At 37.3% G+C, this 144,179-nt stretch overlaps 1 protein-coding gene across 2 annotated transcripts in view; it reads right to left on the minus strand.

Moving 5' to 3' along the window:
• Nucleotides 1-140,411: 140,411 nt before the first annotated feature.
• Nucleotides 140,412-144,179, minus strand: part of Trhde (thyrotropin releasing hormone degrading enzyme) — a 415,327-nt gene continuing 411,559 nt past the window's right edge. For both annotated transcript variants that reach the window (XM_085843166.1, XM_021175200.3), the window contains exon 19: nucleotides 140,412-142,835. In XM_085843166.1, coding sequence (XP_085699292.1) covers nucleotides 142,692-142,835 — 144 coding nt within the window. In that variant the 3' untranslated portion in view covers nucleotides 140,412-142,691. The remainder of the gene's footprint in view (nucleotides 142,836-144,179) is intronic.

Genomic DNA, 144,179 nt, shown 5'->3' on the forward strand with positions numbered 1-144,179 from the left:
GTGCTGTAACTATGCGGGAAGTTCTCAAAGGAAGAAAGACAAATGACTGAGGGGTATAGTTTTTAAAAAATATTCAACATCTTTAGCAATCACAGTAATGAAAATTAAAACTACTTTGATAGTCCAACTTATCCCAGTCAGAATGGTTATGATGGAAAAAATCAAATGGCAACAAGTCCACATATACATTTGTCATATAATTCATCTATACCACTCCTCAGCATATTCTCAAAAGATTGTATCTTCTCCTACAGAGATACTGCTAATCCATGGTCATTGGTGCTCTATTCACAGTATCCAGAAAATGGAAAAAGAAATAAATGCCATCTAGTGGTTATCTGGTTGATATACTGATTAATGAATAACTAAAATGTGGTACATAACAAGAAAAGAATATCGTGCAGCTGTATAGAAAACTAGAGTAATAAAATTCACAGGAAAATGGTTGGACCTGAAAACAATCATCCTGAGTGAGGTAACTTGTAACCAGACAGAAAACTGCTGCATGTTCTCTTTCATATCCGGCTGCTAGATTTGAATATTTAGATATTCATATGTAAATTAGAGCACCTAAATAATCCAGGAAACTAGTAGGCGTTCAGGAGGAGAAGATTTCAAGGTAATCAAAATGGAACACGGGTGCTAAGAAGGCAATAAGGGGAACAATAGAGAAGAAAGGTCAAAATGAAGTGGAGGATGGGAGGACAGCATAGAGAAGGAAATATGTAGAGGGATAGCTAACACGAAAGACCATTGAAAAAGCCATATGAAAATCTATTATACTAAGAGCATCCTAGAATATACATATACATATCTAAAAGGAATTTAAGTTGATTTACCCCAGAGTGTTGATGCATCACCATAAGCTACCAAATAAAAAGTTCCAGGTCTGGCTTACTTCTTTTACAGTTGGTCAATTGGGTTCCATAGACATCCCTTTAACATTATAGATGTTTGCCATTTCTCTTGGTTACTCTCGAAACCTGATGCTAAGACCCTATTTTTGAAGACACCCACGTACAGGAGTCATAGAAACTAGAGAAATTAAAATGATGCTGACCTGGAAGCTAAAAACCAAGGTCCAGCCTGTGCTTGCTCCTTGGCTGGTAGTTCAGTCTCTAGTAGCTGCCAAGTGTCCAGGTTAGTTGACACTCTTGCTCTTCCTGTGGACTCCCTGTTCTCTTTAGGTCCCCCAATCTTTTCTCCCAAGTCTTCCATAAGACTCCTCAAGTTCCATCTGCATGGGACATCTGCATTGAATTGTTATTTTCTGTGCTTGACAGAGCCATTTCATACAAGAACTCATAATGGGTATGAACTTAAAATACACAAACTTTACAACATCAAGCCATACAGAGCATACAAGGATGATTTGGTATTCAATAGCAGAGAATCTACTGTCAATTGTAGGTTGCTTAAGTAGGGAGGGTAAATTTTCTTCAGGGACTCAGCCTATGGAGCATAAATATTACTTATGCTCCAATAGATGGTTTTACACCAGTGTACATACAGGTAATACTAACTGGCCTCTGTGGGTTTAAAGTTAGAAGAGAGTGAACACATGATATGTGTAGGGAAAAATGGAGGTGGAATAAAGTAGGGACTGGAAAAGAGGGAATGGTGGGTAGATTTGATCAAAACCACATAAGTAGGTATGAAATTCTCATACAATAAAACAGTGAGGGAAAGGAAAGCAAGGTTAGACTTACTCAGAGAGATCTTTGGTTTTCAAATAGTAGGAATCCATTTTATTTATCTTAAAATCATGCTGGGAACTTTTGATAAACGTGAAGTATTTCAATGTACTCCTAGACACAAGCAAAACTTAACACCTCTAAGAAGGAAGTAGTACCAAGTCTTCATGTTAGCCACTGATGATGCCCATCTCTCAGAGTGCATGGTCTTTATAATCCTCTCCCTGTGTATATGCACGATGGATTTTGTGACTCAGTTTTGATAAATTAAAAAAATAACTAAGTGATAGAATTTCATTTCCAATATTAGATTTTAAAATGATGCCTATCTTGATATGTATTTCTTGTCTTCCCACCCCCACCCCTTTTCTCGTCTTTTACTTAGGGGGATAGAAGCTAGCATCTCATATGTGGCCATAAGTATGAGGGGAATAAATAGAACGCTGTTCTCTCTTCAGCTAAGCCAGTATACAGATTTACAGATACAAGAAAAATCCAAGGAGCTAAACTTACAAAACTGTATTTCAAAATCTTGCTCTCCACCTCAGTCGGATTTACATAGAGAGCTTAAGAGTGATATTAGTAAATAATGAGACTTCATAAGACCTCAAGAGGGGGCTCTATGTGCCTTTTGAATATAATAAAGTCATGAGTCATTGGTAGGTAGAACACAGGCTATAGTACCATCCACTAAAATAGCACTTATTGGTGTCTTCATCCTTGTACTCATGGGCATTGGAAAACCTCCTATTCACAAGGTCAAGTTGACTATAATGAATAAAATAGAGCAGCAGTCATCTGACAAAAGTTTATAAGATAAGGTTGAAAGAAGACTGAATTTTACCTTGTTTTGCCCACATCCTGGTATCTTAAAACCCTTGAGCAAGGGTCTGCAGGAAGTAAGTGCTCCTGTGGACAGACCTATATTACAAGAAAGTGAAATCTTGGCTTAATATCAAAAGAAGATTTAGGATTTACACCACCTAGCAAGTGACATTAGAAACAGCTCTGGCCATCAAACCATGTGATAACTACAATTGGAATCAATCTCCTGAATGTAGCACAGAAAGACCCTGAAGGACTCCCAAGTCCTTATTTGGATTCTCGTTCTACAAAACAACAGGATATACTCTATATCATTTTAGTATGCCATCATGTTTTTGAATGATTTGGTATAATAATAAATTAAAGCAAGTAGGAGCAAAGGAGTATAGCCAAGCTTGTTCTCTGGCTTCTGTACTCTTCTGCAGTCTTTGCACTGAATATCATGGGAGAAAGACAAATACAACAGGCCTCAAATTCTTTGAGAACTCCATGGTTACATACCAGTTGTCTACCTTGGTAATATCATAAGTGATTAATAGAAAAGAACCACTTGATTCAGCCACAACTGTTGTAGTAAATATTTAACCTCATTTGGGGATTTTAACCCTGCCTTTGATTACTCAGTTTCAGATGAAAAACATAAAACATAGATAGATAGATAGATAGATAGATAGATAGATAGATAGATAGATAGATAGATAGATAGATAGATAGATACACAGACAGACAGATAGAGATAGAGATAGAGATAGGCCTTAATTAGGCCTAGAGATGGGCAGATATCTACCCTAGGCTATTATGTCTAATTCCCTGCCAATAACCCTGAGTTATAACTTGCCATGCTCCATCTGGGAAGCCCTTAGCTTTAATTGGTTAGCACTCATAGCCATGTTTTTAAGATTTCTACCCCATGGAGTCAACCAATAGTTTTAAATTAAGGAGCAAGGTCACATAGCAACACTTTGTATATGTGCAGATTCTCTTGTCCCTTGGGAGCCAGTATTTAGGATTACAATACATAGGGAAAGACCAAACCTCAACAAACTACAGTTACTGTTCCTAATAGAACAGTAGACAGGCAGTTACAGGAGGTCATTAAAAGTTAAACACATAGGATATGACCATAAATATTTTTAAAATTAATTTATTTGTGAATGTATGTGTATGTGTGTGTGTGCCTGTGTGTGTGTGTGTGTGTGTGTGAGAGAGAGAGAGAGAGAGAGAGAGAGAGAGAGAGAGAGAGAGAGAGAGAGAGAAAGTGTGAATATATTCTACAAAATTTATAGATGTCAGAGGACAACTTGTGGAAGCCAGTTTCCTTTCTGCCCTATGTGGGCTCCAAGAAAGTGTATTGTATGGCCTTATCTGCTAAATCATCTCACCAACACTAGTGATCATAGAATTTTTTAAAGGATGTTGTATCAGGATTGCCTTATAAGCTTGTTTTTACAATTTATGTTGCCAGTATTTACAAATACACATTAGGTTGAAATTTCTATATTTCCCAAGAATACAGCTTTCACTGTGAAATCTAAGCAGTGTTAGATCATTCAACTATGAGGTTTTTAATTGCTTTTTACATGCCTGGGGAAACACTTGAAATCAGAGATTATTGTCATTTTCTAAAAATATCTGACACAACGGTATACTAAACATTCATGATACAAGTTTCAGAGCCAAAGGTACTCCCTCCAAAGATTACGTGGAAATTATAGTAAAATTAAGCAGGAAATGGGGCTTTTTCATCCCACAGGCAAGAGGTAGAAAAGTTTCATATTGAATGTCTGAAGGCAACAACTGAGGAACTAGTACATCTCTCATTCCATCTATTTATAGTCATTCAAATAACAAATGAAAAATTAAGCATTTCTATACAACGAAACCAACACGCATATCTATTCCAAGTTATAAATGTATCCAGTGTCCTAATTGAAACTTGATACTTTTAAAGGACTAACAGGTACAGAAAACTGAATTATAACCACATAAAGATATGGATAGAGGCACAAAAGGGAGTATTTGAATGAAGTATAACCTTCTTGCTTCACTAATTTGAAAGAGAGAGAATAATAAAACCCTAGGTGAAATAAAAGTAAAAATATATGATTAAAACAAAGGGGGAGATAGGATGTATCACAATGTTGAAAATGGTTGTTTTAACTTTAAATTGACATTTTATTCTGCTTCATGGTATACACATACTCATTTATTTATTAGATATGCATTAAAGCTTCCTTTATGTCAGTCCTCCAGATAAATTATGAAAAAGCAAGATGCTATCCCTGCCCTACTGGTGTATTCTGAATTTCCCCCTTAAAACAAATATCTTTATTCTGAAAATTCATCAGCCCTGAGCAAAAGAAGGAAAATGGAATTGCAGGCAATACATTTTGTAAATGTTGAAACATGTCTGGGAGTAAAGTATTTTCTCTTGCTGTATCATTGATGGCACAATATCATGCACATACAAGATTAGAGAGTGCAAATACTGTGGGTATTACTGAGTTATTCTTAGGAATTAAGCATTCAGGAAACGGTGCAGTTTATATTTAGATACCTTGGGGAGGCTCCTCTGTTTGAAAACCTAATTGCACTAAATCCTGTTTACAGAGAGCAGACAAGCATGATACACACCATCACATTCCCAACCTGTTTTTTTTTTTCTAAAGAGATTTCATATTTATTTTTAACAGGCTGGTATGCTGTTTTCTCAGAGAATCACACATACATGCACAAAGGAAATAAAATGGGATTTGGGCAGTGTTGGTTGACTTTATTTTTGGTAAGTTATGCTATTCTGCTGCCTTCCTACTTGTGGTTCCTTCTTAATATTGTAGATATCAAATAGAACATAGAAGAAAAGTAATTTCCAGGTATATATTAACCAACCTTTGGAAAGAAAATAAAAGTAAGGGGTATGTAGACATAAATTTTTTATAGCCTACTTTTAATAAGGGCTCAACCTCTCCTCTAGCCCACCACCCAGCAGAGGTTGTGGAAGAGAAACGTTATTAGAATTGGGGGAAGTGGATCTGTCCAGCAGTAGTTATCTAGGAATGAGCTTGGTCTTCTTTGGCAGCAGTTTAGTCCTGTAGCAAACACCAAATACGATCCAGCAGCTACTGACTAGTCCTCTAGGCAGACAGACACCAGGCATGAACCAGGAGCTACAGTCCAGTCCTTTCAGCAAACAGACACCAGGCAGCTGTACTTCAATCCTGAAGAAACTGCAAGGATCACCCACCAGTCTATCCACCACAGGAACTTCACTAGTAGTTCTTGGGTGAGTTTCTTGCAATGGCAGCATTACCACAAGTTGAACTCAACAACACAATGAAGGCAAATAAATCCATGTGTGTCGTTAGTAAAGAATAGCAAGGGGAAGCAAATCAAACCAATGCTCAGTGCTTGTCTCCGACTGTGAGGTTATACTCCTTCATCAAGAATGCTTTCATGTGCTTGCTATATCCAAACATCCTTTCCACGGGTGAAAACCTGGGTCTGTTTCAGGACAACAGCCTTTCACATGCTCGATTTAGCAAGACATCCTTTCACCTGTGTCCCAGCGAAACACCATTTGACATAACTAACTTTTCAAAGAAACCAGAAGTTTCTACTTCAGGGATAAATAAAACCCACTGAAGACATTAGCACTAAATTATGAAGAGGTTACTAAATACTAATGCTATTCCATTTATTTCATTTATTCTTTCCAGAGTTGTTTGGAACCTGGAATACATTCAGCACTAGAAGTATATATTGGTATGTGTCCTTAGTGATGTCACAGCAAATATCCCCTTCTTACACAATTCAGAGTAATAAGGAAAGGACAGACACACATGCCCACACTGACATAGGTGAGCATTGTCCAGTTAGTGTAAACACTTTGAAGACAAACACTTGTAAATTGATAGTAATGGTATGAGAGAGTTGTGTATGGAAGACCTGTGTTAGATGATGAAATGCTCTTTGAGGAAAACATTAAAAGATCTAACTCTCAAGAAAAGAGCCTTCTAAAAATAAAATTCAGTTTTCACAGACTGTGATGGTTTGTATATCCTTGGACCAGGGAGTGGCACCATCTGAAGGTGTGGCCTTGTTGGAATAGGTGTGGCCTGGTTGGAATGGGTGTGTCACTATGGGTGTGGGTATAAGACCCTACCCTAGTTGCCTAGAAGTCAGTCTTCCACTAGCAGCCTTTGAATGAAGACGTAGAACTCTCAGCTCTGCCTGGATACTGCCATTCTCCCACCTTGAAGATAATGGACTGAACTTCTGAAGCTGTAAGCCAGCTCCAATTAAATGTTGTTTTTTATAAGACTTGCCTTGGTCATGGTGTCTGTTCACAGCAGTAAAACCCTAACTAAGACACAGACTAAACAAATATAGGGATGGCATAGCCATCAAACTGCAAGAAAGGAATGGAGAGCAAAGAGGAAAAGCTGATCAGAGAAGGAAACTATGATACAACAGGAATATCTACAACAGATAACACAACACAAGGTTTCCTTGGCCATCTGAAGGAGCTTTAGAATTTATCATATGAGCAGTGAAGTGCTGTTGAGCATGATATGGCTGTCCGTCATTACCATGTAGCAAAACTAACATTTCAACTTTCTCTAAGTTAGACTCATTTTTGATTCCCACCTCCCAAATCTAAAACTTTTGTTCCTCCAAATCTCTTTATGGGATCTGAAAAAATCAAGATAACATTCTCCTTGAAGGAGGAAATACTGTGTTTTGTGTCTGTAAACGTAACTTTTATTTCACTGATGTAATTGTCATCTCAGATTCTTACTGCTCAATAAACTCACCCTTTCTAGTTCTTAATGGACTCTGGTTAGTTGGTTCAACCCAGCTGTTCAGGCACAAACTCCTCTCGAAGCTGACTGATTCAAACTGGCTTCTTTCAGCTTCTGACTGAATTGCTTTGCTTGGCCTCAAACTATCTCTGGCAATTTGTCTAATCTTATAGTTCCTTTAAATTCTCTGACTTCAACTGCCTCTTCTGACCTGCACTGCACAAACTGTACAAACTGAATGGGACCCAGGACCAAACTCAACTGAACTCAACTGCACTGCATTAAATGCATGGACTGAACAGATTCAACTCTACTGCAGTGAACTCAGCTGACCCTCTATTTTAGTACTGCTCTCAAATAGCCTTTCTTTCCTGTCTGTTCTCATGAGTGTTGGACATATCCTATCAAATATTTCTGTCAAATCTTTCTCTGATTTGTCATTTTTGTCTGCCGCTTGAGGCTTGGGGTTCAAATCTTAACTTCTCAAATGGCATTGTTTGGGATGAAAGTTGAGTGCTAAGGGTATGTCTGTGTTCCAGCCAGAAGGATTAAAAGTTCATGGCATATCTGAATTTCTGATGGATCACATAGAGCTAGAAGGTCTTTGATATGATCAGAACAGCCATGTTGCCAGATTAAAATTCCTCTATAGCTTTCTTCTTCTTACTTCCACACAGAAAGCTAAGTAGGTCTTGTGCTGGTAACCATGGCTGCTATGGTTTATGAGCTCAACATCCCTGTCATTTCCAGAGAATATTATTTTACCGTAGCCTTTCCAGACTTTGGCATTTCAAATCTCCCCACCTCCTTTTCTCTGATATTCCAAGAGCCTTGAGGGGTGGAGTGTATGATATAGGCATGCTAATTAGGGCTGAACTCTTTGAAGACTCTTTTTTTCTTCACTTTTGCCAGTTGTGGGTTTCTCTAGTAATTGCCAACCACTTATTACATTCATGTATGGGACAAATAAAGAATAAAGTTTTCTAAATTGAAAACTAAAACTAGAAATTTTTGTACTTGAATTTTAACTTTTGTGTCTATCACCAATCTGTTCATATACATGTAAAAATAAAAGAATATCAATATTCTTTAGATCTGTTATGGAATATTTATTTTATATGATGTTCCTCACAAACAACCCATTCATAGACACGGAAGTTGAGATACAGAGGAAGAATTTGTCCTAAATGAGGTGTCAGGAAAAGTCAGTGTCTGTAATTCAATATCAGTTTGGAACATACACTAAGAATATCATCTTGTCTTTAAAATTAAGTTGTACACAATGGTGTGTTTTGACATTATAGGTATATTTTCTGTTAAATGTTTGACATTTTATCATACTTCCCTTGTCACTTACTCCAACTTATACAAGGGATAAAGACACTTACTCTATGCTTGAAGTAATGTCAAAGGTTTATAAAAATGTTTACATTATCTTCCAAAAGCCTTATTTCAGTGATGTGTGGAAGGAACAAGGATGTTTTACATATAAGTTGTTATGTGAGTGAAGCTGGGAAGGAGAGTCTACCCTAAAGGTCACACTTGAGATTTTGGCTCCAGTGCTACAGGGTCACCTTGGCTCATATCCTTTTCCATTCAAGAAAAAGTAAACTACAGAGAAAACTTGGTATTGTGATATTTTGTGACTTTTGCTGAAAAGACATTAAAAACAATTCATCCCAGGAAGGATATTGATGACAGACAAAAGAAACCATAAAACCAAGTGTAGCTTAGTTAATTCATGAGTTTATTATAGTAGTTTACAGGAATATTGGTGACTCAAACAGAGCTACTTTTCTGAAGAATCTATAAAAATAAGGGTGATAACTTAAAAAAACTGAATCCCTAGAGATTCCTCCATAACTTGTAGAGAGATGACTGACTAGTCTCTTCTCTCCTAGGAATTGTTTCTGGTCATATAACCTTAAAGGAGGCCATGTGAATTTTGTAAAATTCAAGAGCTTCATCTGCCTTGTAAATTTTCTTTACTTATAAGGCCTTACATGTGTCGTTTATTTCCTGAGTTTTACAGGTCTCACTACAGAATGGAATTTATCAATCTGGAAGAAGTTAAATAAAAACATGAACTGGATTTTTCATGAAGGGGATTACTTAGACATGCAGGGATTTGTATATATAAGAACTTTGGGGAGAATTAGTGATAGTGATAAATAAATTCACTTTTTGAAAAGTTGACTTTATCCCAAATGATATCTTAATGCTAATATAATAAATATTATTTGGAATTGGAGATTGGGGGGATGGAATCACACTATCAGAGTATGACTGGAATTAGTACCTTGACAGAAAGAAAAAAAATAAACATATTTTCTGTATGTCTCTTGAAAACTTCATGAGATCAAAACCAGGAGAAAAATCTGTTTCTCAGCAATTTGCACAACAAATTCTTCACTCATTTTCATAGCTTTTAGTGTCTGTCTTGAGCATTAAGAACTGCAAGCGTGTTGCTTAATGCTAGTCCATGATATTCTGTCATAGCAGCCTAAAGTGACTACGGTATTTAAGAAGCATTTTATTTTATTTATTTATTTATTTATTTATTTATTTATTGCCTTGGAATAAACTGGTCCCTTCAATGACTAATTTTTTTTTCTTTTTTTGGTTTTTCGAGACAGGGTTTCTCTGTATATCCCTGGCTGTCCTGGCACTCACTTTGTAGACCAGGCTGGCCTCGAACTCAGAAATCCGCCTGCCTCTGCCTCCCGAGTGCTGGGATTAAAGGCGTGCGCCACCACGCCCGGCTCAATGACTAATTTTTAAAAGATGGTCTTTAAATGGTATAGTACAGTCATGCTCTGGCAATTTCTATTTTTTCCATTTTCAATTATGAAAAAAATAGCCTTATTTCATTACAATTTATTATTGTATTTTCTACCATATTACCATGACTGGTGATTCCTCAAAAGATACAAAAGTATGTCCAGGCATATGTGAATGTTGTCTTATCTGGAATAAAAAGAGTTATTCTTTGAAACTATAATTCAACTGAGGCTTTGTGGAGGATATCACCTTTGGATAATATGATGGGTTTAAACCATTGGGAAAGATGTTAAGATGTCCAGAGAAGATAAAATATCTTATTAAGAAGGAGAGTGGGTTGCAGCTTGTCAACAGAAATCCAAAGAACATCTGACATCAAGCAAGAAGAGACTCTCCCTGTCAGCTTCTTGAGGGACTGTACCCTTGAGAGTGTCAGATTTGTGTCCCCCAATGTGAGACAGTGTGCATTCCCACTGTTTCAAGCAAACTAATTTTAATAAGTTACCATAGGACACCCCCTCCCCGATTTATAAACCTCTTTATGCTACTTGTCAAAATAGGAAGAAATCCTGCCTTTTACTTAAACCATCTCTGTAATTATCAGAGATCAAAGGCAGGAAAGGAAAATGGAAAAGAAAGGGATACAATGGCCATGTGGATTCTCTTGAAACCCTTCATTGAGGGATCAGTGTGGCATTAAAATGCTTTTGGGAAAGAAGCTTTCTAGGCCAATCTGTCATTTTCTTCTCTGCTAAAGGCTAAACCCCTGACCTCTCATTAGTTGAAACAGCCAAAGACTTTGGAAGACTGTTACATAGAAAGTTTGAGTGACCACTTGTGTTTTTGCAACTCTATAGTATTCGTTGGGTTCCCTTTTGTTGTCAATTAGAGTATATTTAACCAGTAACCCAGCAATTCAACTGGAAAGGGGTATAATTATACTCTAAGTTGAGGGTTTTACAGGTGTTTTCTCCCAAAGTTAAAACTTTCCATTGTTTACAAAAAGGAAAGATTTATAAAGCCATGTTTCAGAATCCAATATTTTTAATCCGTATTTTATTTTATTCCTTTAGGAAAGTTGTTGATAAAATGCCTAACCCCCTCCATTGACAATTGAGTCAGTACATATATATTTGGTTATATGTATCACTACACAAAAATTTAAGTACTAAAATATAAGCCCTTGATTTTATAGAGTAGCTGTTCAGCCAACAGAACAGATTGATAATAGCATAAACTTAAAACGATTCATTGCTTATTAGATATGCTTATGATCTGTCTCTTGATTCCTCCCACAGTCCACTATGACTGTCTCAGACCATCTTACCTTTTATGCAGTTGGGTTTTTATGGATGATTTGATGTAATATCACTGACTGCTGTCTCTAACCAAATCACAGGCCACATCAATGACATATTACAAAATATGTCTGCCACTGAACCACAGATTGCAATTCCTACCAGAGAAATAATCTATGGGGAAAAAAAGGCTGAAAAGAACCACTGGATCTTATTTTAAGATTGAAACATTTATTTATTATCTCAGATATTGTCCTTTTAAAACACATTCATTGCCATGCAACACAAACTCTTAAAGTAATGAAAATCATAAACATGTCACAGAGAAGCCATTCCATAGGTTCTTCAGAGATTCTGGATTAAACCAGTCTATACTGCTTTAACCTCCTCATTAATGGTCTGTAAAAGGATGGGAGTCAACAGCACATTAATTACATCCACAGCTGTCTCATAATTGAAAGGTGTATTACAAATCAGCAAAGGATATAAACACTGAGGTTAAATATGATAGTAAAATAAAACAGATATCCAATTGGGACAATAATCTAAAAGTAGAACTCCCTAAGCTGTTATTCTTGAGTTGATGGCCACAATTCCATGACTCATCAATGGAAGGCAGCACAGTATGTTAATACTGTGATGAATTTGAGAAGGCCAGAGATCCAGCTTAGAAGGAAGTGTTTACAGAAAGACAGAATACTTGCGTGATTGAAAGTATTATTTATGTGCCCATCTCTAGTTAATATAAAAGTAGTAGAGAATCAGCTTTCAAATGTATCAAGGAAGAATGACGGAGAGCACTAACTTATAAGAATAGGAAGTTTTTATATGCTCCATAATTAATCTAAACTGACAAGAAATCAACATCAAATCACATGATCTTAAAGGATTGAAGCAATTTGTTGATAAGATGAAAGATTCCAAGAAAAATTAAACTTTAGGATTTACAGTAATTTCACTTCAAGTCTTAAAGTAATAGCCTATTGTCCCTGAGAAAATGTATCAAAGAACCTAGACTGGAGTCCCTGTCTACTAATTTCTTTGCTGGAATCTTTTAAGACTGCCAAGTTCACTTAAACATTAGCACCATACTTCTAAAAATACACTTTTTTTTTAAATTAATATATATTCTATGTGTTTGGATGTGTTTGTGTGCATATATATATTTATATGTACATGTTTATATGTATATTACATTTTTATGTATATTACATTTTTATGTATATTACATGTATACATTTGTATGCACACATATTGATTGTGGAAGCCAAATGTCAAATGTTTTCCTCATTAACTCTCCATCTTAGTTTCTGGAGACAGTGTCTCTCACTGAATGTGGAGCTTTCAAATTTGACTAGAAATACTTACCAGTGAGCATTAATGATTCACCAATAACACACACACACACACACACACACACACACACACACACTTTTGTCTGCACCCAGTACTGGTTCACACATGTGGGCTGCAATGCTCAGCTTTTATCACAGGTTCTACAGACTGAATCCATGCAGAAATGGAAAGCATTTGCCAATGGATCCATATCACCAGGCCAATCTTGTTTCTTCTTTCGACATGGCTAGTGTATGAATTTCTATAACCAATATTAACATTCTATACTATTCATTTGGAGAAGCTACAGAGGAAATAGAAGCTCTTTCCAGGAAGGTAAGTTGCAAAAACATTCATTCTCATCAAGTCATTAAGGGATGTGTTTCAAGCTGATTTGTAGAAACCATCAGAGCACCATAGTATATATGAATGGGACTGAGGATGTAGCTTACTGATAAAGCACTCCCTTAGCATGCACCAGGTCCTGGGTTTAATCCACACAGTAATAGAGAAAACTAAAACAGTCAGAAGAATCATGCCTGAAACCTTGACCAATTGTTTCAAAATCTAATGCAGCAAAAAGGCCAACAAATGCATTGATATCTACAGAAGGCAACATACCACACTTGTGCATGATTTATAATAGGAATTTTATGACAGTGAACATTGGTACAAATCAAGATATAACGTTGCCAGAAACCTAACATTTTGGCATGCTTTTATTTCCAAGTAGAGACCATTTAAATTGAGGTCATGTGATTGTAGAAAATTCCATCCAGCAAAGGGGCAAGGATGCAAGGTTAGATGCAGTGTTAAAGACATGACTTCCACCGAGATAGGCTAGGAAATGGAGCTTGATACACGAGTTCTACAGTCAACACAATAGTGAAAAGCTTTTCAAATAGTGATAGAACCAGACAGAAGAAACAAGACCGAACTTCACAGTATCTAGCCATTGAAGAGGATGTGGCGCAAACTTGAAAATCAGAGCAACCTGGTTCTGAATTCCAGCTTCACTCTGTATGAGAAGCAAGACTTGAGATAGTCATTTAGCTTGAGCTGTTTAACCTATGAAGTGTAAAGATTAGAGGATACTATGTAAATCCTCTAATACAACTCGAATTAACACAAAAAACATTTTTCTAGCTATTGATTCATTGGTAGTCTACATCAAGAGACATGCTTACAGACCTCATGGAAGTCAGCTTCTAGGATATGGGATTAAAAAGAACTTGGGGTGTATACTGCATTGTCAGTATTCCAATAAACAAAGGCAAATCCTACTGTGAGTAAACTAACTGTGCTCCTATCAGATGATATTATTTTAGATGACTTAATAAACACTTCTGGTTTCCAATTTACTTGGCTGTGATTTCCTGTTAAAGGGATGATTCAAACCTATGTTGAAACAGTCAGACAAAAGATTGTTCAGGTAATCTTTCCCTTGGTTATTATCAGGTCCGTGACACCTAATTTATTAAATACAAGTAGGTCAAGTCCAGGCAATGGTGACAATTGGAAATTATGTGCCAGAACATTTAGGCATTCTGCACCATTACAAAATCACAGTTGTGAGTTTCCCAGAGCTAACAGCTCATTTGCACCCTCACACTTATGAATCATTATGTTATTGTTTTCCTTTTAATGTCTGCTATGCATCAATGCTTGTAATGGATGGAGACTGATGGGGAATAGAGACTGAGCAGCAACTTAGCAATTAAAATGCTCAACTGGTCTTTGTTCTGCTGTTCCCTGATGGATATGGACCTGTTCATTAATCTGCATGCTGATTAAAGCCACTCTGTGCTATTGATCAGTATTCCAAGCCCTGTGATTGTAAGAGTATTAAGTTGCCATGGGCATCTACAAGAACTCATACCTCTCAATTTAATGCAACTGACAATTTTTCAGTAAAAAAAATATAATCACCTTTTCTTCTGATTTGAAGATAGTTGAGAAACATTTCTCTGTGTATCTTAAATTATTTTGATAAGGAAACCGGACAGTATATTTTATCTTGTATCAAAAATATAGGTTAAAAATTCTTCAGGTATTCACATATTTCCTCACTGATATAGTTTATAAATTTTAGGCGAACACTTTTTTTATATTCAACTATTAGTCAATCTATAAAATTATTCTAAATTTCTTTGTTCCCAATGCTGCCTTCTCTGTAAATTACTAGAGTAGGTAAATAAGCACTTAGGTATGCTGAGAATGCCAGTTATTCTGAAGAATGTGGACATGGGTTTGTTTATAAGACAGCATACTAAAATGAGAACAATTATCCTAAGACATATGTTTTTACATGAATTTTCTGAAATCAGAATAAACTTGAAAATAACTGACAGAGAATTAAACAATTTTGATTGGCAGAAAAGGAAGTCCTGTTGATCATAGCCATTGGAAAATGAATTTTATAAGACATACTCACAATACCTCAGTTAATTTCACAGACATTAAACAGTGATATCTGAAGTATTGTTACACTCATCAACAGAGCCTGTAAATACTTCCACTGAGATGCTTGCTTTAATCACTGGTGCATTTTAACAATATCATTAATTTCTGTGTCCTGTTTTAACATTAATATTGGCATCTACTCACTCTTACGAATTTAAATGACCTGCAGAGGTAACCTGGTTTTTTATATGTTAACTCCTTTTAGAACAATAAGAGAGTATTTAATTATCTCATCAAAGTAACAGTAAATTCTGTTTGAAGTCAAAATGATAAATCCATTCTAACAAGAGTTTTATGCATATATGAGCAACTACACTGTAAATTGTGTTCGTTGTCTTAACAGGGGACTTACTGTCAAAGCATCAGGTCTACTAGCACAGAACAGAAAGTACATGAGGAATTAATGTATTTTTAACTTACTGCAAACTAGAAAAGAAACTATTTCCATCCAAGAACAGTATTTTGAATACTGCCTATAAAATATTACTAGAACACCTTATTTAATAGAAAATTATTGAGAAAGACACTAGCTATTACTGCTGGCATCCACATGATTATAGAAATATATGCACATGTACCAACATGTACAGGTACACACACACACATGCACACACACACACACACACACACACACACACACACAAAACACATGGAAGAAGTAGGTGCCAGAATGAGAGTAGAGAATGAAATATACATACATACATACATACATACATACATACACACACATACATATGCACAAACACACATGCACACACATGTAGATTATTAATATATATATATATATATATATATATTACAACGAATGTTTTATACTTTTAAAGAATATGTTCAGGATATATCAAGAAATATATAAAAAGATACATATTTATGTATATATGTGAATTTATTTATCTTAATATGTGCATATACTCCAGCTAGCATATCATACACACACACACACACACAGGATTTATGAACAAAATAATCACCAAATGAAGGATTGTGAAATAGACTTAGGCTAGAAAGGACATTATAATGAAGCCCATACATCAAAACTGACTGATTAGTGGCCTTCTGCTTCTGAACTGTGGTACCTCCCTGTGTGATCACTGCATTATTCTTTATGGATTGTATGCCTTATCTTTAGCTAAAAACTATGCTCCCCTAAGCCAACCTATTCTCTTGGATCCTAACTCATCACAGACTGTATTCCAAACTAATAGATGCTACTTTAGGCACTTGACTGGTCTAATTCATCCTGTTGATTCACTGCAATCCTTCCCAAATGCTACATTCATCCTTGGTCTAGTTTTGAATTAGTTATTGAGGTTTTAAAATAGATCTGGGTATGCACTAATTTTTGTTATTATCATGCCCATAAATTACCTGCTATTGTATAGAGACAAGCTCAATAAGAGACAGTAAGGCATAAAAATATTTAAATAAAATATTTTTGAAAAATGAAAATATATTTTAAATAAAAGGAGCAGTGCTGATCTAGAAGAAAAGCACAGTAATTGCTACAATGCAGTATAGTTCTAGAGGCATCTTAAGGTTTCACATTTTAACAGCAATAAGAAATAATAGCACACACACACACACACACACACACACACACACACATATATATATATATATATATATATATATATATATATATAAATGACTCTGCCTGGAGTTCCTCTTTCTTATTCACCTACTTGTACGTGAGTGTGAAGAAATTTTCCCATTAAAAGAATCTTGCTTCCATCCCCAGGATTCATTCATTTTTCAGGCCATGTGTTTTTCTTTATCCCTGTCTCTCCACACATCTTATTCAACACCTCTTGCTTCCTTCTTATGTTTTTATATTTAGTCTCACATCCTATTCAGACTCTCACACCCATTTATATGTATACACACGCACACTCTCTATCTATCTATCTATCTATCTATCTATCTATCTATCTATCTATCTCTATATCGATATCGATATAGAGAGAGGGAGAGGGAGAGAGACAGAGAGAGACAGAGAGACAGAGATGGATAACTGTAGATATGTGCAAGATAGTATATGGAAATTTTGTTTGAATTTGGGTCATTTAACTTATTATAATTTTTTCCAGATCCATATATTCTCAGGTATTTTTTCTTTATTGTTAAATAAAACTCCTTGGGGTAGAAAAGGGAAAAGACAGGAGTGATCAGAATCATTAAGAAATTTTTTCCTAAAATACCAATGAAACTTCCTACTTTGTATGTAACTAAAAAGCATAAGGTTATGTAAATGTATGAAAAAGAAAAGATTCTTGCTGGTTAAAAATTACTCCTTAGACAGAGTAAGGAGATAAAAAGGAAGGAGAATGGAGATAGAAAAGAAGTCAGAGGTAAGAAAAGCAGGTACTGAAAAATTGATATCCTATCTAAAATAGTCTAATTTTTTGTACAATTTTTCTACATTCTTTCAAAGTTGTACTACATCGTACTCCACATTTTATCTTAAAAACTCAAGTGGTAGAAATTCTAATTATCATTGAAATCACAGATCACTTCATCTTGTTTTCTGTACTTAGATGTAAATTAATATGACATTAGATTCATTGTACAATTGAAAGAAATAACACTCTAGCCCAGTTCATTTCTTTCAGAGCAATTTTAGTACAGTTTGAGTTAATGCATGATGTTTGAAAGATAATAAAACTCTTTTTGTCCACAAATCAATACTGATCCAAGGCATATTTCTAACTGTGAAGAGAAAAAAAAAAAACAATGAAATCTTTATTTCTCATCATTCTCTCTCTAATTGGAATTTGATTTATTTTCATGACAATAAAGTTATTGATATTGATGCTTATATGTATAAACTTAATTTCCATTCACTACCTCTTGCCTCAGAGTTATTAATATATTCTGTTTAGTGCATGGTTTTCTTTTCACACCTAGCTGCCAGTGAAACACAGGTAGTTTCTGTCAAAAAATATTGTTCAACCCTATTGCTTTCTTTTTTGTTTTGTTTTGGTTTTGAGACAGGGATTCTCTGTGTAGCCCTAGCTGTCCTGGAACTCACTCTGTAGACCAGGCTGGCCTTCAACTCAGAAATCCCTTTGCCTCTGCCTCCCAAGTGCTAGGATTAAAGGCTTGTGCCACCACTGCCTGGCCGTATTGCTTTCTTTTAACAAGTAACTTCATTTATAATACTTTCCTGCATAAAACACTGCATTTGTAAGAGCCAGTCTCACCTGAGTTAAGATTTCCATCCAGAAGCTATCTTCTCTACAGTCCCAAACTTAATCTGCTCTCCATAGCATAAATGAAACACCAACCTGCAAGGTCTTGGTTGATATCCCCATCAGCTAAAATGTATTAGGGTGACTGGCAGTAATTTTTCATCTGGAATCCACACGGTACCCTCCATCATATTGTTCTGGTATTTGAGGGTAGAGTTACCATTTCTTCAGAACACTAATCTCATTGACATAATTCCCTCTATTTCAAAGATGCTGCACTAACAATTATTCACAAGATATCTTAAGTAACAACATACACTGTGAGAGTTTATAGGACATTTGTGTTTATCAGCACCCTTCCACAGTACTGTACAAATTATTCAGTATACAAGTTATCCTCTTAAGTGCTTAATGTCCCAGTACTGTATTGCATGAAGAATAGCTGATGGTACATTTCCATTTTTCTGGATAATATTAAAACAATAACGTGAATTTTCAATGTGTGTTTATGTGTTTAACAAATAGATGCAAGCTGCACAGCATCTAATGCCACTTTCGATGCAGGAAAAGAACAAACAAGGATTGATAGGAAATGACAACATGAACCATGGTTGCCACAAGTATTCTTCCTATTTTTTACTGTATATTATTAATTCTATATAGCTCTTTAAATCTTACAAACCTGACTCTGCATAAGCAAACCTTGAGATATGTAGTATAGTTTCTTTTAGTGATTGAATGTGAGCCTTAATGCAGAGTCATGAAATGGGTTGAGCTAATAAATTCTGAGTTATGTAGCAGCAAGCTAGTTCTTAGATAATACAATTCATGCAAAATTCACAAGAGGAATAATATAGCTAAAAGTTAAAACTCAGATCTTATGTATCATCTAAGAAAAATGTTTTCATTGAAGACATATCTTTAAAGAAACCATAGTAGAATATCATTTTGTCGCTATTCCTTTCTTTTCTCAAGCAGACAAAGTCTGAGAAAATGTTCTAAAATTGGTTGTGATTTTAGGAAAATAGATCAGTAAATGGGAAAGACCAAAAGAATGGAAAAAAATAATTCCCATGGCATTAGTAAAGGAAAATAAACAGAAATAATATATGAAGTAGTCAAAAAAGAAAGATAAGTCAAAACATTAAATATAGTTTAAATTCTAACACAAAGTGTTTAGAAAAGAAAGCCAATGACAGATTTTATAACAGAAAGAAAGTGATGATAGTCAAAGAGGCAGCACATACTTGTCGCAGGCTGACCTCGTGTTGAACTATTATTTCAACATTTGTTAATATGGTGACATGGTATAGCATGGTAATAGGACAATATGAATATAAGCAGAAGATAAAGTGTCCACAAATTCATGCTTTGTAGTAACAAAAAATAAAAATTTAGAAATAGAAAATACTATCAAATCATTCTTAATATTTAAAAAAACTAAATATAGAAAGGGAACATGCTAGGACTTTTGGCATGAACATCAATATGACATATTACTTTTAAGGAGTTTACAGGCTACCTGGATAAACAGCTGTATGAATGATTTAGTTTTCTAACAGACCAAAGAAAAACTGAACGGGAAAAAAAAAACAGAGAAAAAAAAGAAAATACTAGTGTAGCTCAAAAGTGTGCTTTCCACCAAATGAAACCATTTCCTTGGAACAGGAAACTCTGCTCCATTCCTCTACACAACATAGGCCTGCTGCTTTGTCAGCTGCCTGCATCTGCAGGACTACTGCATGGGTTACTGAATTTTAATCCTTGGGTTAGCCAATCCTCCTGAAGACTAAACCAGGTTTATACATGCATATGTACAAGGATTAAGGATTAAGAACAATAGCCTGAAAGCCTTCTGGAACCTAAGCACAGACCTGAAAATTCCACCCTTTCTATGGCTAAGCACAGTACAAGACTATGTTGCATTTCTGGACAGAAGAAATAGATGTTTACTTAACTCTGTGTATGAGTGACTACAGAATCACACGGGGACGGGGAAAGAATAGATGAGCCGTTCATTTTTAGTCATTATAGAGTACATAGAATAGGAACAAACATTAATTTCAAGGTAGCTTGGTTAAATCGCATAGAAAGGTAGAGTTTGTAAGTGGAGAGGAGCAGGCAAAAAGTGTGAGAAGGAGAAATGTAGTTTGAAACTTGAGTGTCCTCCAGAGGTCTATACACTAAGAAGCTGGCCTCTAGGTTGGTGCTATTAGGAGATGTGAGATCATGGAGTCATTGAAATGTAGCAAATATTAGCGGTGGTTCCTTCACTTGGTTATTGCCTTTTGGGGACCCTGATACGTTGCTCCTTTCTTTTTTTAAAACCATTTGGCCAAATAGCAAATGGCATTGCTTACTGTACATTCCTGTCATTTATGTTATCTGCCATGGGCATAAGACAAAAGAACAAATTAGAACTTCGAGGTTCTAAGCCAAAGCTATTCTTTTCTCTACGTTCTTTGTAAGTTCAAAATTGCATACACATATTAATCAGAAAGTTTGGTTGAATAGAGCATAGGACTCTGATAATACAGTTGAATTATAGCATTGAATGTAGATCTGAGGGGCATTCAACAGTAAATGGGTTGGCAAACGAGAGGTTCATTGAACAAGAGGAAATTTCAGGAAAGAGAGTTTTTTTCTCTTTTAAAATATTTTTATTACATATTTTCCACAATTACATTTCCAATGCTATCGCAAAAGTCCCCCATACCCTCCCCCCCTCTCCCCTACCCACCCATTCCCACTTTTTGGCCCTGGCGTTTCCCTGTACTAGGGCATATAAAGTTTGCATGTCCAATGGGCTTCTCTTTCCAGTGATGGCCTACTAGGCCATCTTTAGGTACATATGCAGCTAGAGTCAAGAGCTCCAGGGTACTGGTTAGTTCATAATGTTGTTGCACCTGCAGGGTTGCAGATCCCTTTAGCTCCTTGGGTATTTTTCGCTAGCTCCTCCATTGGGGGCCCTGTGATCCATCCAATAGCTGACTGTGAGTATCCACTTCTGTGTTTGCTAGGCCCCAGCCTAGTCTTAAAAGAGACAGCTATATCAGGGTCCTTTCAGCAAACGCTTGCTAGTGGATGCAATGGTGTCATCGTTTGGAGGCTAATTATGGGATGGATCCATGGATATGGCAGTCTCTAGATGGTCCATGCTTTTGTCTCAGCTCCAAACTTTATCTCTGTAACTCCTTCCATGGGTGATTGTTCCGACTTCTAAGAAGGGGCAAAGTGTCCACACGTTGGTCTTCGTTCTTCATCAGTTTCATGTGTTTTGCAAATTGTATATTATATCTCGGGTATACTAAGTTTCTGGGCTAATATCCACTTATCAGTGAGTACATATCATTTGAGTGCTTTTGTGATTGTGTCACCTCACTCAGGATGATGTCCTCCAGGTCCAACCATTTGCCTAGGAATTGCATAAATTCCTTCTTTTTAATAGCTGAGTAGTACTCTATTGTGTAAATGTACCACATTTTCTGTATCCATTCCTCTGTAGAAGGGCATCTGGGTTCTTTCCAGCTTCTGGCTATTATAAATAAGGCTGCTATGAACATAGTGGAGCATGTGTCCTTCTTACCGGTTGGGACATCTTCTGGATATATGCCCAGGAGAGGTATCAGGTAGTACTATGTCCAATTTTCTGAGGAACCACCAGACTTATTTCCAGAGTGGTTGGACAAGCTTGCAATCCCACCAACAATGGAGGAGTGTTCCTCTTTCTCCACATCCTCGCCAGCATCTGCTGTCACCTGAATATTTGATCTTAGCCATTCTGACTGGTGTGAGGTGGAATCTCAGGGTTGTTTTGATTTGCATTTCCCTGATGATTAAGGATGTTGAACATTTTTTCAGGTGCTTCTCTGCCATTCGGTATTCTTCAGGTGAGAATTCTTTGTTCAATTCTGAGCCCCATTTTTTAATGGGGTTATTTGATTTTCTGGAGTCCACCTTCTTGAGTTCTTGATATATATTGGATATTAGTCCCCTATCTGATTTAGGATAGGTAAAGATCCTTTCCCAATCTGTTGTTGGCCTTTTTTTCTTATTGACGGTGTCTTTTGCCTTGCAGAAGCTTTGCAGTTTCATGTGGTCCTATTTGTCAATTCTCAATCTTATAGCACAAGCCATTGCCTTTCTATTCAGGAATTTTTTCCCTGTGCCCATATTTTTGAGGCTTTTCCCCACTTTCTCCTCTGTAAGTTTCAGTGTCTCTGGTTTTATGTGGACTTCCTTGATCCACTTAGATTTGACCTTAGTACAAGGAGATAGAAATTGATCGATTCGCATTCTTCTACATGATAACCGCCAGTTGTTTCAGCATCATTTGTTGAAAATGTTGTCTTTCTTCCACTGGATGGTTTTAGCTCCCTTGTCGAAGATCAAGTAACCATAGGTGTGTGGGTTCATTTCTGGGTCTTCAATTCTATTCCATTGGTCTATTTGTCTGTCACTATACCAGTACCATGCAGTTTTTATCACAATTGCTCTGTAGTAAAGCTTTAGGTCCGGCATGGTGATTCCACCAGAGGTTCTTTTATCCTTGAGAAGAGTTGTTGCTATCCTAGGTTTTTTATTATTCCAGATGAATTTGAAGATTTCTCTTTCTAACTAGTTGAAGAATTGAGTTGAAATTTTGATGGGGATTGCATTTAATCTGTAGATTGCTTTTGGCAAAATAGCCATTTTTACAATGTTGATCCTGCCAATCCATGAGCATGGGAGATCTTTCCATCTTCTGAGATCTTCTTTAATTTCTTTCTTCAGAGACTTGAAGTTCTTATCATACAGATCTTTCACTTCCTTAGTTAAAGTCACACCAAGATATTTTATATTATATATGACTATTGATAAGGGTGTTGTTACCCTAATTTCATTCTCAGCCTGTTTATTCTTTGTGTAGAGAAAGGCCATTGACTTGTTTGAGTTAATTTTATATCCAGCTACTTCACTGAAACTGTTTATTAGGTTTAGAAGTTCTCTGGTGGAATTTTTAGGGTCACTTATATATACTATCATATCATCTGCAAAAAGTGATATTTTGACTTCATCTTTTCCAATTTGTATCCCCTTGATCTCCTTTTGTTGTCGAATTGCTCTGGCTAGGACTTCAAGTACAATGTTGAATAGGTATGGGGAGAGTGGATAGCTTTCTCTAGTCCCTGATTTTAGTGTGATTGCTTCCAGCTTCTCACCATTTACTTTGATGTTGGCTATTGTTTTGCTATAGATTGCTTTTATCATGTTTAGGTATGGGCCTTGAATTCCTGATCTGTCCAAGACTTTTATCATGAATGGGTGTTGGATCTTATCAAAAGCTTTTTCTGCATCTACGGAGATGATCATGTGGTTTTTGTCTTTGAGTTTGTTTATAAAATGTATTAGGTTGATGAATTTCCATATATTGAACCATCCCTGCATCCTTGGAATAAAACCTACTTGGTCAGGATGGATGATTGTTTTAATGTGTTCTTGGATTCAGTTAGCAAGAATTTTATTGAGTATTTTTGCATCGATATTCATAAGGAAAATTGGTCTGAAGTTCTCTATCTTTGTTGGATCTTTCTGTGGTTTAGGTATCAGTAACTGTAGTTTCATATAATGAGTTGGGTAGAGTTCCTTCTACTACTATTTTGTGGAATAGTTTGTGCAGAACTGGAATTAGATCTTCTTTGAAGGTCTGATAGAAGTCTGCACTAAACCCATCTGGTCCTGGGCTTTTCTTGGCTGGGAGACTATTAATGACTGCTTCTATTTCTTTAGGGGATATGGGACTGTTTAGATCATTAACTTGATCCTGATTTAACTTTGGTACCTGGTATCTGTCCAGAAATTTGTCCATTTCGTCCAGGTTTTCCAGTTTTTTTGAGTATAGCCTTTTGTAGAAGGATCTGATGGTGTTTTGGATTTCTTCAGGATCTGTTGTTATGTCTCCCTTTTCATTTCTGATTTTGTTAATTAGGATGCTGTCCCTGTGCCCTCTAGTGAGTCTATCTAAGGGTTTATCTATCTTGTTGATTTTCTCAAAGAACCAGCTCCTCGTTTGGTTGACTCTTTGAATAGTTCTTGTTTCTACTTGGTTGATTTTGCCCCTGAGTTTGATTATTTCCTGCCGTCTACTCCTCTTGTGTGAATTTTCTTCCTTTTTTTCTAGAGCTTTTAGGGGTGTTGTCAAGCTGCTAGTGTGTGCTCTCTTTAGTTTCCTTTTTTAGGCACTCAGAGCTATGAGTTTCCCTCTTAGAAATGCTTTCATTGTGTCCCATAGGTTTGGGTATGTTGTGGCTTCATTTTCATTAAACTCCGAAAAGTCTTTAATTTTTTTCTTTATTCCTTCCTTGACCAAAATATCATTGAGAAGAGTGTTGTTCAGTTTCCACGTGAATGTTGGCTTTCCATTATTTATGTTGTTATTGAAGATCAGCCTTAGTCCATGGTGGTCTGATAGGATGCATGGGACAATTTCAATATTTTTGTATCTGTTGAGGCCTGTTTTGTGACCAATTATATGGTTAATTTGGAGAAGGTCCCATGAGGTGTGGAGAAGAAGGTATATCCTTTTGTTTTAGGATAAAATGTTCTGTAGATATCTGTTAAGTCCATTTGTTTCATCACTTCTCTTAGTTTCACTGTGACCCTGTTTAGTTTCTGTTTCCATGATCTGTCCATTGATGAAAGTGGTGTGTTGAAGTCTCCCACCAATATTGTGTGAGGTGCAATGTGTGCTTTGAGCTTTACTAAAGTGTCTTTAATGAATGTGGCTGCCCTTGCATTTGGGGCATTGATATTCAGAATTGAGAGTTCCTCTTGGAGGATTTTACCTTTGATGAGTATGAATTGTCTCTCCTTGTCTTTTTGGATAACTTTGGGTTGGAAGTCGATTTTATTCGATATTAGAATGGCTACTCCAGCTTGTTTCTTCAGACCATTTGCTTGCAAAATTGTTTTCCAGCCTTTTAATCTGAGGTAGTGTCTGTCTTTTTCCCTGAGATGGGTTTCCTGTAAGCAGCAGAATGTTGGGTCCTGTTTGTGTAGCCAGTCTGTTAGTCTATGTCTTTTTATTGGGGAATTGAGTCCATTGATATTAAGAGATATTAAGGAAAAGTAATTGTTGCTTCCTTTTATTTTTGTTGTTAGAGTTGGCATTCTGTTCCTGTGGCAGACTTCTTTTAGGTTCATAGAGGGATTATTTTCTTGCTTTTTCTAGGGCGTGATTTCCGTCCTTGTATTGGTTTTTTTCTGTTATTATCCTTTGAAGGGCTGGATTTATGGAAAGATAATGTGTGAATTTTTGTTTTGTCTTGGGATACTTTGGTTTCTGCATCTATGGTAATTGAGAGTTTGGCTGGGTATAGTAGCCTGGGCTGGCATTTGTGTTTTCTTAATGTCTGTATAACATCTGTCTAGGCTCTTCTGGCTTTCATAGTCTCTGGTGAAGAGTCTGGTGTAATTCTGATAGGCCTGCCTTTATATGTTACTTGACCTTTCTCCCTTACTGCTTTTAATATTCTCTCTTTATTTAGTGCATTTGTTGTTCTGATTATTATGTGTAGGGAGGAATTTCTTTTCTGGTCCAGTCTATTTGGAGTTCTGTAGGCTTCTTGTATGTTCATGGGCATCTCTTTCTTTAGGTTTGGGAAGTTTTCTTCTATAATTTTGTTTAAGATATTTGCTGGCCCTTTAAGTTGAAAATCTTCATTCTCATTTACTCCTATTATCCTTAGGTTTGGTCTTCTCATTTTGTTCTGGATTTCCTGAATGTTTTGAGTTAGGATCTTTTTGCATTTTGTATTTTCTTTGATTGTTGTGCCGATGTTCTCTATGGAATCTTCTGTACCTGAGATTCTCTCTTCCATCTCTTGTATTCTGTTGCTGATGCTCACATCTATGGTTCCAGATTTCTTTCCTAGGGTTTCTATCTCCAGAGTTGCCTCACTTTGAGTTTTCTTTATTGTGTCTACTTCCCTTTTTAGGTCTTGGATGGTTTTATTCAATTCCATCTCCTGTTTGGTCGTGTTTTCCTGCAATTCTTTAAGGGATTTTTGTGTTTCCTCCTTAAGGTCTTCTACCTGTTTAGCTGTGTTCTCCTGTATTTCTTTAAGTGAGTTATTAAAGCCCTTCTTGATGTCCTCTACCATACATCATGAGATATGCTTTTAAATCCGGGTCTATCTTTTCAGGTGTGTTGGGGTGCCCAGGAGTAGGTGGGGTGGGAGTGCTGCGTTCTGATGATGGTGTGTGGTCATGATTTCTGTTAGTAGGATTCTTAAGTTTGCCTTTCACCATCTGGTAATCTCTGGAGCTAGTTGTTATAGTTGTCTCTGGTTAGAGCTTGTTCCTCAGGTGATTATGTTAGTCTCTATCAGCAGACCTAGGAGACTAGCTCTCTCCTTAGTTTCAGTGGTCAGAGTACTCTCTGCAGGCAAGCTCTCCTCTTGTGGGGAAGGTACCCAGATATCTGGTGTTCGAGCCTGCCTCCTGGCAGAAGTTGTGTTCCACTCACCAGAGGTCTTAAGATCCAGTGGGGGATCCTTTGGGGGTCCTTGAGGGGTTCCGGAAACTCCACGGGCAAGGAACCCTGGTTCTGGAGTGGACCGGATAGACTTGTGCCCCTGATTTGGCTGGGTTATCTGCTTCCCTAATTAATGCAGTCTCAGGTCCCACGTGATTGGATTGGGGCAGATGCTGTGTTCCACTCACCAGAGGTCTTAAGATCCCATGGGGGATCCTGTGGGGGTCTTTGAGGGGGTCCAGAGACTCCGAGGGCAAGGAACCCCGGTGCTGGAGTGGACTGGAAAGAATGAGAGTTTTGACAGTACTAAATATGTCCTAACTCTGATAATTCACAGTCCTTTCTGTTCCATGACAAGCTATTTATTAATTCTTGACTTTAGTGCCTGAGCCATTGGTGTTGTATTCAGAAAGTTGTCTCCTGCACTAATGAGTTCAAGGCTGTTCCTCACTTTCTATTCTATTAGATTATGTCTGGTTTTATGTTGATGTCTTTGATTCACTTGGACTTCAGCTTTGTGCAAGGTGATGAATATGGATCTAATTGTATTCTTCTACACCTAGACTTCTAGTTACAGAAATTTTGTTGAAAATGCTTTCTATTTTCCATTGTATGATTTTGGCTGTTTTATCAAGGATCAAGTGTCCATAGGTCTGTGGGTTTATTTCTGGATCTTTTATTAGATTCCATTGATCCACCTGTCTGTTTTTTACACCAATACCATGCTCTGTAGTACAGGTTGAAGTCAGAGATGGGATACCTCTAGAAGTACTTTTATTGTTCAGGACTGTTTTAGCTACTCTAGGTCTCTTGTTTTTCCATATGAAGATGAGAATTGTCATTTCAAGAACTGTGATGAATTGTGTTGAGTTTTGATGGGGACTGCATTGAAACTGTAGATTGCTTTTGGTAAGATAGTCATTATCACTATGTTCATACTACTGATCCATGAGCAAGAGAGATCTTTTCACCTTCGGATATCTTTCTCAATTTCTTCCTTTAGAAACTAGAAGTTCTTCTCATACAGGTCTTTCTTTGCTTGGTTAAAGTTAAACCAAGGTATTTTATGCTATCTGTGGCTAGTGTGAAGGGGGTTGTTTCCCTAACTTCTTTCTCAGCATGTTTTTCACATATGTAAAGAAGGACTACTGACATTTTGAGATAATTTTGTAGCTAGCTATTTTGCTGATGGTGTTTATCAGGAATTATCTGGTAGAAATTTTGGGGTCACTTATTTGTACTATCATATTATCTGCAAATAGTGATACTTTGACTTCTTCCTTTCCAATTTTTATCCCTTTGATCTCTTATTGCTTTAGTTAGAACTTCAGGAACTGTAGTGAAGAGATATTGAGATAGTGGGCAGTCTTGTCTTATTCCCGATTTTAGTGGAAATGCTTTAAGTTTTTCTCCATTTAATTTGATGTTAGCTATTGGTTTGCTTTATGTTGCCTTTATTGTGTTTAGATATGCCCCTTACATCCCTGCTCTCTTCAAGACTTTTATCATGAAGGGGTATTGGATTTTGTCAAATGCTTTTACGGCTTCAAGCAAGATGATTGTGTGTTGCTTCTCTTTCAGCTTGTTTATAAGGTGTAATACTTTGATAGATTTTTGTATATTGAACTACTCCTGCATCCCTGGGATGAAGCCTACTTGATCATGGTGGATGATGTTTTTGATGTGTTCTTCGATTTGGTTCAAGAGTAGGAAAAACAGTTTTAAAACACCACGGTTATGCTTTATATGTCAAGATAAGTAGTTGAGAGTCAAATGCCTGACATGCTCTTTTCTCTGAAGAGATCATCTTGGTTAGCAAGGGAGGAGGAATGGGATTAGGAACTGGGAGGAGGGCAGACTAGAAGGGGGTTAATGGGCTATAAAAAAATAAAATAATAAAATAAAAATATATCCAGAAAAAAATAGATTTAGGAAAATGAATAGAACAGTTCCCTTGGGAAATTTGGAGAGACAGGGAGAATGCAGGCAGAAGACATAGAGAAAATCTGCACAAAAAGGTTGAAGATATTCCAAACAGGAGGGACTATATTTGTATTCATAGGAAAGAACTAGGACTTTCCAAAATTATGAATTTCATAAAGTCCCTTTCAGACAAAAAAAAAAAAAAAGTCCCATTAGAGACATGTTAACATGAAATCTCTTGGGAGCTAAGTTACATGATTACCATAACACAGACATTATGGACCAAAGATTTTAACCGAAATCTATTAGACTTCAAAACAGGTCCCCCGCCCCCATATCTACATTGTACTTCTCCCCATGTCAATATTCTATCACGTTCAATGTGAACTTACCCTCAATTGATAATTCATCAAACTCTGTCTCTGAACAGGAAAAACTTCTTACTAAATCAGAAATATAACCCAGGTTTGCTTCTTCCTGGGGGACCATTTATAATTCTGGGAAGCTGTTGTAAAGACAGGAGGCTGCTGTTTCATTGTTTGTTCTATTGGGAGGAACATGGATTATAAAGACACAATTTAGAAACACACTGGGCCAGAATGTACACTATTCTTTACTGCAATAATAGGTCTAGAGTGCTTCCCTTAGGTTACAAGGTGTCTATGAAAGGCATATGAGTTTATTCTGCCTTTATAATACTTATCCAAAGAAATTGCTTTTTTCTGTTTTTAATTTATTTTTAATTCATTTTTACACTCCATATTCCATTCCCTGCGCCCCCCCATCCACCTTCCGACTGCTCCACATCCCACACCTCCTCCCCACCCTACCCCATCTCCATGTGGATGGCCCAAGCCCCAACCCCACCTGACCTCTAAAATCTCTGGAGCCTCCAGTCTCTTTAGGGTTAGGTGCATCATCTCTGAATGAACACAGACCTGGAAGTCATTTACTGTATATGTGGTGGGGGAGGGGGCTCATATCAGCTGGTATATGCTGTCTGTTTGGTGGTTTAGAGTTTGAAAGATATCGGGGTCTAGATTAATTGAGACTGCTGGTCCTCCTATAGGGTTGCTCTACTCTTCAGCTTCTTTTAGCTTTCCCTAATTCAACAATAAAGGTCAGCTGTTTCTGTCCATTGGTTGGGTACAAATATCTGCATCTGACTCTTTCAGCTGATTGTTGGGTATTTTGGAGGGCAGTCATGCTAGATCCCTTTTTGTGAGGGATCCATAGCCTTAATAATAATGTCAGGCCTTGGGGCCTCCCCTTGAACTGGATCCCACTTTGGGCCTGTCGCTGGACCTTCTTTTCCTCAGGCTCCTCTCCATTTCCATCCCTGTAATTATCTCAGACAGGAACAATTATGGGTCAAAGGTATGACTGTGGAATGGCAACCCATCCCTCACTTGATGTCCTGTTTTCCTGCTTGAGGTGGGCTCTATAAGTTCCTTCTCCCTACTGTTGGGTACTTCATCTAAGGTCCCTCCCTTTGAGTTCTGGGAATCTCTCACCTCCCAAGTCTCTGATGAATTCTCAGGGGGTCCCCCCAACCTGAGGTAAAAGGACTGAAGCCCTGAAGGCCAATAGCAAGAAATTGCTTTTTCTACATGAGCATGCCAATAAAATAAAAGTGAGCAGCAAGTGATAGTATCAGGACAGGTTAGTTCCAGGAAAAATTAAAGTAAAATGTCTTTTATTCTGTTGGCTATGTAACAGAGATTAATTCAAGCCTGCTGTGCAAATGAGCTAGCTTGTGAGACATTAGGGAACGGACATCTACAAAGAGAGGAAGAGAATTATGACACCTACCAGGACAAAGAGAGAAGAGCTAAAAGAAATAGATTTAAAGTCTTTTTTAGAATTTGGCCAAATATATGAAGCAAAAGACATACAAATAGTTTTTAAAAAGTGGTTAAATATATCAAGTGAAAAAAAAATACTTCCTTTTGTGTGAATTAGTTTATATCTATGTGCACTTGTATGCAGGTGACCATACATGTAAAGAAAAACTCCAAGTCTTGTTCATTGGGAACTAATCGCTTTGTTCCTTGAGAATATTGGCCATTGACCTGAGGCTTATGAATTAAACTAGGTCTGCTTTCTGGAAAGGTAGAGGGTCCTCCTGTATGTCTACCCATTATTGAGATTTCAAATTGTGAATACTTTACCACATGACAGCTTACAACTTATCAATAGCTCAGTTCCAAGGGATCTGATGCTCTCTTCTGGTCTCTGCAGGCAAAACACACATGTGGTCAACAGACATGCAAGCAGACAAAGCATCCATAAACAAAATGATTATGAAAGTGTTTTATTAAAGGCACAATTCCTTCTGGTTGTTTACCTCTTATATTCTCAGCCTCTGATCTTCATACACAGATGCAACACCATTCTTTATCCCATTTCAAAAATAAATATTTTCTTTTTTATTGATATCTTCTTGGCATGTTTGGTTTAAAATGAAGAGGGCTAAGGATCGATCCTGTATTTGAAATAAGCTCTTACCTCTATTTTTTCTTTTCTGGTGCTAAGTGGCTGCAGTGGAGAGGATTAAATGGACTAAAGGGTTCTTCATCAGACTTGAAAAGCAGAAACAGGCTTTGAGGCATTCTCTTTCCACATATATGGTTCTTGGTTCTGCTCATCTAAAACTCATTTAAAACTACAAATGCTCCAAAATTGATACCTCTTTCATCATTAAAAAACAGTATGCTTTAACTGGATGTATGAAGATTTTAATAACTGTAGTTCTCTACACAGGGTGAAATCCTTTTATTATGGTCAATGATCTCAAAGACTCAAGCACCTTTCTAAAAAAGTTTGGGAACAGGTAATTAATCATTGAGAAGTAACGCTTCCCAAGGGAAAGTGATATATTCATATGTAACCATGAAAAGCCAAGGACGCTTGCTGGGGGATGTTTAACAGAATGACATAGTGATGCCTAGGACCAAGAAATATTTGATATTTAATAAATCTTCACTCTCATTCCTTAGTAATTGAAAAAGAGAATTATTAAATTCATACCAGTCATATGTGATGCGTCACTATCACACATCAGTTGTAGCAGGTGAATATGTTTATTTGCTAATGAAGCATCTTTGGTTTATGTGTTTAACCAGCATAAGGATAGAGTATGTCTGGAATATGCTTCAAAGTTATGTGTAATCATTTAAATCTTCAATAAATATATATTTAGAAATTTGTAATACATTTTAATGTTTTTATTAAAATAGAATTATATCACTTTTCAGCCCCCATCCATCTGTTATCTCCTCTGTGATGCTGTTGCTCAAAATGATGTCCTTTTTTCTTTGATTATTGTTGTCACATACATGTATGCTTACAAACGCACACAACCACAAATATACATACCCACAGAAACATAACCTACTGAGTCTGTTTCTGTTGTTGATATTTGTATAGCTGATTTTAGGAGTGAACACTCTATACTGGCCATCTCAGGTTCATTCATGGAACAGGATAATTCTCCTCCCAGCAGTAATTAGTTACCTGTAGCAGTTGTGTACTGGTGAGACCCTATAAACTTTTCCTCTTCCCACGTTAACATGTCCGTTGATATTTCCATTGTTCTGGTCTTACCTATGTAGCTGTTTCTAAAAAAGACCATTTCACTATGGATTCTCTGATACTCTGTTTTTTACAATCTTTCTGATTCCTCTTCTGAGATGTTCCCTAACAAAGACACAGGAACTATGATGTAGATGTGTCAGCAGCTGGCAGCCCCAAATTCCTTTGATCTTTGCAATCTATTTGGTTGTGTTTTTCTGTAATGGTCTCCATTCACTCTAAAGAGAAGTGTCTTTGATAAGGAATGTTATCTACACCTATATGTGGATAGAAACCCCTGTTACCAGGCATGATAGCTGGGCAGTGGTGGCGCACGCCTCTAATCCCAGGACTTGGGAGGCAGAGGCAGGGAGATTTCTGAGTTCGAGGCCAGCCTGGTCTACAAAGTGAGTTCCAGGACAGCCAGGGCTACACAGAGAAACCCTGTCTCAAAAAAAAAAAAGTAATTATGCCAGAAATAATTTTTATTAATTAGGTATGTCCAATGGTATCCCAAAAGTCCCCCATACCCTCACCCCACTCCCCTGCCCACCCACTCCAAGAAAGAAAGAAAGAAAGAAAGAAAGAAAGAAAGAAAGAAAGAAAGAAAGAAAGAAAGAAAGAGGGAGGGAGGGAGGGAGGGAGGGAGGGAGGGAGGGAGGGAGGGAGGGAGGAAAAAAGGAAGGAAGGAAGGAAGGAAGGAAGGAAGGAAGGAAGGAAGGAAGGAAGGAAGGAAGGAAGGGAAAGAGAAATAAAAGAAGAAAAAAAGAAAAGAATGAAAAAAACAAATAACAAAACCAGGCATAATAAGCTACCTTTGAATGGTTGGTCAGATAATTACAACAGACTCTTACAAAAATATAGGTTGTGTATGCAGCCTTTAGCTTTCTCTTAGGCATCAAGGCTGGGTCTCTATTGCTAAAGACACTGTACCCATAAGTCACAGGACTCTAACAATTAAGGATAACTCCAACTTAAAAGCCTCTTATGACCCCTATGGTACTGGAAAGTGCTATGCAAGCTGACAAGAGTGGAAAGCAATTAACAATCCTACCTAGTTACACCACCAAAGAACCATGACAATAACTACCATGGCGGAACATGCACAAAGGTACAAGTGGCACAAAGATGTCAATGGTACCAAAATATCTCATTAGACCTAAATTTCACTCAACAGAAGGTAAAACTGCCTAGTGCTGAAAACTTAGCCAGTTGCCATGAGCTAGTGTGCTCATTGATGTTAGAAAGAAAAAAAAATCTATTGACAACACTTCACTAGACCAGCATGAATACTTACATTTTAATATATTTTTCATTTCTGAGTTCCACACTTTCTCCCACCCTTGGATGTTGAGATATATCATATTTATTAGCCTCAACAACTAAAATGAGTTGGGTAATAGTTTACATACCTCTGATACAGTCAATTAGTTATTTGATCTACCTATTTGTATTTAGACTTTGTTTAATTTAGCAATTGTTGTTTACAGTACTATATAGTATCTAGCTATATCTTTCATGTGAAACAAGATTGTAATTTCAAATAGTAAGTAATTTGTAAAAGAAGAATATTGATTGAACTTCGAGTGCCTATTATGCATGTAATAAATGTTAAATACATTATGTGAATATATAATTTAAGCTCAAAATCAGGAGATATAGTAGGTGAATTGTTCATCTGGTCTATATAAATCCATGGAATCATAGCTAAATTAAATAAATTATGTATGTTTATTGATATGATGAAGGTAGGTTCTTCTTTGATACCATATTATTGTTTTACTAAATCACTACTCTATTCTCCTTTTCATCTCCAATTTACATATTATAAGTACAGCAGATGTTAGTTATCAATTTCTAGGATTTCTCTTTCAATGTCTATCAGTCAGGGGAAAAAATGTTAAAAATAACACGAAGAACAAACTAGCTTTGTGCTAGTTTGCTATTGTGACAATGGCAAATGACTGTCACCTTGGTGTCCTGTGACAATCAGAAATCATCATGTTACATGTGCAGAGTTGACTTACTAGAAGTCAGTCTCACTGATCTATGATCCAGTGTTAGAGGAACCTTATCCCTTATGGAGAATATTTTTGATTGGCTGATTGACTGCTGGATTGACTGATTGAAGTATGTGTATGTATGTATGTATGTATGTATGAATATCTGTACATATGTATGTGCATACATATGTATGTCACAAAACAAACTGCAGAAGTTGATGCTCCCTGCTAATAAATAGGCATGGGAAGTTAACTCAGCTCACCAGGCTGAACTACACACACTTTATCAAGGAATCATCCAGTAGGTATTCTTTTTTTTTTTTCTTTTGATTTTTAAGAGACAGTCTCCCATTGTTACCCACTGAGTCCTTCAACTTGCTGTGTAGTCCAGACAGGTTTTGAAACTGTGATCAACTTTCTTCAGCTTCCTGAATAACTGGGATTACAGGTCTTCCCCCAAGAAAATTGACTCATTCCCTAGGCTTGTGGATTCTTCATTTACCTTCACATTCACCTGTCTGCCATCTTCTCTCCTCCCTGACATCTGTGTATGCTTCTTTGAGAAACACATGGATGTTTAATATACTGGTGGTGAGGGAGATTAAGTGTGATAAAGAAACAACAGAAACAAACATTGTAAAGGCCTTGCTGGTGCATTTTCTAAGAAAGGAGTGAGGGATAAATTGTTGAAAGGAATAAATTACTGAAGGGAAAATGACACATTCTTCAATCATGTGATAACAGAACTTTACCAGATAAGGTTGTCAGGTGAGGTGATGAAGGTACCTGCCTTAGTTACTTTTTACTGCTCTGATGAAATGCCATAACAAAGAATACCATGGCAAAAGCCACTTATAAAATAGAGCTTTAAATTTAGAAGCTCAAATTCCAGGGGATTAGTATATGATCATCATCTCATGGAGCATGGGAACAGGCAGGCAGGCATGGTGTTAGAGCAGTAGCTGAAAGCTTACAAATGATCCACAAGCACAAGAGAGAGAGAGCTAATTGGAAATAATTTGGGCTTTTGAATCCTTAAATCCTCCTCTGCCAAGTTCATGTACATCCTAATCCTTCCCAAACAGTTCTACAAACTGAGGATGAAACATTTAAATAGATGCATTTATGGGAATCTTCCTCATTGTAACCACTAGATTATGGTCAATATGCTTGTGTAGCGTTTGATTTTTTTTTCCGTTTTGTTTTTGCAGTTGTTGTTGTTATTGTTGTTGTTGTTGTTGTTGTTGTTGTTGTTGTTGTTGTTGTTCTTCTTCTTCTTCTTCTTCTTCTTCTTCTTCTTCTTCTTCTTCTTCTTCTTCTTCTGCTTCTGCTTCTGCTTCTGCTTCTGCTTCTGCTTCTTCTTCTTCTTCTTCTTCTTCTTCTTCTTCTTCTTCTTCTTCTTCTTCTTCTTCTTCTTCTTCCTCATGATTGGGAGAAAAGATAGATCAAAGGAAGAACTATTAAGCAGTAAGAGAATACGAGTATTTCCATTGTATACATATTGAAAAATAATTTCAATATTAAAACTGTACATGCTAGAAAAATATAGTTTTTACTAGAATAATGGGTATGGTTGGGGATCCTTTTTGTAGCCTTGAAAATAACACAATACATGATAGCCAATCACACAGAAGTAATCTTGAATAAATTAGGCATTCCATAAGACCTGTTGATCCTCTTTAATATTCTGAAAGGAAGCTATAATAACTATATGTAAGAACATTTAGTCCAATATAAAGTATTTCTCTGATACATACTTGAGAACCAATAATTTTCTATGAATACTATGCCAGAAAAAATCAATACAAATCACTAACAGGTAGGCAAGAAAGATACACAGAGGTCATCCTCTCATGAGAAGGCTTATGGAGCCAATTTCATAGTCAGAACAGAGACTTCTGAAATCATTCAGCTGAGAACATTTTCTAGTCTTCAAAATAAAGGAAACATGACTCCAAGGAGTGACTAGTGACTTCAGAGACTAGAGGTGCAAGCCCAAGAGAGCTCTGACCAGCCTTGACACTTTCAAGACTTGGTTCTTTCTGCTGAGCTTTCTGCTGAGATCTCAGAATTGCGTGTGACTAAATACTGATTGCTTTTATGTTGTTCTATTTAATTATTTTCTCATTTTATATTTTTTTCACTTTGGAATGGGTCTCTGTCTTTGTTTCTATCTCTCTCCCTCTTTCTTCCCCCCTCTCCTTCTCCCTCCCTCTCCCTCCTCCCCCTCCCCTCTCCCTCTCCCTCTCCCTCTCCCTCTCCCTCTCCCTCTCCCTCTCCCTCTCCCTCTCCCTCTCCCTTAAATTTTTTTGGGGTTTTTTAATTGGCTTGCAGTTGAATAGTTGAATGTCTTTCTTGCCTTCCTGCTTTTGAAATAGATATCCTACTTTCTATTTTCACAACTTTAAAGATCAAGGGGAATGGTGCTAGAGGATGATACTTTCAGGATCTCATGGCACCCAATTTAGATGATAGCACTGAGTTTCTGTGAGGAGGTAAAAGGGAGATGAGTTTGGACTTGAGTTTGTGCTGAGTAGCTTTAACTTCTGGGAACCTTGAGGTAAGGTGACAGTCTTCCCACACAGGATGGAATGTATCTGGAGGTCACAGGCACCTTTTTTTTTAATCTCATGAGTTTTGAGGGTGCTATTTTAGAATATTTAGAATATTCAATCAATGTTTAAATATAAGAATTACAAAAATAAAGTTACAGAAATAGGACTTAGGGGAGTTATTTTCCTTAAAAAGAATTCATAAAAATAAGTATAGAGTTGAATATTTTGTCAAACCACCCAGAAAGAAATGTAGTTTCCTTGTTAGGATGGAATTCATTTTACAGATTAAATCCTAGTAAATTATGAATGACAGAGGAAGAAGCAAGGAGCAGTATGTATTACCAAGGTAATTCTGGAGAGGTCTGTCTGGTCTGTGTTGTGTTTTCTTTGGACATTTGTCTATACAAACTGACTGTGCCATGCATAACCCAGGTCTAGCTAGGGAAGCATGACTAGAGACAGATTGCTTAGAAAAATAGATAAATTATATACTCAAGTATGAGAACCTAGAATATACCCAGAAATTGAAGGGTGAATAAACACACTATGGAATTCACAAACTTCTCTAAAAAAATACTTATTTTTCATCATATAAAGACTCCTCTCTGCCATACATACAGTGTTCTACTTATTGTTTGGTTGTCAGTGACAACCTGGAGAGTTATATTCCCAGGAGTTTGGATCTCTATCTGGCCAAGCAATAAAGCTTCATAACTCTTGGCAAATATCAGTTTCCGGCTATATCTACACAGCAAGATTCACAGTGCTCTAACTACTTTGAGTTACCAAATAGGACACTTAGAACAGTGGTTTTTATATGATACCAGGTAAAATAAAATGTGTCCTTACTGTCTTTTATAATTATTTTCACTCTTCTTAGTTTGGAATATTTTATAAGTCTATTTTGTTAATTGGTTATGATTCTAGTAGTTGAATATCAATGGAATTGGACAGCTAATGATGCCACATGACAAGAACAAGACTAGATTTATTACAGAGCTTACCCTGAATAAAATTTGTGCAGAGGTAAGTTTATTATATGGTCTTTCATCCAAAGATGCTTAACTGTGCTTTTATCACATTTCATGTATTTCTGGAATTTAAAATAGAAAAAGAACACAATAAAATAATTTACTTTGATACTCGAATGCAAATACATTTGAAAAAATCAACCATCAGGCTAAAATGTTTAAATTACCCAAATATGCTTTTCCTTTGTGTGTGTGTATTCATGAAGTATGTAAGGGGGGAACAGGTGTGCTCTTCATTTTGAGTGGAAGGCAGAGGTCAAAGTGGTATATCTTTCTGAATTCCACATGATCTTATTCCTTAAGATAGGTTCCTTTACTAATTATTAAGCTCACCATTTCTGCTAGACTATGTGACCAACCTCCCTCTGTACTGGATTATTGCCATCCATGTACACACCCACTGGACTGGATTATACCAGATAGTCGAATTACACCACCCCTATCTTTTAAGTGGATGCTAGGGTGGCAAACTCAGGTTTCCATTCCTGTGCGATAACTACTGGTCCATCATCTCACATCTGAGAAATACTTATGAAGGATGACCAGGAAAAGACTCACTAAGAAGATATTATTTTAACAGAATACATGTGAATATGCCCTGCAGTTACCCAATATATTTCTGAGGAAAAGAGCTGGTGCAAAAGACCTGAGGTAGTATCTCACAGGAAAAGCTTATCCTCATGCAGGAAAGATAAGAGACAGTTATGAGAGATGAACATTAAATATCTGGAGTTGTGGGAAGGTAAGAATCCTTGCTGGGGCTGAACTTGGTTAAAGACTTAGAGGTAGGGCATGAGATCTATTGATATAGTCATTGAAAACATCTTTCTAGTTGCAAGGCAGAAAAGTGGACAGATTCTGTGGGCATGAACACAAATGGTAGAGAAAAAAAATGATGAATGAAAAAGATTGAATCTAGGGAAATGATATCCATCCCATGCAAGAAACAGCCAATACAGTCCTAATTCCCCTGCAGCTGTAGATGCTCACAATGAACCTCTGCAAACTTGGACCCATCAAAGGTTAATAATGGAAGAGGAGGAATCTTGTGGAGCTTTAAATCTCCATGAAGAATGACTTCTTGATATGATGGCTTGATTGAGAAATTGTCCTTCTATGGGTGCATATGGGTTCGAAAATGGTGGTTCCTCTTTGGGTGATGTTATAGAACCCTTAGGAGGCGAAGCTTTGTGGGAGTAAGTATAGCACTGAGGGAGGACTTTGAAGGTTGATAGTCTCGCATCCCTTTCTGTTCTTTTCTATGTGCTATGTATGGATAAAATGAACAATCAAAATACAGCCAGTTCTCCATTCCCACTGCCATTCTATGCCTTCTCTACTATGATCAAAAATATCTTTATATTATTTATGGTTGCTACTGCTGTAAAACAAACACCAGGATAAAAAACCAGCTTGGAGAGCTAGGAGTCAGGGCCTGAACTCAAACAAGGCATAAATGTGAAAGCAGGAATGAATGCAAAGTCTTATTCCCCATGGTTTATTCAATCTTCTTTCTTATGCCAGAGGACCACCTAGCAAAGGGTCATACAACCTGTAGTGGTTCCTCTCACACTAACCACTAATTAAGAAAATAGCCCCTAAGCTTGTCAATAGACCAGTTTTAAAGAGATAAGTCTTCAAATGTGATGCCCTAAACTCAGAAAACTAGCTTGTGTCAAGTTGAGAAAGAAACTAGGCAGGACATCCATCCAGATCTGTAAGCCAAAGTGTTCTCTCTTTAAGTTTCCTTGGTATTGTAGTTTATAAAAGCAACATAAAAGAACCAAGAGAGGAGGGCTAGTTGCTATTAAAAACATGAATATAGAAAATGTTTGGATCTTTGGACTAGAAAAGCTATAGAACACTCTAAGCAGAGCTTCATATAGCATTCTATCAAGAATCTGGAAGACAATAATTCCAACATTAAACAGGACATTAGAGGCATATCTTATAGCTTATGAGGTTTCAGAAAGGAAGGATTCTATTATCAAAGAAGCCAAACATCCTTCAGTGCATAGTTTGAAAATGTTTGCCTGAAGCAAAATTTAAAAGTAATAGACTAGTTCAATTGAAGTAGGACATTTCAAGACTGTATAACATTGAGGCTATGGGATGGTTATTGCTGATCACCTTTACAAAGGTGTATAATAAATAAGATCAACAAGTAAGTTAGGAAAAAATTAAAAATGTGCAGTTTGGACAGGAAACAAAGGATTAAGCTTGCAGGCAGGTTGTGTACTGAAAATTCAGCAATGATTGTTAAAGAAATCAGTGTCTTAGAAACAAAGTTTGGAGCTGAGACGAAAGAATGGACCATCTAGAGACTGCCATATCCAGGAATCCATCCCATAATCAGCCTCCAAATGTTGACAGCATTGCATACACTAGCAAGATTTTGCTGAAAGGACCCAGATATAGCTGTCTCTTGTGAGACTATGCCGGGGCCTAGCAAACACATAAGTGGATGCTCACAGTCAGCTATTGGATGGATCACAGGGCCCCCAATGGAGGAGCTAGAGGAAGTACCCAAGGAGCTAGAGGGATCTGCAACCCTATAGGTGGAACAACAATATGAACTAACCAGTATCCTCCGGAGCTCGTGTATCTAGCTGCATATGTATCAGAAGATGACCTAGTCAGCCATCATTGGAAAGAGAGGCCCATCAGTCTTGCAAACTTTATATGCCTCAGTACAGGGGAGCGCAAGGGCCAAGAAGTGGGAGTGGGTGCATAGGGGAGTGGGGGGAGGGTATGGAGGGACTTTTGGGATAGCATTGGAAATGTAAATGAAGAAAATACCTAATAAAAAATAAAATCAAAAGCCTCCTGCCCTTCTCTGGAATAATAGGAAAAATCTGAGCAATACCATAGCTAGATAAGCCTCTTATGAAAGAGTGTCTAGGGGATTACTTGCTCCTACAAAGTAATTGTCTTGTAATATGAAAGACACTGCAACCATGATCTAATGGAGAGGGAGTGTATCCCAAGATGGCACTGAAATGTTGCAAGGCCACCCACTTGCTACTGGCTTTAGATATATTAAAGCTACAAAATTGAAACAGTTATTGTCATTTTTCTCTGTAGTTTCAGAGAACTAGACCAGGCTGGGTTGACATCCCTAGGAGGAAGCCTTGAGAAACCATTATATGATGGGCTGAAGGTAAAACCTGGCTCACGGCCGAGCCTACAAGTTGTTGAAGATTAAAAACCCACAAGGCATGAGTCAATGAAAGCTGCCTACAGGGCAGGAGGTGGAACCCGACCATGGGAGACATACATGTTATAAAAGGCAAAGTGAGAGGGTGTCATTGTCAGAGTTTCTATTCCTGCACAAAACACCATGACCAAGAAGCAGGTTGGGGAGGAAACAGTTTATTCAGCTTACACTGACTTGTTCTTACACAACATGTTTACCATGTTTGGTGCTGTTCATCACCAAAAAAATCAGGACTGGAACTCAAGCAGGTCAGGAAGCAGAAACTGATGCAGAGACCATGAAGGGATGTTCCTTACTGACTTGATTTCCCTGGCTTGCTCAGCTTGCTCTCTTATAGAACCCAAGACTACCAGCCCAGAGATGGTACCAACCACAATGGGCCCTCCTCCCTTAATTACTAATTGAGAAAATGCCCCACAGCTGGATCTCATGGAGGCATTTCCCCAACTGAAGCTCCTCTCTCAGGAATAATTCCAGCTTGTGTCAAGTTGACACACAAAACCAGCCAGTACAGAGGGGTGGGGCCTTCTAATCCCTTTGAAACTAATCTCCAGATCCTGCATATGATGTTTTCCCTGCTGAGTTTTGGTCTTAGCTTGGTTTAATCTTCCCTGCTGTTCTTTCACTTCTCCATTTGACGTGGCCATGTGTACTCTGTGCCATGGCACACATGGCTAACTATTTCCCTCTACATAGGCTTGAGATTCCATTGAGTCTCAGAAGAGATGTTTGTCTTTCAATTGTGGAAGCTGAGCTAAATGCATTTTACATTATAGCGTGATGTTGAGTCTTTGAGGGCTCAGAGGCAGAATGTGGTGCTTTTAATAAGAGATGTCCCCATAGGCTTATGTTTGAAATAGTTGGTCACTGTTAGTGATAATGTTTGGGGGAAGGTTATTGGATCCTTTGTATGCAGTCTTTATTGAGGAAGTATGTCACAGGGAAGACTTTGAAGGCTCATAATCTCAGCATATTTCCTCCTCTCTCATTTTGATTTCTGTGTGTGGATTAAGACAAAAATATTGATCAGCTAGCTTCCCGATTTCATTGGCATGCCAGGCATTCCCACCATGCTTTATTTTCTTTAGACCTATAAGCCAACATAAACTTCTTCCTTAAATTTATTTTGCTCATTGTACTTTATCATAGTAATGAAGGAGTAACTAATAGTCGATAAAGGAACAATCATTTTTCTTCAGTTTAGTATTTACTGAGGAGATCTTAGATACTTAGTTTCAGGTAGGTGATGTTAAACTCCTGTTGAAAAGTAATCCAGAGAGAGAGAGAGAGAGAGAGAGAGAGAGAGAGAGAGAGAGAGAGAGAGCAAAAGGGAGGGAGAGAGAGGGGGAAACATTAATATTGGAAAGGGACTTCTAAGGGGGAAATGATTAAAATGTATGGTGTGGGGAGATTAGACAAGGTTAAGCTTTATAATAGTAGAATCCATTTTATATATGTATGATATTGTCAAAGAAGAAACTCAGTAAAATTTATATAAGATAAAGAAAAAGGAGGGTAATAAAATATACTAGTTATAAAGGTATGACATAGGTCCAAGTTGGAGAATTTAAGGTGAGGACAAAGAAAATAATAAATGGTAGCAATTGACTTTAAAAACAAAACAAAACAAACATTCTGTGAGTAGATTGGATTCAAGAGAAAGAAAGGAATGTATGTCCTTATGAAACTAGGTAACCAGAGTGAATGGCTCGGCCACTCTCAGAATCTGGGTACTCAGAGAAGGAAGTGAGGCTATAGTGGGCAGGTTGACAAAGACAGAGAAATACTCAAGAAAGGTATGTTGAATCCATTTACATACCCAAATGAGGTGCTGGTTAAGCAATTTGTAAAAATCATGAGGCATGTTTTCACAAAAAAATATGGCATTTTATTTACAATATCACTGTAGTGCAGAATACCAGCACCCACGCAAATGTATATTTTCTATTTACCAGAACAATTAATGTATTTCTTCTCTCCCATGTACCCAGATGTGTGGGTTAGCAATACATTTAGAAATGAATCATTCACCAGGAAGATAACCTACTTGCATAATATTTCACTCAAGTTCATCTACTTGTAATTGGCTAAATGATATAGTATAAATTTCTATTATTAAAATTGGTGAATATTACTCAGACATGAAAATTAGCCCATGGCTGGATGTGAATGGTATCCTCAGCCCTGTCTGAGCACTGGAAGCACTGCTTATTTTTTGTCTTATCTTTCTCCTATGGAAAAAAAAATGCTTAAAAAGGTATATTCCTGCTGATAAACACTGACTGTCTAGCCCCAGAGAAGCCAGTCTGTGCAAGTTAATTGCTTAGACCTGACAGTGCAGAGAACAGCATTAATAAATGGGGTGTATTGGGTTGTAGAGAGAACAGATGTGAGTTTTCTGCTTCACTGTACGATGAATTAATTCTCTACCTTCCATTTATATACTGCCTTCGCCACTGAAGACCTGTGTTTAAAGATGTGGTGGTAACACAACCTTCACACAGTCTCCACTATTTCAAAAGCCTCCTGTGACATTTTAAATCTCTCCCTTAAGATGAAGTCCTCTTTTTGCAGTAGTGGGAAGAGGGAAGGTTTCTCTGCCTTGAAGTACTGCAGAAATATGATTTTGGTCCCTGGTTGCTCCAGACATGTTCTTATAAACCTAGTGCCTGGAGAAACTGGAATTGTACAATTACCTGTAACTTTTTTCCCCATGGAAAACTCAGTCAAAATATATTGTTCAGTAAATTTTGCCATTTTAGGTTTTTGCCTGACTCAGAAGATGCATGTCTTCCAGCTCCTAGGGAAATTGTTTTTATTCAGGGTACAGAAGAAAGATTGATCCATGAAGAAAGTGCACATATTTAAATAACACATGGAAGTAAACGTCAGTTTTGTCGCAGACTTCATTATTTGGTGTCAAATGTCACACAATCCATATGGGAATTTACTACTTCTCGGGGTACACACCAAACATTCTGAGAATCTATTTCTAGAGAGAAGTTAAGAGTGTGAACTATATAAACGTCATTATTTGCCTGATTACAGCTCTCCTCGGTGCTTCAAACCAGCAGAATCCTCACAAAGCCCAAGTGAGTTTTCCAAGACTGTCACTTGTACTGACAGGGCTCGCAAGGCATCCTACAATATCACAATGCAAATCAAGGAAGAGTTTCTCTGAAGGAGAAAGCCTTCTTCAGCAGGATCAGAATGAAACCCTGAGTGAGTGACTGTTCAAATTCCCCATCACCCCACAGAAAGGCACAAAAGAGCACAAGACCTAGATACAACTATTTTCTGACCTAATGACACAAGACAAGGTAGGTTTAAAATATACTAAATTACATGTTTAGAAAAGTCACTGTTAAACAGCTGGATAAGCTGTAACTGGCTCTAGTCCCCTTTATCACAAGAAAGGATCAAGAATGTAGTGTAGTGTAGTATAATGCATGGTGTGCTCTAGTGTAGTGTAGTGTGTAGTGTAGTGTAGTGTAGTGTGTAGTGTAGTGTATAGTGTAGTGTATATCCATGCACAGGTTAAGGACAGAGGTTGACATCCAATGACTTATACTGTTGTATTTCCAATTTATCTTTTGAGACAGGCTCTCTCACTGAATCCAGACCTTACTGCCAGGCTTGGAAGATCCTCCTGTCTCTGCCCCTAAGCGTTACTCCAAGGGCTATGGTTCAGGTGTGTAAAATTTGCACTCATATCATCATTATTGTCCAGGTGGTATTTAAAGACTCTCAAACCCATATCAGTTTAAAATTAGGGTTTATATAATATCTTATTACTTCATCCTAAAAATATTACTCTAATCATAAAAGCTGTTAAACATTCATATGACAGAGTTGGTGCATGATTGATGCCAATGTAAATAATATCCTTAATATGGCTCATTATTTTGTTTTTGTTTTGTAATTAACAACTTTCAGGTGATGGTGACTATGTGTGAAAATATATATGTGTATCTGAATATGAATATACATATGTTATATATGTATGTCATATATATGATATATATATGTGTGTGTATATGCATTTATGCGTGTATATGTATAAATTTACAGTTTTAAAAAATATTGAAACTTCTACAAATATTTAACTAAAAATCCTGATCTCTATTCGTACATTTAATTTCTCTAAATCTCAAAGTTTCCTCTATTACTTGCTTTCATTGCATTTTTTTTAAGTATTGTGAATACAAAGACATAAAATGTTACCAGAAACTCCATGCTACAATGTAGGTAGCATCTTTCCAAACCTGTGCCAAGTTGTAATGCTTTAAAGATTAAACTCAGATTTTTTTCACTCATCACTTGCCAAACAATACTGAATCAAAACCAAAGTAAAATAATGCAGACTAAATTAGTTCTGTTGAGATCAAACTAGTTCTCTCAAACTAACAGGTAGTCAGGGAAAGATGAGATGTTCTTAAAACTCCAGTAGACTTCTTCAAAGAGACAAGATGAATGATCAAGTATCTCAGTGGAACACACATTGATCAAGTTTAAAAAAAAAGTTAAAAGGTTGCCATTTAATGCAAATGTGAAGATAAAGCAGCAAGCCCATCAGATATTACACAAGAAAATCCTAAAACTAATTATGCTAAGAGATTTTTCTCAGATAGAAAATCAAGAAGCATCATTGATGATAAACACCATAATGACAAATTAAGAACATTTGTGATTCTAGTAAGTACAGAAAAATAACACACACACACACACACACACACACACACACTTTTTATTGGTTATTTGTTTACAATTCAAATGTTGTCCCCGCTTCTGGTTTCCTCTTTCAAAATCCACTATCTCATCCCCTCTACCCCTGCCTCTATGAGGGTGCTCCTCCAACCAACCAAACAACCAAGTCCCAATTCACTGCCCTGTCCTAGCATCCCCATTTGCTGGGGCACTAATTGTCCACATGACCAAGGACCTACACTCCCATTGTTGCCAAATAAGGCAATACTATGCTACATCTGCAGCTGGAGCCAAGGGGTCCTTCCATTTGTTTTCTTTATTTGGTGGTTAGTACCTGGGAGCTCTGAGGGGAATCTGCTTAGTTGATATTATTGTTCTTCCTATGGGGTTACAATCTCGTTCATTCAGTTCTTCTCTACCTCTTTCCTTAGGGTCCCATAGTCAATCCGAAGATTGGCTGAGAGCATCCCTACCAGTATTGGTCAGGGTCTAGCAGAGCCTTTCAGGGGACCACTATACCTGGTTTCTGCCAGCAAGCACTCTTTGGCATCAGAAATAGTGTCTGGGTTTGGTATCTGTATATGGGATGGATCCCTAGGTAGGGCAGTCTTTGGATGGCCTTTCCTTCAGTCTCTGTACCACTCAGTCCCTGTATTTTCTTTAGGAAGAAACAATTCTGGGTTAAAAGAGGAGAGGGAGTATAAAAGTTGGCAGGATCATGTATGGTAGGAAATGGAGGAGAAGTACAGAGGGTCAGAAAATTGAATGGAGGTGTGTCACAGTGGGGGATGGGGAACTGGGGCTAGCCATTAGAAAGTAGAAAGTCCCAGATGCCAGGAAAGGAAAGCAAGAAGTTCCCAGGACCAAATGGAGATGACAAATTATATATATATATATATATATATATATATATATATATATATATATATATATATATATATATATACACACATATACACACACACATATTCTACATTTGTCTACATGACTGAATGATGGCTAATCTTGGTTATGCACTTGAATATGTCTGTAATCAACTAAACATGATCTAACTAGACAATTCCATGAGGAATTTCTTTGCTTATCATTTAAGGTGGGAAGACTGACCCTAAAACTGTACAACACCTTCTGATATCATCCAACATAAAAACATATGAAAAAAGGAAGCCTTTGCTTTTGCCAGCATGTACTCAGTATCATTAGTAAGTTCATCTGTCCTCTCACTGAGGCATTTCTTTGCTGGTGTTAGAGCCTATTTCTTTGAAATTCTAATGTATATTGAAGACCAATAGCTCTCTATGAGTCTTCTGAAACACCAACACAAGATTGAAACTGTTGAGACATCTAGCCTTCTGGACTGAACAACTGCAACATTCTTTGACTTTTTCTTGGAAGAAAGCCATTAGCCTTTGTAGAACTACCTGTACCATATAGCCTTTAAGCCACTATAATTAATAGATGTAAATATAGATATAGGTCTAGGTATGAGTGTACAGAGATATAGAGAGATAGAGATAATAGATAATATATAGCTACATAGACATATAGATATATAGATGATAGGTAGATATATAAATTTATAGATATATAGATACATGCATAGATAGATAGATAGATAGATAGATAGATAGATAGATAGATAGATAGATACAAAGATACATAGATACATAGAGATAGGTATAGAGATATGGGTAGATATATATGTAATAGATATAGATGAGATAGATGATAGATAGATAGATAGATAGATAGATAGATAGATAGATAGATAGATAAATAGATGCTAGGTAGATGTTAGGTAGATATAGATAAATAAAGAGAGAGTAAAAGATACATGCATACATACATGTTCTATCACTTTGGTTCCACTGGAGAAGCTGTCTTAGTCAGAGTTTCTACTCCTGCATAAACATCATAACCAAGAAGCATGCTGTGGAGGAAAGGATTTATTCAGCTTGCATTTCCACATTTCTGTTCATTACCAAGGATGTCAGGACTGGAACTCAAGCAGGTCTGGAAGTAGGAGCTAATGCAAAGGCCATGGAGGGATGTTACTTACTGGCTTACTTTCCCTGGCTTGCTCAGCTTGCTTTCTTATAGAACCCAGGACTACCAGCCTAGGGATGGCACCACCCACAATGGGCCCTCCTCACTTGATCACTAATTGAGAATTGATTGCATTTCCTCAAGCGGGGGACTCCTTTCTCTGTGATAACTCCAGCCTGTGTCAAATTGGCACACAAAACCAGCCACTACATAAGCCTTACTGTAGCCACCTGCGGCCACGTGAACTGGGTTCCCTTGAAAGGCAGGCTGGGGCTGAAAGAGATCAGACAGTGAGAAAAGAATGAGGCCAAGATAAACCTTTCTGTTCAAAGCCTGTGAAGTTTACTGAGAATCCGTGCTTATAAAGAGGGTAGACCCATCTCCTGAGAGCCCATTCTTCGTGCCTGGAGCCAGCCCACAGGCGATCTACAGGGTGTGATTCTGAAAAATCTCAAGGACCTTTCAGGGGGGAGCAGAGTCTTGGAGAAGAGCAAATAAAGCCATCAAGGTCAGAAGGCTCTACCCTAGGTAATCTCCTTTTTAGTGGCAGCAAGGTCAAAGTCTGGATCAGCCTGCTTCAAGGCTGAGGGAGGCTACAGCTTACTAATAACGCAAGCATCAGCATCTCACAGACATGCATGGACATCCCTATGTCTACATTGCTCTGCTACTGCCTGTTATAGTAAATGTTAAAATGTGCTAAGCCAACTCAGGTATGAGAAAGGACACAGAAAAGGTAATAACGGGAAGATGGTGTAGTTGAGAAGGACTAAATTATAAAACGGATTGCTGCTCCACTTAGCTCCATCATTTGTTGACTGCCTGTCCTTGGGTAAATCTTTTAATTAAACTTACTCAGTTTTCTCATAATAATAATAATGGTGATTATAATACCTAACAAACACAGAGTTTTGCATACAGTTTAACATATAGATGTTCAGCTTTCTATTCATACACATTATTATAGCTACCACCAGTTAGTATTTTGTTCTCATCATGTGCAGAAGGAAAAATAACAATAAAACTGAAAATTGGAGGGGCGCTTAATACCCCTGTACAATCCCTACTCAGCCTATATGTGATTAATGTCCAGGACTCTCCTCAACTTGGGTATGAAATAGGAAACCACACTTATTAGAAATAGAATTATCATTACATTATGAGAAAAATAAATTACTAACCAATTAAGATTTATGAATTCCCTGTCTTAGTGAACTAAGGACAATGGTCTTTGATTCACCTGAGTCATGACTAGTACCCTGTTCCTTGAAAGGTATCACTGAAATAAACCCCACTGGAGAACAAGGATTAGGGTGTTTCTTTGGATAGATGCTATGGACCACATCACTAAGGATACACTCCAAGGATAAAGAAGTAAAGGAAAGCAAATGCCTAACATTATACTTTAAGCTAAAATCTATTACAAATGTTTAAATTTCTTTTTTTGAAACTTATTTATTTTTATACACCATATTCCATTTCCATTTCCCTCCATCAGCTCTCTGACTGCTCCACATCCAACACCTCCTCCCCACCCTCCTGTCTCCATGTAGATGCTCCCACCCCTTACCCCACCTGACCTCTAAACTCCCTGGGGCCTCCAGTCTCTTGAGGGTTAGGTGCATTATCTCATAATGAACAGAGACCCAGAAGTCCTCTACTGTATGTGTGTTGGTGGCCTCATATCAGCTGGTGTATGCTGTCTGTTTGGAGGTCCAATGTTTGAGAGATCTGAGGAGTTCCAAATGAATTGAGACTGCTGGTGCTCCTACGGGATCACCCTTCTACTCAGCTTATTTCTGCCTACCATAATTCAACATAGAGGTCAGCTGCTTCTGTCCATTGGTTGGGTGCAAATATCTACATCTGACTTTTTCAACTGCTTGTTGGGTCTTTCGGGGGCAGTCAAGATAGGTCCATTTTTATGAGCACTCCAAACTCTCAGTAATAGTGTCAGGACTTGGGACCTCCCCTTGAGCTGGATCCTACTTTGGGCCTGTCGCTGGACCTTCTTCTCCTCATGCCCTTCTCAATTTCCATCCCTATAATTCTTTCTGACAGGAACAATTATGGGTCAGAGATGTGGGGTGGCAACCCGTCCCTCACATGATCTTCCTGCTGGAGGTGGGCTCTACAAGTTCCTTCTCCCGACTATTGGGAATTTCATCAAAGGTCCCTCCTTTTGAGTCCTGATAGTCTCTTACCTCACTGGTCTCTGTTGCATCCTGGAGAGTCCCCTCAACATCCTATTTCCTGAAGATGCCTGTTTCCATTCTTTCTGCTGGACCTCAGGGATTCAGTCCTTTTCCCTCATCCAATACCAGATCAGGTTCCCCTATGCCCCCCAACTCCCTTCCCCCATCCACTTCCCCTCCCAGGTCCCCTCCTCCTTCCCCACTTGTGATTGTTTCTTCTCTCTCCCAAGTAGGACTGAGGTGTCCTCACTTGGGCACTTCAGATTGTTTAAATTTCTTATAATTAATTAGTTGTAGGATCTGAAACTGGATGAGAGTAAAGATAAAAAAGGAAGTGAGATCCAGTTGTGAAAAATATATTGTGGTTTGTGGAAATATTTGTTCTGCTAATATATTTTCTATCTCTTATGGAGGACATCAAACAGACTTTATTTTCATGTAATACAAGAATAACCTATACATTTTTGGGTTTTTTGTTGTTGTTTTGTTGTTGTTGTTTTTGTTTGTTTTTGTTTTTTCCCCAACACAGAGTTTCTCTGTATCCCCCTGGCTGGCCTGGAACTCACTTTGTGGACCAGGCTGGCCTTGAACCCAGAAATCTGCCTGCCTCTACCTCTTGAGTGCTGGGATTAAAGGCATGCACCACCATGCTCGGCCAACCTACCCATTTTCAAGCTTCTATGATTAGACACACACACACACACACACACATGTTGGACCATGAAAGTCAGTCTGTGTTCTGGTCAAGCAAGGCTTACTCGGGAGACTCAGTAGAAAAATCTACAAGGGACCAAACCTTAAGCTATGCTCTCAGACACAAGTGCCTGACACCACATCAACTCTTCAACTCCATATTCCTGTGACTATCAGTCACATAGAAATGTCCCAAGCTCCTGGTATTCTGGCTACAGCCAGGTAATATCCTTCCCACAATTACCTGGCAAAAGCAAGGTAGCCCAGCCCGCTATAAAAGGGGCTGCAAGGTCCTTCCTGTCTCTCTTGAGCTCTTGCTCTCTCCTTGTCTCTTATCTGTTGCTCTCCTTCTCCCTTTCCCTTCTCTCTCTCCACGTGGCCATGGTGGCCTCTCCTCTGCCTTTCTCTCTCTCTCTCTCTCTCTCTCTCTCTCTCTCTCTCTCTCTCTCTCTCTCTCTCTCTCTCTCTCTCTCGTCTTTCTACAATAAAGCTCTAAACCATAGACCTCTGCTCACTGAGATCCATCCTACTGGAGCAATAGAGCAGGCTTCCCTCTAACGTCTCACTGGGAGGCCTTCCCTGCACTCTAGCCAAGACCTACTGCTAGCCAACCATAACTGCCCCCTTATCTAGCAGCTGAGCTAGCCAGACTCTCTTGTCCCTGTGGTAACCTGCCAGAGCTCTCCTCCTACCTTCCCCTTCCGCCCCTGGGCCAGAGTCCATCCAAGGGCCCTTGCCTAGCTCTTCCTCTACATACAGCGATGCCTGGGATGTCTGAAAGTGAGAACCTATTGTCCCTGCCCTAGTGTGCACCTCCCAGGAGGTTCCATGGGGTCCCGCGGCAGTTTATCTGATCTTTGGTGGGACTCGGGTCTCCCACCCCTTCACTTCCCCATGTGCCCCGCCCCCCCCACACACACATTATTGCTGCTGTTGCCCTAGTACTTATATAGAAGCCCAGTGTTTCTACAACATTAAGATATATAACATGGTTATTAAAATTGATCTATCATGAAAATACTCATCCTTTAGTGTGGAATAAAGTACAGAAATATAAAGGTTTTGATTAGTATTTTTTTGATGCCTGCTAAGTCATGTAGCTATTCTAGTTTCAGTTTAAAAGACAAAAGAAAAAAAAAGAATAAAAAGAATGAGATATACTACACAATGTGAAATGACTATATACATAATTATTATTTTATATTATTATAATTATTTCTAAATGAAAAATTAATGTCGATTATTTAAGAAAGGTAATTTTTAACTGCTGACTGCCATTTAAATTTACCATTGTTTGAGAAACTATAGGCATAAACTATTGCCAAAATGAAATACAAAATGTTGTTAGTCTCTTTGCTACCACTATGTTAAAAATACATGAAAAGATTGGCCTAAAAGGAGGAAAATGTTTGGTTTATTTCATACTTGCCTAGCCACTTACTTTGGGGGTTTGATAAGTCAGTTCACTAAAGCGGGGCAGTCCTTGGAAGTGGTGAGTGGTCCTTTTATGGCACAAAGAGAGATAGTACAACTAAACACCAATTCTCTTAAAAAGCATACTTACCATTAGGCCTACCTCATAAATGTCCCATCGCTGCAACAGACAAGCCTTTGGGGGGACGTTCAAGATGTAATCGATAGCAAAAACATCTTAGAACAATTGAAAAGTGAAATATCTAATTAAATATGCAAATGTACCAATCATGGTGGGAACTTTGTATTGGCTAAATGAGTTTGGGACAACTGCTTTGAAATAGGACTAAGAACCTAAACTAGCAATATCCTTACAAAACTCTGGCTAAGTGAGAGTGGGTTCCATTTAACAACTCTATGGCATTCAGCCATTGACCAGATTTGAGTGACTACAATAATAATAAAGACAATCTTCTCTTTGTAGGAATAGCGATCACTTTCACCTTTGTAGGAATGTGGGATGTGTGAAGTTAAAAATATCAGAACTTAAATCAGGTCAGACTTTAACCCCAGACTTTGAGAAAAACCAGTGGATTTCTATGAATTTAAGGCCAGCCTAGTTTATATAATGAGTTTCAAGCTAACAAGTGCTATGTAGTGTGATACTGTCGCAAATGAAAACAAAATAAAACAAACAACTGAAAATCACACACTTAAGGAACATGTTAGTGTAAAAGTACTAAACTCAAATTTGTTCAGTGTTTGAAGGCAGTAGCATAACAATTGTCTAAGTATCCTCAGAACTGACCCAGTTTTAACACTGAATATAAAATTTCATACCACACCCCCAAAACCCAAGTCTCAGCAAAATTGAAATAGTTGGTTATTTTATTTACTGAGGAAAAATAGTTTGTCTGAAAGAAATAACTAGAGTAATATGAAGATACATATAAAGAAGTAATGTTTTCAGTGCTATGAGTTGCCCCTTTCACATTCCTGAAAAAGGAACTTCTATTGGCCCACAAAAAGCCTTCTTTCTCCCTGGCCCAACATATAAATAGTGTCTTGAGAGGTCATAAGCAATATGGGATTTACATTGTGAGATTCATGGTTGAATAACATTGTAATATTTGACCTCCAATATGTAACTCAGCATTGTGTACTGAGCTGGCAGTGCTAGTGTCTCTTGAGAAAGAATTTATTTGCTCCATCCGTACCCCATGTTTACATTTACCTCATTATACAAAAATCAAAAGACATATAGAGCTCCTCTTCCTAGCTCAGTAAAGAACACTACCTTCCCGAGAAAGCCCAGGGACTTTTGTTCTTGTTTATGTTACTGAGAATACTGTATTTTCTGGTAGGAGTTGCTCAAAATGCTCAGAGCAAAGGCAAATAGAAAATGTTCTGTATTCAAATCTCTCTATCCTATATCGAACAAAAGCTATGCAGCACCCATTGAAGGAAAATGGCTGTGCGGACATTTATTTTATGACCACTTATAATTAACAATAAATCTCTTTTTGTTGTTGAAGAAGACATAACATGTAGGAATTCATATCAGTTTCTACAGAGATTGTATGATTTGGGGCAGATAGCCACAACTTCCATAAATCAATATATCTTCCTACCTTAAACCCATCAAAGAGAAGGGTGGGAAGTATTTCTACTGTGTCATTAGAAATCATGAGGAGACCATCTCATCAAATACTACCAGCACCCAGTGTCACTGACAGATCTAAGTAACAGTAGGCACAGAGTGTCCTTAATGGTAGCATTTGATCTACACTTGGTTTTGATGCCACATGGATGGGTGGACATAGGATTCTGACATCCTATGAATGAACAAAGTGTTACTGTCATAGCAGAGGCTACAGGGTGCTGAATGCCTTGGAAAGAGAAGATGCTGGATGCCAAGGTTCTGTATATAGCAGAAATCAAGATGAGACAGAGGACAAGAGAAGACATTACCAAAGTAAAATAGACAATCGTTACTGGTTCCTCAGCTACATATGAACTTCAGAGGCTTTCCGAGATCCAAACACTCAGTCATATGTGTTTCTCTCAGTCACAGAACCACAAACACAATAGCAAAACAAACTATACTTAAGTTATCTTAACTGGAGGCTGTGTGTTCCCACATATCTCTGAGCACTCTAAACAACTTCATCTGAAAGATGAGGAAATATAAGTCTTCAATGTATAATCCAGAAACAAAATTGTCCCCCACCCCCGAAAAAAATCATAATTTTTAAAAAAAAAATTTTTTGAAATATCAAATCATGGTAACTTCAAATCTAATCAGTAACTTTTCTCACTGACCATAGAGGAAATGTTACAAAAGCTGTATGTCATTGACAAAACAATTTCATTTTCATTTTCATTCAGTGTCTTTCTTATACTCTGAATTGATTTTTTTTTTCCTGGATATGGGATCTATCTGCATCAACCCTTTTCTTGGGAATATAACTAGTGCTCTGGTTTGCAAATGGCTTCTTAGAATCCTCTAAACCCCTGTTATCTTTTCTATGAGCATGTAGCTACACTATAACCATAAACCTCCCTTAGACCTCACACCACTGAATCCTAGGGAACTATGAGTAAACTTAGAAGTGCCACTTTTTATTTGTCGAATATGATCTTTATATATGCAGGGTCTAGCTACAAAAAGTATAAAGGCAGTTGATAAAACAACAGAGCACTGGCTCATAGCTTCCAAGGTCCCAGAGTTATACTATGATGGTGAGCTGTCTACTGACCCGATGGTACCTCATGTTAAAAGAGGCTTTTATTGTGCTTTGTTGATGGACATTTATGACTTGTTTCTATAGGCATTTAACATTACTTCACGTGAGTGGATAGAGAATAAAAATAAGACTGATAGGTTCAAAGAAGAGAAAAATAACATCAAACTGTGAGACTCTTAATGTAGTTGCACCGTGGCAGAGAAACGCTTGAGGGAAACTAAATGAGAATGTACAACCTGGACCACATCCACATACCTAGCTTTCTTTTTCTTTTCTTTTCTTTTCTTTTCTTTTCTTTTCTTTTCTTTTCTTTTCTTTTCTTTTCTTTTCTTTTCTTTTCTTTTCTTTTCTTTTCTTTTCTTTTCTTTTTTTTTCTTTTCTTTTCTTTTCTTCTTTCCTTTCCTTTCCTTTCCTTTTCTTTTCTTTTCTTTTCTTTCCTTTCCTTTCCTTTCCTTTCCTTTCCTTTCCTTTCCTTTCCTTTCCTTTCCTTTCCTTTCCTTTCCTTTCCTTTCCTTCCCTTCCCTTCCCTTCCCTTCCCTTCCCTTCCCTTCCCTTCCCTTTTTCCTTTCCTTTCCTTTCCTTCCCTTCCCTTCCCTTCCCTTCCCTTCCCTTCCCTTCCCTTCCCTTCCCTTCCCTTCCCTTCCCTTCCCTTTTCTTTCTTTCTTTCTTTCTTTCTTTCTTTCTTTCTTTCTTTCTTTCTTTCTTTCTTTCTATTTCGAGACAGGGTTTCTCTGTTTCTCTGTGTAGCCCTGGCTGTCCTGGAACTCACTCTGTAGACTAGGCTGGCCTTGAACTCAGAAATTTACCTGCCTCTGCCTCCCAAGTGCTGGGATTAAAGGTGTGAGCCACCACACTCGGTTATGCCTCGCTTTCTAACAAGCCTACCAATGCAGAAGTTTCCAAAGGAAAAGATTCAGTGAACATTGACACAATAGATAGAAACATTAGTAACTTAATAAAATATAGGTTGTAACTATATGAGTGATGTATTATAGAGAGATAGGTAGAAAAAGGATAGATAGATAGATAGATAGATAGATAGATAGATAGATAGATAGATAGAAGATAGATAGATAGTACAGATAGATTGATAGATAAATGATGGATGATAGATAGATTGATTGATTGATTGATAGAAGATAGATAAGTAGATTGATTGATTGGAAGATAGGTAGATTATTTATATACATATACATATACATATATGTATAGATAGATAGATAGATAGATAGATAGATAGATAGATAGATAGATAGATAGATAGATAGTACAGATAGATTGATAGATAAATGATGGATGATAGATTGATTTATTGATTGATTGATAGAAGATAGATAAGTAGATTGATTGATTGATTGGAAGATAGGTAGATTATTTATATATATATACATATACATATATGTATAGATAGATAGATAGATAGATAGATAGATAGATAGATAGATAGATAGATAGATAGATAGATAGAGATAGAGAATAGTCAGAAAATTCCACACATCATCTAATATCTTCCCTGGATTTCAGCTATTACCATCATTTTCTTTCCAGAACTGAAATGAATTTACATTCCATTCCAACTGTTAAAAGCATAATTAAGGAGTTACATTTAAAAGAATATATTCCTGAGATGCAGAAATACTGAATGGCCATGATGGATGAATTTACTCCAAACATGCTACCGAAGTCAGCCAGATAGCCTACACCACAGCATGTGCACTTATTTTGCTATTGATGGATGAATAATAAACCACTCCTAAAAACTTGACAGCTGACAGCAACCATTTCTTGCCACCCCCTGTGACTTAAATGTAGACTCTGATCTTCTAACAAAAGTATCTTTCCGGTGTGATGTAAGCAGAGCCAGGAGACAAGGGGTCTATTGAGCAAGCTGTGGATCACAGACTTTCAGACAATTATTTAATATTGTCTCCATGTGATAGAGACATTAACTGAATGTATAGAATAATTGAAAAAAAAACTTTATTCAGTGTTCAAAAAATGGGAAAGTAAGAACATCTATTAATATGTCAGTCTCCACTCCAGGGAGTTGAGCAGTTATGGAGACAGGAATAATGAAGGAAAAGCACAGACAAATAAAGAGAGGAATATTTAAGCATTTCTCCAGGAACTCACTTCACACCTACTTTCTTTTCTTTTTTTTTTAACAATTTTATTAGATATTTTCTTCATTTACATTTCAAATGTTATCCCGGAAGTTCCCTATATGCTCCCCCTGCCCTGCTCCCAAACCCACCCACTCCTGCTTCCTGGCCCTGGCATTCCCCTGTACTGGAGCATATAAAGTTTACAAGACCAAGGGGCCTCTCTTCCCAGTGATGGCTGACTAAGCCATCTTCTGCTACATATGCAGCTAGAGACACGAGCTCAAGGGGCACTGGTTAGTTCATATTGTTGTTCCACCTATAGGGTTGCAGATCCCTTTAGCTCCTTGGGTACTTTCTCTAGCTCCTCCATTGGGGGCCCTGTGTTCCATCCAATAGCTGACTGTGAGCATCCACTTCTGTATCACTTAGTTTACAGCCTGACATTTCAAGGCATGGTACATTATAGAAATCTTTAACAACAACAACAAAAAAGTTAAAGTTGCAAAGGATGTAGATACCACAGGCAGTAAGAAGTGTTTTAACTTTTCCATATCAATGTTACTCTGACACATATATGTAGGACTAATTAAAGACAGGATTTTCAGCAAAATCAGCCTTGACATCTCTGGAAACCAAATAGGTAACTGCTATCATAATCTGCTCAGTATAGATGTTAGCCACTGAAAAAAATACTTAGAGGCTAATTAATGATCCTTTGTCCAGCTGTCTGACTCCCTAATCAGTAGCTTTATAGGAAACTAACAACAAAGGAAGCAAGAGAATGCATTTTAGTTTTTCTTCTGCAGTAATGTAATTCTTGACTGTATTTCTTAGTTAGTTGCTCCTTATGGATTTTGACCAGGTCACTTCTCCTTAGCTTCTCTCTGGGTTATATATTTTTCCTAACATGGTGACTAGATATCATATGGAATACACTCATACCAATGTTGTAAGTGTCACAGCTATGAGGGGACTTCCCCAATGAAGGTGTTTCAGCTCTTAGGAGAAAAGCATTCTGGCAGTTGGGAGCCAAGTGATATTACAAAGTCATACAACATAACACACGTTATACAGAAGACTTCTTGGGAGAGAAACAAGAGGGTGGCTGCCTCTGCTGAGGAGAGAAGCATCAAGGAACTGAGCAAGAGGCAGGCATTATATAGGGTTCCTCAGGGGCAGAGGTTTCCAGGGTAAGGATTGATGGTATTTCAAGGCAAGCCCAGGAATTGGTGGGATTTTGAGCTCAAGGACTGATGGCATTTGTGGATCAGGGAATGGTAGGTTTTCAGACTCAGAGATTGGTGGCATTTAGTGAGTTTTCAAACCCTTCAGTGGGCTCTGACTTTTTACCCTACAAGCCAGTCCTCTTATTCTTTTAAGTTTTTTAGTTTTATTTTATTTGTATGAATCATTATGCTTACCACATATGTGTCTTGGGTACAGGGTGGCCAGGAGTGGATCTGCTGTTAGAAAAAGCCACCATGTGGGTTCTGGGAACTGAACCAGGTGGCTGGACTGTGGGATCAGCAGTTAAAAGCACTTGCTGTTCTTGCAGAGGACCTGGCTCATTAGTAGTCATTCTACCCTAGAACTGTCGAAACCTCACTCCAAGCACCTTCTGTCAGTTTTAAAAATGTCACAGTAACAGCTCTGATTCAAGAACAGAAATAAAGCAGCTCTTGATGGAAACAGTGGCAAAAGTAAGTTGCAACTCCCTTTAATTCACCACTCAATAAACCACAAAAATGGTGTGAAAGCATGAGGGGGCCATCATGGGCAGACAAGACAGGGAACAGAATAGCCAGTTTCCATCAAGAATGAGCAGCAAAATGTGGACAGTGAGGTGAGGGGAGAAAGCATGAAAAAGATTTAGTTCAAGAAATTGACTTACATGATCGTAGGAGCTGGTGACTTAGGACAGAAATCCACAAGGCATAGCAGGTTTTCTTTACATAGTGTGATATAATATATTTTGGCCACTGGCCAAGAGTACCTTTACATTCCCCTTGGGCTAAACGTCAGGCAGGTTTCTCCTTCAGTACTGGCCACTGTCATCCTTTTTTATTAAAGCACTTATTTTAGGTAGCTTAATTCTTTCTCTATCCCTTTGAGACACAAATACTTTACAGTCCTAGCAATGTCTTGCTCAAGAACCTGAAAGTCCTTTTACTGAAATGTAATCGTGAAAAATATCGGATCCAAGGCCAATGAGATGACACAAATTTTAAAGGGTGTATGTTTCTCAAGCCAGGGGCCCTGAATTTGATCCTCAGACCCATGCACGGGTGGAAGAAGAAACAGGTATGACGAAGTTGTCCTCTGCTCTCCATAGAGAGTCTGTGGCATATATCCTTCCATACACACAATCATGATAGTAGTATATATTTTAAAAGAATATAGCTGCTCTTTCTCTTATCTCTGGGAAAGTATGTGTCTTGTTTCCATGAATGGAAAATAGCATACACAAATGGCATAGTCATGACAACCAACATCTCCATTAATGTCTTCCAGCACTTTTCCCTAACTCCTTCAAATATCGGATTCTAATACTTTGAAAAAGTTTTGCTTTTTATTAATGAGCTTGATTTATTCAAAACTATGAAAGGCTGAAAAATAGTTCCTTCACAAGGATCATATGTTAATGGTTTTTACCTTTTTTTTTTTGCAGTAAACATGATCAGTTCTATCACTTAACAATTCAGATTGTTCTGCTAATACTAAACAGTAGTCAAATTATATTCCTTTTATACATGCATGCTAAGTGTGAAATATATAGACATAAAAAGTACACACTTAAAATCCTAATACATAATATTTATTTAATACTAATATGTTCAAATGAGAAACACAAAATAAATTGAACAGATTATAGGTGTGTGTGTGTGTCCTACTTTTTATTTCTGCGAAGTTGAGTTTAGTCTCTGTCTCCTCTTTCAGAAGATATAAACAAAGACTTCTTGCTCATTTAACCAGTCTAGTACAATATATGTATATTGTATATTTAACTTTAGAGATCAAAGTAACAAATCATCAGGTTGTTGCTTATGTGAACATTTTTTGAGTTTGATTAGAGTATTTAATAAACAGAATTGCTGAAAATGATTTGCTAACCCTATAATTAGGATATAGTAATTTCTTCAGTGGTTTCATTGAATGGCTTTGTTTTGTACAATGTAATGATACCAATTTAACTAGTTGTAAATTTATCTTCTCTCTAACTTGTGTGAGTGATAGATTATTATAAAACTTATAACATTAGGGCATTCATTCTTTAGCCATGGCCAATCTTCACATATGATACAACCTGTTTTCCCTACAAAGTCATGGATTCCTTTCTCTCAGTCTGTAACACAAGGGAAAGACTAAAATGCTGACTTCTTTGCCTCGGTTGTATATTTACCTCTTTTGTTTTGGTCAGCTAGCTGACTTACTCTGCATGAAGGCATGTTAATCATTGGAGGAAAGTGACTTATGTTCTTTTAAGGCTGAAGGAATATAGTAGTAGCTATAATGTCTATCAGATTAAATGATTCCTTTCCTTTAACTCTAAAACGTACCTGAAAGTCTCCAGTCATTGTCCATTGTCTTAAACATTCAGTTACCTTGGCTTCCTATAGAAGCAGACCTTCACAGACAGGCCACAGGAGTTAATCTTGAGTAATAAGAGTTACTCCAGGGACATCTTGCAAAAACAAAACTTAGGTTTTTGGTTAACTAGACCATGTCAGCCAACACTCATTAACCATTCATATCTCTCTCTTCCATTTCCCAAATATTTCTCTATTTAATTTTAAAGTACATGTCAGTATTTTCTCTCTCAGCTAAAATACTTAGTTTTCATCTTGTGAAAATGACATTTTAATTGTATCCCCTTTCTGCCTATTATTTTTACTCTTACTTTTGTTTGTATTCTTTGGAAAGGGCAATCCTGATATGTTGGGACTTAAAGAGTTGGACCACTGGCCTAGGACTTTAGTTAACTAATGTACATGAGTGCACAGCTAAAGACAGGGGGATCTCAGTGCAGTCTAGAGCCTTTCATCCATGGAGTTCTTATCTACAGTGTGTTGCGATATAAAATTTTTTCTACATTTCTCTTCTTGAATTGCTGATCTTTCAACAAAACAAAACTCAATCTAAGTCTCCTCTCCATCTGTATATTCTTCTGTGAAAATCAGCTCCAGGCAGAAAGCCAGAGTTATAGTAGGACCCACAGTGTTGGTTTTCCCTTTATCAGGACCACCTTCTCCTTCAAGTTAGTTATTGCCTATCTTAAGTCATTACTTTAGGTTTGTTTGCACCCCAGTGCTTTTCCTTTTTGTATTCTTACAGTGATTGGTCAAATACTATATTCTTTACTGGGGAGAGAGAAGTGGCTGTCTTAAAATATTACACACTTAAAGAATGGCAGTTTTATCACAGACACAAAGTGCTCTGCCAAAAAAGAGCTCATTAGAATTCCCAATATCCTTATGTGCTTATGTAAAGTGTCCTCTTGTTTTCATTGAAAAACATACGTTTCCTACATCAGTGCCTAAATACACAGCTGGTCAATTGCTTGAACTGACTTACCATGAACTAGAATGGCATGCAAATATTTTTATGAATTTCTCTCAAAGACATGATGTGTACTTTGGAGATTATGTTTAGGCCGATGGTGCATGAAGTATTTTTAAAATATTTGTCTGTTTATGGGCAATTTTTAGCTGTCTTTCAGATTCCAAAATTAAACAAATAATGTAAGAATGCAAATTGAATCACTGTAAAAATTTCACAGAGAGAGTATTAAAGCTCTGAACACATCAAACGAAAGCCTCTTTCATTCTCTTACATTTACCTTTCCTGATCTCAAATCTATTCCCATTGTCTATTGAACTGCCAAATCCTGTGGCTCAAAGAGAAAAATTGCACTGGGACTGCAATTTACACCTGACAACCTAGAAGGAAGAGAAAAGTTACTGTGTAAGGAGAGTGCTTCCTTAGTTCTTTTTGGTAAGGCTATTGTTGTCACCAGCAAACATGAAAAGTATGGTTCCCCTAACTTCCTATTATCTGCTGGCCCATGACTAGTATCACCATGTATTCTCTTTGAGACTGTTTGGGAGCTACAAACATGGGTGACACCAACCTTGAGATTAGTTTATGTGGTCATGGGTGAATCATATAGTTGGAATTAGATTAATAGTTGATTTTATGTTGAGTCAATAAAAATAAGATCAGATGATTCATTTACTTTTGCCTTTTATTCTTCTTTCTTTAATATGATATTTTTATTCCATGAGAATTTCATCATAGTGTGCAACACATTTTTGTCATATTTATAACTTCCCCTTAACTCTCCCAGATGCCCAACACCGTATCCCCATCTCAACTTCTTATCTTCATCCCTTCTTTGTTTTCTAATCAGAGAGTAGAATTGGTGCTGCCATAATCACAAGAGGGTGGAGCAACCCAGTGGAACAAGTCACCAGTGGCCACAAACCCAAGGAAAAACAACTCTCTTCCCTTGTAGCCATCAGTGGTCTGCTGCTCTTCAACTAAAAATGTTTCAGGAAGAAACATTACACGACCCATGCTAGAATTTGAACTAGCAAGTCTTGTATAGAAAAAACACAGTTGCTGTGCATTCAGAAGTATGACAACCATGTCACAAGCAGAAGACAGTCTTTCTTGTGTTATTCTTTACACTCTCACTCTTACAACCTTTCCACCTCCTCTTCTACAGTCTTCCCTGAGCCTCAGAGTTGGTATGCATGCCCTATTAAGGCTGAGCATCCATTCACCAACTCTCAGCTCTTTGATCAGTGATGGTTTTCCACATTAACTGCTGCTGCCCATTGAAAATGTAGCCTCTCTCACCAAAGCTGAGAGCAGTACAAATCTATAGCTATAAACATAAATACTTAGAAGACTGTGTGATGACATGACATAAGTTTAGTAAAACAATGTCTGTGTGACCATCCCTGCCCTCAGAGATCTTCAGCTGATGTGGGCCCATGTGGAAAAATGGAGCAGAGACTGCAGTGCGACAGGGGGTCCAGAAGTCTAGTGAATATATATGGTAATGAAGATATACTAGGACCAGCTTTAGGGAGACAGATCAAATTTACCTGTGATTCAAGGTGGGATGTGGAGAGTGGAATATCTAAGATGGGTAAAGGTCATTGGCTGAAGACATAAGGTACCAATATACCTCCATTAGCATGGAGGTATTCCAGAAATCCCAGGTGCCTTAAGCTGAATGGGTTCTTATCGGAAGAAAGAAAGTTGAACCTGTAATTTTACATTTTGCAGAGGTAGAGGTGTGTATAGTTTAAACTCAGAGAAGGAGCAACCCTGCTAGTAAAGGGAACCCTCCATTTTGTCCCAAGGCTAGACTGATATTTGAACAATGGATGACTTCCACCTTAGTTGGCAGGATTTTCCCTGAAGGTTCCCTGATTAGGCCTATGAGATTTTGCATGGAATTATACGATCAGAAATGATATTCCCTCATGTGCACAACTCTCAAATCTAATAAGAAAGTAATGGGTAATTCCGATAATACTGATACCACTTTTGTACCAATGAACATATCTTACCTGGCAGGCAGTTTAGCTGCCAAGATCCAATTCTGAATAAGACCATTGATTTCTTTACTCCTCAGCAACCTAAACATCTTCTGGCACAAGCCAGCAGGGAGAAATTTTGCTGGTCATTTTAAGATTGATCTATGTCTTACGACCAAAGCATTTGATGTCTTCAGCAATAGTCTTTTCATTAGCTACAGTAGGCAGAGTTGACTGAGCCATTTAAAAGAGACGTTAAATTTCTCTGAGATTGGATGCCCCTATAATACTGGAAGAGTTTGGCAACTCTAAGTGAATGTGTGAGACTCAAGCCTTACAGAATTGTAAAAGACAGCTGATACCTGAGGTTTGCTCCTGGATGAAAGCTATCAAGTTAACATGAACATCAGATCTCCTACCTCCAAGAAACTGAACTCTAAGGCTAGAAATAATATCCAGAACAGAACACTGCCTCCATCAGTCCTTTAATTTTATTTTTGTGAGGCTGTAACCTGTATGGACATCTGACTCAGAATCTATGAAATGATACAAATATTCTTTTAAATGGTATTGAATGTGAATCTGCCCCCCTAGTCTTATGTACTGGACTTGGTAGTCACCACATAAAGAAAGCCTTGAGGTAAGGTCTTGATGAAGAGAGTGGATCCCTAGGGACAGAACTTCAAGTTTCCTAGCTAGCCCCACTTTCTGTTTGTTCTCTGCATCCTGGTTGTAGATATGGTGTGACCTGTTTCATGCTCATGCCACTGTCTTTCACACCAACATAGGTTGTATCCCTTCAAAATGTAAGCCAAATTAAGTCTTCTTTCCTTATATTGCTTTGGGTCATGTGGTGATTTCTAACATGTATGCTCTAGCTGTGAGTACAGCACAATTTCTACTAGAGAGATCTCAGCCTATGCTGCCAGCCATCCCATCAACCTCAGCATAGTCTCGGGATCTCACTGTTCTTGGATTTGTGAAACTTCTACAACTAAAAGGTTAATATTGGATCAGCAGTGCCTCAGAAACCAGCCTTATTAATATGACAGCTTCCCTTCTGACTAATCTGTGATCAGTCACAGCCCTTGTGAAGTATCTCTTAATTATTGTATTGTATTATCTTGTGTTAGATGCTTCAAAGACTTGTAAAAATAGTATGGAAAACAACACTAAAATGTGCCTCCCTTTAGGCTTACCAATGAGTTGTAGAAGAGACAAAAATAGAATATCAAGTTAAAGATGATCTTTGGTAGTTATCTTTTGGTAGTGAAGCAATAAGGAGAAAGATGAAGTCCTAACAACAGAAACATGTGATTCATAACTAGAGTTTGCTGATGCTTTTCCCTCAAGGTGTTGTGTTTTCTTTTGTTGTGTTACTTTCTGGGATTTTTGGCTCATGATGATAACAGTGGTTGTGGTGGGGGTAGTGATGACAGTGATGATCATAATGATGCTGAGGAGGAAGAGAACACCAATGATGACAACGACAATGATGACAACACCATAACAGTAAGCAGGATAAGTCCACATCTGTCATGTTTCCCATTGCCAAGTGTGAAGACAATCCCTTATGCTACATGATTTTATACATGTTACTCTACTCATTAACCCTATAATATGAGTTGTTTTGGCATGTTCTGTACACATTATATTAGCATAAAAACTAAAGTATACAATCTAATAGGTGAGACTGAATGTATTAAAATTACTATGGCATGATTCCTGGATAAGCAAGCTGGCAGGAAGTTATTGGCAGGGGTAGAAGACCTGAACATAGTGAAATTCCAGCTGAGATATAAAGACTTAAATAGAATCAACCACAAACATCTGTGAGAGGCACAATCAGAAAAGGAAGCTAAATCAGTTTATTTGAGAGTACTGAAGACCTTGTAAAGAGTAAAACTCTTTAAGTGATAGAGGAAAGCTTTGACGGATATTGAGTAGACAGGTCATGGCATGACTTTATGACAAAAAATATCACTGTGGTCTATGCTACATTTAACCTTTAGTAACTAACCATCCTTGAGCAATGTCAGGAGCTATGTTTTATATGGTCTTCAAGTGAACCAATTCTAGCTGTCACTATGCTATCTAGTTCATCCCTGACTCAACACAGTTAGGGAATGTTAAGGCAATTCTTATGATTTAGTCCTTGCTGTATTTCTACACAGGTTAATGAGGTATCTTTGTAGTTAGTCCTTATGTTTGTAATTATTAGAGACACTGGAAAGCCCATGGAACCTAGGGTCATCAGCTATAAAAGATGAAGTAGACTGGGATAGCCACATAAACCTAAAAACAAAAATCACTGGTTTTTGTTTATCTACTACTTATTCCAATTGTACAGCACTTAGATGATGCCATAGTTTTAAGATCTAAATCGCTCAAACATTTCTAACACAGGATAGTACATGACTTAAAGGGGTTTGCATTTGAGAAGCAGCTTTAGTTCGTTGATATGATGACAGCTTGGGGTTGTGTGTGTACTTTTTGATGCATTGTTAGCCTGCAGCAGAACCTAGAAGGCTCTCTCCAGCTCTTACAACGCATGCTGAGGTCAGCACACAGAAACAGCTGCTTAGTGCCCAGGGTTCACCAGCATAGAGTCTCTAGCTATATTTCTGATTTTGTTTCTATAAAATTTCCTCCCTCATAAACCTATTTCTTGGCCTGTGTTTTCATTGCATGGTGATATTCATGATGTTTGTATTTACAATATGCTAATAATAGCTAATGCACATATTCATTCAGTGTTTTCGATGTAGGCTGCTTAATACAGGCTACTAAAAGCAATCGGACAGATGAGCCTTAGACTCGAGTTAAGGCTCAGCCTACTTTTCAGAGAAAAACAAAACAAAACAAAACATAGGTCTATAGGTTATTCAACTCAAGAAATCCAGACTCCAAGTCTACACGTTGAGTGGATTTGAACTGAGGATAGATTTATGTATTCTTTGTACTTTTTTTTTTTTTTTTTTTTTTTTTTGGTTATTTGAGACAGAGTTTCTCTGTATAGCCCTGGCTGTCCTGGTGTCCTGGAACTCACTCTGTAGACCAGGCTGGCCTCAAACTCAGTACTTTTGAGTGCTCTTATTCTTTAAACTCTAACTAATGGTTTAATTTGAACACTCACAGACCGTGTGATAATGCTCCCAGGTCCATGTCACCCTAGCAAAGTCTTCCTAGTATGACATCCTTGAGTAACATAGGCTTATCTGTGATTTTTTTTCTCACCCTCCTGTTTTGGCAACACATGCCAAGGTCAGAATACAGAAACAACTGTTTCATGCCCAGCTTAGAATATCTTTGAGCTTGTTTGCTTACTGGAAGCCTCCTAGATGGTGAAGCATGGATCAAATGAACACTACATTAGGAAACGATTATAGTATATAAAAACAATTTTTTAAATTTATTTTGGAGATGCCAGAAAACTTTTGTAGAGGGCAGAGATGTATAATGCTTAATTGAAATGGCATTTAATGCAATTAGACATGTAATTTTAACCTGATGTTCATTAAAACAGCCTTAGGAATAGTTACAGAAAGTCAAATGAAATGAAATTTATCTTATTGTATAATACTGTTTGTAACTTTCGTAATCAGAAAGAAGTACTATTTGTATTCCTCATCCAAGAGATCCTAGTGTCTTTTAAATGGTGTGTCTCTGATCATGATACTAAAATTGTTAAACAGTGTTTTTGTTATATATTGTCTGGGTTTGGCTAGCACTTGTACTGATGTAAAAAGAATAATACAGAGGAAGTCAAGAGTCACGTTTCACAGATGGCTTGAGTCTTTCTGTAATGTATCTACCGCTAATCTGCTCTGCCAAATCGCCCTTCTTTGTGTTCTGTGATTGTTTGTTTATTCAGTTGCCATTGAATAGTGAATATGGAGTAGAAAGGCAATATGTGCTCCTTAAACAGCTTGTGGCTAATCTTCCAATAGATACAGGATAGAACACAATAAGATAGAAATGGTTTTTGAAGTAAATGTATTCAGACACCTTCTATCCCAGATATCATGTATTATGTATATGAGTAATTGTACTGACCCCATTGATGATAGCTCTTGAGACCCTACTGTGCCCTCCAAGTGTAATGAAATAGACACTTTGAAGCTGAACTTTTCTAGTATAGTTTTGCATTATTAGCTTTTTGCATATAAGGATGAACAGAGAGGACTAGGGCAGTCCCATCCTATGAAATTCTTTTTAAAATCACTGGAACTTTCAGTGCGATCTTAGACTTTGCAGATGAGTTTAAAGTACATTAACTTCTCTATAAAATAATTTTGAAAGATAACTGTTTCATAACTAATGTCATTAACAATTTTGAATTTTTTTCTTATGAGTCTATTCAAAGTCCTCTCCCTGAATTCTATGAACTGAGCTTATTTTGGAATGAATTTGTCGTGTTGTTTTATTTCTTAAAGCATAAAAATAGCTATATTAAAAAGATGGTAAATATATTACAAATGGAAAGGATTTGCAATTTTTTTTTGTTTTGCTTCTGTTTGGGTGAGCAAACAAATTGTCAAAGGTATTCCAAGTCAAGTATATATTACAGAGACATTGTTAATTAGGTATTTCTAAAGGTTAATATCTTGAAAATATGCATTCAAGCAAAGAAAAAATACATGGTAGCATAGATAAAATGTTCTCTGGTCCACATTAATGTATTGTGTATGGTGGCTGGTTTGAATGTCAACATGCCACAATTTAGTACCACTTAAATAAAGAGTTAAACAGCTGTTGTTCTGATGTCTTTAATTGATATAGAAAGGTCTTCACTTGGCATGTACGCTGTCTTCTGATAACAGTCTATATGGAGGAGAGTAGCAGAGGACTATTCCTTGACTTTTGGTGTCTCAGTGTCTCCAGCCCTAGTCCCTGTGATTGAGTTTATCTGCCTGTTGCTACTGTTGTTGAGTTTTTCACTGGTTTGAGACCCAGTGGTTCCAGGCTTCCATTGCTGACTACGGGCTGTCTACTCTTCAGGAACTCTTTGTGTTTGGTGTACATATTGAGACTACAGAGACATTCAGCTTCATGAACCAAACGGCTACTAGGTTCTCAGGCATCTCAAGTGTGAGAAAGCCACTGTGGAAGCACACTGCCTGCTACATAGCTGACCTCAAGGACTGAGCATGTATCTATAATTCATCCTTTCAAATGTGACACAGCTCTTGTTACTATTTCACCGTGCACTGATTTAGCAAATTCTTTAAACACACATACACACACAAGTTCTGTTTCTCTTGAAAAGCCTGATTAATCATATTCGTCATGTCATCAAGTTACAACATATGTAAATTAAACACAATTAAACTGTAATTCATCATATTATCACAGAAGTAACATTTTTTCTTTGGTTGATTCAAATGCTGTTCGGTTTCAGTTTGACAGTCTCATCAATGTGGACATGGCATTTAAATAAGTGTCTTTTTCTTGAATACTGATTTGGAGGTATATAGTGACTTGATTATGAATTTGGCTATTTGTTTGTATACATACACACATATGTAAAAGTTACTATTTAGCATTTATTAAAGTACATAATAATGGATTTTCTTATGCAACAATTGAAATTCTCTAAGAAAGTTGATACATAAAATGTGTTAACTATTTTGTAGAATGTGAGCCTTTGGGGATGATTTTTGTATAAAAATAAGAAGTCTAGCTAAGTAAAATTATAGTTAAAGAGACAATTGAACACATTTTCAGCTCTTTTGTGAACCATTTTCTTCTTGTGAAAATCATAGCTTCAGTGTCAAGAGAGTTTTATCAGTTTTTATAGTTTGTATTCACTTAATTATATTTATTTTCACTGAAGCCCTTGATACCATCATACATTATACTCATTTCCAGTAATATAATTACTGCTTATATTAAAGTATGATATTAACCAGTTCAGTGGTGGATTGGAATTTTTCACCTTTTTATTGTTGACATAGGAACCAACCTTCCATATGGGCAAAAAAATTCTGTTTGAAGATGGGTGAAAGTGTTCTGGAGACAAGAAAGCAAATCTCTATTTTCCTTGCTGCCATGAATATGTCTGTATAAATAAATTAGACGAAAATGACTATCATCAGAGATATGAAGGGAAGTACAATCTTCCAAATTGCAGTGGACATTTTTGGAGAACTAGGTGGAAGATTAAGTGTCTGGGAAAATTCAAAACTCGGAATGAAATGTGGACTTGGGATTTAACATTACCATAGGTTAAATTGATCTATTATATAATAATCAAGGGATTTCAAAATCTCTGAACATAATGAGTAAGACAATGTGAGCCTCTGTTTTATGGATACTAGGAACTTCTATGTGCACCAGGATTATAGAGTTGTATCCATCTTCATAGAATTCACATGGGAGATGGGAATAAATAAATATAGAATTTGTCAAGGGGTTATATGAACAAAGTGACATAGGCTAATACAAGTGCAGGAAGCAAGGATTTAATAATTAAATACTTAAATTATTTAAGTTTAGCAATTAAATAATTAAAATATTAATATGTTAGAAGATATACTAAAATATCACAAGAATATGGGACCAGATTAAAATAGGAAGCCTTATAGATCTCTGGAGGAATACCATTACACATCAGAAATAACTAGTAGATATCCTATGGCAAGAAGAGATGTGGTGCATACAAATTAGAAAGATATCAAGGAGAATCTAGTAAAGGGGGTGAGAAAGAGGTGATGGTCAGAAGACAGAAGACAGTAGGTGAGGAGGTGGCATCCCACACAGAGTCCAGAGCCATGATGAGAATGACAGTAGAAGCTTGAAGCCACCTAATGGTCTTGTTTAGACCACTGGCACACTCTGGCTTATGAAATAGCCCTGTTAAGTGTGCTTTAAAGGGCAGCAAGAGAGAAAAAGCAAAGAAGGAATGGAGTGAATGAAAGTGACTGGACAAAATTGTTATGATGGAGCCACAAACTTTGGGAAATGTTATATTAAAATACCTTAAGAACCCTTAAACATAAGAGAAGTCTGAAGTTCAGTAACAATCAACAACTCTATGTATGCATGTATACTAGCTGTAATCAAGAAATGTAGAGACATTGTAAGATAAATGTAGATAAATAAAGTGTCTCAGAAGTGGCTTCAAAGCATTACATCATTTAGCATTTGATAAGGTAGACGAAGCTAACAAAGATTTTGAAAAGAAGATAGTTAGGGAAGGAATAATACATGGGGAAAATCCAGAAGATTAAGAAAGTTGATCTTCTAAGGAGAAATCAAACCAAATTAATTCAATTAAAATTCTATCAATACACAAACGATAGCAACTAATTATGACAATGGCAGTGTGGCTGCATGACTTACATTCTTGTTGCTATACTAAAATGTCAGACAGAATGACTTATTGGAAAAAGTATGTACTTTGGGGTCTTGGTTTCAGATGTATTTTGTTCGCATAGCAGAGACAGCTTGGTATAATGAGTGACATAACTTGTTGCAGTCATAATTAATGGCAATCAGACAATAACAGTGAATACACACAGTATATAAAAAAACAAAAACAAAAACTAGAAGCAGACAATATATCCAAAAACAGTGATTCAGTTCTGGCAGCCTGGCTTCAGGTGGTAGATTCCACAGTTTCCCTAAATGATGCCACCAGATAAGAAGATGTATTCAAAGGTGACCCTTTGGGGAGACTTCAAACTGAAACTATAGTGTTGTGCCTCTGAACCACACTCATGACCATTTAATAAGGCAAAATCCATTCAGTCTGAGTTCAAGATTCCTGTGACCCTGTTTCAAACACTGTTCAAAAGTCCGAAGGCTTTAGTCTTTTCTGAGATTAAGGGCAAACTCTTTACTGTGAGACCTTTGAAATAAAAAGCCAAGTTGTATACTTCCAATGTACAATGGCTTAGAGGAAGCATCCCAAAAGAAGGGATTAAAGGATAACAAGAAAAAATTGGCAAAATATAGATCAAAACCCAGAAGGGCAAACATTAAATTCTGAAGCTTCATGTCTATCATCCAGCAGAAAGACTCAATCCTGATGTTAATTTTCTATACTAGTTATTTACCACATTGTAATAACCAGATGCCTAAAAACAAGCAATAGCAGATAAAGAGATTTATTTTGGCTCAGAGTTTCAGAGATATAGTAGTCTACCATGTCTGGGAAGGCCTTATGACAGAAATAGTACCACCTATGGATACAAGAGGTCTGTTCTTCCCATAGCAATGGATAGGACACTCAGAACATATACTGGAACCTGCAATAGTTGTAATTTTAAAGTTTACACTCCATGGGCGGTGGTGGTACATGCCTTGCCTTTATTCCCAAAACTCAATAAACAAAGATGGGCAGATCTCTATGATCAAGGCCAGCCTGATCTACAGAGTGAGTTCCTTTACAGCCAGAGCTACAGAAAGAAACCATATCTCAAACAAACAAACAACAAAAGCCTCTCCCAAATATGCCCTGCTAAAAAAGCATCTCCTTTAGGAATGGAGAGATGATCCCATGGCTAAGAGCACTGTCTACTCTTCCACAGGTTCTCAGTTCAATTCCCAGAAACCACTTGGTGATTCACACCCTCCATAATGGCATCTAATGCCCTCTTCTTGCATGTAGGCATAAATGCAGATAGAACACTCATACATAAAATTAATTAATTATCCAGTGACTGTGAGCCATTTGCCACACCTGTACTCCATCTTCTAAAGTCCACACAACATTGGAAAGACGATAATCAGGTAAAGAACAAGTATTTAAACACGGGAATCATGGGAATCATCGGAGACATTTAAGAGTCAAACCATGACAGTGCTGATGCTTGTGAACACCAAGGAGAGATTTTTTTCCCCTATAAATCATAAAAAAGGAAAGTACTATGGAGATCAAAAGAAAGAACTAGAGAGAAGGCTTGCCAAACTTTTCAGGGAATTCTTCTACAAAGGAAAGAATAGAAAATAACAGTACTAGAGGAAAACATGTACATTACAGAGGTTTCTCTCTTCTTGTTGCTTTGAATCAGATACCATTGTGAATCATGCATAAGAACATACATACAAAGTACACAGAATTGAGAATCCTAGGGTGGTTTCTAAGTGGCAGTAGATTAGATTCCTTCCACTGACCTTTCTTTATTTTCATATGCTGGTCTCAGAATAACTGGGCAGTGTGATAGGCATGCTGCCCTGATAGAAGGAGGACTGTTCACAGCTGCTTGTCCCACCTAGGCAATGTAACATCCCAAGATGTATGAACTTCATAGAACAGCTCAGACTTTGTTCCTCCCTCCCCTGAAAGTAAGGTAGCCTTCAAACCTTTACCCAAAAACCTCTGCTTCCATTGAGGTGTGTGACTTGGGGTAGACTACCTGTTGGTGTTTGTCATCTCTAGTGCAAGAGTAGCAAACACAGTTAAGACTTATCTGTCCTGGGCTCCGTTCATGAGCCATCACCATGAAGGTGTTGGAAGCTCAAAATAGGCGGCATTTTTCTTTTGTCCCTTTCTATCTATTTATAAGTAGTATATTCACATTTAATTCATTGTATCTGCATACTGCCTTAGGGTTTCTAACACTGTGATAAAACACATGATCATAAATAACTTAGGCATATTTGGCTTATGATTCCCCACCACTGGTCATCACTGAAGGAAGTCGTGGCAGAAATACAAACAGAACAGGAACTTGGAGGCAGGAGCTAGTGCAGAGGTCAGGAGGAGTGCTCCTCACTGGCTTGCTTCACATAGCTTTCTCATTCTGCTTATTTTTAGAATCCAAGACCACCAGCCACCAACCATATAATGCATTAGGCTTTCCTCGACCAATCACTAATTGTAAAAAATGCCCTAAACGTTTGTCTACACCCTGATCTTATGGAGGTCTTTTCTTTTCTCTTTTTTTCTTTTCTTTCCCTTTCTTTTCTTTTCTTTTCTTTTCTTTTCTTTTCTTTTCTTTTCTCTTTTTTTTTCCTAATTAGAAACCTCTTTTATAAGATAATATTTCTCTTTATTCATTCACTTTGGGATGGATCATAATTTGTTTTTTTTTTAATTTTTAATATTTTTATTACATATTTTCCTCAATTACATTTCCAATGCTATCCCAAAAGTCCCCCATAGCGCCCCCCACTTCCCTACCCACCCATTCCCATTCTTTTGGCCCTGGCATTCCCCTATATTGGGGCATATAAAGTTTGCAAGTCCAATGGGCCTCTCTTTCCATTGATGGCCAACTAGGCCATCTTTCGATACATATGCAGCTAGAGACAAGAGCTCCGGGGTTCTGGTTAGTACATCATGTTGTTCCAACAATAGGGTTGCAGATCCCTTTAGCTCCTTGGGTACTTTCTCTAGCTTCTCCATTGGGAGCCCTGTGATACATCCAATAGCTGACTGTGAACATCCACTCCTGTGTTTGCTAGGCCCCAGCATTGTCTCACAAGAGACAGCTATATTTGGGTCCTTTCAGCAAAATCTTGCTAGTGTATGCAATGGTGTCAGCGTTTAGAAGCTGATTATGGGATGGATCCCTGGATACAGCAGAATCTAAATGGTCCATCCTTTCATCACAGCTACGAAATTTGTCTCTGTAACTCCTTCCCTGGGTGTTTTGTTCCCAATTCTAAGAAGGTGCACAGTGTCCACACTTTGGTCTTCATTCTTCTTGAGTTTCATGCGTTTAGCAAATTGTATCTTATATCTTGGGTATCCTAAGTTTTGGGCTAATATCCACTTATCAGTGAATACATATTGTGTGAGTTCTTTTGTGATTGTGTTACTTCACTCAAGATGATACCCTCCAGGTCCATCCATTTGGCTAGGAATTTCATAAATTCATTCTTTTTAATAGCTGAGTAGTACTCCATTGTGTAAATGTACCATAATTTCTGTATCCATTCCTCTGTTGAGGGACATCTGGGTTCTTTCCAGCTTCTGGCTATTATAAATAGGGCTGCTATGAACATAGTGGAGCATGTGTCCTTTTTACCGGTTGGGACATCTTCTGGATATATGCCCAGGAGAGGTATTGCTGGATCCTCCAGTAGTACTATGTCCAATTTTCTGAGGAACCGCCAGACTGATTTCCAGAGTGGTTGTACAAGCTTGCAATCCCACCAACAATGGAGGAGTGTTCCTCTTTCTCCACATCCTCGCCAGCATCTGCTGTCACCTGAATTTTTGATCTTAGCCATTCTGACTGGTGTGAGGTGGAATCTCAGGGTTGTTTTGATTTGCATTTCCCTGATGATTAAGGATGTTGAACATTTTTTCAGGTGCTTCTCTGCCATTCGGTATTCCTCAGGTGAGAATTCTTTGTTCAGTTCTGAGCCCCATTTTTTAATGGGGTTATTTGACTTTCTGGAGTCCACCTTCTTGAGTTCTTTATATATATTGGATATTAGTCCCTTATCTGATTTAGGATAGGTGAAGATCCTTTCCCAATCTGTTGGTGGTTTTCTTGTCTTATTGATGGTGTCTTTACCCTTGCAGAAGCTTTGTAGTTTCATGAGGTCCCACTTGTCAATTCTCGATCTTACAGCACAAGCCATTACTATTCTATTCAGGAATTTTTCCCCTGTGCCCATATCTTCAAGGCTTTTCCCCACTTTTTCCTCTATAAGTTTCAGTGTCTCTGGTTTTATGTGAAGTTCCTTGATCCACTTAGACTTGACCTTAGTACAAGGAGATAGGAATGGATTGATTCGCATTCTTCTACATGTTAACAACCAGTTGTGCCAGCACCATTTGTTGAAAATGCTGTCTTTCTTCCACTGGATGTTTTTAGCTCCCTTGTCGAAGATCAAGTGACCGTAGGTGTGTGGGTTCATTTCTGGGTCTTCAATTCTATTCCATTGGTCTATTTGTCTCTCACTATACCAGTACCATGCAGTTTTTATCACAATTGCTCTGTAGTAGAGCTTTAGGTCCGGCATGGTGATTCCACCAGAGGTTCTTTTATCCTTGAGAAGAGTTTTTGCTATCCTAGGTTTTTTGTTATTCCAGATGAATTTGCAGATTGCACTTTCTAATTCGTTGAAGAATTGATTTGGAATTTTGATGGGGATTGCATTGAATCTGTAGATTGCTTTTGGCAAGATAGCCATTTTTACAATGTTGACCCTGCCAATCCATGAGCATGGGAGATCTTTCCATCTTCTGAGATCTTCTATAATTTCTTTCTTCAGAGACTTGAAGTTTTTATTATACAGATCTTTCACTTCCTTAGTTAGACTCACGCCAAGATATTTTATATTATTTGTGACTATTGAGAAGGGTGTTGTTTCCCTAATTTCTTTCTCAGCCTGTTTATTCTTTGTGTAGAGAAAGGCCATTGATTTGTTTGAGTTAATTTTATATCCAGCTACTTCACCGAAGCTGTTTATCAGGCTTAGGAGTTCTCTGGTGGAATTTTTAGGGTCACTTATATATACTATCATATCATCTGCAAAAAGTGATATTTTGACTTCATCTTTTCCAATTTGTATCCCTTTGATCTCCTTTTGTTGTCGAATTGCTCTGGCTAGGACTTCAAGTACAATGTTGAATAGGTATGGAGAAAGTGGACAGCCTTGTCTAGTCCCTGATTTTAGAGGGATTGCTTCAAGCTTCTCACCATTTACTTTGATGTTGGCTACTGGTTTGCTGTAGATTGCTTTTATCATGTTTAGGTATGGGCCTTGAATTCCTGATCTTTCCAAGACTTTTATCATGAATGGGTGTTGGATCTTGTCAAATGCTTTTTCCGCATCTAACGAGTTGACCATGTGGTTTTTGTCTTTGAGTTTGTTTATATACTGGATTACATTGATGGATTTCCTTATATTGAACCATCCCTGCATCGCTGGGATGAAACCTACTTGGTCAGGATGGATGATTGTTTTGATGTGTTCTTGGATTCGGTTAGCAAGAACTTTATTGAGGATTTTGCATCAATAATCATAAGGGATATTGGTCTGAAGTTTTCTATCTTTGTTGGGTCTTTTTGTGGTTTAGGTATCAGAGTAATTGTGGCTTCATAGAATGAGTAGGGTAGAGTACCTCTGTTTCTATTTTGTGGAATAGTTTGTGAAGAACTGGGATTAGATCTTCTTTGAAGGTCTGATAGAACTCTGCACTAAACCCATCTGATCCTGGGCTTTTTTTAGTTGGGAGACTATTAATGACTGCTTCTATTTCTTTGGGGGATATAGGGCTGTTTAGATCATTAACCTGATCTTGATTCAACTTTGGTACCGGGTATCTGTCTAGGAACTTCTCCATTTCATCCAGGTTCTCCAGTTTTGTTGAGTATAGCCTTTGGTAGAAGGATCTGATGGTGTTTTGGATGTCTTCAGGATCTGTTGTTATGTCTCCTTTTTCATTTCTGATTTTGTTAATTAGGATGCTTTCCCTGTGCCCTCTAGTGAGTCTGGCTAAGGGTTTATCTATCTTGTTGATTTTCTCAAAGAACCAGCTCCTTGATTGGTTGATTCTTTGAATAGTTTTTCTTGTTTCCACTTGGTTGATTTCGCCCCTGAGTTTGATTATTTCCTGCTGTCTACCCCTCTTGGGTGAATTTGCTTCCTTTTGTTCTAGTGCTTTTAGGTATGTTGTCAAGCTGCTAATGTGTGCTCTCTCTAGTTTCCTTTTGGAGGCACTCAGAGCTATGAGTTTTCCTCTTAGAAATGCTTTCATTGTATCCCATAAGTTTGGGTATGTTGTGGCTTCATTTTCATTGAACTCTAAAAAGTCCTTAATTTCTTTCTTTATTCCTTCCTTGACCAAGGTATCATTGAGAAGAGTGTTGTTCAGTTTCCACGTGAAGGTTGGCTTTGTATTATTTATTTTGTTATTGAAGATCAGCCTTAGTCCATGGTGATCTGATAGGATGCATGGGACAATTTCAATATTTTTGTATCTGTTGAGGCCTGTTTTGTGACCAATTATGTGGTCAATTTTGGAGAAGGTACCATGAGGTGCTGAAAAGAAGGTATATCCTTTTGTTTTAGGATAGAATGTTCTGTAGATATCTGCCAGATCCATTTGATTCGTAATTTCTCTTAGTTTCTCTGTGTCCCTGTTTAGTTTCTGTTTCCATGATTTGTCCATTGGTGAAAGTGGTGTGTTGAAGTCTCCCACTATTATTGTATGAGGTGCAATGTGTGCTTTGAGATTTACTAAAGTTTCTTTAATGAATGTGGCTGCCTTTGTATTTGGAGCATAGATATTCAGGATTGATAGTTCCTCTTGGAGGATTTTACCTTTGATGAGTATGAAGTGTCCCTCCCTGTCTTTTTTAATGACTTTGGGTTGGAAGTCAATCTTATCAGATATTAGAATGGCTACTCCAGCTTGTTTCTTCATACCATTTGCTTGGAAAATTGTTTTCCAGCCTTTCATTCTGAGGTAGTGTCTATCTTTTTCTCTGAGATGAGTTTCCTGTAAGCAGCAAAATGTTGGGTCTTGTTTGTGTAGCCAGTTTGTTAGTCTATGTCTTTTTATCGGGGCGTTGAGTCAGGAAAAGTACTTGTTGTTTCCTGTTATTTTTGTTGTTAAAGTTGGCATTCTGTTCTTGTGGCTGTCTTCTTTTAGGTTTGTTGAGGGATTACCTTCTTGTTGTTTCTAGGGCGTGGTTCCTGTCCTTGTATTGGTTTTTTTCTGTTATTATCCTTTGAAGGGCTGGATTCGTGGAGAGATAATGTGTGAATTTGGTTTTGTCGTGGAATACTTTGGTTTCTCCATCTATGTTAATTGAGAGTTTGGCTGGGTATAGTAGCCTGGGCTGGAATTTGTGTTCTTTTAGTGTCTGTATAACATCCGTCCAGGATCTTCTGGCTTTCATAGTCTCTGGTGAAAAATCTGGTGTAATTCTGATAGGCTTGCCTTTATATGTTACTTGGCCTTTTTCTCTTACTGCTTTTAGTATTCTATCTTTATTTAGAGCATTTGTTGTTCTGATTATTATGTGTCGGGAGGTATTTCTTTTCTGGTCCAGTCTATTTGGAGTTCTGTAGGCTTCTTGTATGTTCATGGGCATCTCTTTCTTTAGATTTGGGAAGTTTTCTTCTATAATTTTGTTGAAGATGTTTGCTGGTCCTTTGAGTTGAAAATCTTCATTCTCATCCACTCCTATTATCCGTAGGTTTGGTCTTCTCATTGTGTCCTGTATTTCTTGGATGTTTTGAGTTAGGATCTTTTTGCTTTTTACATTTTCCTTGATTGTTGTGCCGATGTTCTCTATGGAATCTTCTGTACCTGAGATTCTCTCTTCCATCTCTTGTATTCTGTTGCTGATGCTGGTATCTATGGTTCCAGATTTCTTTCCTAGGGTTTCCATCTCCAGTGTTGCCTCATTTTGGGTTTTCTTTATTGTGTCTACTTCCCTTTTTAGGTCTAGTATGGTTTTGTTCATTTCCATCATCTGTTTGGATGTGTTTTCCTGTTTTTCATTAAGGACTTCTACCTGTTTGATTATGTTATCCTGTTTTTCTTTAAGGATTTGTAACTCTTTAGCAGTGTTCTCCTGCAATTCTTTAAGGGATTTTTGTGCTTCCTCTTTACTGTCTTCTACCTGTTTACCAGTGTTCCTTTGTATTTCTTTAAGTGTGTTATTAAAGTCCTTCTTGAAGTCCTCTACCATCATCAGGAGATATGCTTTTAGATCCGTGTCTAGCTTTTCCGGTGTGTTGGGGTGCCCTGGACTGGGCGAAGTGGGAGTGCTGGGTTCTGATGATGGTGAGTGGTCTTGGTTTCTGTTAGTAAGATTATTAAGTTTACCTTTCGCCATCTGGTAATCTCTGGGGTTAGTTGTTGTCGTTGTCACTGTTTAAAGATTGGAGCAGAAGCTGTGTTCCACTCACCAGCAGTCTCAAAATCCTGTGGCAGGGGTCATGGGTAGCTGGCGGTACCCCAGTGCTGGTCCAGCCGGAAGAGGCCTGTGGTCCTACTCAGGCCGGTTTTCTGCTTCCCTAACTAATGCAGTCTCTGGTCCCGCATGCAATTGGATTGGAGCAGAAGCTGTGTTCCACTCTCCAGAAGTCTTAAGATCCTGTGGCGGGTGTTGTGGGTAGCTGGTGAGTGTCAGCCGACCCTGCGCCCTAGCTACTCAGGTGCTTTTCTGACCGGAAGAGGCTTGTGGCCCTACGTAGGCCGGATTTCTGCCTCCCCAACCAAAGCAGTCTCAGGTTCCGCGTGATTGGACTGGAGCAGAAGCTGTGTTCCACTCACCAGCAGTCTCAAAATCCTGTGGCGGGGGTCGTGGGTAGCTGGCGGGTGTCAGCCGACCCTGCGCTCTAGCTACCCTGGTGCTGATCCGGCCGGATGAGGCCTGTGGCCCTACTCAGGCCGGTTTCTGCTTCCCTAACTAATGCAGTCTCAGGTCCCGCAAGCAATTGGTTTGAAGCAGAAGTTGTGTTCCACTCACCAGAAGTCTTAAGATCCTGTGGTGGGTGTTGTGGGTAGCTGGCGAGTGTCAGCCGACCCTGCGCCCTAGCTACTCCAGTGCTTTTCTGACCGGAAGAGGCTTGTCTTCTTTTCTCTTCTCTTCTTTTCTTTTCCCTTTCTTTTCTTCTTTCCTTTTCTTCTTTTCTTTCCTTTTCTTCTTTTCTATTCTTTTTCTCTCCTTTTCTTTTCCTCTCTCTAAATATTTTTCTCTTCTTACTCCTCTCTCACACATTGCATCTCTACTGAAGCCTCCCCTCTCCTACTAGAACCTCTCCATAAGATCCACTACTCTTGCTTTTCCCTTCAGAAAAAAGCAGGCCTCCCAGTGATATCAACCAAACATGACAGAACAAGATGCAACAAAACAAGACGTAAATCCCCAGATCAAAGCTGGACAAGGCAAAGCAGTAGAATAAAAAGGGTCCCATGTGCGGGAAAAGAGTCAGAAACACTTCCACACTCACCGTAAATCCCAACAAAAGGCCCAAGCTAGAAAACATGCAGGCTCTATCCTTTACATGACGATTTCTTAAGTGAGGATCCTTCCTCTCAGATGATGTTAGCTTGTGTCAACTTGACATAAATTACCCAGCACAGGAGTATTCTATCTCAATGCACTCATATATGTTTGAAAATAATATACAGTGAGCCAGATCCATAATAATATCATAAATTGGTTTTATTATTCAATGAATATTTTTCTATACCTGCAGGAGAAAATAATTTGTTTCTCACCATTTCCACTCAATTTTTATCCTAAGAAGTTCAAGAACCACAAAGGTCCTTAGAAGACATAAAGATTATCTTGATTTGACATGGATTGAAGTTGGAAGCGTTGGAACAGTATGTGTTGATATTCCAAACCCATGAATTATCAGATACCCCAAAGTCTATAAGTATCTATCTATATACATTCAACTTGGCTGATTTTGATACGGTTACCTACCATCACCACCACTAACAACAACAAACAACAATAACAACAGCAACTAACAACAACTAACAACAACAATGCCCCACCCAATTGCTGCTTCATAAGCTATCACTTATCTGGATTTTATTATTATTATTATTGTAGGCTTTTCTACATAACTGCTTTACCTAAATTTGTAACTCGTTGGGCTTTCTTAACATTTTGAAAGGCTTCTCCATTCATGTAACTGTCTAGTATTGTATTGTGCACTTACCATCGAGCTATTCTATATACTATTATTTGATATTATTCACTAATATCAAAATCCCACCTCTAATTTATCAGAATGTCCTTGAAATCCAATACCCAAAAAATACTCAAAACATTATAATTCTGACTCTTTCCTATCAATTCCAACTGTTTCTACCACTACCTTTCTCCAAAAATGTAGAAATAAGCTCTGTAAAAGGAATTAATTTTGTTAACAAGTATCTGATTCCTTTTGGGGAACAAAACCAGACCTTTCTCATCGTTTACCATGTGATATTCACTGTGGCCATTTAACTTGTTTTAGCCCATAAAATATCAAGGTATAGTTTAGTTTTCATTCATATGAGGCCAGATAACCACTGTTGTTGACAACAGACCTATCTGTTTTACTCTTCAGCAATTGTAGACACACTTGTTAACACAGAAACTCGTTGTTCACAAAACTCCAATATTCTGATCCAAATATACTGAATTCCCATCATATCTTGACTAAAATAAAAGATATTATAGATTCTCATAAGGTGACATGTGAAAGTTTGGTCTCTGCCTAGTGATCTGAAGCTATTTAACCATATAAGCATCTCACTTATTCTTAACTCTAGCTACACTGGGCTTGTTTAATTTAAAATGTGTATGTTTATAATGCTCATACTGGAGGGAAATTTTAACACACACACACACATATGTATATATATCCATCTGGTCAAGAGTTTAACATGAATAAAACCATAAAAAAAGATGGAAAAAAATTTAAGGGCTTGCTTTATATCCTTGCAGTTCTAGTAAGTCGGAGAAAAATTAAGAAGTTTAGTCTAAGAGTCATGAATAATCTCATTGTCCTTGGGATAAAATAACTTGTAAAACAGATTATTATAAAGTAGGAAAGGTGAACATTTCCCCTTCATTTTTCTCCTCTTCAGCAGTACTTGCTCACAAAATTGCTAGCAATACAAAGGGACACAAATAATGGCCACGATGGTGGTGACAAGTGTGGGTACAAAGAATAGGTGTAACCTTCTGAACACTCACATATTAAACAAGCCAGGAGAATAAAATTTTAGTCTTCTTCTCAAAGCATTCATTAAATCATATTGCTCTGTAATATATTTATTCAAGCCTTTTATAAAAATGAAGCATGCAGCTACTCTAAGGTTATGGATTATCAAAAGCCATAGTTATTACAAATTTGATTAAAAATCCATCCAATTTTAGAGTTATGAATTGGAGTCACCTTCATTCTGTAAAATAGAATGGTAGCTTCCACTGAACATGGTAGAAAAGTGGATTTAGTAACATGCTTGGGAAGCTCACAACTTCCTACAACTACAGGTCCACAGGACCCAACGTTTCTTCTCACCTCCACAGGGAACCTGAACAAAAATGCACCTACTAACATGCTGCCACACAAGCACATGGGTACAGCCCCCCACACACACACACACACAAAGAGTAAAAGTAAAATATATATATTTTCTTAAAAAGAATATGTGGGTTTTGAAAAGAGAAAATGAATTAAAACACATCAGAGAGAAAAGCTTATTAATGTCTGCATTTTTAATTTTAATCCTAATATTTTTTAAGTAAATTTGATTACATGTATAAAGTAATGCTTCATTATGGTATTGTCACATATGCATATCACCCACTATGCTTATATTCATCCCCAAATGATTTTCTCTCTTTCCTTCTCTCAAGATATAACATTTTCATCCCTGAAACAATTTCCATTCTACTATCATGAGCAATGTATATACATATGTAGTAAATCATACTGCATAGGATAGAAAACATTTGGCATTTGTCTTTTAAATCTGGCTTATTTGGCTTAACACGATGTTGTACAATTCCATGCACTTCCTGCAAATGGCATTGTTTTCATGTTACGACTAAAGATTTGGATAGGAGCCATGTTTACTTTACACATAGTATGCTGATAGGCATCGAAGCTGTTTTTATATACAGCAGTTGTGAGGTGTCACAATGATCATGGATGTGCAGCTATCATTCTCTGATGTCAATATTCTTAGGTATGTACCCAAAAGTGGCATAGTTAGATCGAATAGTAGTTCTATTTTCAGAGTTCTGGTGTTTTGTCTTTTGCTTTTTGTTTTTTTGTTTTCATTATAGTAGACATTCTAACTATATTGAAGTGGGATATCAAAGAAGTTTAGATTTTCATCTCTGCAAAAGCTATGAATGTTGAATAATCTTTCAAATATTCATTTGCTCTATGTACTTCTTTTGAAACTGCTTGTGTTATTTATTGATAAGATTATTTTTCAGTGTTTAGCTTTTTCAGTTATTTATACATTCTATACGTTAGCTGTCAATAATTTCTCCCATCCTCTGACTATCTGTTTGCTTTCCTGCTTAAAACCATTTAAATTTTATCCAATCACATTAACCAATGCATGCTTTTATTATCTGGGCAACTGGTGTCAGAATCATAAAGCCCTGCCTTATGCATGAACATTGGCATGTTTCCTGTTATCAGTTTCATAGCTTAAGGTCTTACATGAAAGCCTTTGACCCATTTGTAATTGATTTTACGAGAAATATGGATGTAATTTCACTCTTCTATAGGTAGACATCTAATTCTCCCTGTATCATTGATGAAAAGGCTTGTTTCTCATGTAAGAGACTTGATCCTTAGTTCCATTGTGTGGACCTATGTGTTCACTTGCTAGTGTGTGTGCATGTGTGTGTGCACACTCGCAAGTGTGTATGTGTGTTTGTAATCTGTTTTCCTTTTATGAAACTGAAGTACAATGTGGAGTCACGTGCTGTAGCATTTCAAGAATTATACTTTCTGTTCGGGATGATTTTGGTTTTTATTTGGGGGGAATGTTTTCTGCTTCCACCAAATTTTAGTCATTTTTTTCTTATTTATTGAAAAATACCATTAGCATTTTAATAGGAACTACATTAAGTATGTACATAACCTTCAATAATAGTCATGTATGCAATATTAATTTTGAAAATTTATTTGAGAGCTTTCTATTTCCTACAATTTGTTGTCTACAATTTTGGGGTGAATTAAAATTTTCCCTATAGAGGTCTTAGACGTTCTTGATTAAATGTATTCCTATTTTTGTTCATTTGTCCTTTAGCATTATGTACTAATTTATCCATTCATTTATTTATCTATCAAGAAATGGGTATGTAGGTCAAAGTACATCTTGCTCAATCAGTTCTCTCCCACAGTTTTACTATGTGGGCTTCGGTCATAGAACGCAGGCTGCCCGGCTTGGCTGCAAGTGATTTCCCTGGCTGAACCCATTGGTTATTTATGAAGATATGCAAATATGAGTGCTGTGCCAATTTCTTTCATTGTATGTTTGATCACTGGCACATAGGAAACTTATTGTTATAATGATTTTAGTGCCTGGCTACTTGCTGAAAGTCTTTGTCACATCTTTGAATTTTGTGGTGGAGCTGTTAAGGTGTCAGAAGTGTATCATATCCACAGCAAATAGTGTTGACTTGGCTTCTTTTCTCTTTGGCAAGCTCTTTCTGCACTTTACTTATTATTCTAGCCAACAATTCAATAATCTTAGTGAATAAGAATGGAAGAGAATGAACACTCACATCTCATTCATAATCTTATTTGAAATGGTCCAGTATTTCCACACTTACTGTAATACTGAATTTAAGTGTCATATATAACCTTTGTTGTATTGAGCATTCAAATTACATTTGGAAATTTTTGTTTATTTGTTTGTGTGTTTGTTTGTTTTTTCACCACAGGGTTTCTCTGTGTAGCTCTGGCTGTCCTAGAACTCACTCTGTAGACCAGGTCAGCCTTGAACTCAGAAATCCACCTGCCTCTGACTTCCAAGTGCTGGGATTAAAGGTGTGCACCACCACTGCCTGGCACATTTTGGAATTTTTAATACTATGGGATGTTAAGCTTTTTCTTGGTTCTTTTCTGAATGGATTGGGATGATTTCAGGTTTCCGTTTAGGAATCGATTCAGGTAATCTATAGCATCCACTGATTTTTAAATATTTTTTTAAATATTAAAGTCTCCTTATGTCCTGTAAATGAAAGCCTCTAGAATATGAAGTATGGTATTTTAGATGCATCACTTAACTGAGTTTGCCAATATCTTACTGAGGATATTCAACATTTATCAGGGAAACTGAAAAAGAGTTTTCTTTATTTGTTGTGTCATTACTGTCGTGTATTGTGTCATTATTGTTCTGTCATATGTTGTTGTGTATTGGAATATTATTGGCTGCAAGGAATAAGTCCGATGGTATTTTCCCTTTATGTATTATGGAATAGTTTAAATAAAAATTATGTTAATTCTTCCTTAAAGTTCTGGTAAAATGAAATTTGTAAGTCTGGTGGAGTTTGCTTGTTGGATGTACACTATTGTTTTAACTTAACTGCTCATTACAGATAGTGTGTGTGTGTGTGTGTGTGTGTGTGTGTGTGTGTGTGCCTGCAGGTATGTGTATGCGTTTATATGTGTGTTAACCATAGTTGGTAAGTGTCTAGAGACATAACTAGTTCTTCTACAATCTGCAGGTTTTTATGATGTAATGTTTCTCAAATGTTTTTCTGATAATTAAGCTGAATTCATTGGAATCTCCTGAATTTCTTTTTCATTTCTTCAATTAATTTCATTAATTTGGATGTTTTATTTCTTCAATTCAATTCTTCATTTTAGTTACTCTTTGTGTTGCCATCTCTATCTTATTTCAGCAATATCTTCCTTGATCATTAATTTTTTTCCTACCTACTACATTTTTTGCTTTGCTTCTTCTTTTTTTGTTGTTTTGGTTTTTTTGGTTTTTTGTTTTTGTTTTTGTTTTTGTTTTGTTTTGTTTTTTGGGGGTTTTTTTGGCTAATATCTTGAAGTGCAATGTTAAGTAGTGCTTAGAGACCTGTCTGAACTTTTTTTGTGCATAGCTACAAAATCTTGACTATCCCCTTGTTGCCTTCTAAAGATTCTGGTAAGTTGTGACTTTATTTTCATTTGGATAAACTTTTTCTCTTTTTAATTTACTACCTAATTTCTTCAAAGACAAACTGATCATTCACATGTTTTTGTTTGGTTTGACTTGGTTTGGTTTGGTTGGTTGGTTGGTTGGTTGGTTGGTTAGTTTGGTTTGGTTTTCCAATCCACAAGTGTTTGTATGTTCTTTTAAATTTTTTCCTTTGTTGTATGAAATTTTCTGGGGAGAAGTGAACAAATGCCTACTCATTTTCACCCTACCAGACAAGGGCATGAAAGAGTCAAAGGCACCTCCATTCCTAAGACCACCCCAGTATGGGTGAAGACTAATGAAACCTACATCCTTGAAGTTCTCTCTCAACATTCAGACAGCTCAAAAGGTCAGAGAATCCCTCTTTGCAACAATCCTTGCCATTTATATAATCATGGGGAGAGAATGTCTTTTCAAATCTGGTAAATTTCAGGAACATTCTGAGACTTGTCCATTACTCCCTGAGTTTTAAAATGCCTCCTTTCAAGATGAAATGTTTCAATTCCAAAGTTTCTAAGTTTTGCCAAGATGCCACAATAAAATGTTTCAACTCTGAGGAAGTATTTATTTTGACAACCAAAGATGTCTTCAAAAACAAACAAACAAACAAAACAGCTCCATATCTAGTTTCCATTGGCTCCTGGGCATACTATCATGTGATAAGTATTCAGTCCACTTCAAAGGTTCCCATAACCTTTAATAGTTATGGTATTGTGGGTTTTGTTTGTATTGTTTATTTGTTTTTTGAAGGTCGAATATTTTCTGAAATCAAAGTAGTCTAACTGTCAGCTCCGAATTATATAACTGTCAGCTCCAAATTATATACTTCTGAAATATAATTACACAAAGTCAATATTCCCATGCTATAAAGGCGAAACACTGGAAAACAAGACATTATTGACTGAAGCTAGGCTGAATCCTAGTAACACAATTCCTGTAATTCTATGATTGACATCTGTTGGTCATGTTGAAATGATCTGAAATCCCAATGGCTTAGGGAGCTCCATCCCTCCAGCTGTGCCATATTTGGAATATACATCATTTCTCTTTATTAGCCTCCTTACATTCATCTGTATCCCATAGATGATGTCCCATGGTTAAGACTTTGCCAACATCTATAGCCTCCCTTACAAGTCATGTTTTGTCTTTACAGATTTAAACAGTGGCTTCTTGAGACCTCCTTTCAGAAGCACCAACCCTCCTAGACACTGCCTCAGTGGCTCTCTGGAGACATAATGAACAATTCATAGTTCCCTCAATCTTTTATCTTTTAAGTTAACCAGGACAATATGGAAGATGTTCTCTGCTCAGAATGAAGTCAGACCTCTTGTTCCACAGTCAAATCAGGTTGTGTGTACAAACCCTGGAGAAACAGTTCCAGATGCAGATATTTGAGATGCAGGAAACCACTTGAAGGGTATTCTTAGTTTAGACTTTCTCTTTATAGGATAGTTTGTAACTTCACTACATGGCTCCTTCAATTAATCTTGTCCTTAAGACATCTTGTTTGTTCTCCTAGAAAAGTGCATCTAGTGCCTTTGATGGTACTAGTCACTATATTGGTTACAGATGCTACAGTCTCCTTGTCTGAAACCTTAAACTTGCTTGGATGCTTTTCCTTTTCAAGCTTCATACTTTATCTTTCTGCCCACTTTTTGTTCTGTCCCACAGTAGACTTACATGAGACCCATGAACAGTAACTAAACTACAGTGTAAATGTTCTGTCTTGAAATTTCTTCCACTGAGCAGATTAAAGTTTCTTTAAATTCAACCTCAAGTTTTCGGACATGGCAAAAATGCAACTGCCGTGTGTTTTCCAGAATAACACACAAAGTGTTCGGTACTGATAGGCTTTTGGTTCTCTTCTGAAACTTCCTGTTCTGAGCCTCTTTTGTCTTAGGTTTCTCTGAGCACTCTTGCCTTCTAAGCACTCAAAAGAACGGCACTTTAAGTCTTGCTTACAGTACTCAAGGGTGTTGCTCAAAGTTCTATAACCATCCAAATCCCTGGTACAAGGTATTTCCAAAGGCCAAAGGGCCTCATGGTCAGGTTTGTTACCACCCCAGTTCCTGTAATTAAATTTGTACATTGTTTACTTCTCTGGTTGCTGTGAGGAAAGGCTTTACAAAAGCAATCTAGTGAGGAAAGTTTGTTTTAACTCACACTTTCAGGGAAGGTTCAACGCCAGCAGACAGATGCTCACATTGCCTCAGAAGAAAGAGAGTCACAAATGTTTATGCTAAACCTAATTTCTTTTCTCCTTTTTCTCCTGTCCACCCCCCCCATCTTCCATATCCTCTTTCATCTCTTCTTACTCCTCCTCCTCCTTCCCCCCACCCTCCTGCTCCTCTTTCTTTAATTGGAACCCAGAACAGGGAATAGTACTGCCTGCATTTAGAGTGGTTCTTCGCACATCAATTTACCTAATCTACAACACAGACATTACAAGACACTTGCTTCCATGGTCATTATAAATCTCATCAAGGTATCTTTCAAAATTAATAATCACAAGTATATTATCTATTTCGCATGGAATAATACCCCAAAGTTATATTTGGTCTTAATCTTACCACAGAGATTGAGACCACAGAAAACAGGCAAACCCAAGGAGAGCCTGTTTTTATAGTCACTGTGTTTCCCAGCAGGTGTACATATTGGTTAACATTTCTGTTTCCTGATCCATTAAACATCCAGGAAGCATGCATTCACACACACTCAGAGAGAGGGAAAAACAGTTTAATAATCAGGCACTATATCTGGGTTTTTTTTTAAGGCACTAAATTGGTAAATACTTCTTGAATGTATAGTAATTTGGTTTAGCTTCTTAATTATATTTCTCAGCTACTCAATATGCTGATAGTATTAAAACTTTTTTGTTTGTGTGTGTGTGTGTTTTCACTTTACATCCCAATTGCTGTGCCTATACCAGTTTCCCCTCCCACAGTCCTTCCCTATCCCCCATCTCCTTCTCCTCTGAGAGAGTGGAGGCCGCCCCTGGGTATCACCCTACCCTGGAGCATCAAGAAGCTAGGCACTTCTTCTCCTGGAGCCAGACAAGACAACAGAATTATGGGGTTGAATTCCATATAGGCAACAGCTTTAGGGATAGCCCCCTGCTTGAAATCATATTTAAATTTTCAGTACTTGAAAGGTGAAGAAGGAATCAAAAATTCAAAGTCATCCTGCCTACAGAGCACCAGGAAAGTTGGAGGTCATTCTGAGATACTTGAGACCTTATCTTAGAGCAATATCAGCACAAATAAAATAGCAAACAGAACAAAAGAATGTTTGGCTTTGTTTGCTGTTTGTTTGCTGGGAGAAGGGAAGGACAGTAGCTTCCTAGGCTGCTCTAAGCTGTGTAAGAATGTGGCAGCATATAAAGGTGTCACCTACAAGGGAGGAACACATTTCAGTAGCTGACAAAATGCTGTACCCATGGCAAACTGAAAGAAGTCTTTCTTTTTGTATTTTTCTTTTGTCAAAGAATTGGATCATTTTACACTACGTCCATATAGAGCAATAAACTGCCCACTGGGGTTTTCCTCAACCTTGTAATTGCTCTTATAAAAAAGAAAGAATCTCATAGGTTTGCACTTTTCGGGTCTACTGTGGGGATTCTGCAATCAGATTCCATTGAACCAGTTGATGTAAATTTCAGAAGCAGGAGAAAAGTCTCTAGCTTGAATTCCACATTTTCGATGTGTAATGTTCTAAAGGCAATGGGCCATCTCTGGGAAACCGCACCATTTAAACCATTCAAATGTGTTATTTCCAACCACATTCACTGGGAAACGTTAAGAAGTATACAGAGGCCCATTGGACTTGCAAACTTTATATACCCCAGTACAGGGGAACGCCAGGGCCAAAAAGTGGGAGTGGGTGGATAGGGGAGTGGAGGGGGAGGGTATGGGGGACTTTTGGGATAGAAAAAAATAAAGAATGAAAAAAAGAAGTATATAGAAGATGCAGAAAAGTTAAGAGGTAGTAAAAAAAATCCACAGAAGGCCCAATGTACTAGTATACATGAAAATGAAAAGGTAACTTAAAATAATAATAATAATAATGATAATAATAATAATAATTGTTTACTTCTTTGGATCTTGAGTGGGGGTAACATTTTATTGGGAAAAAATGGGTCCTGGGAAGATCGCTTGGTGCTTAAGAGTAGTTGCTGCTTTTTCCAGGACCTGTGTTCAGCTCCCAGCACACACATACATGCTCAAAACCATGTGTACCTACCTCTCGTCCCAGAGAGTCTTACACCCCCTTATGCACCAGGCATGCAAATGGCTCACAGACAAAGCAGGTAAAACATTCATTCACCTCAGGCACCACAACAAAAATTTTACAAAGGAAAATAGTTTGCCTAGTAACTAATATATGCAGAAAATCAGTGCTTGGACACACGGTACTGTGTGCCCACAGAGACCAGAGAGGATGGCAGATCCATTGTATCTGAAATCGATGAGCTGCCTGAAGTGGGTGCTGATAACTAACCCAACAGGAGTCCTTGAGTCCTATATTTTCTCCTGGAATCAACACATTCTCTCTCTTCTGTAACAATGGTAATTCCTCCAAGCCACTCTCCACTTCAACACACAGAAATGTCACTCATTAAACCATGGAAATTTCCTAAAATTAAAAGGTGTCCAATAGCTATAATGTCCCTGGCCATTGTTATCTCATTTATTTCCCTGAGATGTTTGATTCCACTGCTCTTTATCTTGCCTGCCATTTTCCTCTACTGGAATCCACATCAACATTTCTGGTTTTACCCTTCCCCTCTCACTACACCTTCTTTCTTTGGTCAGTGCCATGAGTGCTGCTGTTCAAGATGTATCTTTGATCTCCTCAGTAGGTATTTTTGTGGTATTGTCTACTCTCATTATTATCAATAAAGAACATATAGCCTTCCCTTCTATAATTCATATATTGAATATTATAATGCATATTATACTGAATGCCAGGTAATCATGGTTGAGTCTCCCTGAATATCTCTGGCTTCCTAGAATTGCTTAGGACTAGGCTGTCCTCAAATGTTATTGTTCCTCCTGCCTTTGCCTCCTTAAGGCTGGAAATACAAACATGCAGCCAACTATTCATGTAGGTTTTCTAGATTAGACTCTAGGAGTTATTCTTGACGCCTGCCTCAATTTCAAACCCTTCACACTTGAAGTAAACTGAACTAATATTAATACTACTGTAATATTTGCAAATGTTTCCATTTTCTTTCTCTTAGGAACAACTTCATTTACCTTCAATTCGTTCTTGTTTGTCTCCCCAACATTCTCTATCCCTTAATTGCAGTAATCTCTTAAAAATTATTTTGATAATGTCTTCCTCTCATTTATAATACTTCAAACATTCCACGTGAACCTTCCATGTCTTGAAAATTCTGAGGCTCCTCATAAATCTTTTGTAAACTAATCCCAAATAACCTAATGTCATAAACCCTGCACCATTGACTTAACCCTTATTATGGTTCCTGTTAATTTCAGGGCCTTGGGGATAGTCAAGACTTTTCATATCAGTAAGGGCGTAGCTTTTCCTACATAGTTCTAGGAAATATGAATGCCATTTTCACCACACATATTTAGTAAATTCATTGTAACATGCTCATTTCTCTGAGTCTTTCTCTCCCTCTATGATGTTCTGCTAAGCCAGTTCTATGAAACTGACTTTAGTTACTACAACACTATCAACCAAGCTTTGAGGAACCATCACTGCAATATGACAGATGATCACATTCCCAGAAGGAGGAGATGTGGGGTACTTCCCATTTAATGTATTTGCCCAGCCTACACAAAGCCTCAGGGATCATATATATGACTGAAAAGTCAGTCTCATGAAGTGAGTATGGACCTGAACTTCATTTATTTTGACCTGAGTGTTTCTCCTAGAACATTTGGTGCATAGAGCTGTGGGTTCTTCTAGTATTTGTGAATTCAGAACCCATATCAAAGTAATCTCAAAAGATCCAGATTCTTTAATCTTCCCCCCATTATCTGCTATTCCACTAAAGGAAGAGGAATGGAGCGATGGGGGAAAGGATTGTCACTGAGCATGTGTTTTTATGTATTTCTTCTGTGGGAAACTTTTTCTTTCAATCAATAACTGAGTTTAAAGCAGGGGAAGGTTTGAGAAAAAAGGATTGTATTTTTCTATTATAGAGCCTGACATCAATCTTCTCCTCACAGTGTTTGACCTTCTTTGATTATTTGGGTTAGAAGTCAGCAAACTTCTGAAAAGGTCTAGATAGTAAATACTTCATATTTTTTTTCAGGTCATACAGTTTCCATTGCACGTACTTAACTTTGTCATTGTGGCACAAAACAGCCATAAACAATAGGTAAATAAATAGATTTGACTCTGTTCACAGACAAAAGACTACATTTGGCCCACAGGCTGTAGTTAACTGACCCCAATACATGTCAACTAACATTCTTCGTGTCTTTCCATCTATCTTATGGCCAGCTCTATGGCCCATTAAGTAAGACAAATCTCCAAGAGTAAGTCCCTTCAAGTAATGCTGACATCATTATTGCTGCTGAAGGTTAGATACCTATACTGATGGTAAATATGTCATCCTTATCCATACTGACACCGTAAAGTCAAGATCCACATAAACACCTTCAATCATCAATCCAGGATGACAGACACAGCCACTACTACTGTTTTAACCAGTGTTGACACTTTCATTGGTGTTGAATTTCTTATCCATTTTAAAAGGGAAGCATCCTCTGGGTGCTTTTAGAAAACAAAACAAGATAACTTTACAAGACCTCTGTAAGAAACTCATATGAGCTTGAATGTTGCCTTATCTATAATGACCTGCTAAGGAAGTTCTAGCAAGTCCAGGAAGTGTATTAACCTGTCACTCAAAGCCTGAAGTAGTCACTTCATACCACACTGTGACTCACTAATGAACACATGTCTACAGCGTTAATCTTTTTTTCTTATTTAAATTTTTATTGGACATATTCTTTATTTATATTTCAAATGTTATCCCCTTTCCTGGTTTACTGCCCCCACCCCCAGAAACTGCCTATCCCATCCCCCCTCTCCTGCTTCTATGAAGGTGTTCCCCTACCCATCCACCCACTCCTGCCCTGGCATTCCCCTACACTGGGGCATTGAGCCTTCAAAGGACCAAGGACCATTGAGGCTGGGCAAGGCCATCTTCTACTACATATGTAGCTGGAGCCATGGGTCCCTCCATGTATACGCCTTGGTTGGTGGTTTAGTCCCTGGGAAGCTCTGAGGGGTCTGGTTGGTTGATATTGTTGTTCTTCCTATGGGGTTGCAAACCCCTTCAGCTCCTTCAGTCCAATCTCTAACTTCTCCATTGGGGACCACATGCTCAGTCCAGTGGTTGACTGCATGTGTCTTCCTCTATATTTGTCAGGCTCTGGCAGAGCCTCTCAAATGACAGCTATAGCAGGCTCATATCAGCATGCACTTCTTGGTATCCACAATAGTGTCTGCATTTGGTAACTGTATATGGGATGGATGCCCAGGTGGGTTAGTCTCTGGATGGCCTTTTCTTCAGTCTTTGCTTCACACTTTGTATTTCCTCCCTTGAATATTTTTCCCCCTTCTAAGAAGGACTGAAGCACCCACACTTCACACTTCTGTCTTCCCTCTTCTTAAGCTTCATGTGTTCTGTGAATATATCTTGACTATACTGAGCTTTTGGACAAAACAGCAACCAACAAATTGGAAAAAGAGCTTCACTAATCTTGCATCTGATAGAGGGCTAATATCCAATATATACAAAGAACTCAAGAAGTTAGACTCCAGAGAATCAAAAACCCTATTAAAAATGGGGTACAGAGCTAAACAAAGAATTTTCAACTGAGGAATATTGAAAGACCAAGAAGCACCTAAAGAAATGTTCAATATCCTTAGTCATCAGGGAAATGCAAATCAAAACAACCCTGAGATTTTACCTCACACCAGTCAGAATGGCTAAGATCAAAAACTCAGGTGAAAGAAGATGCTGGAGAAGATCTGGAGAAAGAGGAACACTCCTCCATTTTTTATTAGATTGCAAGCTGGTATCACCACTCTGGAAATTAGTCTGGCGGTTCCTCAGAAAATTAGACATACTACCTGAGGACCCAGCTATACCACTCTGGGACATATATCTAAAATATTCCCTAACATATAACAACCGAATATGCTCCACTATGTTCATAGCAGCCTTATTTATAATAGCCAGAAGCTGGAAAGAAACCAGAAGTCCTTCAACAAATGAATGGTTACAGAAAATGCTGTACATTTACACAATGGAGTACTATTCGGCTATTAAAAACAATGAATTCATGAAATTCTTAGGCAAGTGGATGGAACTAGAAAATATCATCCCGAGTGAGGTAACCCATTCTAAAAAGAACACACATGGTATACACTCACTGATAGGTGGATATTAGCCCAAAAGCTCAGAATACCCAAGATATAGTGTTAATCTTAACTTAGAGGAAACTGCCCTCATTACCCATATATCTAGCTCTCTGTGTCAGCCTCTTTTTCACTCCTCATCTTCAATATATCATTTATTTCACTGTTCACTCTGTGGCAAGTCCTCTCAATTCCCTTTATAGTAATTGATCTGATCCAGATTCTTAAAGTTAGTCACCCCTTTCCCCGTGTTTGGGTATGGGGCATCACTATGTGAGCCACACAGAGACAATTCTAATTAAGATTGAAAGGTAACAGAGAGGCAGAGGAAGACCTTAAGTGGGCAAAGATGAAAACAAAGGGTAGACGCTCTTCTCTTTGCAGGTGGGGAACTTATATGGACATGGAATACTTGGAAAATATGACAATCCAGAGCTCTTGATCACCTTCACCTAAACGTCTTCAACTATATTTAGAGATATCAATCATTAACTCTCCTGTTTTTATGTAAGAGGCATGAATTCAATATCTTGTGAAAACACACTATATTAAAGTCAAGAACTTATTATTTCCAGCAGATACTATGCCCTGAGTAGTTTGTGATTCTCTTTATTAGGATATCACAGAATACTTCTGAATGGCAAGAGTACAGTAATTGTCCTGAGTTTCATTTGTTTGGGTGGTTGATTGGTTGATTGGTTGATTGGTTGATTGGTTGGTTGTTTGGTGTGTTGGTTGGTTGGTTGGATTTTGGTTCTATTTGTTTGTTTGTAACAAATTTTGATGAAAGTTTCATGTGATGCAGGATGATGTGTTTTAGTTCTCTATTAATGTCCCTTAGAGATTACTCCAAGAGAGTATAATGGGTCTGACAGATACTTAATGTCCCTTAGGGATTACTCCAAGAGAGTATCATGGATCTCACAGATAGGTGGTGGCATATTCTTACAATAGTCTAAGTAGAAAGCCCTCAAGTTCCAGTATTCCATATCTAAAGCCAGCTTCCCTTTCCAATTTCTTATCCCATTTAACTGAACTCTTCACACAAAAAGTCAAAGAAAGAGAGAGGACAAAATAAAGAGATGAAGGGACAAAGAAGGAAAATGAAAGAAGCAAAGAGGGGAAGGGGAAATGAGTGATAAAGGGACAAGAAAATAAAAAAAATGATGAAAGGAAGGAGGAAGAGAGCAAACAAGAAAGGAAGAAGGGAGGAGTAAAGAAAGGAGGGAGGAAGGAATGAAAGAAAGAGAGAATGAGAGGAAGTAAGGAAGAAAGGAATGAAGAAGGAAGAGAAAGGAAGAAAGAGAGAGAGAGAAAGGGAGGAAGGAAAGAAGGAAGGATAACATGGAATAAAGGACCAGCTTTTTTTAGTTTACAGATAAAACCTAATAAAAACATAATATAAAAACTACAGATCAAAGGATAAGAAGCTTGTTTGTCTCATGCTGAACCCAAATTACTGGTAGGAAAGTTCTGTCCTCACAAGGTTTTGACAATCCTGCAGCATTTAGTAAGTGGCCTCCTGGTCTCTGACTTTTCATCTAGGGTAAAAGAACAGGAAACCAAGGTCCTTATTTCTTTTATTTTTCTCTTTCTTTCTTTCTTTCTTTCTTTCTTTCTTTCTTTCTTTCTTTCTTTCTTTCTTTCTTTCTTTCTCTCTCTCTCTCTCTCTCTCTCTCTTTCTCTCTCTCTCTTTCTTTCTTTCTTTCTTTCTTTCTTTCTTTTGAGTGTTATTCCAAATATTTATTTATTTTTAACAATTTTTATTAGATATTTCCATTTACATTTCAAATGCTATCCTGAAAGTCTCCTATACCCTCCCCCCACCCTGCTCCCAAACCCACCCACTCCCATTTCCTGGCCCTGACATTACCCTGTATTGGGGCATATCAAGTTTGCAAGACTAAGGGGCCACTCTTCCTAATAATGGCTGACTAGGCCCTCTTCTGCTACATATGCAGCTAGAGACTTGAGCTCTGGGAGTACTGGTTAGTTCATATTGTTGTTCCTCCTATAGGGTTGCAGACACCTTCAGCTCCTTGGGTACTTTCTCTAGCTCATCCATTGGGGGCCCTGTGTTCAATCCAATAGGTGATTGTGAGCATCCACTTCTGTATTTGCCAGGCATTGATATAGCCTCACAAGACACAGCTATATCAAGGTCCTGTCAGCAAAATCTTTCTGGCATATGCAATAGTGTCTCTGTTTGGTGGCTGATTATGGGATGTATCCCCAGGTGGGGCAGTCTCTGGATGGTCCATCCTTCCATCTCAGCTCCAAACTTTGTCTCTGTAACTCCTTCCATGGGTACTTTGTTCACTCTTCTAAGGAAGAATAAAGTATCCACACTTTGATCTTCCTTCTTCTTGATTTTCATGTATTTTGCAAATTGTATCTTGGGTATTCTAAGTTTCTGGGCTAATATCCACTTATCAGTGAGTACATATCATGTGAGTTTTTTTGTAACTGGGTTACCTCACTCAGGATGATACCTTCCAGATCCATCCATTTGCCTAAGAATTTCATAATTCATTGTTTTTAATAGCTGAGTAGTACTCCATTGTGTAAATGTACCACATTTTCTGTATCCATTCCTCTTTTGAAGGACATCTGGGTTCTTTCCAGCTTCTGGCTATAAGTCTAAGTGGATCAAAGAACTCCACATAAAACCAGAGACACTGAAACTTACAGAGGAGAAAGTGGGGAAAAGCCGTGAAGATATGGGCACAGGGGGAAAATTCCTGAACAGAACAGCAATGGCTTATTCTGTAAGATCAAGAATCGACAAATGGGACCTCATAAAATTGCAAGGCTTCTGTAACACAAAAGGCACTGTCAATAAGACAAAAAGGCCACCAACATATTGGGAAAAGATTTTTACCATTCCAAAATCTGATAGGGGATTAATATCCAATATATACAAAGAACTCAAGAAACTGGACTCCAGAAATTCAAATAACCCCATTAAAAATGGGGTACAGAGTTAAACAAAGAATTCTGAACTGAGGAATACCAAAGGGCTGAGAAGCACTTGAAAAAAATGTTCAATATCCTTAATCAAAAGGGAAAACAAATCAAAACAACTCTGAGATTCCACCTCACACCAGTCAGAATGGCTAAGATCAAACATTCAGGTAATAGCAGATGCTGGCGAGGATGTGGAGTAAGAGGAACACTCCTCCATTAGCTGGTGGGATTGCAAGCTTGTACAACCACTGGAAATCAGTCTGGCAGTTCCTCAGAAAACTGGACATAGTACTACCAGAGGATCCAGCAATACCTCTCCTGGGCATATACCCAAAAGATGTTCCAACTGGTAATAAGGACACATGCGCCACTATATTCATAGCAGCCTTATTTATAATAGCCAAAAGGTCCTTATTTCATGTTAAGGAAGGACACTTGAGACTAGCAGACATCATTTAAAAATCCTGTTAAATAGGCATTTTTAATCACATGATTACAAAATTCTCTTGTCATTGTAACGTTTACCTGACCAGTCAAGTCCCAACTTCTGTAGAAAAAAAAAAAAAGTAGAATGAAATTTAGTGCAATCTCTGCTTTAGCACCTCTTAAATAAAAAAAAAAAGTTACAAATATACTATTAAAAAGATAATCATTGTAACTATCAAAGGTTCCAAAAAAGAGGTAAGTATTTCAAGTTACTCAACTAATGATGACTCATGAAAGGGAATCAGTAGTGATTCTCAAAAGGCAAAATCTGAGGTTTATTGATATCAAGCCCTTAAATCATGATATTGAACATTAATGAAACTACTGATAAATGAGACATAAAACAAAATTATGTAATTTTGCATCTACAAGCCTACAAACCTGGCTCTATATCAGGAGTCTGTAAACTCTCATGTGTGGAAGCCACATTTCCCAGTTAAACCACTTTTTCCATTTCCCTTCTGTTAAAGTAACATGCCTTCATCTGTGGACACAAAGCCAGACCTGTGGCCATGAACCTTCTTTATCTGTGAGCTCCCTTCTCTTGGACTGGTTCTATATAGGCCTTCACTTGGCCTAGTATATGTCCTATATATCCTGCTCTGGCCCAATCTAACGAAAGTTGGGGTTTTCATATTAGACACACAAAGAAGTCCTCATTCGTATGTCAAATTGCAAAACAGTATGAGTGGTCAAAATAGCCTGTTTTCCATCAAATTTAATACTCCTATAAGATTGTTCTCTAAAGATAAATGCCTAGATGAACCCTAGGACTCAGAATTTAAAGACTGACTATAAGGTTTATCAAATAATTAAGAGAATTTAAAGAACACATACACAACAAACAAACAAAATACATTTCATTGAATCCCAAGAGTACCAAAATAAATGCTTGGTTTTATTTACTTAGTGTTTGGTGTACTTCTTGCATCGATATAGGCATCCTTAGTTTGGAAAAGTTTTCTCCTATGATTATGTTAAAGATTTATCTATGACATTGACATGGATTTTTTTCTCAACTTTCCTTTATTTTGTTGTTCAAGAGAAAATACAAACTGTTTTATCTGTGAACTCCATTTGTTTGGACTGGCTCTAGATGCATAGCTTAGCATCCATCAAATAAATAACCCATCCACCCGTTTCACTTGGCCTAGCTTAGGTTATACATATCCTGCTCTACTGCTTTAAATAATGGATTAATTATGACGTAAATAATGAATTAAATGATGAATATAGTTCAGGGTTTGAAAATTGAATTCAATAAAGACATAGAAATACATCAGGGCATACAAGCTAAAATGAAGATAGACTTAAAACACTCAATCTCCAAATTAGGGACAAAGCTTTATGAGGAGAATAAATCAAGTAGAAGGCAATATTAGGACTCAAGGATAACATGGAGAATTTACACAGCATAAGCAAAAGAAACTAAACTTATTAAAGCGTAGACCAACGAAATAAAGGAAAGTTTAGAAAAAAAAATCCATCAATGTCCTTAGATATGTAACATAATCACAGGAGAAAACTTTTCCAAACTAAGGATGCCTATATCGAGGCAAGAAGTACACCGACACTAAGTAAATAAGACCAAAAGAAAAAAGTTACAAGGCATACCAGAATTAAAACTCCAAATATATAGAAAAAGAAAAATTCTTGATAGAAGGGAGAGAAAAATAGAAGTCACATACAAAAGAAACCCCATTAGAATAACATCTGATTTCCCAAGATAACTCTGAAAGCCAAAGCGAATGGAGTAAAACACTACAAGTTCTGAAATGCCATGAATGAAGCCTAGACTTGTGGACTGAGAGAAAGTATCTTCCATAGCTGAAGGAGAGAAAAAAAAGCTTTCCATTATCCAAACCACCTAAAAAAAATTATATCCAACAAAACAATACTAAATAGATAATTGGAAACAATCCTCTGAATTGAATAGAGTAATAAGCATAGTCAAAGACTCTAGAAAGCAAATAAAGTTATAATTTAATGAAAAGCAAACCACAACTAAGAAAACAAGCAGAAAAAAATCAAAATGACTGCAATCTACACATACCTTTCAGTCATATCTCCAAATAGTAAAATTGGTCTCAAGTCTCTCATCAAAAGACACAGTCTTGCTAAGTGGCTTAGAAAATAAAATCTATGGCCTACAATACATTTCCTTTAGTTTGAAAGATATAATACCTTAAAGGAAAAGGACAGAAAACAATTAATCCTCACAAATGAAATCAATAAGCAAGAAGCTGACAAAATAGACTTCAAATTAACAAATCAGAAAAGAGAACAATTTAAACACAGGTAAAGACAGAACAAGTCAGAGACTGAGAAGGAGCCGGAAGATTAGAACATATTGTAAAGTTAGTATGAGTCCAAGCAGAGCAATTCAGTTAAAAGCCGAGAGAAGCTGGACTGAATCACTCAGCTTGGGAGATTAGATTTTAAGAAGGCTAGAAGCTTCCAGTCCTAGGCCTACCAGAGAAAGAAATGCTCTGGGCTTAACCCAAGCAGTTTGGGTATGGCTCTCCTCTCATTCACTCATCTAAGGAAATGAAAGCGACATTTACAATAGAACAAAAGACAGGAGAGTTAAAGAGATACAAATAGAAAATTAAAAAGCATAACTATACCTATTGGCAGATATAAATAAGAGGTCCCAGAAAGTCCCATCAGAAAATAAGTTAACAATTTAAGCAAAATGGCAGGGCACAAAATAAACTAAAAACAAACAAACAAACAAACAAAAAACAAAAACAAAAACCAAAACCAAACAAACAAAAAACCCACTGGCATATAAGATACAATTTGCTAAACACTTAAAACTCAAGAAGAATGATGACCAAAGTGTGGACACTTTGCCCCTTCTTAGAATTGGGAACAAAACACCCATGGAAGGAGTTACACAGACACAGTTTGGAGCTGAGACAAAAAGATGGACCATATAGAGACTGCCATATCCGGGTTTCCATCCCATAGTCAGCCACCAAACGCAGACACCATTGCCTACACTAGCAAGATTTTGCTGAAAGGACCCAGATATAGCTGTCTCTTGTGAGACTATGCCGGGGCCTAGCAAACACATAAGTGGATGCTCACAGTCAGCTATTGGATGGATCACAGGGCCCCCAATGGAGGAGCTAGAGAAAGTAACCAAGGAGCTAAAGGGATCTGCAACCCTATAGGTGGAACAACAATATGAACTACCCAGTACCCCCCAGAGCTTGTGTCTCTAGCTGCATATGTACCAGAAAATGGCCTAGTTGGCCATCAGTGGAAAGAGAGGCCCATTGGTTTTGCAAACTTTATCTGCCTCAGTACAGGGGAACGCCAGGGCCAAGAACTGGGAGTGGGTAGGTGGGGGAGTGGGTGGGGGACTTTTGGGATAGCATTGGAAATGTAAATGAAATAAATATCTAAAAAAAAAAAAAAGAAATGGGATGATAAGGAAGTGCAGGGAAATCATTCCTGTGTATGCAAACAAAGGAAATGCCATTAATGTATTGAAGAGATATTTAAGCTATCGTGTCCATTGTGATATTCTTATGACAGTCAAAACATGGGGTCAGCTTACGTGTCCATCTCTAGGTTAATCTAAGAAGAAAATGGTGTGTGTGGCTGTATATTCATATAGACATATGAACATGTACATATAGTAATGAATTTAAATATGGTGTAAGCTAATGCTTAAAATAATTTTGAACTATAGTCTTTCTATTTTTCCATAAATAATTTTATGCATAAATTTACCTATGTAGCTTCATGATAGTTGTGATTTATGAATTGACTTAACTTGCCAAGAAAGTCATGTATATTTTCCACTATTTATAACATTATTGAATACTTCTTATAAAAAATAAAATTAAATGAGAAAAAAAAAAACACTGGCTTTTCTATAAATTACCACCAAGTACTGGGAGAAAGAGACCACACCATCTACAATAGCATCAATGACGATGATATCTTGGAATTAACCTAATTAAAGACATGGAAAGCTTCCATAATGAACACTTCAAATCCCTAAAGAGAGAATGATGAGACTAGAAAATGAAAAGACACCCATGCTCATGGGCAGGTAGAATTAATATGAAGTGCCCATTCTACCAAAAGCAATTTAAACACTGAATGAAATTCTAATCAAAACACCCACAAAATTCTTCACAGATATATGAAGTTGATGCCCCTTAAAGAAGTCTCTCTTTCTCTACACCAAGAATAAACAGGCTGAGAAAGAAATTAGGGAAACAACACCCTTCTCAATAGTAACAAATAATATAAAATATCTTGGCATGACTCTAATTAAGGAAGTGAAAGATCTGTATGATAAAAACTTCAAGTCTCTGAAGAAAGAAATTAAAGAAGATCTCAGAAGATGGAAAGATCTCCCATGCTCATGGATTGGCAGGATTAACATTGTAAAAATGACTATCTTGCCAAAAGCAATCTACAGATTCAATGCAATCCCCATCAAAATACCAACTCAATTCTTCAACGAATTAGAAAGAGCAATCTGCAAATTCATCTGGAATAACAAAAAACCTAGGATAGCAAAAACTCTTCTCAAGGATGAAAGAACCTCTGGTGGAATCACCATGCCTGACATAAAGCTTTACTACAGAGCAATTGTGATAAAAACTGCATGGTACTGGTATAGTGACAGACAAGTAGACCAATGGAATAGAATTGAAGACCCAGAAATGACCCCACACACCTATGGTCACTTGATCTTCGACAAGGGAGCTAAAACCATCCAGTGGAAGAAAGACAGCATTTTCAACAAATGGTGCTGGCACAACTGGTTGTTATCCTGTAGAAGAATGCTAATTGATCCATTCCTATCTCCTTGTACTAAGGTCAAATCTAAGTGGATCAAGGAACTTCACATAAAACCAGAGACACTGAAACTTATAGAGGAGAAAGTGGGGAAAAGCCTTGAAGATATGGGCACAGGGGAAAAATTCCTGAATAGAACAGCAATGGCTTGTGCAGTAAGATCGAGAATTGCCAAATGGGACCTCATGAAACTGCAAAGCTTCTGCAAGGCAAAAGACACCCTCAATAAGACAAAAAGACCACCAACAGATTGGGAAAGGATCTTTACCTATCCTAAATCAGATAGGGGACTAATATCTAATATATATAAAGAACTCAAGAAGGTGGACTCCAGAAAATCAAATCACCCCATTAAAAATGGGGCTCAGAACTGAACAAAGAATTCTCACCTGAGGAATACTGAATGGCAGAGAAGCACCTGAAAAAATGTTCAACATCCTTAATCATCAGGGAAATGCAAATCAAAACAACCCTGAGATTCCACCTCACACCAGTCAGAATGGCTAAGTTAAGAAAAAAGAAAGTTTGGAGCTGTGACGAAAGAATGGACCATCTAGGGACTGTCACATCCAGGGAGCCACCCCATAATCAGCTTCCAAACGCTGACACCATTGCATACACTAGCAACATTTTGCTGAAAGGTCCCAGATATAGCTGTCTCTTGTGAGACTATGCTGGGGCCTAGCAAACACAGAAGTGGATGCTCACAGTCAGCTATTGGATGGATCACAGGGCTCCCAATGGAGGAGCTAGAGAAAGTACCCAAGGAGCTAAAGGGATCTGCAACCCTATAGGTGAAACAACATTCTGAACTGACCAGTACCCCGGAGCTCTTGACTATAGTTGCATACTGGAAAGAGAGGCCCATTGGACACACAAACTTTATATGCCCCAGTACAGGGGAACGCCAGGGCCAAAAAAATGGGAATGGGTGGGTAGGGAAATGGGGGGGGGAGGGTGTGGGGGACTTTTGAGATAGCATTACAAATGTAATTGAGGAAAATACGTAATAAAAAAATATTAAAAAAAAAAAAGAAGTGTCTCTTTGGAGCTAATGTAGAACATCACAGTAAGACACAAACTAGAGATTAACGGGTTCTGGTAAGCCCAGACCAGACAGATGCATTTACATCACAGCTCCTATATCTGTGGCTCAAGGAACCACATAGAAGGGGCGTTGGAAGTTTTGGAAGAGCTAGAATGCCGGGGAGATTGATGTGTGACACCTTTCCCAAGAAAAGGCTGTGCAAATAAGACCATTGGGAATATTGTGTACTAGTGAGACCAATGTCGATATCAGTGGACATGTTAATGTGTAAGGGGGAAAATTTCACGTGGTCCTATGCCTAGGCAATGACACACAAGCAACTAATGACTGATGTGAGAAGAGGAGAATTAGGCTGTACCGGTGGTGAACTCCTTTTACTTTGTCCAATAGCAAGTGATCAGCCTTCTGATTATATAAAAACAAACAACAAAAAACTCAGCATTTCATATTTGTAAATATTTACGCACACATATTTGCTCACAAATACATATGTGTGTAACATATAATAATCAAAGAAAGAGATTATCAGTTTGATAGAGTGAAGGTATAGGAGGGGTGTTGCATTAATTAATATTGCTACTTGAATCGCCCAGCAGGTGGCGGTGCACATTCCTCAACATCTGCCTGATATTCTCGATTTCTGAAACACACACACACACACACACACACACACACACACACACACACACAACCTTGTATTTAATATTCCTTAAAAAGCACAATGGCTGGGCAACCTCCTAGCAGTTAACACACTCTTCCCTCCAATATCCCTAGATTATTTCTTACTAACACCTATATTCCATCCTGGCAGCCCCAGACCAGGCCTGTAGCCCTCCAGGGCCACTATCCCCAACTCTTACATGTTGGCAGCCTCTCTGTCCTGCACTTCTTAGGCCTGATCTTTATGCTTCCAGGTCATGGCGGTTCTAAATCCTTCTTTGCTGGGTGGTTCTCTTGCCTGGGAAATCTAAAGTCCTGCCTCTGTGTCCCTGCCCAATCACTGGCCACAGGCAACTTTACTTACCAATTAGAGCCAACTGGAGGGCCAGCAGCATCTTACATGCAGATGTGCGAATTCCAGTGTAATTTGAGAACCCAATTAACATAATATAAGCAATAAACCACATTCACAATAGAGGGCTTTGAGGGACAGTAGCTGGGTAGGAACAGGATAGAAGGAGGAGGGAAAGTACTAGAGTTTTATTTCATTTTTTAGAAACTCATTTTTAGAGAAACATTGGAAAAATACCAAAAATATGTAGTTTCCAAAATAATGACTTTTAAATGTCAATGAAGTAGAATTAAATTTTAAATTTCACTATTTCTTTGACTATATTTTGAAAATAGAAAGGACTCAGTAGAACTTGATTGGCTAATACGAAATAATTTCTAAAATATATTAATAGATGATACTATTTATAAGTGTATTTAGTATAATAATGCCAGAACAAATTAAAAGAGTAATATACACAAATATGCTATTTCATACTTACAATTATTTTTAAAAACAAAAGATCGCTCATAATAATTATCTTGACAGACTAGTCTAAAACTGCTGGACATAAATATGGATTAGAACAATCATTTGAGTTTTTCGAGTGTTTTACTACATTGTTCTATTTCTCACACATATCTAAAGAATGCATTTAAAGACAAAAACACGTTCATCGGACTAAAATGTCAAATGCACTTAGCTACACATTCTAAGCATGAAAGTAAAATCAGGAACTTTCTACAAGTCCTTTGTGCTCACTTCAGACGCCTGTCACCCACCAGTTAATGGAATCACTGGGTTATGACCTGACAGAGTATCATCAATATGGGCAAGGAAGAGCATTCCCACCTCACCCATTAGTCCTGACTAACTGACTGCCAGCCACTCAGAACAACACAGTTACAAACTAACAGGCATCCCATCATCCACTGAGGAGTCGGCTCACCTCCGGAACTTTGAATCAGAGGCAGCAACAAAACATGAGGATCACCTAATGAAAACATCACGATCGTGATGGGTTGTGCAAAGAGAACTTCGGGAGCATTAATGTTGGGGAAAAGAAATCCTTATGATTGAAGGAATTTATAGAAGCAATTGCCAGGGCTAGAACAAAGGCTTAGTCATTCTTCCCCAAAATGTTTACAATAAAAAAACAAACAAACAAACAAACAAACAAACCACAGTTATTTAAAAAAAATACTACCTGTCTAGGAATAAGATATTTTTATTGAATAATAGTGCAATCCCTACATTACTTTTAATAAAAGTATTTAAGTGTGGTGAGTGTACTGCTACATCTGCTTTTCTACTTTCTGTAAACAAGGAACTTTCGATAATGTACAGTTTCTGTATAATATGTACTCACATACAACGTTTTGCCTAGGCACACTTTTAGTTCACAAGACAAATTGTTTAATGCTGTGATAATTTTTGCGATCAAGCCCTCTCAGTCAGTCAGCAGGTTCTCCAGAACAGGATGGAGGATTGAAAAGAAAGAGATGATCAGACAATACTGCAGCGTGACTCCAGTCAATTCTGAGACTGAAGGCAGGCTTATTTTTCTCCCAATCTGCTTTTATACCAATTTAATTACATGCAAGTAATAAGGGTGAGCAGTATCATAAAGACAAATAGTCAAGGAACAAGCAAGGCAATAAACAAAGTCCCGTGATCACTCCTGTAATCATTGTTTCTAAGGGCTTGTCACGATGACCAAAATATCTGAGCCTACTTCCTTGTCCAAGCCCAAAATCAGATTCTTGCCTGAAGCCTAATTCTTTTGTTACACCCTAAAATCTAAGATTCCTGCCTGAACTTACTTCCCTGTTCTATCCTAAGATTAGATTCCTGCCTGTGCGCACTTCCTTGTCATGGCCAATGTCAGATTCCTGCCTAGCAGCCTCCAAAAGCTCCCCACATTTTTACATTTCAGTTAGTTCAGATTTCTTTTTTTTTTTTTTCTCAGAAAAAAACATTTAGCCAAACTTGCCCTGTATTGTATGTAGTTGTATCTGTGGCCATTTAGAAAATCATATCAAATCTGCTTTGGCTTCATGCTTCTGATTTGGATGCATACCAAACATGGTCTGCTTATTTAGGTCATTTAAACGAAGGCTTACTTCTTTCTTCTTCCCTAAGGTATGATTAGGTGTGGAAGAGGGATGTGTGGCTTGTAGCAGAGTGGCCCAAGATGATTCTCCTTAGCTAAGACAAAAGTCAAAATAAGATCTATGCTCTTAGAGACCAGGGCTGTGAGAACCAAAGAAGAGAACAGAGCCAAAGCCAGGGAATAATGTCCCCAGTTTAAAATGAAAAGAGATGACTCTGATCACCACCCAATACGTGACTATCAGAAGCAATTATGAGCTCGGAAGTAAGTATAAGATAAAGAAAAGTTGGGTTCTTATAAAAGCCAAATGATATTTCATTTAATTGGCTTAAGTGCTTATTAAGGTGTTATCTATAATTAAGTCGAGCTATGCAGGGTCACTGTGCAACCGTGCAATTTTGACAGTGCATGACGTGACAGACAATGTGGAGACACCTCTTCAGGTCTCATGTGCCCAAGGAAAGTCCACATAGACCAGGGTGCCTTAGGGTCAGATGACACAGGTAAGTCTCACTGTGCTATCTTATGCCTTTCAGTCATATTCTCTTTGTCTAAGCTATGTTCAGAGTAAGAAAGACTTCCAATTAAAAAAAGGGAATGCTATTATTATAGTATTTAAAAATATTAAATACATTCTATTTGAAACATCATGACTGTTTATATTTATGGGTACAGCATAATGTCTCAGTACCTGTAAACAATGTGTCACAGTTATCTATCATCTCAAGCACACGACATTTATCTGTGTTGAAAAGGCTTAAATACACTGCACTATATATTTTGAAATATCAGACTGATTTTTGACCATCGTAATTGTCTTGCTGCTCGGAATCTCTCGAAGCTATGGTTCCTCATGTTCCATGCCCATTAACCAGCCTGCCTGTAGCCTTCCGGTCCTGCTCCCTCCCGAGGTGCTTTATTCTGTGTTGTTGTTCTTCTTCTTGTTGTTGATTTGCTTTTTTGCTGTTGTTGTTTTTGTTTTTGTTTTTTGGTTTTTTGTTTGTTTGTTTTTTTAATGGTAGGATCTTGTTACTAACTTCTACAGATATTTAGCGAGTTTCAGCTCCATATGCTTTTGGAAGCAATCCAGGGAATATAGGAAATTTTTTCTTTTGAATATTACAATACTACAAAACCCAGTGATCTTGCCCCAATAAGTAACAATAAGTGTGTTCGGGATAATGGAAGCTGGAGGTGGTAAAAGACCCCCGTTTCTGGGGAGACCCTCGCTCAGGTCCTGGGATGAGCCATGCCCAATAACCAGACAGAAACCATTCTTGATGCAATATCGCATGAGGTTTATTCGGAAATCAGCATGCTGAGGCCGAGCTTGTAACCCGCAAAGGGGCAGAGGAGATCAACCCCCAGCAGTTGCAGTCGAGGGTTTTTAAAGAATAAATCGTAAGTAAAGGGAGGATAAGAACACAAAGAATAGGGAAGTTGAGTAAATATCGTAAAAATGGGGACGGTGAATTACAGCAAAGAACTCCATGCTGGCTTTGTTTCTAGGGGGTCTAAGAAACACATTGAGTTGGGGTCTTACAGTGGGGATGTAGGAGAGTTAGCTCAGCTGACTCAACATCCGTGTATCGTAGACAGTTTACGAAACTATGTCAAAGCATTTTGCTGCGTGTAAGATGAAGACATAGCTTTTGAATTACAGAAACTTTGATAAAAAAACAAATGCCCTGTAGAAATTGAGCCATTGTTCTCTTGCTCTGAATTTTCAATCGACGGTATGAAATCTAGTTAAGGATGCTTGGGTGAGATCACGTCTTTATGAAAAGAGTAAAAGGATTACGTACTCGGGTGGCAAAGAGGCAACATACCTGACCTCAAACCACTTCTCTCCACTGCTGCTTCCTAACACCTTGTAAGTAAGTACCTCACCCCGTTCCCATTTTTCCTAGCATCCAAAAGACTAGTAATATGAATATATTACTTGACTCTCAAGTAATATATTCGCATTACTTGTTTGGAATCTCCTGAAAATTTTATCATCTGGAAAACAATATTACTTGTCAACTGAAAAAAAAAATTTAATTGAGGCACCAAAGAAGAAAGCATGTATTAAATGAATCTTGTGGGTTTTTTTTTTTCCCACACACACAATATTCTGGCCACAAGTGTTCCCTTCTTCATCTCCCTTTTCACATTTGTGGTATTCTTCAAAACGAGTTTTTTCCCTGATATAGTATATAGAGAGAAAACATACTATTCCATATGCATTATCGTAGTATTCCAGTCAGCCACAAGTCCAGAATTCTCTTTGTTTTACTTGCCCTTTGGGGCCAATAGACCTTAATTAATTCCATTAATATGCAGCCGAAGCCTAAGATGTCATTTTGCAAGACAAATGAGTGGGTGGGAACGGGGACTTGTGTAGTAGCACCTTTTATTGCCATAATAAATTACCAAAAATTTAGTAGCTTAAAATCCCAATCTATTATCTCAAATTTTCCGTGGGACAGAAGTCCAGGCTCAAAGCAGCTCAGGTGATTTTTTTGGCTTTGAGCACCACAAATACACATGGAATAGCAGTATCTGCAAGCCGTGGGTTATTCAGAGAAGCCCGTATCTGGGTCAGCATTAGAATCTCCCATATTGAGAGATGTCTACTAAAATTATGAAATCTCGACAAGACAGTTTACTCTTCGACAGAACTGTACTTAGTTGCCCCAAAGCAGGAGACAAGCGCACCCAACAGAATCAGCTGTCATCTTTTACCCACAATTCTAAGGGGACCCTCGTTATTTCTGCATTGGCTGGGGAATTAACTGCATTAGCTGGATGTTAAGAGGGAAGGTAAGGCCTTGAGAAGAAGAATGTTTGGCATCTGGGGAGAGAGGCAATTTACCACACACACCTTTAGCCTCCAGGATTCTTCCAGAGAGAAAGAATAACAGAAGTGTGAAGGAAACTGTCTGTCACCCAACTGCAGGACTCTTTTAGTAGAAAAGTCAGCTCCATTTATCATGCAGTTATGAGCAGGACCCAGGTTTATTGCCACCAAACTCTATTGTTTTGGGCCTGGCCTGACTGGCATGTGGCAAAACAAAGAAAATACAGACAATATACATTAAAGCTGACCAGCAGCCCTGAAACTCACCGCATTTACAATATACAACTGAATGAAGAAGCTATTTAGCTTTTCTCAGTCTGGAGTCTCTGTAGGGGAGCAGTCTCCAGTTGCAGTTCCCTGGGAAGGAATAGCAGTGGAGAATTCTTTCTGTGCATAGTCAGAACAGGGAAAACCTTTCCATTCCCCTGAGCCTGACCTAGGTAAGTCTTTACCATTCCCATACGTTTGAGGCACAGAGGCCCTAAACATGGCTGTGTTGGTTTCGACATTACACATTCACTCAGGATTTTATCTGCTGCCTAAATCTTATCTTTGTAACCATGGCGTTCTTCTGGTGTCTGTCCTGACTGTCATAATTGAGCCCCTCTTGTTTCAGTAGAACACCTATGATCTGCACATTGCCTCTTCCATCTTCAGGAGCAATGAGATGTCTGTTTTTCTAGTTTTACTTCCTTTGTATTCCAGCCAGAGACAAATCTGGTGGAGAAGGACTCAGTTTCCTTTAAGGAGCTGGCAACTGTGAGTTTGACTATGCTCCAATGAATATATGGGCAGCACAAATTGCACTTGCTTTGCTTTGCTTTCTTTCTTTCTTTCTTTCTTTCTTTCTTTCTTTCTTTCTTTCTTTCTTTCTTTCTTTCTTCCTTCCTTCCTTCCTTCCTTCCTTCCTTCCTTCCTTCCTTTCTTTCTTCCTTCCTTCCTTCCTTCCTTCCTTCCTTCCTCTTTCTTTTTCTTTTTCTTGTTTCTTTTTCTTTTTCTTTTCCTTTTTCTTTTTCTTTTTCTTTTTCTTTTTCTTTTTCTTTTTCCTCCTCCTCCTCCTCCTTCTTCTTTTTGGGGGAGGGGGCCACAGGGGTGTGGCAGGACCCATGAGGACTGGAAAGTGAATGTCATTGGGATACATGATATGAAATTCCTAAATAATCAATAAAAATATTATGTTGGAAAAATAAAATATCATGTAATTAGATTGTGTTACCCACTCCCCCTGGAAAAAGAATCTGGGAGAATCTTCTCAATTCAAGTTTTCTATCTTTAGCATATCTTCAAAGTTGCACCATCTACTTAGTTTCTGTAAAACAAGGGTATGGGTACTTTAAGCATGTCACTAGTCTGCTGACCTATACTGGTTCTACCATTGGAGCTGGGAGAAATGTTTTCTTTTGTGGGGAAGAGGAGAAGGAAAGACACATTACAAAGAGGCTGACAAATGGAACACATGGCTAGAAGCAACCTGTGTTTATGGTTTCTCTGGCTAACTGTGTTTGCCTTTGTAATTATTTTCAAGCTGAATTATTTTGCCTTTGTGTTTCACATGTATAGGTTTTTCATTCCTATGGTGTAAAACGAAGAGAAATCTCTTCCCTTGATTACACAATTATCATATGACCTCCGTCTCCGTAAATATCTCAGTTCATGAAATAAGTTCTTTGGAAGACCAAGAACACAGAACAGACTAGTGTTTATACAGTCAAGGAAAGGCAGACATGTGAAAACCTCAGCCATGCCATCTCATGGGGAGATCATAGCACTGATAGAGCACTGATTTGCAGTATTCTGAAACCGAATGTTGGATACCTAACATGAGTTACTCTATCATTAATTCCTCAGATACCCTCCCCTTCCAGAAAGAAGATAGGAGGTCAGGAAGAAGTCTCCCTAGCAAAGCTGTACTCATATAATTTGTAACATTCAGGAAATGTTTATTATTATTTCCACTAAATCATCTCTTTATTCATGAGGTAGTACATTCACTGCTTACTAAATGTCTAAAAATGAACTTACCTCAGCTTAGTATATCTCTTATATGAGTGGGTATAACCCACTCATACCATGACTAAACCAGTATATTAATAAAGTAACATAGCTTAGTGTAGGCTTTAGAACCAGGCTTTTGAAGCTGAGCAGTGGCGGCTCACACCTTTAATCTCAGCACTTGGGAGACAGAGGCAGGCAAATTTCTGAGTTCGAGGCCAGCCTGGTCTACAGAGTGAGTTCCAGGACAGCCAGGGCTACTCAGAGAAACCCTGTCTCATTTATCAACAGTTTCCAACATGAGAGAACTCTTTAACCACTCTGGGACTCAATTATTTTCATTTGTAAAGTAGGTAAAGAAAGTAGGTAAAGTAGTAAAGTAGGTAAAGCTGTCTGTATGAAGCTTAGGGCCATGAACATAATAAGAAGGAGAATGTCTGCTGAGAGTACTTAGGTAATACATAGAGAATGTTACCATCATTAAAGTTACTTGTTTATAGAATGTTGTCAGCTTTTGTTTAATTGGTTATTTGTTTGGTTTGATTTTATTTATTTTTTTATTGTTCAGATAGAGAAAGAAAACATAAAATTGGGCGGATAGAGAGGCAGAGGGGCCATTTCAAAATATATTGTAAAATATTTTAATAAAAATATAGGAAGAATAAGAAATGTATTTATGGAAAAAATGGAAATAGTCTACTATTTTATGCTTAATTTAAAAAATCAATTAGTTTCTCACAGAGGAATTTATCTGTACAAGTTATCAAATAAACTTTCTCTCTTAAGACGCTCTTGTCATGTAGATTGTCACAACAGCAGGAAAGGAAACTAACACTGGACCTTTCCCAGTAAATGACAGTGGCTATGGTTTGAATAGGATTTCTCAATCACAGGGCAAAGTACAGTTGATCCCCACTGCAGTCACTGTAGGAAGTAGGACTGAATGGGATGTGTCACCACCCCACAGCTATCACAGACAATAAATGCCTTTCTCGTGAGCTCTTGTAATTATGGGTTTAAATTAGTAACCACAAGGAGAGGTGGACACAAAAGCTGTCAAGGTTGTGACTCTTGCTTCTTCTCTTCCACGAATATTTTTGATGTGTTTGGCCTTGCAATTTCTATCTAGAGCTAAAACAGCCTTCAGTTACTATCTTGAACAGATGCCAGCATTGTGTTCCTGGATTTGTAGAATCATGAGCCAAAATAAACCTCATTCATTTTATTTTTTTTTTCATTATTACAATTAATTATATTTTATTTTTTATATTTTATTAAATTATTTTATTTATTTGCATTCCAAATGTTGCCCCACTTCCTGGTCCCCCCCTCTTTGAGTTCTTTACCCCATCTCGCCACCCCTTTGCTGGCAAGAATGAGGTGGGGTGGAGGAGTGGGTCGGGGAAGCACCACCTCACTAATTTTAAATGACCTTGTTTCAGGCAATTTTTGAACAGCAACATTGAATAGACTAACTTGAAGTTGCTCCTAAAATCGAGGGAGGGACCTAGGAATATATGAACATAGGCATCCTATGGATGCCTAGAAGTTACTTCTTGTGAATGAAACCTTACCTTTCCAGGAAATATCCCATTATGTCATTACCAAATCTGTGCCTCATTCTTCTCTAATACTGTCTGGAGTCTTATCAACGTACACAGCACACTGGAAATGACTATTAAACAATACTAGTGAGCATTATGTAAAATGCATACTATTTACTAGTTAACATTATGCAAAATATATACCATTTACCATTTCTGATAGGAAGCTATGGAGAACTGCACAAGGGAAAATTAAAACCACCGTTGAGTCAGTAGATGAAAGTGAAAATTTCTGTTTTGTTTTGTTTTGGAAACTCAGTTAGGCTATAATGATGCTCCATTGGGGCAGACAGGTGAAAGAATGTTTAAGTAGACACATGAAAGAATGTTCTGCTCAAGCAGACACAGGTGAAAAGAAGTTTTGCTGTAGCAAACAGGTGAAAGAACACATAATATTTAGAAAGAATATAAATATAACCCCACAGACAATGAGAGGTAGAGCATTGGTTCACTTTACTCTGCCTCGCTAATCTTTGCCAGCTACACACATGTATTGGTTCACCTTATCTTGTGTGGCTGAGCTTCACTGGTGGTGACTTTATAGAGAGAAACTCACCACAGAGCTTCTTGTGAGATACCTACAGCTTCTTGCCACTTCTGCAGACTCTGGCCAATGAGTGAGCCTAGTTATTTCTCTTGGATTGAACTGCCATTGCTGATTCCTGTGTGGTGTCTGACAAGTCAACTGGACTGGAGCTGCTAGTTCCTATTTGGTGTTTGCTAGTGGGCTGAACTAAAAACAACAAAGACTGAAATAACCCCAAAGAACTATTTCTAAACAGGCCCACTTCCCCCATATCTCAATATCCTTTCTTCTTCGCTACCTCTGGTGGGTGGTAGTTTAGAGGGGAAGTTGAACTCTTATTAAAGTAAGCTGTAAAAAAATATATGTCTGCAGAAGATCCGCTACCTCTCATTGTTCCTGATAAGTACTGAATATCCAACATGAAGCATTCTGAGTGTCCATTCTAATATGAATCTGTCTATAATATGAAAATCAAAGAGGTTTCCATCTTCTAGGAAAAACCACTGGGTGACATTGATCCTTTCCTGGATCAATCTAATTTAGGCTTTGTATTTCCATGGCTTGAAAACACATACTACATCTACATAATTTCCAAAGTGTACATTTCTGGATTCTGCACATGACATATGCTTGTATAATTTGTATACTTAATTGCAGGGGAAATACACAAAACATAACTCAGGGAACAGAATTATTTCTCATTCCTATGCAAGCAAGCAAAAAGATGGGAACCTGAAGGAACTAAAAATGTTTTAGTGTTCTTCCAAAAATTCCATAATTAATATTAAAATGAATAAATAAAAATCCTCTTTTTTAAACATATTACTATGAAAATACCAAACTTAGCAAGATGTAATTAAGTTTCAGATATGTGTGATGAATATAATTTAATATCAGTGGAAGTATTTATGTCTATATAAATATACTCTGAAAAAATATATTTTGTCATTTATATTTCTAAAATCCTGACACTTAATCTAATCTAAGATTACAAGCATAAAATTAGCATGTTATGATTGTAAATTAGGATGAAAGGATATGGGTAGAAGCACATTATGAAATGCCATGAAGAAAAAATGACATTCTTTCTCCAGGAAATTTTACAAATTCTCTCTCTCTCTCTCCTATTTTTAAAGATAAAAGAACCATGGATATTTGTGGTATTTTTAAGACCTGGTTTTTATATTACCTCACCAATGTTTTCTTAGTTTCAAGTAAAGGCTGGTGATATCATAGTTATTAAGATCACCTTGAATTAATATGAGTTTGAATATCCCTAAGGCACTGGTCGAGATAATAATCATGACAACTAATTATTGACATCAACTATGTGTCAAGAATTTCATAGAGGTAATTTGCAATCTTCAAAACAGCTCTAAATAGTAGCTTTAAATACTTGCCTTCCTTTAAAAAAAGTTCTTATCATACAGATCTTTCACTTCCTTAGTTAGAGTCACACCAAGGTATTTTATATTATTTGTGACAATTTTGAAGGGTGTTGTTTCCCTAATTTCTTTCTCAGTCCGTTTATCATTTGTGTAGAGAAAGGCCATTGATTTATTTGAGTTAATTTTATATCCAGCTACTGCACTGAAGCTGTTTATCAGGTTTAGGAGTTCTCTGGTGGAATTTTTGGGGTCACTTATATATACTATCATATCATCTGCAAATAGTGATATTTTGACTTCTTCCTTTCCAATTTGAATCCCCATGATGTCCTTTTGTTGTGGAATTGCTCTGGCTAGAACTTCAAATACTATATTGAAGTACAGAGAAAGTGGGCAGCCTTGTCTAGTCCCTGATTTTAGTGGGATTTGCTTCGAGTTTCTCTCCATGGGTGGATACTTCATTCCTCCTTAGAATAGGGAACAAAATACCCATGAAAGGAGTTACAGAGACAAAGTTTGGAGCTAAGACGAAAGGTTGGACTATCTAGAGACTACCCCACCCAGGGATCCATCCCATAATCAGCCACCAAACCCAGACACTATTGCATATGCCAGAAAGATTTTGCTGAAGGTACCCTGCTATAGCTATCTTGTATGAGGCTATGCCAGTACCTGGCAAATACAGAAGTGGATGCTCATAGTCATCTGTAAGATGGAACACAGGACCCCCAATGGAGAAGCTAGAGAAAGCACCCAAGGAGCTGAAGGGGTCTGCAACCCTATAGATGGAACAACAATATGAACTAACCAGTACCCCCCAGAGCTCATATCTCTAGCTGCATATGTAGCAGAAGATGGCCTAGTCGGCCATCACTGGGAAGAGAGGCCCCTTGGTATTGCAAATTTTATATGCCCCAATATAGGGGAATGCCAGGGCCAAGAAGCGGGAGTGGGTGGGTAGGGGAGCAGGATGGGGGGAGGAGAATGGTATAGGGAACTTTTGGGATAGCATTTGAAATGTATATAAAGAAAATATCTAATAATAATAATAATAAAACTGATATAAGAGACTCTAGGGAACTTGAAAATCTCCAAGGGCACAAAATTGTCTGAGGAGGGTAAAGAGTCAGTATCTTTCTCAAGTTACAGACTGGCTCTCATCCACTGGATCACTCTTAACACTTGGTGAAGCCTGAGCCCTTTAGGCTTCTATCAACCTTGTCACCAGGGACTTTTCCTTCCTTATAACTTTCCATTTCCTATGTAACTCTATTTCTTCCAGTCCTGTCCCCTGAGGATGGGAACAGCTGGTCAGTGCCCTCCTCTTAACACTTTTAACTGATTCACTGGTTGACTAATTTTTGTGTGTGTGAGATTTTAAGCCCTGGAGAGCCAAGTATTTACTTACAGAGGAAAAAAAAATCTATACCAAACTAATGCTAGAATGTTTCTTCCCTTAGCATTGAGCTTTTCTTATAATTTCAACTTGGGTCAGGTGCAAAGGAGTAGGCAGATGAACGAGGAGCATGACTCTTCTTGTTTTCCTTCTTTGAACTGGGATCTAAACCTTACTATTGATAGAAAAGGTGGTAGACACAAAAACGTTAAGAAAATAACATGCAAACATTTTCACTATTTGTATTCCAAGGGAAATTATCAAAGCACAATGCTTACGTAGTATGGTAATATATCTTCACTACAATGTCTACTTCTTCAGGTAAGCTTTTTTTCCTTCAAATCAATTAGTCATTAATCAGTTTCCAATCATTCTTGTTTCCTAGATATTTGTGCTGGATCTGTTTGTCAACTGTCTCATTAGACTTATTTAATACATCACTATGGTTTTACCCATTAATCTCTGACATGTCTTTGAAAGATAATCTACATTTAACGACTATCTAATGTACATTTTAAGGAGGGCAACACTGAAATGTGTTAACGAACCCTTTAGATCAGAATTCCATCCATCCTAGGGAATTTTGAAGCCTGCTTCATAATTATTTCCTTATACTCACATCAAACACTAGGATTTCAAAACACTCTACTGTGCCCCCAAGGAATTATCCACCTTACAATAAAGGTCATTATAAATAAAAACAGTATATGGATTTAAAAATATATCTAAGTCACCAAACTTATAGTAGAATCAGTCCTTAGTTTTCTCTGTTATTTGAGTCATAACTTCAGCTTGTCAGGTTCATTATGTTTGATAATTAATTGAAAATCTAAGATATTTTCTTTTGAGTACAAAACTACAATTGAGCCCTGTCCAATCTAGATTGTCTGGACTGTATAAAACATGACAACGTATCTCTAAAAACAATTGAAATTCAATACTGTGTTTTAAGAAGAAAAGGAAAACGTTCATGCCCTAGTGAATGAGTCAATCAAAATATATTTTGAAGCAAATTGAGTTATTTGGTTATGACCCCAATTTAAATGTCTTTCACATGTCACTTTTTGTAAATTTACAGAGAAAAAAATCTCACAAGTCTACAAACATAATCTTAACAGAATTCAACACCCTTCTATAACTTCTTTTTCTGTCCAATGAACTGAGATGCTGTGTGTTGATCTAAGCTCCATAACAAACACCTACTTTATATGAAATTCTGTGTAGCTATTTTAACAGACAATGGTCAGTAGGAAGGTGATTGTCAATTTGACAGGCTCTACATTGAAATATCTATATATGTCTGAGTGTATTTTCTGGGTGATTGGGACAAATTAGGTAGAAGGACCATTCTGATTTTGGAGCATCCCATCCCATAATATGAAGTCCTAAAGTGAATAAACAGAGCTATATAGATGAATACCAGCCCATGTACATAATCTTATCCTTACTAAATATAGATAAAATAAGTCCAGTTGCCTCAAACTCTTCCTGCAATTACTTTCCTGTCACAATGAATGGTGTCTCCCCAAACTGTGAGCCAAAGAAAACCCCCAAACCCAAACCCTTCAGTTTTTTAAGATAATTCTGGTTGGGCATTGGGTCATCAAAATTATAAAAGTAATTTATTTGTTAAAAATGCTATTAAGAAGTGGACCCATTGTTGTAATAAACCTAATTATGTCATCCTTAGATTTTTGAACCTTGTTTGAACAAAAATCTACAGAAGAATTTAGGATGTGGAACTGGAAAAGACATTTGAGCATTGCAAGCAGAGATTAATGAGCTAATCTGGTAGGTGTTTGAAAGGCCAGAATGCTGCAACTAGAATAAGAACTCTACCAGGATCTGAGCTAAAGTCAAGTCATGTTGAAAGATAGAAACAACAGCAATAGAAATAGAGACTGCATTCTACCCGTGACCTGAGAATTTAAATTCAGTAGAGGAAATTCAATGGGGGAAATCTCAAAACATGATAGCAGTAGGAGTTTAACATAGCCATTGTGCTATAATCTTAAACAAGTCTAAAGTGAGAAAAAGAGAAGAAGCAGAGCAGAGAAACATCAAAACCATGTTGCCTAGTAAAGACAGGAGGAAATTGAGAGTTGCAACCAAAGCCTGTGCCAAGAAAGTAAATTCCAATTATAAGAGATGAGTATCACTAGAAAGAACCTCTTACTCTGCACTGGAAAAATAGTACAAGCACCCAGGTGAAAGATCCTACCGATAGAAGCTTCCTCTTATGAAAATTCACATTCCCTTGGAAAGAGAGATTCTGAAAAAAAAATGTTGGAGGAATTTTCTGCTGAAATCATATTTCCTAAGGTTCTGCGTGATTCCCGGAGGAGGTCACCCTGGGAGGCACACAGGCAGAACTAGCAGTGGTCCTAGCACAGAAGACCACATCTTAAACTGACAGCAGAATTTAGCAGCGTTGTTCATGTAGAATGTTATATAGGCAAGAAAGCTGCACGGGTGATGAAGCTTGTGCTAAAGTTCCCAAATCTTCTGAGGGTAGTCAGTATTCAACAAATTTATATTCCCTTAAAGGATGTCACAGGAGACCACTGTGTGAGGCTGTAACTGTGAAGCTTAAGCTGCAGTGAATACCCAAGGATATTGAAAATGCCAGGAGAGTAGATGTCCAGTAAGGAAAGTTGCATGTAAGAAGTAATATCTAGTTCAAGGAAAAGGAAATGTGTGCCCCAGACGGCATAGAGTATGGGGCTACCCAAAATTGTTGGTACCAGAATGTATGCATCACTTCTGTAGGATTTTGTGTTTTCTTTGCTATGTTTTATTCTTGGTCTGGTCCAATATTTCTTTAATATGCTCACATTTCTCCAATTTGGAATGAGAATGATTCCACTCTATATTGGAATTATGTAACTGGTTTTCTGATGATATAGGGACTCAGAGATAGGAGAGCACATATACACTCTTGAGAAATGTTGGAACAGCTAAAGACTGGGGACTTTTGTAGCTAGACTGAGTACATTTTACACTATGATCTGTCTATGAAGCTATAAGGACCAGTGGTAGAAGATTACTTAAAATCAATGCCTTAGTTATCCAATAACAAGCGGTCAGATCTGAAAATGTATATACAAGTAACATTATACAGACAGAGCAGGTTGTAATTATATATTTAGGAATATACATAAATTTATTCATATATATATATATATATATATATATGCAACAATAATTAAGGTAAAACAAGGCATTAATTTGAAAGGAAGAGTATATGGAAGGATTTTGAAGGAGCAAAGAGAAAAGATTATAAAAAAGAAATAATTTTTAAGACATAGTACTTTTAAATGCCATGTTCATAAGCAGTGTACTTGTGGTAAGTAATATTGATAGTCTATTAGACAGTATCTAGAATATAGACAACAGACAAATATTAGTCTGTTTCTGAAAGAGTTTCTAGATTGGGATAACCAAAGTGAAAAGACCCGTTACAAGTATTCTGAGGGCTGTGGTCCTGAACTGAATAAAAACAGAAAGCAAGCTGAGCCGTAGTTGTTTATAAATCTCTGCTTTCTGGTTGGTGAGCCAATGCAACCATCCACTTCAAATTCCTGCTGCCATGACTCCCCACAATGATGGACTATATGTTCCAATTATGAACCAAACAAACCCTTATCAGGAATTTGAGCAGAACAAGGAGAAAACTGAGCTAATCCATCTTCTTTGAGTTCTTTCTCTCTGGTGGAGAAAGATAGAGCATATTTCTAGTCAGTGTTGAAACCTTAATGACTATGGTTTGATTCACTGAAATCAGAAATAGAGAAAGGGTCACTTCTTACATTGCCCTAACAATCCATTGAACTTCATGCTTGAATACATGTGTGCATTTAAAACACATGCAAAAGGTGCTAGGTTTGATCTCAGTACTGTATAAATCAGGTGTGGTGTTATACACCTATGATCCCAGCACTGTGAATGTAGAAACAAGAGGATTAGAAGTTTAAAGTCTATATGGTGGATGCTGGGAAGTGCTTCCTGACAGGAGCTGGATATGGCTGTCTCCTGAGAGGCTCTGCCAGAGCCTGACAAATACAAAGGCAGATGCTTGCAGCCAACCATTGGACTGAGCTGGGGTCCCTGATGGGAGAGTTGGAGAAGGGACTAAAGGAGCTGTGGGGGTTTGCGGTCCCATGGAGGAAGCAACAGTGTCAACAGGCCAGGCACCCAGAAGCTTACTGGACCACCAATCAAAGAATACACTTGGAGGGACCCATGGTGCTGGCCCCAGATGTGTCAGAGGATGGTCTTGTTTGATATCAATGGGAGGAAAGGTTCTTGGGCCTGAGGGTATTCAATGCCCCAGCACAGGGGAATGCCAGAGCGGAAAGACTGGAGTGGGTGGGTGGAGGAGCACCCTCATACAGGCAGGGGGAGAGGGGATGGGATGGGGGTTCCAGAAGGGGAGATCTGGAAAGGGGAAAATATTTGAAATGTAAATAAAGAAAATATCCACTCAAAAAAATTAAAAATTAAAAAAAGGAAGTTTAAAGTCTTCCTTGACTGCATAATGAATGTGATGTCAGCATTGACTAAATGAGAAACCTGTCTCACACACACAAAAAAAATAGATTAAATATTTTAAAATGGTTTAATGTATAGCAATAAATAATAGGAATATTTCCTACCTTCTTAATCTTTTGGGTGCAAGTATGACTGCCTTTAGTATATTGTAATAAAATATAAACAAATATTATTTAGCCTAAATAATATATAAAATATTGTGTGTGTATGTGTGTGGTGTGTGCTTATATACATGATAGTATAATACCTCAGAAAGCCATATATTCAATGCTAGTGCCAGTTGTTAAATTAACTTACATCCAAGAAGCTATTCATAGTTAATGATCAGTTAGGTACTCTGAGCACACAAATATGATAAAAGCATAATCCTTAAATTACATGAAATCACTAATAACTCTCTCAAAACACCTTCACAGATATGCCAGAGGTGCTTCTCCTAGGTGACTCTCAATGCAATCAAGTTGACAATGACAATTAATCATTGCAGACTCTCTTTCTAAATTCGCTGATTTTCAAAAGTAGCAGTAAGTTAAAAACTTCAACATATCTTCCTCTCCCTTGCCCCACTCCTGATCTCTCTTTGGGAACACAATTCAACCTCTACCTTGTCTCCCTGGACAATTGTTAAAAAAAAAAAACTATTCACCAAACCAAACTGGTACCATCATAAAAAGTTTGCAGGACCTCCTTCCAAAAGATTAACACAGCTAGGATTGTTGACTGCTGCTATTCTCTCATAGGGACAGGTAGAGAGGGAGACCTTCTCTTGAGTACCCAGCTACGCCTCCCAGAAAATTATATGCATTTCTGCCTGAATAGCATATGGCCACAAGTCTGGAGGAAAAATTTGAGTAAATAAACTGGGAAAGACTAAGAAGGGTGTCCCACCTCCACAGTCATGAGAAGGCACACACCTTTCTGTCTGGTTGCTTTAGGATCACCTAAGCTTCTGTCGGTAATCCTTGAAGCTCATTTGTTACCTAGAATGAAATTTGTTGAGATCCAACTTTGGTTTGTTACTGAAGCCTGGGGTAATGGTGGGGAGGACACTGTCTTACCCTTGCCAGGGGAAAATATTCTACATCAATTATTCAGCTAATATCAACTAGATTATAATTATTTCCCATATAAAATGAAAATAGTGGAACACAACACCTCCCGTGGTACTCCATTATTCTTGAAAAGAATCCAATCATGAAAAGGATGAAAAATTCATCATGATTTACCAATGGCAGCACACTTCCACACTCACTCAAGATGGTTCTTGGAACTAATATCTCAGGGACTCATTCCATTTCATGTTCATCGAGCCCCGTTCTCTGAAGTTCATACAATGAGGCATTTGTACTCTGTGCTCCATTTCATTGGGATGCTAGCTCCCCATAGCCTCGATGGACTAATGAAATACTCAATTTCTTAAATGTTTAAATATCCCTCAGCAGAGGGGTGTTTTCTGGTACTGCACCAGAAATTAACACTCAGCACAGATATCTTGCTTGTGTTTTTTTGCCCTAAATAGTCATTTCAAAATATCATTTTATTTGTTCATGTGCTTTATATTGGAGATCATCCCAAAACACATTAACACACACACACACACACACACACACACACAGTGTATTGCTATGTATGTGAAATTTGGGACCTTTACAAGAAAATGGTGGCATATTAACTCCATTCACTTTTTTTTTTCAGTATAATTCACAAAAGATAAAAGTGTGACTGAGAAAAAAAAAAGAATTAACACAGACTAACAAGATATCCTACCTAAATGAGGGAGCTAACAAGACTTAAAGAATCATATCAACTCATATTCTCAAGACCAGGTCTTCACTGCTAAGAATAGCAATACATTGCATTCTTTTAGTAGGAAGAGGCATCTGCATTGCTCTCTGTCCTCCAGAAGTTGGTGTCTATGTCTAATGTCTAGAAAGATGCAAAGCACAGCTGCCAAATGCATTTGAAGTTAGACACATCATGACCCAGCTCCTGAAAAAACATTATAGGTGATTTCCAGTACTCCATGAAAATTAGAAGGAGTAATCTTTTCCAAAGTTATAAAACACATGAACCATAAATAGTATACTAGATAACATGTTTCTTACAATAATGACTGGGAGTCATCCAGTTGATGATAAAATAAGTTAATATTTTATATAACAAGTAATGGCAAGTTACTGTGAATGCTCATTGGTGTGACAGTGGAAAATGTTTGGAAAAAAATAATGTTAGTAGAGTTATGTTGGATGAGTTCTGAAAGTAGGAGAACTGAGAAGATAGCAAGGATAGAGATGCATTTAGTGATGTTGTGTGGAACATCAGGCAAAGAGTTCAGTCAATCAAGCGCTTGCTCTGAAAACCTAAGAACTGGAGTTAGATCCCTAACAGCCATATAAAAAGCCTTGCCCAAGAGTGGTATTGCTGGGTCTTCAGGTCGATCTATTTCCAGATTGGTTTCCAGAGTGGTTGTACCGGTTTGCAATCCCACCAGCCATGGAGGAGTGTTCCTCTTTCTCCACATCCTCACCAGTATGTGCTGTCAGCTCAGTTTTTTTATCTTAGCCATTGGTATAAGGTGGAATCTCAGGGTGGTTTTGATTTGCATTTCCCTGTTCACTAAAGACTGAACATTTAAGTTCTTGTCAACCATTCAAGATTCCTCTGTTGGGAATTCTGTTTAGTTCTATACCCCATTTTTTTTATTGGGTTGTTTGGTTTATTAGTTGTTACCTCTTTACATATTTTGGATATTATATCCTCTATCAGATGTGGAATTAGTGAAGATTTTTTACCAATCTGTAGGTTGCCAATTTGTCCTATTGGCTATGTCTTTTGCCTTACAGAAGTTTTCCAATTTCATGGGGTCCCATTTATCAATCCTTGATCTTAGAGCCTGAGACACTGGAGTTCTGTTTAGGAAATTTTCCACTGTGCCAATGAGTTCAAGGCTCTTTCCCATTCTCTCTTCTATTATTAGATTCAGTGTATCTGGTTTTATGTTGAGGTCCTTGATCCACTTGTACTTGAGCAAGGTGAGAAATATGGATCTATTTTCACTTTTCTACATACAGACTGCCAGTTAGACCACCACCATTTATTGAAGATGCTTTCTTTTTTTATTGTAAATTTTTTACTACTCTGTCAAAGATCAAGTATCCATAAGTATGTGGTTTTATTTCTGAGCCTTCAATTCTATTGTATTGATCAATATGTCTGTCTCTGTACCAATACCATGCAGTCTTTATCACTATTGCTCTGTAGTATAGCTTGAGGTCCTGGATGCTGATTTCCCCAGAAGTTCTTCTATTGTTAAGAATTGTTTTAACTGTGTTCAGGGTTTTTTTGCTTTTCCAGATGAATTTGAGAATTGCTCTTTCCATATCTTTGAAGAATTTTGTTGGAATTTTGATGGGGATTGTGTTGCCTTTGGTAGGATGGTCATTTTTACTATGTTAATTCTGCCAATCCATGAGATCTCTCCATTTTCTGAGATCTTCTTCAATTTCTTTCTTGAGATACTTGTAGTTATTGCCATACAGATCTTTCACTTATTTAGTTATAGTTACCCCAATATATTTTATATTATTTGTGACTATTGTGAAGGGTGCTCTTTCCATAATTTCTTTCTCAGCCCTTCTACCAGTTGTATAAAGAAAGGCAACAGATCTATTTGAGCTTGTTTTATATCCAGTCACTTTTCTGAAGTGTTTTATCAGCTGGAGAAGTTCTTTGGGGTCGCTTGTATATACTATCATATCATCTGCAAATAGTGATACGTTTATTTCTTCTTTACCATTTTGTATCCCCTTGATCTCCTTTTGTTGTCTTATTGCTCTAACTAGAACTTCAAGTACTATATCAAATAGATGTGGGGAGAGTGGGCACCCTTGTCTTGTCCCCAATTTTAGCTTGATTGCTTCAAGTATGTCTCCATTTAATTTGATATTGCCCATTGATTTGCTGTAAATTGCTTTTATTATGTTTAGGTATGGGCCTTGAATTTCTTAAGTATCTCCAATACTTAAGAAAGGGTTTTGTATTTTGCCAAATGTTTTTTCAGCATCTAAGGAGATGATCATGTGACAGAAGCTGGTGATCCCTGTGGTTGAATTCAGGAAAAGCTAGAAGAAACTGAGGAGGTGGGCAACCCTATAGGAAGACCAGCAGTCTTAACTAACCTCAACCCCCAAGATCTCTCAGACACTGAGCCACCAACCAGGCAGCATACACCGTCTGATATGAGGCCTCCAACACACATACAGCTGAGGTCTGGACTCAGTCAGAGAAGATGCACCTAACCCTCAAGAGACTTGAGGCCACAGAGTGGTGTGGTGGAGGTGTGGGTGGTAGGAAAATCCTCTTAGAGACAAGTGGGGGAGGGGATATGGGTTGTGGAACAGTCAGAGGGTGGACTAGGAGGGGGAAAAATCTAGATTGTAAAATATTATTAAAGAATAAATAAATAAGTAAATAATGAATGAATGAATGAATGAATGTAAGCCTTACAAGGTAGCATATGCTTAGAGTTCCAGAATTGGAGGTGCAGAACTAGTTGGATCCCCAGAGTCACCATCTTCTCTAGACAAATAGATGAACTCCAAGTCCAGCTGAGGGATACTGGTTCAAAAACAAATAAATCTTCAGAAGCTCAGGCGGAGCATTGAATTCTCAAGGTACTTGTATTCTCAAGGTATTTGATATAGTACTTCAAGTACTATATCAAATAGATGTGGGGAGAGTGGCACCATTGTCTTGTCCCCAATTTTAGTTGGATTGCTTCAAGTATGTAGCCTCCACATGCATCTACATGGATAGGCAGCCACAAACAATACATCCACAGACTGTCCAACCATGGCCAGTGTTAGGAAGAGAGGAGGGCAGGAGGCAGGGGAAGACAGACAGTCAGAGGCAGAGAAAGAAAGAGAGGAGACACACAGAGAAATAGAAAAAGATGGGGTGGGGCAGTAAGGGAGGGGGAGGGGCAAAGGCAGGGGCAGGGGCAGGGAGAGGGAGACGGAGAGGGAGAGGGAGAGGGAGAGGGAGAGGGAGAGGGAGAGGGAGAGGGAGAGGGAGAGGGAGAGGGAGAGGGAGAGGGAGAGGGAGAGGGAGAGGGAGAGGGAGAGGGAGAGGGAGAGGGAGAGGGAGAGGGAGAGGGAGAGGGAGAGGGAGAGGGAGAGGGAGAGGGAGAGGGAGAGGGAGAGGGAGAGGGAGAGGGAGATTTTGGTATAGGAGATAAAAGTGACCAAGGAGAGTTTGTGTAAATAATATTGGTCTTTGGAGTAAAGTACTGAGATTTGTGAGAGTCAAGTGTCACAGCAAATAAAACTATAATCATGGAAAGAGTTTATTTTTATAAATGTGTTCTTGATAAAATTTGACAATTTATTTTTTTCTCACTCTCTCTCCTTTTCTCAATTTGTCACTTTTTGATAGCATCCTAATAGGCCACATTTCTTTTGATTTCACGAAAAGTACAGCTATGTTTTATTTGAATCTTAGGCTCTTGTACAATTTTCATACCTAAAATACTCTCGTCCAAATGCCATCTTCCCCTTTCACTATACATCAACAAATAGTTAAATGTCAAATCTATCCCACTTCTGTGAATTTGTGCATGTTCTATTTTTATGATATATTTAGCAACTCTATTATAACATATTAATTTTATTAATATATGTCTAATGTCTTATTTAAGTGCAGTATTGAATGCTAATTAAACCTCTGCAGTATTTTCAGCAAGCCTTGAGAAATTCACTTCTTTATAATTTGCTAATCAGTAGTTCTATTATATAATGTATATGTGTGGTAATGTACACACACACACACACACATACACACACACCAGTGTTTATGCTTTCCTGGATTTTACTTGTGTTTTTAAATCAAATAGCATCATGATTGTCCAATGTTAACAAAAATGGTAAATTATTAAGGTCATGTAAATCATTTTGGTCCACAGACACAAATATTGGCAAAGGTTGGGTTTTATAATATTGATTTCCAGCAAACCAAATACCAAGGAAATGCTTCATTGTAATTGCATCCAAACAAGAACAATTGGGGTTCAAGTCATGTTTCTGGTTTTTGACTTGAATTGCTTCCTTTATTCGCTTGGATTGTGTGTGTGAAGTGGGGAGAGGGACAGTGATTTTCCTTCAATATTCCTTGTGTAGCTTGACATATTCTAAGCAAATACACCTGCATTCTAAAAATGAACATCCAAGGCTAACCTTTTGAAAATTCACACTGTACTGAGGACATCATAAATGATTCACCAATGACAGACATAGAGGTAATTTTTATGACCCGAACCATGAATACTGCTTTAGTTCTTGATTCAAGTGACTACTTTTCACTACACTGAGCCCACGAGTTTCAAAAATAAACCTTCTGCTGATAAGGAGATTTACAGAGAACAAAAAAATCCTGAGTCAACTATTTATCTGGGACCAAATTCTGTGAGCTAAGCTTAGTTCAAGCAGGTTTTCCAAGGACTTCATTTATTTTAATATGGTACAAGCGGGTTGGAGTTACACTGTAGCTTATGTTCATGGGGTTTTGACAGAAGAGGAGGGGAGAGGCCTAGAGGTAAGATTTCATGCAATCTTGGAGATAAGAATTTAACAACCCCTAGAAGCAACATTCTGTGTGGATGCTCTGGGGGAAGCACAAGTCTATTATAGGGGGAAATAAAAACAAATATATTCATCATGGTGTTATGACAAGTTATCACATAAGAGAGAATATTATAAATACTATGGGAAAAGGGACAGACTTAAAACTTTTTTTTTAAGGAATTCTAACTCTAGACAAAGCCCATTGTCTTAAAGGGGAAATGGGGGAGACATCATGATATTTGAATAGAATGGTTTTTCTCAAACTTTGCCATGCATAAAAGATGCCTTGAAAGATGCTTTGAAATTGATATTTTGGGACCACCCCAAGAGATTTGTACTTAAAAGAGAATCATGTCTAACCAGGATCTCAGTTAACAGATCTACCTCAAAGCACAAGTAGCACATCAGGGTATGTGCTATCACTTTAAAACATGTAATAATCTTGAATACACAGTGGCAAAGGGAGCTGTAATTACATGAAAGGACTGATAGAATAAAACATTGAGACAGGAAGGTGGGGATATCTTCTGATATCTGTGGGTCTTTGGAACCCTTCTTGGGTCCCTATAAAGTTACTTAGAGAGAAACAGTTTATTGGTGTGTATTCCTACACACTTCAGACTAGGAGATCAACCATAGGAGCAGTCGCTATTCTATGGTATCCATCCATAATTTGCCCCATAATGATGAAAGTGATGTCATATATCAACAAGTTCTCCTTGGATTGCAGGCACTTCTCACCAACTGCAGGACTCCCAGAGGTGAAGCAAGTCCAATGTAATGCTTCAGAGGGGAAGAGAAAAGTGTTACCTGAGTTTTAAAACAATACACAGGCATACATGTCCTGCAGTTCTGCTGTTTAGTTGATGCCAGAAAGGATCATCTTACCCACCTTTTCTGCAACCTGTGGGCATTACACACTGTTAATATGTAGCAATTTTTTTGATAGCCAATTGCAAATAGTTGGTGATGTCCTGTGAAGTCAGTGTTGGATGGAACATAAACTCAGATTCCCTCGTTTACATTTTATTCTCTTTTACATTTGTACTTTATGTAGTATCTGCCCTTATGTAACATTTAATGCAGAGCAGGAGCCTGGATGACCTTAATTGTGCCACCACAGGGCTAAGTCAGCAGACTTCAGCGTCGGAGGCAAAGGGAAAACACTACATGTTTGGTCAATAGTACAACATACTGAAGCCAGGCTACACCAAATGATAATTTGTAAATGCCCTACACTGCAAGAAGCTTGCAAGAGTGAAGAACAAGATAGCCAAGGCCTGATGCACAGAGAAGAATGAAACCCCAAGAATGAACAGCACATCAGAGGCAGATAGTGAAGGATCTTGAGGGCTACAGTGAAGGACATTTTACAACAGGCCATGAAGTCCCATTAAACATTATCCAAAATTAGATGTTTGTGTATAACCTATACTACAAGTACATAGAGAAGCTGGTTAAGGCATGGAAGTGTAAAAGCTATGAAGACAGAGACACAGATAGAGGCTTACTCTAATTCTGCACTACATGAACAGAATGTATAACACCTTATAACACCCCATGTTAACCTGAAGAAAATATTCCTGGTAATATGCAAAGATGAGTTTCATAGACCTTGTTATATCTATTAATTTAATCCCTTGAGTTTTACCAACACAAAAATAATGAAAATTCAGAGCATTATATGTATATTCTGTTCTTTGCTGCCATATATATTCCATCACTTGCATCTTCCCACTGCAACTACGACTTCCTATGTATTATATATATTTGTAAATACATTCATACACATAAATATATGTATACAAAAACATTAATATAATAATAATCAAATGAAAACAAGGCTACCAACTTGAAGAGAGGCCATGGGAGGGGTTCAAGAAAAGAAGCTGGGAGGGTCTGGAGGAAGGACAAAGAAGGGTTGTGATGTAATTCTATTTCAGTTAAAACATACATAAAATAATAGATGCCACTCCATACAAATGAGTGGGAAGACAGAGAAAAGCCCACAATGTGTTTGTTCTTACCTGATTATAAAGAATTCATTGAAATCTAATAATAGCCTTTCTCTAACCTCAGTGTGTCAGTCAAATGACCCAGACAGCATCTCAAGCTCTTACTTACCTTGTTAACTATGGGCTCATTTATTTGAGCCCATCCAACTACCATTCTTGTCTCAACTTCGCACCTTGCCTCATCTAAACTGTAGAACCAGACAGTTACTTCGCTACAGCTCAATTTACTCTAACACTTTCCTGAGGAATTGAACTCTCACACAATTTGTCTTTTCTCAATCGCAGACAAAGTAACTATTGTGTGCCTTTCTATATTGTTTTATGGCTATTTATTTCACATATAATTGCCTTTCACCAAATCAGAAAACGTTTATTCAGGCTAAGTGTCTGCTGTATACCTTTTTAACGTCTCAAGTGTCTTATGCTGGCTTGAATACACTGTTGTCAGTGAATGTTACTATTCATTAGTCCCACTGTGATTGTAGCTCAGACGTGTAGCATTTAATGGATACTAAAAAACATAGTAGTGGTGTGAGAACCAGAGGGCTATGCTTCCACCTGGTCTCTTTTTCATATTAAAACATCAAAGAATGAATCCCTACTACAATTTTCTACAGCCAGCCTGAGATCTTACAAAGAATTCTGTCATGAATGACGTCATTTTCCTGACAGATTTAGATTTTCAGTGATAAGGAAGACACCATGTTTTTTATATGGAGATAATTTTAGAAGTCAGCACACATGCAGAATTAAGGATATGAGAAGCTGGTGGAATATTAAAAAGAACTTGTGTTCTTTTTTTTCTTTTCTTAATCATAAAATCTTCATCCAGTGTGAACAAAAATCTCTTCAAAGAAGTTACACATATTTTATTTAAAATTATGCTTCTGGGTTAGTTTCATTCCTCAGCTAAAATTTCTCTTTCCCTTGTGCCTTTTTGCACCTTTCCTGGCAGGTTTATTGTTTAAAAAGTCAAGGAGCATTCAAATTGTGCCACAGGAACATGCATTTATCATTGGCAAAGGTTCCACACGGTAGATGAATTACAGTAATAGGTATGTCGTGAAATAGCATTGTATCATACCACTCTGCTTTCCCTTTCTCTACCAAGCAGGTCAAAGCTGATAACAAGTGGTGCTCTAAAGTGATATTTCTGGACAAATTAAAGGGATAGAGTGAGTTTTAAAGCTTTAGGTTTGCGATACTTTAAAATGATTAACACTTTCGTCTAGCTGTGCCTCTGCAGCTCTACTGCACTTCTTGGTCTATGTGGATGTTGCTTACAGTGAAAAGCTACTGGGTTCCCTACTGGCAGTTAGTTGCTTCTCAATCAGGGAGAAGTTGCTGTAAGAAGGGGAAAGCAGATCCCATCTTGACCTTGGAGGAATTTATTATCTCACTGGGAGATAAAGTACATTAACATAAAATAACAAACAAGTATGAAGTAAGGTTTCTATATACTGGGAAAAGAGTATAAAGAATTCTTCGTATGGACAGAAAAGTGTGTCAATAACTATATAGTATAGATTACAAGATCTTCAAAGAAGTCTTCCAAAGACTTGAGTTTATTTAAATGTATTGAAGGCATAAAGAGGGAAAGAATTCTGCTATCATATTAAGATTTTAGACAATATATTAAAGAATATATTGCAATAGTTTTTTTTTTTATTATACTGTATGCTGTGTTTCTGAGCTAACTAGACTGAAGTAGGCATAAATAAAGAAGTGTAGGGCTTGTCGTTAGTCCACTTGTTACTTTAGTTCTTTTGCTGACGAATGAAAGGCACAGTAAGTAGTTTAAACAGAGACCTACTTCTCAAATAGATCTCATATAAGCGTACCTAACCACTGGACATACCTATCTACCCAAGTGAGAGCTCACTGATAGCATTAGCTACCAGATAATGACATATAGAAAAGACAGGAACTTGTCTCTTGCTTTGAATGCGGATAGTGTTGGATAGCCATAGAGATTAGACAAAGAGAACAATTATTACTGCAGATAACAAAATAAAATCCCAGAATTCCCATATGAAAAAGATACGAAGTGTTTGACTTCGGATTTGAAAAACAGTCATGTAACTTAGAGGTACTCGATATTTCATACACAAGGAGTTTGACTGCAAACTCTTTGTGACGGAACAATCAGATGGTCAAAATCAGCTCTCCAAACCAGTAAGGACAACTGGAGATATTTTTCAAATTAATTCAAATAGATTTTGATATAGACCCTTGTACTCAGGAGTACACGCAGTTTCTCTGCAGTGAGATTGCTGCTGAATCTTTGACAGTTCTAGAATCTCATGTCACTTTTTATTGGACAAAAGAGTAAAAATGTTCTTAGATTCAGTCTCGCCCCTATTTCAATTATCAGCTATTTATATAACACTATTTCTATGAGAAAAAAGTGAGAATTTTCAAACTAACAAAGTGAAAAGGATAATTTTAAGAGACTAAAATTATTGTAACATATGGTATATGATTTTTCCCCCCTGTGGAAGTAATTTTGTTTAAGAGTTTTCATTTTGTTTTGTTTTTAATCTATTTCCAGTTCTTTTCCCCCATCCACTCTCTTCTATCAGAAACACAAAGACACAGGCACATGAATGCACACTAACATGACATGCTGCATGTGTTGGGCAGTAGCTGCTCATTGTACATGGTTTCAACAGGACTGAAATAAAGATTTGGACCAGGGTTTATGTTTATCGTTGGAAACAGTCCATTTACTTCACTCAATTATTTCATTCAAATGAAACTAGAAATATTGGGTCAACCAAGCACCAAACGTGTGGTTGTCTGTGAAATATATTCCTGATTTATTTCAATTACTTCCTGCAGTCATTTCTACTGCACCTCTGCATAACTCGTCAGTTGAAACCCAACTCAATCTCTTTTGTGTTGAATTTTGGTGTGTGTCTCTGTACTAATGTTGGAATGTACCCAATCTTACTGAGGTTTAGATTTTGAACTTTCTCATGGATCTAGGTTCATTACGTCACCTCTCCTCTCTGCAACCATTACTGGACTTTTGGGTAGGTTTGAATTTTTCATCTATGTGTCAGTATAATGAGTCATCACAGAAATTGTGGTACCTTAATAAAATCTTGTAGTTAGGGAGGTGAGAAAGCTTTCTGTTCTCTATGAAAAGAGATTAAACATTAAATCTGTTGAGGATGCTTAAGTACAGCAGGGAAGGTATAAAATGGGAACCTAGAAAATATATGATAGAGGGATGAGCTCTGGTTATTAGACATGACTAAAGAGTTATTCAATTAGAAGCCTGGCTTCCTACTAGCTTAGTACAATGTCCCAAACCTAACAATATATATAATTTGTGCTGAGTAAAATGATTAGTTTGTGTTATGAGAGCTCCAAATAGCTGAAGATTTTAGGAAATGAAAACAAATTTTAAAGATGCACAGGAAGCCTGAACTAAAGAAATGATGCACAAGCCCCAAGACTTGAGAGCACAAAGAAGCATCTTCAACCCACCCACGTGTCCTTTGTGTCTTGTCTGACAGTTTCAGGAACCCCTGCCATTTTCTGTTATGCGCACTAATATCAAACCAGCTCAAAACCTTCACCATACATAATATCAAATGAAAATGCAAGTGTTTCAGAGAATGATGGTGCCCAGCTGGGAAGTCACATAAGAGATTAAAAGAAAAGGAACAGTCATGTAAAACAATATACAGCTCTAGTAAGACAGGCAACCTAAGGTGGCAATGATATGCACATATGCGTGGTAGTTTGTGTAGTGCCTATCTCTCCATTGTAACAAATATGCTTGATCTCTCATTTCCACCACCTTCAACATGAGTGTTATCCACCTCCAGCAGGCAGGAGTTTGTTCCATAGAACAAAGGTAATTGAATGGATGAGAATAAATGTGGATAAAGGATAGTAGCAGGCAAACATGAAAAGCATGGGAATACCATGGTCAGAAATAATGAAAATGAGACTTTTACATGGTGCAACCAAACTACTGTGAGCTTTAACCAGAGTAGTGACATTATCTGAGTAGGTAGGTTAATTGATCAAATTATATGATTTTTCACTATTAAATGAATCGAGAGCATTTTTTTTAAGATTCTATATTTGGTGGCAAATGTTGAACAACAACTGATAGAATTTTAAAACAGCAGTGCTGCTGGTGGAAGTCAATAGGGAAATTGACAGGTCATTATGTGCCTCCTGCCCAGGGGCTCTGAAGACTAACTGTGTGTTGGAAGTTCTGTGTGCTTTACACATGCTGTTGTTCAGACCTCACATCACAGGCTCATTGGTTGGTTTAAAGTATAATCTGTGGTCCAGAAACAAGGATGTTATGAAACCAGTTAGGTGAATGTATAGGAATCAGAATTCAGGGAGCACGTCCCTCAGTGAGAGCAAAGTGCAGTCTATAAGGACATTTTAAAAAACAGAATCACCTACAGAGTGCCAAAGTGCAGATACCTATCTCACCTGATGCTCACTGAGACTGCTGTGCAGCTTCCTGTGAAGTGAAGTTTTGGTAATTTCCTGTATATATATACATATATAGTTATATATATAGTTATATATATAGTTATATATATAGTTATATATATAGTTATATATATAGTTATATATATAGTTATATATATAGTTATATATATAGTTATATATATAGTTATATATAGTTATATATAGTTATATATAGTTATATATAGTTATATATAGTTATATATAGTTATATTTTCTAACATGAGTGCTGATTCTGTAGCACATGTACCAATTAAGAAATGCACAGATGTGATACGGGGGGAGCATTGTATATCTGTGTGTGTGTGTCTGTATAATGTGTTTCTTGAGATGCATTTTTACATGTATATAAGATTTATGAGCTATCAAGCACATTATAAACATGGAAATATATACATGTGTCCTGATTATCTTTTCTAAGAATATTCCTATATATGACTTGGTAGCACACTTTCTTACCTCATGGTCATGGCAATAAATGGTTATCTATGACTATATAATGCATTGGACATTAGATTCAATGACTGGCCAAGCAGAGTCAGTTTGTACATTCCTGACCAATTCTTAGAAAAAGAAAAATCCAGAGGCATTGAAAAGCATGGTTTGAGTACTGCTTATGAACCATGATTATGTATATTTTATGTTCTGTTGTTATTGGAAACTGTTCTTGAGATCCTAGGAGCCTGACAGTCTGATGGATGTAGGAAAACCTATTAAAAAGCAATCTGAAATGCATTTCAGGTGAAATCATTTCTACCAAAGTGCAGATGACTTCATTTATCCTAAAGATATAATTAGAATGGAGACTGAATTGGTTTTTCTCTTTTATATAATATATTACAAATATATACCTCCTTATTCTAGTGTAGGCATGTATATTTCCTTTTAAAACCTTCATGTTAGAAAGAGTGCTTCTCCTTCTATGAATCTCTACACTCTGTATATTCACAGCTCTTCAAACAGGCTCTCAAAAAAAACTGTAGAAGCACTATAAAACACACAGAAGGTGTTATTTCTCTTAGCCTTATGTGCACATGTCAGACAATTAAGACATGATGAATAACTCATTACTGTACAAAAAAAATATATTATCAGAGGCAAAATTTGAATTTGCTTTGCTTAAGATAAATAGACAAATTTCCTCGCTTAGAAAAATTAATTTTTTTGATCAGGAAAGAATTAAGGTTTCATGTTGAACATACAGATTCAATTTTTACTGAATAACTTAAAGTCATACCATAGAAAACATTTATCTGCTAAACTAACATAAGGTTATTTATTTGACAAATGCTTTAGAATTTATGTTTATTAAGAGACCAGCAACCTTTTTATTCCCAAATCATGAAATATTAGAAAGAAGAAAAATTTGCTTCCAAATGGATCATGCAATATATGTCTGGTCTAATAAAGTAAAGAAACATTGTTACTAAGCAAATGTGCTTATTAGAAATAGTCCTACAATGTAATTTTTAATTATTTGATAATTCAGCCTTGGCCAAATAGCCAAAAGTAAAATCTCAAAGGTAAAATTGATGTTACCATATAAGTAACTTAAAATGTGTGAAATCAAAATGATAATGTGTTTTTGTTTTACAGCACTTACCTGTTATCAAAGACTATTAAAATGCAAAAGAGAATAAACTATAGCTATGAAAGACTGCACATATAAGAATATATGTCCATACAAGTGTCATTTCAAAAAGCTAACATGAGATAAACATTATGCAATACTGTAAAGACTAGAATTAAATATTTGGGAAGAAATCCATTTGAATGAGAAATGACAGTTAAAAGACCTATTTGAAATAAAAGGCAGAACAAAGACTTTCTAATGAGTTCTCACCCAGTAGGTTAGATACTACATGAAGGTGATGGCAGATCTGTACATAAGAGCAAATCAAATCCCTTGAGCCTTCCAGGGACGATTAGCAGGAAATAAATGCTCTGCACATTTGAGGCAGGTGTTCTTAACTCCACTATTATCTTTTCTACAAAACTCTTTGCTCTTTACTTATATGACATAAGAAAAAATGTGCACCATTAGAAGAAGTTGACCTGTACAGATGCGAGTCAAAGCAGTTAGCTCAGATGGTGTCTATGCACAGCAGGGCCCTTTGAAACATAACTTCAAGTAAATTAAGCAGTGCAGTTCATCTACAGTTCTACCCAGAAAGAAGGGAATTTTTCTGATCCCTGTGATAAGCAATAGTAAAGTTCAGGCTAACCTAATAACTCTTCCTAATAACATAGAGACAAGTTCAACCTCATTGTTGTGAGACACGAGTGAAGCACTTTGCAATCCACTATGTTCATGGCTCAATGGGTGAGTGTCAGTTAATTACTTGTAGTTTAAAGCCCTCACGAACAAAGGTAGAGTTGATGCGATGAAAATATTTTTAGAGACCACAGGAAGTAACCTTGGTAATAAACCAGTGATGAGCCAGAAACACGCCAATTATCACTTATCAAACAAGCTAGCAATAAAGCTGGGAGAAACGGAAGGGAAGCAAATATTCAAATCTCCCGTGGTCTCTATGGATAGGCAATGTCTCAAGCTTGACAGAGGCACAGAAGTGATGGACTCACATCATGGAAAGCTTAAGTTCATAGTTTTGAGCATCCACTAATATTAGTAATTCATTATAGAAGCTAATGGCTTTTAGCCCCCATCTGCTCAATGATCAGTTAGAATTAATAACATTTCACAGGGTTATCATGTGAACTGATAACTATAGAGTGCCTGGAGCTTACGAGATATCCATATACTCACATATACTCACATATACTCACATATACTCACATATACTCACATATACTCACATATACTCACATATACTCACATATACTCACATATACTCACATATACTCACATATACTCATATATACTCACATATACTCACACTGTTTTTATCTTTCCCTATAATTAATCACTTATAAAAAAACTGAGCAAACTTAAGCCTTCTTTTTCTACTTTGTTACTACATCAGTATTTGAACTAGGAATCACAGAAAACCTAACTCTTACATTAAATTATATACATTAAATGTATTGATACAATTATATATTAATTATATATTGTAGTCAATGTAAACTTATAAACTTTTATTCGATTATATTTAATATGAATTATATAAATCAAATAAATTAATATCTATCCAAAAATATATATTCAATACAAATGCCATTAAAGTATGGATTGTGAAGTCTATGCAAAAATCACAAGATATAAAGTAATTGAATAACTTAAAAAAAATAAAGGCTTAAAGTGTACAATGATATATAAATCCACCCTTAACATGAGAACCTGCTTTTTATAACTCTTTTAAACATGTTCTAAAAGCATCGTAACTTTTCTTACCGAAACTTTAAAATAAAGTTTCATAAAGTGAAATTTAAAACCAATACTGTTATAGTATACAGTTATTCGACTTTTATTGAATCCATCCCAAAATGAAATAAAATATTTGATTTTAAAACTTGCTAATTAGTTCAAGGCTGTTGGAATTGAGGGCTATTTTACATAAATTAAAACTTGAAATTTCAGCATAGTTCATGAGGATTTGAAGAAATAAATTATTGCCTAAGAGTTGCTGAATCTGCTTCAGAGCATAAGTGATTTACTTAAAGTCAACAAAGAAAGCTAGCATCACTTTGGCAAACGTGAGATACCTTTACAAGTAGATTTAAGAATCTAGGAAAATCTGGAAGAAGCTGAGGAGGAGGGCGGCCTTATAAGAAGACCAGGAGTTTCAACTAACCTGGACCCCCAAGATCTCTCAGACACTGGACCACTAACCAAGCAGCATACACTAACTCATATGAGACCCCCAATACATATACAGCAGAGGACTGCCGGGGCTGTCTGGACTCAGTCTGAGAAGATGCACCCAACCCTCAAGAGACTGGAGGCCCCAGGGAGTGGAGATGTCTGGTGGGGTGCAGGGGTGGGGAGATATCCTCTTGGAGACAGTTGGGGTGGGGAGGAACTATGGGATGTGGAACAGTCAGAGGGTGGACTGGGAGGAGAATAAAGTGTGGACTGTAAAAATAGATTTACATTGCTAAGCTGCACAAACAGCATTTTTCAAGGATGATTTCTGTCCCAATTTTGATTCCAATTATTATTGCTTAAATTTTATGGTGTTATTATAATTTCAAGATAGTTTGCATTTCTATAAAATACTAGCATTACAAAATCAAACAGTTCAATTTACCTAGAAGTTTCAGAATTAGTATAGAAATAGTTGGGCTTCATATCTAAAACATATCCAACTGTTCTTCTATAGCATGAGATTCTGCTTCACCTTGTCATCATTCCAACTGGTTCATGAGTTCATTACATTTTACATGTGAACATTTTAGATCTATTTTCTACCATCTTCCTTTCACTCTCTGCATGCTCAGTTAAATACAGTCTACCCAATCATTTTCCTTTTCTTGGTTGAATTCTTAAATTTCATAACTATTGGTATCAAATGATAATTCAACCATGATCCCTTATAAATGAAAATATGCCATGGAAATCTTGGTTTCTCATCCTCTGTCCCTGGACTCCTGTAGGTGCTATAAGTTACAGGATAGTTCGTGAAAATATGTGAGCTACTTTCTCCATCCTCCTAGAAGACAATTGTTAGAATATTTAATTAGTGGTGAATTTGAAGTAAGCATATTGTATGTGTCATTATAAGTTATCTATAACATCTAATTCGGTGTTTCGGTTCCACAGAAGTACTTTTTTCACAACTTAGTCTACCAAGTCTTGTACTTTTTACTGAATAGGAGTTTCAATTATCTAGATGATATATCCTTCTACGTACATTCTGATCACCTATAGATGTTATCTCACAATCACAAGTAGGTGTTGAACATAAAGCAAAGTTCAGTCTTAAGGTTTCATTTTAAACTGTGTTCAATAACAGATCTGCAATGGGGGATGGAATAAATATATTAAATTCTGTGTTCCGATATTTGACTACTTATACTTACTAAACTAAATTGTGATTAACATGCATGTCCACTAGTTTGAAATCATACAAATTTGAAATATAAATGTTAAGGATAATATATTAGCTGTGACTGTGGTCAGTCATATATTCGGATCTTGTCAGGTCTCTAGCTAATGAGATGGACAGATATGAACCAAAGACCCTGTTGTATGTTAGCTGTAGACAATCTATGTAGAGGAATTTAGGCTGTATCATAACTGGAGTTTTAAAGACATGGGTGGCTGGTCTCAGCTTCATTTCATCTTCAAGAAGAAGTCAAAGATGCAGTGTGGTTTTGTGAGGAATCAAATCAGCATGTGTAAAAGTTAGTGATAATGGAACAAATTTTTGAAATTCAAGGCATACCGCTCATAACCTTGTAATATTTTAGTTGTATGTATTAGCTGAGCATCAGAAAATCCCATTATTACTCAATTACCTTAAAATTGTATTAAAAAAAAGGAAATTAAGGCCCAGCAAAAGTACATGCTAATGAATTTCAAGAAGCACATCTGATTCTTGAAGGCTGTACATATCAGCCTTCTAAGTTTGAAATCATGTTATTTTTGAAACTTCAAAGACCTTAAGGAAATTAATGAGAAAAATGTATGAAAATTGGGAAAACATTATATTTACAAGTTACATAGAGATAATAATGCCCAAAGTGGCAAATAACCTAGTATTTTCTAATTAAAACAAAGTTTTGCTGTTATACATACAATAAGAAAGGAACTTTTGAGACTAGACCATGGACACTTTCAAAACATTGTTATTTCATGTAGATAATTGATTTGTAAAACACACAAAAGAGAAAGGTAGAAACTCTAAGTAGAAAATATAATTTTATAGCTACATTTTACAGAATATTCCAAGAGATATCATTAGTTTTTTTATTATTTTGAAAATATTACTTATTTAAACAACTAAAAAGAAACTTTAAAGCCTGATATAATTTAAACATCGGAAAGGTTCAATAACTGAAAAAATGTGTAGCGCAAAACTGCCATCTCAATGCTGTTGGTACCACTAGACTGTTGAACAAGTTTTGTATGAGGTATAAACATTGCACATAATTATGCACTGAGGATTTAGATAATAGCTAAACCAGTTGTGTTCAAGGCCACTAAAACACTGAAAGAGGATTATGACTATTAACAATGGGGAGGAAAGAGAACTAAGAAAGTCCCTCAAACTCGAAGTTGGAAGTGAAAACTCACTCAAAATGAAAAGCACTGCCTCGAACTCAAAGGATTCACAGTACATCAGGGAGCAAAACAAGATACCCATGGCTACCACTTTGGGCAGTTCTGCTTTATGAATGAATCCACCGGTGCTATAACAGATATTTAGGCTCCTCGTGGCTGTAGACTAATTATGAAGGTTATATTTTAAAGCTTGCTCACTTTCAGTAAGTAACTTAAATCTCATATTTCACATTAAGCATGACCTGACTATCACTCTTTCATACCACAGAGTACTTAGAATTCATGTAATTTAATTGAATGAGGTGTTGAAAATTGTAGCTGTAAGAAATAAATATTAATTGTTTACATGATAAGGTTCAGATTTAGTTTTTATGTAGTCCACGGATTGGGAAATTGCTTCTCATTTGTACAAACAAAAATAATTCTATGACCTCTATTTTATAAATGATTTTTTTTTCCAACATTGAATGACAGTCTCTGAACTGCAACATTTGGAAGAGCTGAACATCACAGAAAAACCGAAAAGGTTTACACAATACGTGACTCAATAGAATAGCTGTATAAATATTTTACAATGTTCAACTTAAGATATGTTGACTCTGAAGCAAGGAGCTGGCCTATTGGGTGCGAGAAGCACTGAAATCTAGTTGTGTTACACACAGCCATAGAAATGGCTCTTCAAAATTCCTAGGTAGAACAGGGTTGTTAATTCCCGAAGGCTTTGTACAGTAACACAGCATAAAAGCAACTTTGTGTCTTAAGGGAGGGCACAACTGGCATTAAAGGTCATTAAATACTAATAGACCTGTTGAGGTATGGTTGCTTAATGAAGGTTAGGAGCACTGTACACATAAAGATCAACACACAGAGAGAATTTCACTCTGCAGTAGCGAAACTCAGAAAAACCAAGAAGCTCTACAGAAACACTTCCTTAGCAATGATCATTCTAAGTTTACACAGAATTGTTTTATGCAATAGAAATGTTGACCAATGTAATTATAGAAACTGGCAAAAGGTTGCCACTGACTTAAAAGACTTTGCAGAGTGGTTAGTTTACATGTGTATTTTGTTAGAATTTAGTTTCCTGTGGTAGAATAATACATCATCATTCAGTACATAGACAAAAAAAAACATGTAAGAAAGCAAGATATATAAAGTAGGAATGTTGAGATAAACTTCTTGAAGCCTTTTCCAGGTGTCCACAAATTTATAAAAAAGAGCTAAGTTTCCTTTGATTTGAAGAGAGTCTTCAAACAGGTGCATGTACAACATACTATATACATATGGATCTTCCTTATGTACATAATGCATATGTACATACTATCTATACATCTTTGCAAGTGTATACACAGCTTTTAACTCAAAGAAAATGAGTTAACAACATCTCAGTAATCATTGCCAGACAATCCAAGTGCTGAAACAATCCACACAGATTGCTTAGAGAGCTGTTGTATCTCTCCCGATGTCCATGGCTGAGAATAGAATTCCCTTCTGAAGTGTTTTTTTTTTTTTCCTTCCACTGCAACACTGATTGTCATAGGTAATCGTTGTGCTTTCGCATAATGCCCATTCTGGATGTACATACATAATGTTCACATACAACATTGGACATGTTAAATAAGCATGCCGGAACACAGGCAGGACCATATATCCATGCACAGAATAGTCTGAATAGGATTTCCCAAACTGACAGCAACATTAACATGCACCAGTAATCATACTTGGTCCTGAACAGTAGGGAATGTACAGCTGGAGTAACCAGGGCAAGTGTCACTTGCAAGAGTTTCTTTATAGAGGAATATCCAGTAGAAACACAAATGTAGAGTCAATGAAACAAGAATAATAGCCCCCAACAAATCAAACACCAAAACAAGAAGAAAGTCCTCTCTCATGTTAACACTGACATTCTGGCTAGCCACCTCATCCCACAGAGAGCAGGTCCTCCTACAAAGTTCTAGGGTGAGTGCTCTATAAGTGATGGATATTAGTGTCTCATGGCTTTTCCCAGCCACTGGAAAAGCTCATCTTGGTAAAACCTTTTCCAGCGCACATTGGCTTCCACAGTTTCCACAGCTCGTGAGAAAGAAGCAGATGCTACCCCATCATAGGACTTCATGAAATTCTTTAGCTGGAAATAGAAAATGAACATGTTGAATCTGCATGTATTCATATACATTATGTAGAACATACATGGATAAGATGCATCTGAGATGAAGTGTCACATGGAAACCTAGAAAAACTTGAAAAAAAAGCCCTCTAGCTCCACTTGCTTTAAGTTACATTTAAAAAGTCATGCTCTTTTTTTTTTTCCAGGACTCAAGATATATAGAACACAGTAGACAAAATTAGAAAATTTAATTTATCTATTCACAATAGGTTGGTGGTATGGCTTCAACAAACAGGTCTTATTACAAGTCACATCCACCATAGCAAAGAGTCTTTGCAATTGACTATAACACTAAAGGGTCATTTTCCTATTTGAATATTTGTTAGTCATGTTCTAAAAGTCAAACTATCTTAAATGTCAAGGGATTGCCAAAGTAACTGGACAGTAGAACATAGCAATGGTGCTATGAGAAATGAATGTTTAATGAACTCACAAACAGTGTGATAGATTTAGAAATATTAGGTATTTAGGATAAGGGAGGATATTAGGTATTTAGAAAGATTGGATTATTTAGGATAAAGAAGAAATATTGTTTCATTTAGGCAGAGAATTTGAGCACTGAAGTTCAAATTTTTAAATGTTTTGCTATGATTCTTACTGGAAGACATTTTTGTTTAGAGAGTTCATACACTCTGAGAAGACTCAAGGAATCTGCTTCAAGATTATACACTAGTACCTTCACTTTTTGTTCTGTATGCCTTAAGAAACTGGCGACCAACCAACAATTACAGTGCTAACAGACAAATGTGAAAAATCAACTCACAGCAAAGTGACATTCTGTGGTGTAATTAGTGTGGGGTGTGATCCCTCACTGAGTGGGTGCCACATGGCGGCTCTGCCAGGAAGGATATTCAGAGCCTCAAGATAAGATCAGGAGAAGAAGAGGGAAGTGTGGGGGTGTTGAAAATGCAGTTAGTTCTACTTCTCGAAATAAACTTGGATTTTAATTCATGGATATCTTGGTTTGTTTATGATGATATTTTTTGATTACTTGATACTAATGGGCTTTATGAAAGTTTATCATCTGGCAATGGTGGCAAAGGAAAAGTGTATCACAGAACTACATACTTGAGATACCATTGTGCTTTTGTCAAGACACAAATTAGAGTTATCTGAAAGGAGGGAACCTCAATTGAGAAAATACCTTCAAAAGTTCCAGCTGTAAGGCATTTATCGATTAGTGATTGATAGACAAGGGCCCACCCCGTTGTGGGAGGTTCCATCCCTGGTCTGTTAGCCCTAGGTTCTATAAGAAAGCAGGCTAAGCAAGCCATACACAGCAAGCCAGTAAGTATCACTTCTCCA

Source organism: Mus caroli, unplaced genomic scaffold, assembly GCF_978045245.1.
Source record: "Mus caroli unplaced genomic scaffold, Mus_caroli_1 scaffold_9, whole genome shotgun sequence".
In the NCBI taxonomy this organism is placed as follows: Eukaryota; Metazoa; Chordata; class Mammalia; order Rodentia; family Muridae; genus Mus; species Mus caroli.